Raw genomic sequence first — 107,872 nt, forward strand, 5'->3', positions numbered from 1 at the left:
AGTTAGGGGTACATATTTACCTTTCTGTACTTTTAAGTTGAAAGGGGGACTAAAAACTTGGGAAACTGTCAGTTATTTATCAAATCCTTATCATTTGCGGTCAAGTGTTAGGGAAGTCATTATTTAGTTTTCTAGAAGGTCACTAGAGGTAACCACCTAGCTTCCTATAAGTCTTACTTTAAGTAAAGGGTAATCTTCTAGACAGGTTATTGCAGGCTGTATGCCACAGTTCTGGGTTCTTAGTCACCATGCATTGTCCATTTGTATATTCAATGGGTTGCTCTGTGTAGTCTTTGCAGGTGACCTATTCATCCCTCCATGCTTACTAATCACGTACAATATGGCTGCCAGCTCTGTAGCTCCAGCCTCCATTTCTCTCTTGAACACCAGATTCTACCTACATCTATCTCATGGATGTCTTCCCAATGACTGAGGAAACATAGCGGTCCATTCAGTAATTTTCTTCAGATATGGTTTCCTGTTTGAGTGTTTGCTTCCTCAGAGAAAGGTTCCATCATCCATTTCGCTGCCACAGTCATAAACCCAGGCTTCCTCTTTGACTAAGCAGACTGTATGCCAATGCAATCCACTTATTGGTCATGCCGGTTTCTTTCTTTGTATTTGAATAGGTTCCTGCTGTGTTTGTAACCTCAAACTCCTGCATTCCAGTGATTCTCCTGCCTTAGGTCCTTGTTGCAGCTAGGACTACAGGCTTTTACCACTGCACTTCGAACTCTTGTGGCTATTAAAACAACCTCTCTATATTCTCTAACACAGAAATCCTACGCAGCTGTTTGTGGACTAGATGGTTTAGAGCACACTCAGAGATGCTGAATTACAGGCAAAATTTGATAGGCTGTATGATTTACAGTTTTTCTGGGGTCAGTGTGTAGGCTGGAACCTTTACTGTTATTCTCAGACAGATGAGTCACAACAGAAAATGAAGAACCACCATCATTCTACGCGTATCTACTTTACTTATCCACCTTTCTTCTCTGACAAGGTGTTGTCACTACATGGACTATTTCCCTTTATAGCTGCTTTCCTTTTCTCTTACAGCTGCAAATTGGGAGATTTTGCTGAGGCTGAACATCAAAGTGTTGGGTACAGTCTGTCCAAGGGTGCTACAGATCCTGGCCTGATCTTTTACCCCCTTTCTATAAATAGATAATTTGATTTGTTTCCTCCCTTCCCCCATCAGTATTCTTTTCTCTGTCGGTTTATTCTCTGTCCCTTTTTTCAATTTCCGTCTCATGCTTCATTAACACACAAATTACAGGGCAAAGAGATCTTTGGCACACAAGGCTTGGAATTTTTCTCTTTTTTTAAAAAAAGACTTATTTTATGTGTGAGAGTGCCTTGCCTATATGTATGTCCATGTACCACAGGCATTCAGTGTCCATGGATGCCAGAAGAGGGCATCGGGTTCCTCAGATTTGGAGTTAAAGAAGATTTTTAGCCACCATATGGGTGCTAGGAACCAAACCCAGATCCCCTGGAAGAACAGCCAGTGCTCTTCACTGAACCATTCCCTCCTTTTTGTCCTTCTCCTCCTCTTCCTCCTCCCTTTCCTCCTTCTCCTCCTCAGTTTTTTTCCACTTTAGATAGTATTTCACTATCTAAAGGTATTCCAGGCTGCTCTTGAACTTATTATATATCCTAGGCTGGCCTTCAACTCTCAGCTCTCCTCCTGACTCACTCTCCCAAGTACTGGGGTTAAATGGAACTAGGGGGGAGGGGGAAGAGCAACCTTAAACTTTGGAAGAAAAGTTGAGCTTTCTAACAGGTCACTTACACTCATTTCTTTATTCTCTCTCTCCCTCTCTCCCTCTCCCTCTCTCTCTCTCTCTCTCTCTCCCTCTCTCCCTCTCCCTCTCTCCCTCTCCCTCTCCCTCTCCCTCTCCCTCTCCCTCTCCCTCTCCCTCTCCCTCTCCCTCTCCCCCCCTCTCTCTCTTGAATCCAGAGCCTCACGCATGCTAGGAAAACTCTCTACTACTAAGCTGCATACCTACCTAGTCCATCATTTCCTTTCTATTTTGAGACAGAGACTCACAGGCCTTGAACTTGTGGTTCTGTCAGACTCCTGGGTGGCTAGGATGATAGGCCAGGGCCACCAGGCACACCCTTGTTACACCATTTCTAAAATGAAATTATAGTGATGAGGGAGAACTTGTATTCCACACTCTAGTCCATGGAGGAAGTTTGTATTTGCTGCATCTTTTATCTAAGCAGAAACCGTTCTGTTTTATAACATGGCTTCCATTGCTCTCTTGTGTGAACTATGTGACAAGGAGCTTGTTTTAAAAGGGGACCGTGAAATTTGAGATTGTATCAGCCACCTTCTTCTAATTCAGGGAGGAATGTGTATAAACAGACCTTCACTTCATTCTTCTTTTTTAACTTCAGCTCATATTTCCATTAAGTTCTATTGCATATATCTCAGAATTTGTTCTAGTTCTTCTCTGTTGATGTATGTGTGCATTCCCTTGTGTACTCTCACTCACTTGTGATTACCTTGAAACTGGATATTGCGAATCCTCCAATTTTGTTCTTAACTATTGTAGTTGTAACAGGTCTTTGGCCTTTCTGTAGTAACTTCAGAATCATTTTGTATATACCCACAATGTAAGCTTGATAGGAATTTGGCTGCAATGACATCTTATCTAGATATTAAGTTGGAAAAGACCGATTTTAGCAATTTCTAGTCTGCTTGTCTGTGACCATAGAATAATTCTTTCTTTATTTAGATTTGTCATCAATGTTTTGTACATTAAGATCATATACCTATTATGTTGTTATATTTATATATAAGTATTTCATTGAAAATCGTCTTGCTGTCTTAACATGTCAAATTCTAATTGTTTATTGCTGATACATAAGAAGCAGTTGATTTTTGCATGTTGACTTTGTCTCATATGATCATGCTACATTCTCTTAGTAGTTTCTGGATTTATTTTGATTTTAAAATCTAGATTCTTTGGAGATTTCTACAGATTGCTTGGCATTTTCTGTGACTTATGATTTGTTGTTGCTGTTTTGAGACAGGATGGCCTGGAACTCAGTGTGTAGCCAAAGCTATCCTTGAATTTACACAATCTACTGCTAGGATTGCATGTATACGCCACTATGCCTGCTATAGCTATCCATCTGTTTGAATACTTCCAGCAACATTTTCCCCTAGTGTTTTTTGCCCCTAAGTTAGACAGTGTCTCTTTAGGATAAATTTGTGTATTATAAGTTATCTATTTTTTTGAGCTCATTTTTGAGCTTCTTTTGTCAAACTATGTTTTCGAAGGAATCCCCATTGCCCTAGCATGCATGTGGAGATCAATGGACAGCTGTGGGAGTTGGTTCTCTCCTCCACACTGGTACCCAGAAAGCAAACCCAGCCTGTCAGGTTTAGTGGCAAGCATCATTATCCACTGAGCCATGTTGCCATCTCTTAGCTCATTGAAAATGTGTAGAGAAGAGAAAAGGAAAGAAAACACATATGGTCATTAGAAAAGATGCAAAGGAAGTAGTATTCAATAAGACTTAACCCATGTTCTTGACAAATAAACTTCCTACCTATTAGGAATAAGAAGAAATTTCCTTAACTTGACTTAAAAAAAAAAAAACCTTCAAAAGCCTACATCAAGCATTATATGTAATGGTAAAGCAGGGAGCGCTCTTTCTTTTAGATGAATAACATAGATGCCCATTTTTCTCTTTTGTGAGCTGTAGCTACAGGAAAGCCTGTATCTCCATATTCTAGAGATCCCACACAGTAAGAAAAGGGGATGAAATAACGAGAATTTGGAAAGAAGAAACAAAACTGCCATTTAAATCTGTCTTGCATCTTTCACTCACTATTCCTTCTGCTTCCTGGAGGCCTGGAGGGGAAGTGGAGGTGGGTGGGTGGGTGGGGAACTGTCCATGTAATAGCCCCCTCTCCGGGCCACCTCATCTGGTAAGGTAAACCCTCTTTTCGATTCTATCTTCCTGCGCTGTTCATAATCTCCTACCCACAGGCTAAACACATTTTCCTCAATAATTCTTAACTATTTCCAGATCTTTCCTTCCTAGCAACACACTCCATTTTGTTTTGTCCTGTTCAGTCTTGTTTTCTGAATGGTGCCCAGAACTAGGAGAGACGGTGAAGAAACAGGAGACCACGAAAAGATGGAAGCACATAAAATCAGATTCAAAACAGAGCTTGAGGAGCGTGGCAAGGAGGCATGAGAAGGCAAGGGAGAGCTTTTGAGAGCAAAGAGCCTGGCAGGGAGAGCTTGTGACCAATCTCCTTGACTTATTTTCATGGGACAAGAAGAGGGATCCCATACGGAGCAGAGCGGAGCGCAGGATCCAAAGCAGGCTACAAGCACTTACTGGCTCTGTTAGTTCTCCTTTCTAGCTCTCCTGCTCCCGGAATCCACGAGACTCTCACTCTGGTAGCTGGGGTGGGGTTGGAGGCAGGGGATATTGACAAAAGCCTGCTTGGAACAGGAAAGTTGAACAGTTCCAGGTCTCTGTCCAGGAGGCAGGAGCAGGCGCCACAGTGGGAGGGAGAGGCAAGCCAACAGCTGAGTGAGACAAGGCCTGGGTTATTTTTTTTCCAGTTTGTTGGCATGTGGGTGGATTTTTCTCCTTTTTTTCTTCTCTCCTGCTCTCTGCCGTTTCCACAGAGATGTGGGAGTTTGCAAATTTGTCTCAGTGGAGGGGAGAGGCAGGAGCTGATTTTTTTTTGAGGGGGGGTCCTTGTCAGGGATCAAGGGAACAAAGAAGGACATGTAAATTTAGGCGGTCAGGAAACTAGGACCTAAGCGACAGACTTGCCAGGGTTAGGAAGTCTGGCAAGGTAGCTTCTTTCCCAGTGCAGCGGCAGGGAGGCAGGAATGCTTTACCTCTCGGCTTTCAGTTCTCAAATCCATCCCACCTGGTGATTTCGGAAGCCTCCCTCCCCATCTCTTCTTCAACTGCCAAGCCAGATGCCCTTCCTTGGGCCACTGGACAAACCTGAGACTGCCCTAAGCTATAGTTGCTCTCCTGTCTAGTATTTCTGGGGATGGGATTTGGGGCGGGGCTGACAAAAAAAAAACTTAAAAAGGGTGGGAGCAGGGAGGGGTAAAGTAGCAAAGGATGGGGAAGCTTTTAAGGGCAAAGTGGTCTGTCAGGGCATGCGTGTGGGAGGTGCCCCATCTTCTTGGCTTATTTTCCTTGCTACACATTTAGAGGGTAAAAAAATTAGTACCCGTTTTTTTAAAGGGGGAAGGTTTTTTTAAAAAGGCCTAGGGAGCAGGGCAAGGTGATTTAGGACAGACCTCCTGTAGAACTGGAGAGCCTCACAAACTGACAAGTAGCTGAGGAGGTGCTACGTATGGGCAGGGAACATGAGGCTGCGGGTCTGCATGCTTAGATGCTATTCTTGGTTCTGCTGTTAATTTGTAACACGATATTAAAGACGGAGGTTTTTTCCATTCTTTTAGAATTTGCTTTTTCATCTGGAAAATGGGCTGGATCTCAAAGGCTCTGTCCAAACTGAATTCCTAGTTTTGGGAGTCATGAATTCTGTAGTGAGTTCGTGTGTCTGCTGGGTAGGCTGAATGAACATCCTGGAGAAGCATGGCCAAATGCCCTGGTTTAACTGGCTTTCAGAGCCTTCAGCGGGATCTAGGGCCTTCTTCAGTGATTAAAAACAATTGTGGGCAAACTGGAAAGGTTGGTCACTCTAGCAAAGATCATACCCACTAATGATCATCTGATCAACATTATTATTACCACCAGGGGGCAACACTCTTCTGCTGGAGAGTAGGTCTTGCCCTACCAAAAGGTTCAAAACTGTCTCCTGAATCCAGAACCAATTGTTATTCTCAGTCTTGCTGCTATCGATGAGAATGCTAAGGGACAGCACAATCTATGAACCCCATCTCTAAGCTTACTGGGGTAACCCTCTGTGGTCGACTGCCAGTTGGACTTAGTTGATTTCACTCAAGCAGAACAGTCTGCTTCTTGAAGGAATAGGGAAATAAAGGAATTATGAAATGTACCTGGCTTTGTCTGAAAAAGAGACACTTTCAAAAAGCTGTGTGTTGTTGTTCTCCCTATGGTTGCCTAGCAGCATAGACATTTCATGAGGCCATCCTAGACTAGCCCCATTGATGCCCAAACTGGCTGTCTCCTTCCTAAGGACGTGATTTGAATATACTGCCTTATATCCTTATCACACTAAATTGTAATTATGATATATCTATCTATATGTTAGGATGTTAGTCCAGGCATTCAACAAATATGGATTGCTTATTGCTTACCTACCCCTACCATGTACCAGGATTTTTACTGTACCTATGACATTGAGTGTGAAGGGTAACAATGGACAGAGGAACACCTACCCTTGAGTGTTAACAAGGAAACAGATGGTAAGCAACAAAGAACTGCACCAGTCAATATGCAATTATAAACTTGCTGTGCTGGGCAAAGAAAAGGGCTCGCAGACAGCATCTATCAGAGGGACCTGCCTACACTGAGAATGAGAGAAGGGGTCGCTGATGAACTGAGATCTGAAGAGTACGAGGCAGTGAGTATGCAAAAGTGAGAACGAAGCTTTCCATGACTGCAAATGGACAGCCCACAGGCAGAACATTTGTTCCTTGAGGGCACAGTTTACCTCCTGTCTACTATTGTATGGCTCCAGGCTTCTGAAACAGAGATGTGAAAATCTGTTTGACTAGAAATGAACAGTAAGCCTAAGCCGGGTGGTGGTGGTGCACGCCTTTAATCCCAGCACTCTGGGAGGCAGAGGCAGGTGGATTTCTGAGTTCGAGACCAGCCTGGTCTACAGAGTGAGTTCCAGGACAGCCAGGACTACATAGAGAAACTCTGTCTTGAAAAAAAGAAAGAAAGAAAGAAAGAAAGAAAGAAAGAAAGAAAGAAAGAAAGAAAGAAAGAAAGAAAGAAAGAAAGAAAGAAAGAAAAAGAAGTGAACAGTATTTTGTCATAGAAAGTATCACAAGGTTAGAAGGCCTATTGTATAGTTTTGGCACTTTGGGACAATTCTTCTGAGTTCAATTTCCCAGCTGCTAATTGTGTACCCACCATGTGCAAGGAGCCAACACCAAGCCTTGTTGAAGAATTGAAAGAAAACTTGGTTTTGTCCTTGAGCAGCTCTAAGTGAGGTGAAATAGGTTGATTATTACCTTCCATTCCACAAGGTCTGCCTTGATCTGTCTGTCTCTCTGTCTGTCTATCTTTCTTTCTACCTACCTACCTACTACCTACCTATATATCTAGATGGAATCTTGTTATATAAACCCAGGCTGACTTCAAACTTGTAACACTCTATCCAGATGCTGAAATTACAGGCATGAGCCACCACAGCCAGCTCCCTCTGAGTCTCTTCATTGGGTTATAAAACAAGGGATTTGAACCACATGATCTCTAAAGTTCCCTTTAAACTCTGAACACCAGCCTATGGTATAAGGAGCAATGGAAAGGACTTTTAGGTTCCTTTTTCCCTATAAGAATCACGTGGAATAGGATTGGGTTAGTGCAGGCTTGGGTTCTGTTTATAGCTCGTTATTCCCCTTATGAATGTCTCTGAAGTAGCCAAGGTTCATTTGGGCTAGAATATCCCAGTATTTGGTGAGTCTTTGCTTCTTTCCTGTTCTCCCTCTATACCTTCCTCTTTTCCATCCTGTCTTCTAATTTACAGTTAGGATGATGTCTTGCACATGTTAGGGCTATAAAGGGACTTGAAACCATCCTTTTTAATATGTTTCCACTCTCTATTGCAACAGACCCTCAAAATGATACCATGCAGTCACTATTTGAGGGCCTCCAGTGCTAGTGAACTCGCCTTGCTGATTAAGCCCCCCCGGGAGAGGTTTCCTCCCTTGGGCTCTGTCTCCCTGTTCTTTTCACCCATTACTTCTGGCTGTGCACTTCGGAGTTATGCAGAATAATTCTACTACATTACCCTTCTGATAGTCTATTGAATATTTGAAGATAGTAATCATTTCCTTAGAAGCCTGATTTCCTTTAGGCCAAATATCATCTGTTTCTTGAAAGGTTCTTCATTGTTTTAAATCCCCTTAGCATCTGTAAATATAGTTTAGTTTATGTGAGATTTATATCTAGCCTACTTTAAAGAGGATATTAGGCGACTCATCAGTTTATAATATGAAAGAAAGAAAATTGGGGATAAAAATATGGAAGAAAACAGACCAGCAACTATGGAAAAGAAGCACAAATAGATGTTGCCAGGTACCTAAAATGAACTGGATTATAATTGGACTCTGAATTTGGCTCAAAGTTTTATGGCAGCTAGGACAAAATTGGAAACATGATGGGTTATGTGGTTTTATGTTCTGACAGGATCAAGCTTACACATCATCTTCAGAGAGAAAATTTCTCCTAAAACGAAACTCTACAGCAGCCTATTAGGCTTGCTCACTGCAGTTGTTAGAGGCTGACAAGTACTTTGGTTACATATCACCCCATCCCCACTAGGGGGAAGGGGGCTGGCAGCGTAGTTAATTAATTAGCTAAAAGCTGTCTTAGTTTTAAGCACCGCTATCTCTGTAAGGATACCCAAGAGAAAAGCGTAGTCCTTTTCTCTTTTTCTGTGTTCCACACAAATGGTTACTTTCCTACCTTACCACTCTCTAAAGGCTGATGCCTCTTGTCTCTTTCGAACAGCAAACCCCAGGAAATAGTCCAAGAAAAGCATTAAAGTAGTAATCTCCTAGACTAGTGGTCACTGCTGTCAGTAAATAGGTGCAATCAGTCTTTCTAGTTCTCAGAGTCTTCTCCACAGAATTGAGTTCCTCTGGACACTAAATTTTCTGAGGGAAAGATTTTTAAAGATAGGATCTTGCTATGTAGACCAAGCTGGCCTCCCAACCAAGTGCTGGGACTAAAGGTGTGTGACACCATGACTGGCAAGACCGGAGACTTGCACATGGTAAGAACATGCTCGACCATCGAAAGACACCTCCAGATCCTGATTTTCTTTTCAATTTTGATATTCCCATTTTGTACTTGGCAGCTAACAGGTGTAGGAGAAGGTCTGTGCATAGATAGAGCTGTGAGAATCTAGTAGACAAGACCCAATTTGAACAGATGCCACCATCTGAGGAAAGTGCTTCATGGCTCTCAACATCACGACAGATTACAGATTCGTATTGACTGGATCCTGGCAGTGGTGAGAAGTGGTTTGGGGGGCGGGGCTCTTTCCTCCTCTAGCACACATTCCTTGGCAAAGATAGACCTTGGATAAGGAGAATTGGAACAATCTCACTGGCTACAGAGGCTTCTGGGAAATGACTCTGGGAGGTGGCAGGCAAAAAGAGATGTAGTACCATGGTTTCTGCTGAACAACAATAACAAACCAATACTGAAGTCATCTTGTAGTGTAGCATGTTTGCTGCCTACAATACCCATGTGGGTGCTCCACCTGCCGTGTTGAAAATATGTTCAAAACTTTTCATTGCCTATAAGAGAAGGTCCAAATTCTTTAGCTTGGCAATAGAATCTCCAATCTCATCAGTCAATATTTTCCCACTCATGTATGTATACAGAGAGAGAGAGAGAGAGAGAGAGGAGGGAGGGAGGGAGAGGGAGTGACAGACAGACAGACACATATGACACACACACAGACACACAGACACACACGTGAGTGTCTCTCATTCCTTTTCAATGCATAGTTCCCAAAATATTGTGTTTTCCTGACTCTGTTCGTCTTCTCCCATAGCACACAAAGTCTTGTTCATTCAATTCTCTTTCTTAGTTGTATTTGGTGCAGGACCCTAATCCATGGAATGGTACTCTCCATGTTTGTGGGGTATATGTCTTCCCTTCCCACCTCAATTAACATAATAACCATAATCTCTCATGAACATTGCCAGAGATTTTTCCCACAATAGTTCTGATTCCTATTGAGTTGGCAATCATTATCAACAATCACGGCTGTGCCCCTTGTCAACTTTAGACCTAAGCACATAATTTTTAAGCCATTAACCTTCTACCCCCTTTACTCATCAGCTTACAATGTCTCATAATGCAAAATACGGCAAGTAGAAACTCTTCAGAATGCTTTGTAATTTTAACAGTGTTTAAAAATCCAAAGTCAGGGCTAGAGAGGGAACTTAGCAGTTAAGAGCACTTACTGTGCTTGCAGAAGACCTGGGTTGGGTTTCTAGCACCCACGTGTTAATTCATAGCCATCTATAGTTCTGGAAGTTTTGATCGTGTCTTCGGGCCACTGCAGGTAGCAGGCATGTAGGTGGTACACATACACATATGCAAATGAAACACTCATATGAATAAAATGAAAATAAATCCTAAAAACTAAATTTCATCTGAGACTTAAGGCAATCTTTAACTGTGAGTCCCTATAACAGCAGAAAATGAGTTATATGCTTCTAACAGATATAATGGCACAGAATAAAGATTCCCATTCCAAAAGGGAAGCATGGGGACATAGCAAGGAATGATTGCACTGACGTAAGACCAAAAACCCAGCAGAGATCATACCAAACTTTGAAGCTCCACATCTCACATCTGGGGTTCCAGATGAAACCATTCAGGCTCTAAAGGGCTTGGAGAGGCCTGCTTCTCTAGCTTTGCAACATGCAGAACATATAGCCTCTCTTTTGGGTTGAGTCCATTCTATAGTCTGTGGGTTTCCTCAGCAGACATTCTATGGTTTTGGCACCGCTGACAACCTAGGGTCTCCACTGCAACTTTGACCTTTACAGCTTCACACAATAGCCTTTCAGGGTCTCCTCAGTGGGCCTCCAACCTTGCCCACATTGCCTGGCTCTCTGAAACCATGGAGAAAGGTTCTATGAGCTCTTCAATCTTCCAGTTTTCATGCTTCCAAACTAGTACCACATAGATGCTACCACTGAGTTCTGCTGCTAGCTCAAAATGTAGCCCGTCTCACTTGGATCACAGCTGTATCAACTAACCTCTGCATGCTGACCACATGGAAACACTTCCTTAGGCTGTTGCCATTGAGGAGCTGGGAATCCTTTCACTTTAAACTCTCTTCCTTCAAGTGAACTTGTACCTTTATAAGATGGAGCCTCTGATGGGTGTTGTCCTATCCTTGTGACAGCATTCTTACTGTCCTAGTGCAAAGCACTGAAATTCTCTTTAATGATGTTAGTCTCCTTAACAGTTATAGCTACTTTCAAAGCTGCCTTGTCTATAAGGTTGTACTTGCTCACATTCTTTTCCTCACCAACATACACCATTTTAATATCTTTCTGCTTCACTTTTTTCCTTCTTACAGTAGACCTGGATCAGAATAGTAAACATTAGCCATGCTCAAGTGCTATTCTATCTTGAAATTTCCTTTATCAAGCAAGTTAGTTCATCGCCTTCAAGTTAAACCTCACTCACATTCTTAGTGCACAAGCAGAATGTAGAAAGATTCTTGGACAAACTATCACATGAACGGCCATGACCTGCTTTCCCAAGAGTCCTTGTTCCCCTCTGAAATCTCATGAGCTTGGTTTCCACTGTCTACACTCTTCTCAGTTCTTCCAAGGTCCCATGAGAATGGCCCATTAAATCTACTTTCAGCATGTTAGGCTTTTTCTAGCCCAAAGTACCACACTCTTCCATATTCTAGCCATAAAAAAGTTTCAAAGGCCTAAGAACTACATAGTCAGGATTATCATAGCAATAGCCCCCAACTGAGGTGAGTATGGTGGCGCATGCCTTTTATCCCAGCACTTGGGAGGCAGAGGCAGGTAATGTGTGTGACTTCAGGGTCAACCTAGTCTACACAGTAAGTTCCAGGTCAGCAGAGCTACATAGTAAAACACAACAAAGCAAAACATACAAAAACAACCTGAAACCCCCACAACAAAACAAAACAAAAAAAGAACACCACTTCTGATACTAATTTTATATATTAATTGCTTTTTCTGTTGCTGTAATCTCTGGTAAAAGCAATTTAAGGGAGAAAAGAGTTTATTTCGGCTCACAGTTTTGAAGGTACATGTCCATCATTGCAGGGAAGTCAAGTCAGCAGAAACTTGAAGCATCTGGCTACATTGCATCACAGGCAGGAAGCAGAGTGAGAGATGCATTCTTGTGCTCAGTTCTCTCTCCTTTTTATACACTCCAGAATGCCAGCCCATGGATGGATAACTCTTTCTACCTCAGTTGAAATAATCTAGATAATCCTCTGACAAGCATTTCCAGAAATTTGTTTCTATTGTGATTATAAACCCTATCAAGTTGGCAATGGATATTAGCCATCATAACTCACCACATGACATTCTTCTCGTGTGTGTGTGTGTGTGTGTGTGTCTTTGTATCCAATTATCCAATTTCCTCTGTTTTTTTTTTCAGTGCTGAGAATTGAACCTAGGACTTTAGTATGCCAGCTAAGTGCTATTACTGCGCTATGTCCTTAGACCTTTCCCTTTTCTCCAAATGACATCAATCACTGGATTAGAACACACCAATTTCACAGGACATTATCTAAGTTAATTAAATCTGTAGGATCCTCACTTCCAAATAAGGTTACTCACCATTGGTGGACTTGGGTTTTGAAGGAACAGTACTCAACACCATTCTACATATTCTGTTTATTGTCTCTCTAACGTACTAGAATATTAGCACCATAAGATTACAGCTTGTTGCTTGTTTGATGTAGGGGAATTTTGAGACTATGATATAATTATAACACTTCTCCCTTCCATTTTCCCCCTCAAACCATCACATAAACCCCTCTGGCTTTTATCAATTTTCTGGCCTCTTCTTTAAAACTAATCATTATCACATGCATGTGTATACTTATGTTCATGCATTTACTTCTATAAATGTTACTTCTGTTTTTTTAGGGATGACAATTTGTCATTGACCAACTGATTGATGGGGGAAGGATACTTCTTCCACTCTCACCTTTCCTCATTTGCCTATAGTTCTTTGTGAAGGGTTGAGGACTTGTGGGTTGGGCTTTCCCCATCCACTTTGGCATGTCCATCGATATTGTCTTATTCAGAGTCACAAAACTTATGGAATGTCTCTATATATTAAGGGAATGTGTTGTGAAGACTTACAGTCTGTAGTCCAACTACCCCAAAACTATGCAGTTGTGAATGGGAAGTCCAAGAATCTAGTAGTTGCTCAGTCCGATGAGAATAGTTGTTTCAGCTGGTCTTCTGTAGAAGTAGATTCCAACAGATGTGCTGGCAAGTAAATGCAAGCAGGTGAAGAGAGACTCTTCCTTCTTCCAATGTCCTTATGTAGGCCTCCAGCAGAAGGTGTGGCCCAAATTACAGGTGTGTACCACCTCACACCTGTATCTTCTGTATCAGAGATCTCCTTGCCTTAGTCTCCTGAGATTAAAGGCATGTACTACCTTGCCTGGGCTTAAGCTTTTCATAGCCACTATGCCTCAAGATCTCCATGCCAAGAGGCAGGTCAGAAACTTGTGTCTTCCAGCCTCAAGATATGGATCACATGTGAGCCCTCCAGTTCTGGATGGTAGCTTATTCCAGATATAGTCAAGTTGACAACCAGAAATAGCCATTACAGATGTTGTACCTGTTTATCTCACATTTGGACAATCGTGTTGGTGAGATTTTGTGAATGTAGTTTCTGACATTACTAAATTGTTGTTTATTTTATTTATTGTTATGTCTTCAGTGTCTAGAGAAGTACTTGATACATAGTAGACTTAGTATTTGGTGAATGAACCTTAGTACCTATCTGCTCCCAACTCCAGAGAGAATTTGAGTGACAGATGAAGCTAAAGATGAGCTTGTAGGTATTGGTATTGCTGGTAACATGGACAGTGCTCTATAAATGTTTGCAGGATGAATAGAAATATTCACTAGATATATCACTTTAACATTTATAGAGTGCCTTCAATGTACTGGGAAAATATGCAAAGAAGTGAGAATGAAGCTGCTAAAAACATACTCTGGTTTTACCTCTGTGTGACCATTGGCAAATCGTTCAATTTTCATTTTACTTCCCTTATGCATTCTGTGGAGGTAATGACAGAACCTACCATATAACCTTGTCATGTGGATTATGTGGCTTCATATACTTAAATTGTTTTGCATAGTACCCCGAACATGGGAAGCACCATAACAGTAATAGCTGCTATTATTATAGTTGTTGTTATGTGCTTGTTTTGTGCAACACTTCTCTTTAAAAACAGCTTTATTGAGATAAAGTTTATGTGCTATAAAACTGGGCCCTTTCAAAGAGTACCATTTCATGGCTTTTAACATACAAGCAATGTTGGGCTACCATCACCACAAGCTATCTTTAAGATCTTATCCCCTCCAATAAAGTCCTATACACATTACCAGACACTTCTGCATCCCCACACAAGCATCTCTATTACTTCTCCTCGAATTTCCATGTTTATGAATTTGCCTTATTTGGAAGTTCATATAAAAGGAATCATGCACTATGTGTCTTTTCTGACTGGTTTATTTCACTTAGTAGAAAGTTTTTAAGCTTCACCACACTTTTATACATATATTTTAATTTATTTTTCTTTTCAATACATCTTGACCACAGTTCTCTCTCACTCCATTCCTCTCAGTTCCTCCCCAACTCCTCCCAGTTCCTTTCTTCCCCCTCTCACTCACTCTTTTTTATGTATTAATACTTTATTCTTTCTGTTGTTTATATACAGAATTTCACTATGCTGGCTTGGAATTCCCAATTCACCTGCCTCAACCCCCTAGGATTATAAGCATGCACCACACACTAGACTCATCAAATAGTATTGGGAAAATATGAAAACTGGAAAATTTTGCTTAAAATGTTACATTTATCAGTGTATCAGTGTTTTGCCCACATGTGTGTGATGTGTACCATGTATGTGCCTAGTGCCCGCAGAAGGTGTTGAATCCTCTGGAACCAAAATTATGGATGATTGTGAGATGCTTTGTGGCTGCTGGAAATGAAATCAGGTCCTCTGCAACAAGTGCTCTTAGCTACTAAGCCACCAAATATTTCAATTTTTGATTATACCGAATTTTGTTTATCTATCAATTGATTACTTGGTTGTTACTACTACTTGGTTATTATCATTATTTATAAAGCAACATTGAATATTCTATGGACTTTTGTATAGTCATATAGTTGTACACTTTCAATCCTCTTAGACATATAGCCAGAAGTAGAATTGTTGGCTCTATTTTTTTTAACCTTTTAAGGAATAGGCAGACTGCTTTACAAAGAAACAGCTCCATTTTACATTCCTGTTGGCAATAAATGAGAGTTCCACTATCTCCACATTTTTTGCTAACATCTTCTAAAACTGTAAATCTCTTTGATTTTTGCCATTATAGAGGATGCGGTATCTTATTGTGTATGTTTAAGAAACTGATGCTTAGGGTCTCAGGGGTTAAGAGCACTTGCCGCTCTTCCAGAGGACCCAACTTCAGTTCCCAGCACCCACATCAGATGGCTCACAGCCACCTGTAACTCCAGCTCCAGGGGATCTGATATTCATATGTAGCATACGCACGCACGTGCACGCACGCACGCGCACACACACAAATAATGATAATGGTGATGATAATAATAATAATAATAATAAAATCTTTACAAAGAAAGCGGTGCTTTTCCATTAACTTTTAGTTTCTGCCCATGGAAGGATAGCTTAAGACCATTGATTCTGTAACTGTTTCTGTCAAGGCAGTCCTGAGCAGTGAGAACTAAATGAAGTCCAGTACTCAGAGGCTAGCTAAGCACATTAGAGAACTTCTGCATGGGTTCAAGGCATTTTCTTTGCCTTCTAGTCATTCTGGACCCAACCCCATGTCAGCAACCTGGCTATTCCATTGTTCTTGAGCTTTCTCCTTGGTTCACCACAGCCTTCTCAGCACCTTTCACTCTGCCGTTTCAGCACAAAACACTTATCACTGGGAAAATCAGGGATGGACTCAGAAAGACGCATTGGAATTAAAGCTTCTTCCTCATTCTCTTCCTTTTCTCCTTCCTTCTTTCCTTCTTTCTCTTTTGAGTGTAAGGGCGTTTTGCCTGTATTTATGTCTGTGCACCACATGAGTGCCTGGTGCCCTTGGAGGTCAGAAGAGTATTTAAAATCCTTCTCAAACTGGAGTTACAGTTTGAGTTGTCATGTGGGTGCTAGAAATTGAACCCAGGTCCTCTGGAAGAGCGATCAGGACTCTTAATGTCTGAACTGTCTCTCCAGCTCCCAAACTTTCTATTGTTACTTGTTTGCTTGCTTATTTATTTATTTATTTATTTATTGAGATAGCATCTCACACTGTAGCTGAGGATTGTGTGGAACTTATTACTTAGTTCTCAATCCTAGCAGCCCTCCTGCTTTAACCTTACAAGCACAGGTATTATAAGCCCATGCTGACAATTTGATTCAGGTCTTGGAAATAGAAACCTTCACTGATTGGCAATGGTGGAATTAATGAAGATGCCATTTCCATGGGGATTAGAAAATGATGTTTGAAGAAAGATGTTTTGACATCAAGTCTGACTCTAATGGGGAGTCCTGGGGCTTGTTGGAATTGATCATCGATGATCAAAAGACCCTTGTCAAAAAGGTCTTGGTCAAAGGGCCCAGTAACTGGCTAATATAGTGAATCCTGGGGTCAGATAGGATTGGGAATCTGAGCATTGATCTGGATGAAGAATTTAGAGGCTGGCTGGCTGGAGGTAAATGCCTGTAGAGTTACATGTGGTGGTGGTGGTGGTGGTGGTGGTGGTAGTGGTGGTGGTTGAATTCCAGGGACTGTCTGGGATATGGAACTACAGATTGGGTGGGCTGGAGGATCAAAAGGCTAGAGAAACACAGAAGTATAAAAATGGACTAATGGTCTACAGACCGACTAGTTGTAATGAAATATCAAGAGACTGTCATGGAGCTGGAAGGAGATCATCTGAAACAAGAAGCCAGCTGGGATAGGGAGTGGGATATTGACTGGGGTTGGCAGGCTGAGGGGTTGGAAGTCTGAGTTGGCTGAGTCTGGAGACTGCCTGGACTGGGTGTTTTGACGGCTTCGGTCTTGGGCCTGTTGGACCAGTGCAGGTTAGACTAGGTTGGAGGATTTCCTTAGGCTGTTAGGTGAAGACCCCAGGACGGCTGGAATGGAGATAGCTCCTGCAGGATGAGCTAAGGCTGGCTTCCAGCTGAGGTGCCAGTGCCTTGGGGCTGGTCCAGCTAGGGTGCTGGTGGCGACTGCAGGTGGGGCGCGCGGGGGTGGGTCGGGAGAGCTGGGTGGGGGCAGGGGCGGGGGGCGGGCCGGCGGCCGGGGCGGTCCCGCGCGGCCGCGCTGCGCAGTGACTCCGCAGCGGGCGGAGCGCCGTGGGCCGCGTCCTTCCGAGCCCTGGCGGTGGCGGTGGCGGCGGCGGCGGCGGCGGCGGTAGCCTCAGCTCCTGCGCCCCGTGCCGCCGGCCCCAGCGCTGTCTCCCGGGCCCCCTAGGGCCCCCGGGCCCCCGAGCCCGGTGCGCGCCCTCGCGTCCCGCCGGCCCCCTCCCCCGGCTGGGCCCGGGGGAGGGTGGCGCCGTGAGCGAGCGGGGACTGGGCTTTCCTGCCCATTCCCCTGTCCCTGGGCCGCCAGGATGGAGGCGGGGTCCGGTCCCCCGGGTGGCCCGGGATCTGAGAGCCCCAACCGGGCTGTGGAGTACCTGCTGGAGCTGAACAACATCATCGAGAGTCAGCAGCAGCTGTTGGAGACCCAGCGGCGGCGCATAGAAGAGCTGGAGGGCCAGTTGGACCAGCTCACCCAGGAGAACCGCGACCTGCGGGAGGAGAGCCAGCTGCACCGTGGGGAACTGCACCGGGACCCCCTTGGCGCGCGGGATAGTCCTGGCCGCGAAAGCCAGTACCAGAACCTGCGTGAGACCCAGTTCCACCACCGCGAGCTGCGGGAGAGCCAGTTCCACCAGGCGTCCCGGGACGTGGGCTACCCAAACCGGGATGGCGCTTACCAGAACCGGGAAGCTATCTATCGGGATAAGGAGCGAGAAGCGTCCTATCAGCTCCAGGACACTACCGGTTACACAGCCCGCGAGCGCGATGTGGCCCAGTGCCACCTGCACCATGAGAACCCAGCCCTGGGTCGCGAGCGTGGCGGGAGGGAGGCTGGGCCAGCGCACCCGGGCCGCGAGAAGGAAGCCGGCTATTCCGCGGCGGTGGGCGTGGGTCAGCGGCCACCGCGGGAGCGGGGCCAGTTGAGTCGTGGCGCATCCAGAAGCTCCAGCCCTGGCGCGGGCGGAGGTCACAGCACCAGTACCAGCACCAGCCCGGCTACAACCCTCCAGAGAAAGTAAGGAATGTGTTTGCAGCCCCCACCCCACCCATCCCTTCCCCTCTAAATCCCTCTCCAACTTAGCTGACAGATAAAGTGTAGGAAGCCCATGTCTGATCCCATTTCCTGCTTTGCCTGTCCCAGTCGGGAGAAGGTTCTCCTTAAGCAGCTGACATGCTTTCCCTAGCCACCACACATTGGTTTGGTCAGATGAGTGCGGGCTTCTTCATCTTTTCCCTGTAGAACCAAGGCCAGTTAGAGACTAAAGCAATCCCCACTACCTCCCTCTACTTCTTCAGCCCCTAGCGTATCCTTTCCAGAGGATGGCTAGAATAATTTTTAGACAGAGGTGGTATCAACTCAAACCCACCAAAGAGAGAAACACTCCTACACACCTTTTTTTTTGGGGGGGGGGGGGTGATCTTGTCTCGAGGCAGGTGGGGACCAGAATGGAACTGCAGTACATCTTGGCATGGGGGGGGGGTGATGGTGGCAAACATGGGGGAGCAAAGATGGAGGCTAGGCCCTTGGTTAGTTTCTCAAAGTCCAGCTGGTCTCCACCCTTCGAGAAAAACAACACCCATTTAAAGAGCCCTACCAGGAAGGGAAGTCCGTAGATCTTCCATGTGTCTGATCAGTTTCAGTTCCTGTGCTGGGGTCTGTACATGTGTCTGAGACAGGTTAGGAATATTTTCTGAGTTGATGGGACATGGACAGGGTCTACTTTCCCCATGTAGATCCCATTGTGTGCTGATTGGGATAAATGTATTAGGCTGTGAGTCAAGGGCACGGAGGAGGCTCACAGGGATGCCTTAAAGGCCCCCCTATTGCTTTGCTGCTATACTGAAAAGAACACTGAACTGGGAGATGGGAGGACTGGGTTCCCCTGCCAGCTCTGTTGCAGATTGGCTTTGTGACCTTGACTGAGTCCCTTCTTTGGTCAGTCCATCATTTCCCCTATATATTTTTTTAAAGGCAGGGACTGCCAACTGAGATTCAATGGGTATGTTACTAACCCAGCCACACCAAAGACCAAGTCTGAGGTCCTTTAGCAAATGGACAGGTTTCCCCTCCTCTCACTGCTCAGCTGGTCCTACCATGTGCCACAACTAGTGGAGTGTCTCTTGGAGGCTGGGCTGGGGGTGGGGAAGCCTTCTGCCTCAGGAAATCTGCTGGGAGACAGCTCTCTGCAACTCCCCCATGGTGAGGCAGCAGGCTGGGGTGCTGGGTTGAGATGGCTGGGCCCCAGGAGCAGCAGCTGCAGCTTGAGGGCTTGGCTGGGCTCCACTGCAGTGCACCCTGAGCTGAGTGTCAAGGTGGAGGGACAGTCCCAGAATGGGGGACAGAGAAAGACTGGATGGGCCATTGTGGTCCTTGAGCCTGGTGGCAGACTTCTCTAGGAGGGTCAGGCCTGTGATGGAGGGTGCAACCTCAGTATGTATGGCTCCAGGGAGCAGATTCAGGAACAGAGGGAACATTTGAGATAAAAATCAAGAGAACTTTTCAATCTAGCCAGTTGTGATGCAGTACGTTGCCTTAAGGGATGGGGGTAGTAGCTGGTCCAGTTGAAGTCTAAAGGGGATCTGAGAGAACTGGAGGAAGCAGATAGCTCCTGATTTGGGCATTAAGCCCAATGAAAAGACCTGACTCTTGATTTCAGAATTCCATTGCTCTCGGATTCTCTACACTGCAGACATAGGTCTGAATTTCTTGGCTGGCTGGAAGCCCATTTGCCCTTCTGCCATCCTTGCGGGCCTGCTTCTGACTCCTTCCTTCTTTTTGTACACTTTTCAGGTTGCTTGTTGGAATTCCTTGCATCACATTTCCTACTGACTAATAAAGAGGTTTAAATAGCACTTTGGATTTCTCTCAACCACATATTAACTGCTCGCCTATCTATGATTGCTTCCTTTGGACTTCACAGCCAAGCCCACTCAGTGAACAACAGCAACTCCATTTTAGAGAGGGAGAAACTAATGCTTCAAGATGAAGGGGCCTCATTCAAGGTTATGCTACTAGTTGCTAATGGGTCTCCAACTAGAATCTAAGTCTGCCTGTCTTAAAGGCATGTTGTTTGTTCCCTACAGCTTAACTACCCCCAGGAGTCTTGGCCTCAGGACCTGCTGAGGTACTGAACTGGGAAAAGCCAAAAGAGTCTTAGGTATCTCCAGGTTTTGAACTAGAACAGATGGGTCTGGAATGAGTGGAGTTGATTAGGAGAAAAGACAGCTGTCTTCCTCTTTCCCACCTTCCTCCTTGCCGGGTGTCAGAAGAACCTGTAGCCATTGCTGTAACCAATGCTGCTGCAAGCGACTCCCCTGCTAGGCCTGTTCTGGGTTTGTAAGGAGTGGGTGAGAAGGCTGCTGTTGGAAGCGCGGGCAGGCAGGGTGGGAGTTCAGCAGCTGAGGCTGCAGCATTGGGGGAGGACAGGCAGAGCTGGTTGGTACAGGCTGGGCTCTATTGGGCCCCAGGCTCCCTCTGGTGGACAGACTAAGAAGACTAGGGCCTGGGTCAAGATGTAGCTTGTTGGGAGCCTGTTCTGCCTAGGACTCAGTTCTCCCAACATCCCTATGTGCATCTGTCACTACCATCATGTCACAGCATAAGAAACCTAAGGCTCTGAGAAGTGCTGTCCATCAGAGGTCATGCTACTAACACAACATGCTCCGGTTCTTCTGATCTTGGCCTTCTTTGCTTTGGGCATCACCCATCCATGTCCAGGACTCCCACATCCTTCCCTACTGCCCTTCTGGACAGGTTCCAGGATGCCAGCATCTCTGCTGCCAGGCTCTGGGTGTGGTCTTCCTAGTGTGACAGAAAGCAGCATGAGTCCCTCCCTCCTTCTGGTCACTGGTACATGAGGGTTTAGTTGTTTTGCTTACTAGTTGTTGATCCTGACTAATGCTCAGATTTTTTTATGTGGGGCTGTCATCTCCTGCCATGATTTAAAAAGAGAGATTTTTTTTTTTTGGTTGTTAAGCTTGGTCTTTCCCCCACCCCGACACACTACAGTTCTGGCACCTAGAATGATTTCTAGAGGTTAGGACCCACTGCTGAGTGCCCCGTGCTGAAGAGAGCTCTCTTCCTACATTTTCTGCTTGGGCCTAGCTCTGTCTCTGCTGGATGCAGTGGTGGGCTGAACCCAGTATGGTGGGAACTGTGTATCCTCGGCTTCCTCCTCCCCACACCCCATGTGCAAGCTGGCTCACATTTAGATACTGAACCTAGAGACCGCCAGCGTGATGTTCTTGACACCCAGGGCGATGCATGGTCTACCACTTCACCACTTAACTATCACCATCTGCTTGTGGTGGGTGGGGTGTCGGTATGCTCCCCATAGGGGCTCAGGCCACGGAGAAAATGAACAAGTGAGCGTGATCCCAGGAGGAGGCTCCTTTGGTGTGCTGGATTCTTTTTCTAGGGTGTCTCTCTTTCCTTTCAGAAGGGAAACTGTTTATTGTCCCCCTCTGCTGGGTTGCGAGCATTATGGGAGAAAGTGATAATGTTGAGTTTAAGGAGAATTGGGAGTCTTGCTTTCTCTGTGTAGATCTGGGGCAAGAATGGGATTGTTGTCATCCACAAATATTTCTTGGCTGTGTTCACAGAGCAGGAGGGGCCACCAGGCTGAGCAAACACCATGCTCTTGGCATTTGCAGAGCCCTCTTTCCCACCAGCCAGGAAGACAGGGTTTTGGGCTTAGTCAGGCCATAGACATAGTACAGAGGACAGAGTGAACAGAAAGGGTGGGGTTCCTCAGAGGATAGAGGCACCAAAGTGAGCAAGGCCACTGTTTGAGGACCCGGGCAGTAGAGGAAGGTGCTTTGAAGTAGTGTACATAGTCCGTTGGTGTCCAATTGATGTTCACTGCCTGTTCTTTCTCTGTCCACCCCTTACCTACTATGGCTTCTGAATTTGCTGGGGGCAGAGTAAAAGCCTGGAGAATGGTGAAGAGGCCCTATTCATATTGAGTCTCAGCTTTCTGTGTGGTAGGCACTATCCTATGCAGCTTTTATGTAATAACAGCTAACATTTGTCTACTGCATTTATTGTGTGCTGGACACTTCGTTCTAAGTGCTTCCCATGTCATCGCTCATTCTGTCTTCACATGCATCCCTTTATGCAAATTGTTATTAACTCCATTTTATGGATGAAGAAACTGAGGTCTAGAAACTTCAGGTAACATAGCCAAGGTCCCTAAGTGAATATGTGGCAGGACTGCAAAAGAGCTGGTAAGAACCCAGGCGGCTGGGCTCCGGAGTCTGTAGCATTCTTGACATTCTTACCCATCAGGCAGCCCCATTTCTTATCTCATTTTCCCAGACCCCTTGCCAGGTGGGTGTTGGGTGTTACTGTTATCCTCAGATGAGGAAATGGGAAATCAGAGAGGAACAGTAAAGTAACCTGCTAATGAGACCTAGAATTCTATGGCTCTCAATCCTTCAATACACTGTTCCCTGCCCTAAGTGGGCTTTAGAGACATGGACCATAGACAGGACTCCGGCTTTCCTCCAACAGAGGTTCCCTCTTACAATTACCTCCGGATTTTTTGCCACCACGTCTTTCTGTTAAGCCTCTGATTAGCTGGAACCAAGCCATGTCTGCAGTCTGACTCTTACGTTTTCATTGTCTTTCTCTTTCTGTCCACAGATTCCCCTTTTTCTCTCATTTTTGGGAGTCCCTTGTCCTCAGACCGTGCTTGAGTTAGCCTGGCCTTGTGCTGCCAGCATCAGCTCGCCCGGGCCTCTGTGATTTCACTAATGCCGTTCCCTTCTCTTCGGTTAAATTTTTAAGGATGAATTAACTGACACCTCTCCTATGTTTATTTGCTGGTCCTTAATTTTTTTTTTAAATTTTATTTTCTGTGTGTGGCCTTTTTGCCTGTATGTATCTGTACCACAAGTGTGCCCATAGAGGTCAAAAGAGGGCGCTAGATTACCTGGAACTGAAGCTGTGAGCTGCCGTGTGAGTTGCTGGGAATCAAACCTGGGTCTTCTAGAAGAGCAACAAGTGATCTTAATTAGTGAGCCATCGCCCAAGCCCTTGTTGGTCCTTCTTTTTTAAAGATCTAATTATTATATGTAAGTACACTGTCTCTGTCTTCAGACACCAGAAGAGGGCGTCAGATCTCATTACGGATGGTTGTGAGCCACCATGTGGTTGCTGGGATTTGAACTCATGAACTTCAGAAGAGCAATCAGTGCTCGTAACCACTGAGCCATCTCTCCAGCCCCTGTTGGTCCTTCTTAATGCTCAGTTTATCCCTGACATTTGCAATGAGCAGGTTAGCCTTTTTATTTTCTTTTTTAACCTTATTTATTTTTTTATTTTATTTTATGTGTAGGGAAGTTTTGCCTGTGTGTCTGTGCACCATGTGCCTGCCCTGTTTGTAGAGACCAGAAGAGGGCACCAGATCCCCTGGGACTGCAGTTACAGATTGTGGGTGCTGGGAATTAAACCTGGGTCCTCTGTAAGAGCAACCAACTCTATTAACCACTGAGCCATCTCTCTAGCCCTGGGTCTAGCTTTTTACAATATCTTCATAGTTGTTCATATCTTGTGCCTCCTACTAAAACAGAGGTTCTCAATCTGAGGGTTACAACTGCTTTGGGGGTCTCATATCAGCTACCCTGCATATCGAATATTTGCATTACAATTCATGACAGTAGCAAAATTACAATTGTGAAACAGCAACAAAATAATTTTATGGTTGGGGATCACTGCAACATGAGGAACTGTACTAAAGGGTCACAGCATTAGGAAGGTTGAGAACCCCTGCTCTAAAAGGAGTCAGACTTGACTGGCATGTATTGAGTACAAGTTACATATCAGATTCTGTTCTTGGTGCAGGGGGGCATAAGAGAGGGGCTAAGAACTTGAAAGTGCTTTGCATTTCACATAGCTGCTCAGTCAATTCTGAGTAGACACATGAATGTCTAATTAAGTCCTGGTGAGTACCTCAGTTTCTCTTTATTCTGGACTCCTTTTGAGAGAAATGTCAACTTCAAAATTCTCTTGGCCTTTTCCACTTGCTCCCTGGGGGCATTTGGCGTATGACTTTTTGCCTTTTACGCCCAGCGGTCTCCCAATTCATATAGTGACAGAGAAGCAGAATTGGATAAGACTTTTAGAGATATACAAGCCAATCTGCTCATCGTTATATCTCCCTAGCATGCCGTGTCCGTGTCATGCTGCATTCTTGATCCTTGGAGCAAAATCCTCTCTCGTGAGTGAGCCGGGCAGTCCTGTACAGGACATGCATGCAGTTCACCCAAGTCCAGTTACAAGTTGTTGATTGATACATTTTTCTATTTCTTTTCCCTATTTATATCCACCCAGTCTTTATTGAGAATATACCCAAGGTCAGACAAAGCATCTTGGGGTGGGAATAGACTTGGCCTTTTTGGTTCCTTCCCTGTCAGGAGCCACACAGGGAAGAACGGCTTATTTCCTCCTTGGTGGGGAACTGTTTAGGGAAAGATGATTTGCCGAGTAGTCTAGTTTCCTCCTGGTCTCTACTCTCTCCCCAAGTGTCCAGTTTTTCTGTTTCTTGAAAGCACAGACACAGGAAGCCCATCTCGGATACTTAGTAGCTGAAGCTCCTTGGGACCTGGGAGAATCTGAAAGAAGTTCAGTGTCCTGGAATGTAGATTTTTGTATGAGAAGCATCATTTCACTTGCAGGAATTATTTTTTTTCCCGTCCCCTAGCAGGACATGGGGATAAAACTGCATTTTCTAATGTATGATTCATGCTAACCCCTCCCCCCGACACACACACACACACACAAACCCCCTGCCCGGTGCATCAGAAAGTCTCCTGCCTGCTCCTCATACTCATCAAGGTTCTGACTAGAATGGAAAACAGCTAATACTAGACGAGAATAGATGATACTTTCCTGCCCCCTAGAGGCGAAGTGCAACAAACAACAGGAAAACAGTCCTATCGTATCTTAGCTAAAACAAAGATGGCTAGCCGGTTATAGGACTGATTGGGATCGTTCCTCCCATGCTTTAGATGTAAATGAATCACCACCATCACCCGAGAGGTACCCTTCACTCAGAGAAAATGCAATTATGTGGCATTATGTGATTTTTTTTCAGACTATAAGTTTCATTTATTTTTTAATAAGAGTGCATTGTATGATTCTTGTGCTTTCTTAAAAGGTTAGGATGACTGTATATCCAGGTCTTATGATTTCCTACTGGATCCCAGGATACATTGTGTTACACTCACCTGAATCAAATTGTCTTAGGATCTCTATTGCTGTGAAGAGACACCATGACCACAGCAACTCTTATAAAGGAAAACATTTAATTGGGGCTGGCTTACAGTTTCAGAAGGTTAGACCATTATTGTCATGGCTGGAAGCATGGCATCATGTGAGCCGACTTGGTGCTGGAGGACTCAATAGTTCTACATCTTGATCTGAAGACAACAGAAAAAGAACTGGCATGAGATTCTGAGACCTCAAAGCCTGTCCCCTGGTGATGCACCTCCTTCAAAAAAGCCAAGTACTCCAACAAGGCCACACCTCCTAATAGTGTCACTCACTATGGGTCTGTGGGGGCCATTTTCTTTTAAACCTCCACCCAAGCCAATGTTTTCTTCTATATAACCATGTTAGAACTACTGTCGTTAGAGATTATGGTGTAGTCCTTGCTTACTATGTGTGAGGCCCTGGGTTCATTTTCTGTTGTATTCCTGAAGAATAATAAACATTGGCCATGAGGAAGAATTGTAAACAAATTAGTTATTTTCTCTTTAGAGCTCAGTTTATTCCTAGCATTGTAAAAAATTGTTGTTATATATGATATGATGTACCTAACTGGCACCTCACACAGCTGCACATCTGCTGTGTTAGCCACTTCTTGAGTAACCCAATTCAACTGTGCTTGTGAAAATTGAATATACATAGCCGATCATAGCACACAGTACGTGTTTGTTCATTGATAAACATTATTACTAACAATAGCTTTGTAAAACTCTGTGAGGAGAAGGAGGAAGAAGAGGCCATATAAACACTCCCCACAATTCTAAGAGAGAGGTTAATGCAGTGAATATTTGTGTGCCTGGTGCATGTCGCAGCTTGTGCCCTTAACAGGCAGACTTTGATGTATTTACACTGCATAGTTCTGGGTTCAGGCTGAAGAAAGCAGTTGTGGAAACAGATGAATCCAAAGTGGTATTCAATGTGATCTTGCCAGAGGGACGGAAAGGAAGTACCCTAAGGATTGGTATCTGCCCAGACCCATCAGGGAAGGCTTCCTGGAGGAGGTGGTCTCTGAATGAAGGCTCAGAGAACGAGTTGGAGTTGTCCTAGGTGAAAGAGGACTACATACAGGTTGCTGGGAATTAGGGGCAAACAGGAGGTTAAGGAAGGGGGAAACAGCCTAAGTATATCCATCCGTGAAATACTTGCAAAAAGAAGGAAGACTCTTATCAGTCAAACAAACTAGAGCAGCACCTGGGAAACAGGGAGGTTTATCAAAGAGGAGGAGATCCTGGAGCATTGGTCAGCCTAAATCATGAGGACATCACAATTTAGGGTTTTAAGCTAGCCAGAGAGGTGCCCATTGCACAGTGTATTGAGAGTCGCATTTTGGAGCAATCTCCCTAGAAATACAGGCCATAAGATAGACTTGAAAACATCGAGTGAAGGAGTCATATAACAGTCTAGATGTGAGACTGTAAGATCTGCACTCCTATTCACAAAAGCCAAGATAGGGAAGCGGTGCAGATGCCTATTAACAGATGAATCAAGAAATTGTGTATATATAAACAGTGCAGTTTCATTTACCCCTAAAAAGAATTAAGTAGTGTCATTTGTAAGAAAAAATGAATAGAACTGGAAATTATGCTAAGCAAAATAAGCCAGATGCAGAAAGACAATTTTGTATGTTTTTCTCATATGCAGAATCTACATTTATATATATGTATGTAATATATATTTATAGATATATGTGGGCTAGGGAGATGGCATAGTGGGTAAAATGCTTGCTGTGTAATTGTGAGGCCCTGAGTTAGGATTCCCAGCACCCACTAAAAATCTGGGTGTTTTAGTGCACTCCTGTCATCCCAGCACTGGGGAGGTGGAGACAGGAGAATTCATGAATCTTGTCAGCTAGTCAGTCTAACCAGTCAGTGAGTTCCACGTCCTTTGAGAGACCCTATCTCAAGAATAAGGTGAAGAGCTGATTTGGAAGTCACTCAATCAACCTCAGGCATGTCCCCACACAAAACACACACACACACACACACACACACGAACAGGTGCATATATGACATGAAAGCAAAAATGGGACTATTTGCAGGGAAGAAAGACACCAGTGGAGGGAGGAGAGAAAAGTAAGAGAGTGCATTGGGGGGATAAATATAAGCAAAGGACAAAAGTACACATGTGGATATTATATAATGAGTCTTTAGTCCCAGTACTCGAGAGGCAGCGGTAGGTGAATCTCAAGTTCCAGGACAGCCAAAGCTATACAGTCCTGAAGATTTAAAAAAAAAAGGGAAGGAAGGAAAGAAGGAAGGAAGGAAGAAAAACAACACAACGAAACCAATTTTAAAAAGAAAACAATTTGTTAAGATAGTCGATCTCATTAAAAGAAAAGAAAAAAGACCTGCACACCTGGGTGCCGGAGAGATAACAGTAATGACACGAAATTCTTCAAGGGCCATCAGAGAAGGGAACAGAGCCCACTGCAGGAGCTCAGAGATGTCGCAATCATTCATGATCAGCAGGGTTGTAAATGTCAGGTGCTGAAGCTGGAAGGGCCTGAAGTGTGAGGCTGAAGGAGATTTACTTTACAGGTGAGAAGATTGAGAACAGAAGAGACAAAAGACTGTTTAGGGCCATGTGAAATGGGAACAGGGGAGAGTGTTCCTGACTGCAAGAGGCTCTCTAGTATTAACGCTGATGTTCAGGGCAGCTTCTCTCTAATGTGCCGTTTCCTGCTCTAAAAGCTTACGAAGGTGAAATTGTTCTGTGTTCTACTTATAGAAAACCCAAATGAAAGAAAGAGGAAAGCTAGGACTCCAAGAGATTGGGTGACTCGTTAGGGATGAAGCTTGAATGGCAGACTGGCCTTCGGCTCCTCGTCGGCTCTTTAGGACCAAACTTCTTGTGCCTGGATTTTGCCTTGCTGGGATTTGTTTGGTGTATCTGAGGCAGCCCAGAGGCGATTTCTAGCTTCATAGCCAGGCTTGGCCATCCCCCCCTCCCCATTTCAATTTTCATATAAAGGAGGGTTGTGCTTTTGAGAAAGACAGACTTGTATTTGAATATAAACTCTGCTTCAATGTGCTAGATAACCTCAGTGGAACCGTTTTTCTGTTTTATAAGCTTTTATTTTCTGGTCTTTAAAATGGAATGACAATGCCCACTGCTCAGCATTCACTGAGATCATTTGAATCGCTGATGCTTGTATGTGCTCAATAAACAATCATTTTCATTCTTTTTCTGAAATCTCCTGCGGACAGTGATTTGAAGGTTCCAAGCTTTGCTTTTCCTGAAAATGGTATATTTTCTCCTTGCTAATATGGGGCTGTTGGGATGTTCACTGTGTCTTCCTTTCTGCCTCAGACACCAGTTGACTTGAAATATAGCTTGAACATCTGTTTTGATCTGTCTGTCTCTCTGTCTCTCTCCCTCTGTCTCTGTCTCTCTCTGTCTCTGTCTGTCTCTGTCTCTCTCTCTCTGTCTCTGTCTCTCTCTCTCTCTGTCTCTCTCTCTCTCATCTTCTTCTTCTTCTTTTTTTTTTTTTTTGTTCAATTTCTGGTCTGCTCTTATCTGTGCTCTTAGAATAAGTAACCGTAAATCCTTCATGACTCAGGCAGGTATAAATAATTGCTGGGTGTAAATAGTTGAGTAAATGGAAGGCTGGAGGGTTTGGAATGGTGATGTTCGAAGAGGGTGGTGCAGGCTGGGCTGCTTGAAAAGGCATCTGAATAGATGGTTGTGGGAGCCAAAGTATTAGTTTAGAGCAGTGCTTCTCAATGCTGCAACCCTCTGATGCACTTCCTCATGTTCTGGTGACCCTCCCTTCCCAACCATAACAGTATTTTCATTGCTACGTCATAACTGTAATTTTCTTTCTTTTGGGGGGGTTGTTTGTTTGATTGTTTGTTTGTTTGTTTGTTGAGACAAGGTTTCTCTGTGTAGCCCTGGCTGTCCTGGAACTCACTTTGTAGACCAGGCTGGCCTGGAACTCAGAGATCCATCTGCCTCTGCCTCCCAAGTGCTGGGATCAAAGGCGTGTGCTGCCACCATTGCCCAGCTTGTAATTTTCTGCTATTGTGAATCATAATGTAAATATCTATGTTTTCTGATGGTCTTTGGCAACCCATGTGAAAAGGTTGTTTGACATTCTCTAGGAAGTCAGGAGTTACAGGTTGAGAAACTGCTGGCTTAGTGTATCCAGTTCTGGACCCACCTCTCTTGCTTCTGCCCTAAACAGAAGCAAACGCTGGAGACCAGAACCTCATATCAGGAAAATTATCATTCTATCTGCTTGGTATGTGCAGTATGAAAGACAGAGATCCCAAAAAAGGAAAGGCCCTTGATTTTTAGATTTTTAAAAAGCATACCAGCCAATCAAGGTGGCACCCAGCTGAGCTAGAAGGCTGAGGCAGGAGGATTATTTGAGCACAGAATTTCAAGACTAATCTGGGCAACACTATCAAGACCTCATCTCAAACACAAGAGGAACAAAGTGAGCACAAATCAAAGCAATGTATATATTCAATATTATTTTTTTTATTTTTAACTGACATAGTAATTATGCATGTTTATTACACACTCTGTGGCATTTTAATATACATATACAATATGTGATCACCAAGTCAGGGTACTTATTAACCTATATTCAAACATTTACATCTCTTTGTATTAGGAACATTAAAAACCCTCTCTACTAGCTAATTTGAAATATTCCAGTAGTTTTTGCCCACCATTGTTATCCTACCGCACTATGGGACAATAGAAGGTATTTTTTCTGTCTCCCAGCACCTCTATACCCAGGAACCATCTTCCCCCATTCCCTTCTCATCCTTTTCAGTCTTGGTAAACACTATTCTGTTCTATATTTCTGTGAGATTAACTTTTTAAAAAAGGTTCTATGTATAAGTTAGATCATACAGCATGCACACACATTTTTAAATGATATGCGAAGAGTTGTAGAATAAAAAGCCCGTATCTTCTCAGGCACAGTGGCACATGGCTATAATCTCAGCTCTTGGGAAGCTAAGAGAGGAGGGTTCTGAGAGGGGAGGAGCCAGGCTAGTGTACATAGAGACGTCTTGTCCAAAAGAGGCCGGGCTCTTGCTTCCTAGCCCCTGGAGGTAGCCACTCCTTTTTGTTGTTGCTGGTTTCTGTTTAATTTTATATTTTTAGATAGAGTCGCACTAAGTGGCCCTGGTTGGCCTGGACTTGCCACATATAGGTCAAACTGGTCTCAGATTTGCCTCCTGACTTCGGCCATTATGTGCGTGTATCACCGCACCTAGCTGTTTATTTCAGACAGGATCTCATGAAGCCCAGAAGAGCTTTAGGCTTGCCATATACCTGAGGCTGATCTTGAACTTTGGTTCCCCCTGGTTCCATCTCCTAAGTACTGAGATTATAGACAGGAGCTCCCATGCCCAACTGGATATGGTCAGTTTTATCATTTAGCTTTTCTGGTAGTAACTTCATTTCTCTTTATTATTATTATTATTATTATTATTATTATTATTATTATTGTGTGTGTGTGTGTGTGTGTGTGTGTAAGTCTTACTATGTAGTTACACGGGTATGGAATTTATGATCCTAACTCCTCTGCCTCCCAAGGGCTGGTATTGTAGACATGCATGCACTACCATGCCCAGCCAGGGAAAGACTTTAAATGCTTTTTTTCATCCTGAACCACAATACAGAAAAGTGCTCATATCACAAATGGTAAAAAACATACAAACCAAACACCGACTTAACCAGTAATCATATCAAGATCTGATTCTCAATTTAGTTTACTTGGTCTCAGGGAAGCCTTTCAATGTGAAAGTCTTGATCTATTCTTTATTTTTTTTTTTAAATAAAACCTTGACATTTCTTTAGTGTGTGCACATGCACACACATGCACATGAGCACAAACAGCATTTTGTATGGAAGTTAAAGAAGAACCTGAGGGAGTCTGTTCCCTTCTTCCGCCATGTGAGCTCTAAGTACCAAACTTGGGTCATCTGATTTGGCAGCGAGTGCCTTTACCAGGCGAGCCATCTTGCCATCACCCTACGTTTTTTTTCTTTAACATGCACTTATTTGTTACATTCTTTGTCAGCTCCCTTCATTTATTTTTTTTGTTTTCTTTTTCTATAATGTTGGTAAGTTGGATATTGGACATACTAGATTGATTTGCTAAGCCACATACCTTTTCTCTGCTATTTTCTGCCTTACAGACTATGAATGACTTCCTATAACTCTTATTCTTTGTCCAGAATCACTTGTCCATTTGCTGGTTTTACATGGTGATTCAACCGGGAGCTGATTGTTATAATAGATGTCTTTCAAAAGCCAAAATGAAAAGCAGTTTATTTGGGGCCACTAAAATGTCACTAGACACTCTAATCCATTCCTCATAGCTTAGTTCCTTTCACCAGGAGCCCTGTGACATTTTGCCTTTGCGAGAATACCAGGCAGCTTGTGTTCTGAGTCCAGGACTTAGAGTGACAAGGAAGGAAGGAAGGATTTTGTTGTTGTTGCTGCTGCTGCTGCTGCTGATGATATGTGTGTGTGTGTGTGTGTGTGTGTGTGTGTGTGTACGTGTGTACATTAGAGTACAACTTTCAGGAGTCAGCTTTCTCATTCCACCGTGCAAGGTTTAGGGAGCAAACTCGAGTCATTAAACTTGCATGGCAGTACCTTCACATGCTGAGCCATCTCTCTTGGCCTGAAAGGATTCTATATGTTGTCAGTTTATCCCTTTGTTAGGTTTTGCCCCCTGGTTATGTCTATTTTTCTTGATACATAGTAAGGCTAAATCTGGAGGCTCTCTTGGCCTCTTCTAGCCAAACTTGCTCCCTCCTCAACTGCAGCCCCCTCTGAGGTGTTCTTCGAGAGCCTTCAACTCCCCAAGTACTCTTTTCTTTTCCTTTTTTCTTTTCTTTTCTTTTTTTTTTTTTTATTTTTGGTTTTTCCGAGACAGGGTTTCTCTGTATAGCCCTGGCTGACCTGGAACTCACTCTGTAGACCAGGCTGGCCTTGAACTCAGAAATCTGCCTGCGTCTGCCTCCCAGAGTGCTGGGATTACAGGCGTGCACCACCACCGCCCGGCTCCAAGTACTCTTTTTAACTTGTTTTTTTGCTTGCAGAAACTTGTTGAAATCCATTGCTCACTGATGCTACCCTCTCCCACCCTCTTTCCTGACATAATCTCATACTTACACTTTATTTTATCCCTTTACTTGTGTTTCACTACAGTTCTGGAAGCGAGTCAATGCACATTGGTGCTCTTGAGTTATAGGCTTTGGCTCCACCTAAGTCTAATTGAAACTAGAAATATTAGTAACTCCACATTCCCAGTAGCCAAGCTTGGATGAGCTCATCTTGACCCTATGTTACTGTTGGTCGAAGCCAGCGTCATGAACATTCCTTTAGCGGCCCTAGCACATCCCTTCCCTCAGCCTCCTCTGCCTAGACCTCAGGTGAGGGCCAGATACTGTTTCAGCATGGCAGAACACTTACTCCTGTACCTCCAGCAGAGAAGGAGAAATGTAAGGCCAATAGAACCAATTCCATTTTCCTGTCCCCTTCCATTCATCTGCAATGTTTGTACCCACCCCAACTTTCTTTTTGGGGTGCACCCCTCTTCTGCCCCTTCTTCTTCTTTTTTTTTGGATTTGGTTTTTTTCGAGACAGGGTTTCTCTGTGTAGCCCTGGCTGTCCTGGAACTCACTCTGTAGACCAGGCTGGCCTGGAACTCAGAAATCCACCTGCCTCTGCCTCCCAGACTGCTGGGATTACAGGCGTGCGCCACCACCGCCCGGCATCTTCTGCCCCCCCCCTTCTAAAAGTACTTGTTGTAGCCAGAGAGATAGGTGGCTCAGCAATTATGAGCACCAGCTGCTCTTCCAGAGAACCTGAGTTCAATGCCCAGCTCCTACATGGTGGCTCACAACCACCTGTAACTCTAGTTTCAGGGGATCCAGCTCCTTCTTCTTGCCTCTGAAGGTACCAGGCATCATGTGGTACACAGACATACATACAGGCAAACCACTCATACATATGAAGCAAAATAAAAATAAATAAATAAATAAATAAATAAATAAATAAATAAATAATACAAAATAAATAAAAATAAAAGTGCTTGCTAAATGTTTCTGGTATAGGGTACATTGGGCTATGCTGTGTGGAGGGGAAATGGGAAACAGGGAAGGAAGGCAGGCCAAGTCTGCTGCCTGGTATGAGATGAAGTGCCTCTTGGTTCTGCTTTGACAGAAAGGAGCAAAAGTTGTGGCAGTTGAAGAGGCATTTGGTGTGCGTGTGCGTGTATGATGACACATGCTGACTCAGGAGGCTGAAGCAGGAAGACGACAAGTTCCCCACAAGTATTCAGTGCATAGCAGAGTCCTGTCTCCAAAACCCAAGCAATCAGACAAGTACAGATTTTAAACTCAGATCCACCACTTATTAGCTGGGCGACTGTGCATGAATCACATTGCTCCACCAAGCTTCAGTTGCTAAACCCTATACGATGAGAACAACCACCTCGGACAGATGTTAGGACGATAGCATGAGTCCCAGACCATTGTAAACACAGGATAAACAGTGGCATTGTTATTGTTTGGGTTATTGTAAGTTTGGCTATGATATAGGCCAATGATGCCTGCTTATTATATTTATTATGATTATATAATACTTGTTTGGGATTAAAAGGAGGCATGCCTTGTGTGAAGCCTTCCTGCAGCTTCCCAGCAATTATAGGGCAGTGTGTATACTCTGTTACCTAGTCTTCAAATCTTTGCTTGTAGTCTTTGTTTTCTTCAAGATCTAAATATAAAGTGATCTTTGCCTCTTTAGTTCTAGAACATGACATTTAAGAAGTGTTAGCCATGTGTAAGTGGTACGTGCCTGCAATCCGAGCTCATAGAAGGAAGAAATGAGAGGATCAAGATTTCCCAGGCAGCCTCATGAAATCTTGTCTCAGAAAAATAAGAATAAATATAGACAAATACTCTAAAGTTTGAAGCAATCTTTACCATCACAACTGCCACTATCATCATCTTTATTATTATTTCAGAGTTGTTCAGAGAGTTAAGATGAACAAGGACAATAGAAATACATGGCCAATGATATTCTAGAAAGAGCCTTTATACATATGCGTTTTTCTCTAGAAGCATTTAACATCTTTTCTTTAACTCTCAGTACTCTGAAATGGAATAGCTGCATATCTTGAAGTGGGTCTCTGTTTTGTTGATCTTGTGGCCTTTCATTCCTTCAGTTTTGGGAAATGGTCTTACCCTGTTATGTCTTTGAGCATTTCCTTCCTGCTGTTTCCTCTGGCTTCTAATTCTGGAGCTCCTATTGTTAGACTGAGGAATTCCTCAATTAATTCTCTAATTTTCTTATCTTTTTCCCTTCTGTCATTCTCTTCCTTGTGTTATTTTTTCCTAGGATATCTTTTCACCTTTTGTTTTCTAATCCCACTGACATTTTTATTCTGGCTCTATTTTTTTCATTTTTAAAAAATATTTATTATTTATTTTCCATGTGCATTGGTGTTTTGCCTGCATGTATGTCTGAGTGTGAGGGTGTCAAATCTTAGAGTTACGGAGCAGGTGGAAGGACAAAATCTTAGAGTTACAGACAGTTGTGAGCTGTCATGTAGGGTGCTGGAAATTGAACTCAGGACCTCTGGTAGAGCAGTCAGTACTCTTAACGGCTGAGCCATCTCTCCAGCCCCCTCACTATTTTTCACTCTCCAGATTTCTTCTTCTATTTTCATTGTCTCTGTTCCTTTCAGATTCCTTCTTAAGTTTGTTTTCTTTGTCAATCTGCCTTCCAGGTTGGTGGTCTTCCTCGCACAGCTTCGCAGCATACAGTAATCTTTGACTGCCTAGAACTTCATTTCCTTTAAAAATAATGAATTTTATTAAGGTTCATTTCATATAAAATAAAATATGCCTAACTTGGGGTTGGAGCCATGGATCAGCAGTTAAGAGCACCTGTTGCTCTTGCAGAGGACTCAGGTTCAGTTCCCAGCACCCACATGGCAATTTATAACCATCTATAACTACACTTCCAGGGCATCTAGCATCCCTCTGCCAGCACCAAACACACACACACACACACACACACACACACACACACTGATCTTTTATATACATGTAGATAAAACATTCATACATATAAAATAAAATAAAATCTTAAAACCAGAAACCCTAACTTAAAAGTCTTTGGATGCTGGTGCTTTGAAATCACTAGTGCCCATGGTACTACACAGGTGCACCTGACTTTGCTGTTGGAAGAAGGAGAGTAGCAGGAAGTTAGGGTACTAGCATTTCCCAAGGAAGATTCCTTTGCTTTTAGCTCTGTTTCACCCCATCTGCCACTGCACCTGGTGTTCTCAAATCCAAAGCCTCCGGTTGCTGGCCTGGTGCTAGAGGTGGAGAGAATCCGACTGGACAGCATTGAGGACAGCTTTGCAATCCACTATTTTTAGCCTTATACCTCACTCTGCCTTCTGAGGTGCACAGTACCTCCAAATCCTGAGCGCTGAAGGGGTTCTTTAAGTAGAATAGTTTCTTCTGGTCAGCATCCTAGACTTTCTCTTTCTGTCTCTTGTTATTTATTCACATTTTGGTAGGATTTGGGAACAGAGACAAATCAGTTTAATTAACTCCTTATGTTTAGGTGAACATTTCCTTTTTTATCTTAGGCAACTGTTATTCATCTTCCATGATTCGTGTAGACACCATATCCTCCAAAGAGTTTATGTTCATGTCTAGAGGGTGGGTTAAGGGACCTTTCTCTGTTCTCCTATGATATCTTCTTCTTCCCTCTTAGCCATTAATGTTCTGAAATTGCCTATTTCAAGCATGACAGAGACACATCTTCTAGTGGTCTGGAGCTATGCCTCATTTCCTCCCATAGCCCTAGCTTGGGATCTGGTTCATAGAAGTACAGAGTGAATATGTGTCACTGGAATGAATGAAGGAATTTAGATATAGCTAGAGGGAATGATTATCCATAAGAGAAATAAGCTGTGTGCAATTGGGCTGATACAGGTTAGTTTCTTAAAAGTCATGTGTTGCTTTAAAGCTGTGGTTAGGAAAGTCTACCTAAGCCCAATTTAAACCAATGGAAAAATATACCTACTTTCATTCTGTACATTCAGGGAATGGTTGACTATATCATGACAAATCAAAATAATGGTAATGAAGAATATGCACCTATGTGGGGAAACATGTAAAAGAAAACACAATAAAAATCATGCAATGCAAAAATCATTTTTAACTACAAGAAGAAATGCAGAGAATGAGAGAAATAAAGCAACTGTCCAGAGTTGTTGCTGCCTCTGTGTTGTAATTATGCACACTTCTCTCCTCTCTTTCCCAAGGTTTTCATGGATTTTCTAATGGAAGAATGCACTCAGTGCACAGTTTTTAAAAAGCTATTCAGAACTGAAGATCAGTATACAGAAAGACCTAAGAATGAAATACCCCAATGGATAGCCTGGTAATCAGTGCATTTGCTTAGTAGGGTTTACAGTGAAAGGTACACTGGCCACAGATCTTGTAGGTCTTGGCCTGTGGGACATCTCCTAATTACAAAGCAGGAACTAGCTAAGGCAGCAAAAAGAGGAGGTTCTTGGGTCTCAGCTTACTACAAGCCACAATATCACGGGCTGCCCCAAGAAACACAGATCTGAGCTCCAAAGTGCAGAGACCCCTCCCCACAAAGCAAGTATCTGTGGAGCTAAGCTCATTGGGACCCCATCCCTTCTAGACTATACTCTGGGTATCTGGAGTCCCAAATTCCCTGTCCAGATTTCTCAAGCTTTTAGGAAGGAATTGTATTGTCTTATTATCCAAGTCTACTCATTAGGCCCAAGTGTAGCCTAAGGAGCTGGGGGGGGGGGTGCACAAAGAGGGTATGATATGCATGTATACATGCACACATAGATAGATAGATAGGTAGGTAAGTAGGTAGGTAGGTAGGTAGATAGGTAGTTAGGTAGATGGATGGATAGATGGATGGATGGATGGATGGATGGATGGATGGATGGATGGATGGATAGGTAGGTAGGTAGATAGATAGATAAGTAGATAGATAGGCAGGCAGATAGGCAGATAGATATTTCCTTCTACAGACAAGAGTGAAAAAGTAGGTTGTGGTCCCTGGGTCTTTGATTCCACATGTGGACAGGTGAGTCTAATTGATAAAAGAAATAAATTTGGGGGTTTTGAAGAAATTTGTTTGTTTGTTTGTTTTTGAGACAGGGTTTATCTCTATAGCTTTGGCTGTCCTGGAACTCTCTCTGTAAACCACGATGGCCTTGAACTCAGAGAGGTCTCTCTGCTTCCAAGTGCTGGGATTAAAGGCATGTGCCACCACTGCCTGGCAGAAAGTGAATGTTTTAAAGCTTAAAGAATGCAGCTAATAGAGCTCCGTCATTTTACAGATGAGGAACAAAGGTTTAGAGAGGTGACTTACAAAGTTAACACTGCCTGCTGCAGACCAATCATGATACAGCTTCACTTCCTACCACTTTACACTCCCTCCCAGAAGAATGGCGGCCTAGCTTCATGAAATAGGAAGCAGATTGACCATTCATTGCTCAAGACACTGTTCCTCAAAAAGATGCCAGATCACTCTATATTGATGTTTGTTTCCTTAGGCTTTCTATTGATGTGATAAAATCTTTTGGGGAGAAAAGGCTTTATTTCAGTCTATGCTTCTACATCATAGCCCATCACTGAAGGAAGTCAGGGCAGGAACTCAAGGCAGGAAGTGACACAGAGGCCTTGAAGGAACACTCTTTTTCTAGCTTGCTCAACCTGCTTTCCTATATATCCCAGGACTACCTGCCGAGGAGTGACACCACCCCTCCTTGGCTGTGCCTTCACACACCAATCATTAATCAAGAAAATGTCCTCTAGATTTGGCCTACAGGCCAATTTAATGGAGGAATTTTCTCAATTAAGATTCCCTCTTCCCAAATATGTCTAGGCTTATGTCAAATGAACAAGAACTGACCAGCAGAATTGTTATCCATATACAACATACTGAATACTTAGTGATAAACCCTTAAGGTAGGATGCACCCTCCCTTTGGATCTTATGCTGCTATATCCTCCCAAACGAGGAAGAATTAGTGCAGTGTGAGAAGACTTGGCTAATATACTCTGCATCAGGACTTGGACATCCTCCTGACAACCCCACTGCCATCTTGAGAAGTGTAACACATCACAGAAATACTTTGGAAGCTGAAATACTATGAACAGTTCACAGTAGATGCTCGCTGATTGTTCATGATGATGATGATGCAATTGAACTCCTTGAGCAGGTAGTTGTCTCCCCAGGTTAGATCCTAGGGTATAGTCAACTGAATAAATGCGTGCTGGGTTTTGTAAGGAAAAACTCCTTGGAGCAGTTGATGAGTATTAGAGATGCAGAGGGTTTTGGCTTCCATTCTGTAGGCAGCTGGGGAGTCATTGAGGTTTGCTAAGCACTTGATACTTGAGATTAAAGTATCAAGTGCTTGAGATACTGAGCTGGAATTCGGAAACTGCCTTGTTGCTATAGAGTGCAATGGAGAGTTTTAATAACTGCAGTTAAGTCTGCTGTGGCCTTGATTCTCTGTTCCTTTATGGGGACAAAAAAGACAACAGGCTGGCACCACTGTTATCAGCTGAACATGCACCAGGTGTCAGGCACTTTAAGCCTCAAAGGCATTCCATGAAGGAAGGGATTTTTACCACTGCCCCATACTGCCCCATTGACTGAGTGAAAAATCTGAGCTTCTTAGATGGCGAAGTGATTTCTTCAGGATAATGTGGCTAGCAAGCAGGCAGACTTGGCACCCTAGTAAAGACTGTACTTTAGCACCCTGATGCTTGCCTGCCCTACCTTGCTGGAGTGTGTGTGTGTGTGTGTGTATGTGTGTGTGTGTGAGAGAGAGAGAGAGAGAGAGAGAGAGAGCGCATACATGCACACACACTCATTCTCTCAACAATTGCTCTTCTAAAATCATCCTCTCAACATAGATATGGATAATATCCACAAGAAACCTAAGAATAATCTTGGCTCTGTCAGCTGAAGACAGAGCCTCATCTCTATGCCTTTTGCAGCTCAGCCTGGGAGAGGACCTGAGGTGTGGGGTGAAGGGGGAAGAGTACTATGTTCCATACTCTCACACTTCCAAGGTCCCCAGTTTTCCTTTCTCTCCTCTTCTGCTCCCAATACAGTAGCTTCTCTGTCCTAGCCTCTGTAACACAAGTACATGCACATACATACATATATACATACACTCACACAAATACGATCCATGTGACTAATCGATTGTACAGGAATGAGAGAGGAGGTGAGTGGGCCTAGTTTTGCTCATTTCCTGGCTTTCCTCAGAGCTGGCCCTCACTCCATTCTCTTTCACCTTTCTTTTGCATCTGGGGCCATGCATAAGGAGGAAGGCAGTCAGTACAGTAGAAAGGATCCTAGCAGCTGACTCATTTATCCTCTCAGCTTGAGTCTGTTCATCTGGAAAATAAGCAGGTCGGACTAGGCAAAGCTTCCTCTATCTTGTTAATAATGTCTGGCATTTGTCTGCTTGGTTCCAAAGAGCTTAATCATCCCAACAACTCTGTGAGGATCAACCTTGTTTTACAAATGGGGGAAACTGAGGCTCAGATTCAGAGACATGAAAGTAGCTTGCCTAAGTCACAGGGATGGTTAGTAGTAGAGACAATATCTAAACCTGGATGTCTCTGGCTGCTTCTCTAGCCACACTCCACAGAAAGCCACACTCAATGTGATCCCAACTGGTTCTGACTCCACACACCCTCAACAGCCCTTTGCTTGCTTACCTAGCCTACCAGTCCTTCTCCCTGCTGCTCTGACTGACTAAGCACTCATCATCATGGTCTTTGCTCTTGCTGTTTTCCATGCATGAATGAAACACGTGTGTGTGTGTGTGTGTGTGTGTGTGTGTGTGTGTGTGTGTGTGTGTTTATAACATACATTGGACCTCAATGTGAGGTAAGGGGAAAGAGTGGTGAGCTTATATTGACTGTTGGTTTTTTTTTCTCCCCGTTTCTCTTTCAGGTCTGATGGTGAGAATTCCAGAACAGTCAGGTCAGTACCTCGTTTCTTTAGTAGTACTTGGGGGATGGGGACGGGCCTGGGGAGGAGGTGTTTTCTGGTTATTACTCTGGGATCCGTGGGTACAGGTCAATGGCAGGGTTCATTCCCCCATTGGTATTAGAACTGGGTGTGGAATGGAAGGGAGGACAGGGAGAATGTGGCAGGCTGAGAGAAAGATGATGCTGTTAAAGACTGTCATTCAGTCCTTGCATTCCGAGGGGACTTGAGAGCTTTGCTGCACTCCTCAGGGGCTCGTAAGACATCAACTCCAGACCCAAGAAGTTTCCTATTTTCTTCTTCCAGGAGGGAAGGGAACAATGGCTGCTAGGCTTGCCCGGTCTTATTTTCCCTTTGTCTCAAGTAATGGGATTTACACCGACTTTAGATGTGATACATTCTAGATATTAGAAACATGTATGGTATGTTGGGTGGTGGTGGCACACTCCTTTAGTTCCAGCACTCTGGGAGGCAGAGGCAGTTGGATCTGTGAGTTCGAGGCCAGCCTGGTCTAGAGAGTGAGTTCCAGGAAAGCCGGGGCTACACAGAGAAACCCTGTCTGGAAAAACCCAGAAGGAAGGAAGGAAGGAAGGAAGGAAGGAAGGAAGGAAGGAAGGAAGGAAGGAAGGAAGGAAGGAAGGAAGGAAGATAATGGTGACAGGGAAGCAGTTTTGTATGCTAAGCTTTAGTAAGGTTTAAAGGTTATCTGTTGGGACTTAAGGAAACAGAACTAAAGCCAGAGTAAGACCAGGGCCTTTGTGTATGCCTCTGGCCCTCATCTGTCAGAAACCTCAGGAAGGCACAAGTGTCAGAAATAGGGATAATGCTGGGATGGTGAGGCGATTTGGGGTGTGGTCTAGTCTTAGCATCTGGCTTGGGAACTATGGCTTTTGAGATAAGATGGGCCCAGGCAGTGGAGACACACACTGGGGACAGTCTGTGCTCTCTAGGCTTGCACTAGTAAATATGACATCTTTGTGATGGGTAGAAAACAGATCACTTAAGGAACTATTCTTCCTTCCGAATGGATCAATTGGAAAAATGTTCCCTTTCTTGTGAGCCTTGCTCACCAGGCTTTCCAGGTTAGTGAACAAAGCACAAATGGGGTGTTAGCCCCTATTCACTACCTGTCAGCTGGAAAGCCTTGGGTGGGACTCAGCTTGCCCAACCATATGCAACAGCTCAGTTCCTATCGTGCCATGTACATTACTGGACATGGACCAGGGTCAGAAATTGTCTATGTGCAGACAGAATTTGTCCTAGCATCCCCCTTGCAGGAAGTCTGGGGTGGGCAAATTGGTACTCAGGTCCAATATGGAGGGTGGACACATGCTGAGACCAGCGTTAAATCAGTGAGAATGTGGTGGATATAGTCAGCCCTGGTGTCTGGGCAAAAGGTCTCTGATCGCATGTTAATTAATCCTTGCGTGCAGCCAAGGAACATGGACAGGCACAGCTTGTTCTAGCACTTACGATGGCACTTGTCTAAGAAAGGACACAATGTCCTTACTGTGGGTTTGGAGAAAGGCAACCTGGGATGACCTCAAGCCTAGGCCTCCCATAAGCATCTCTGTTAATGTAACTGCTAACATGTTGAGGAACCAACTGAGCTAACTCATCTCTAGTTGTCAACTCCTCCCAGCTGGGGAGCTCCTGGAACCTTTTAGTTCATGTATTTAAAAATGACCATAATCATGAGTCATGTAATGACATACGTTGAGCCTTTCTAACTTAACAGAACTTATGGAGGATTTGCTTTATTTGATCCACCCAGTGACACTGCGGATGGAACTTGTGCTGGCCTTATCATCTATGTTTTACAGTTGAGGAAACAAGCCAGGATTTAAACTCCAGTCAGCCTGGCACCAAGCCTAGATTCCTGCCTTTACTGTCACTGTAGGACTTCTTAACAGCTTTGCAGATGATGAGCCTCCTCACTATCATCCAAATATTAGTAATCATAATAATTATCATTGATTCTTTATATACTAAGAACTGTAAATATGATCTTAGTTAATGCTCACAGCAGCTGCATTAGGCCTGGATTATGATGTCTGATCTGCAGTTGAAGAAAAGGAACCTGGTATTGGAGGCAACTGCCTTTAATCCCAGAACTTGGAAGGCAGAGGCAAGTGGATATCTGTGAATTTGAGGCTGGCCTGGTCTACAGAGCAAGTTCCGGGACTGCTGGGGCTAAATAGTGAAACTCTTGTCTCAAAAACAAAACAAAAGCAAAGGAGGAAAAGGAGATCCCAAGAAGGTCAGTCCTTACCCAGGGAAAGAAAATCAATGGGGTAAGGGACTGAACTCTCTGGTTCTGAAGCTAGTGTTGATTTTACTCCTGGTGTGAATACTAGGCTCATATTCAAGGACACTCTAACAGCTTTGAGGACCCAGCAGGCAGACCAAACTCAGGCTACGGAAGGGCCTATACAGTAGCACATATAAAGCAAGGTCTTACAGACTAGTGGGCAGACCCTTTAATTTGGAAGCACAGTTGGATGGGACTCTCTGAGGATACTTTCAGGCCCCATGCATATGTGCTCAGGTTCACTACAATTAGGGAGTGCTTCTTGGGGTAGACGGTATCTAAGCAGGTAGGGCTACCCAGGACTGACTCTACATAAGTAGAGTCCATGGATGTAGAATCAGAATGACTAGGAAAGCAAGGGATGTGTTTAAAGCCAGGGACTAGTCAGTTTAGCTAAAACAGACATAAGCAGGAAAGTACTTCTAAAGGTAAGGACCATGATTGGATCAATGATGTGTCACAGGCATGTCCAGCCTTTTGACTTTATGATATGATGTTGCCATGTACAAAGTTCACACAGGGGAACCATGTAAACTGTTTACAAAACAATGCAAAAAAAAATCTCAGCTGGGGAGAAGGCTCATTTGGTAAAGTGCACAGTAAGTAAGCATGAGAATCTCTGGTTGATGCCCAGAAACCATATAAAAAGCTAAGCACGATTGTGTGATCTGGTGATCACAGTGCTAGGAAGACAGATTCCTGGAGCTCACTGGCCAGCCATCCTGACAAATCAGTAAGAAGCCCCATCTTAAAATAGAGAAGAGCAATTGAAGAAGACACCTATTTTCAGGCTCTGGTCTACACATATACACACACATACATGCATATACACACACATAAACATACATACACATGTACATACACCATCTTTTACCCACACATACACATGCACACATACACACACATGCACACATTCACATATGCATGCATGCATACACAACCAATCTCATAATGTTTTAAATAAGTTCATAATTTTGTGGTGGCATCATTTATAGCTATTTTGGGGTGTGGGAAGCCTCTGACTTGCAGGTGGTATATACCTAAGTACTGAGAAGCTAAGGAAAGTAGGCTCTGTGGCACAGAAAACAAGGGAGAAACTTTGGATCCAGGCTAAGGGCTACATTTGGGGCTAGGCTACTTTCCAGTTATTTGACTGGACAAACTGGTTTGTCTCTTGTAAACCCCAAGTGTCTTTATCCAGTAAGCATCTGCATTCATGAGTGTGCACATATATGGGCACATGTGTGAACGGAGAAGAATTGGGTCTCGGGGGAAAATGCAGGAAGAAGACAAGTAGGCCTTAGGTAGTATAAATACTGAATAGCAAGAGTGAACATGGCAGGTAGACCGCAAACTGCCCATGCAGGGGTCCAGGCTTTAAGACCCCTCAGTATTCAGTACAAGAGTGTAATTAAAACTGAACAACTGACAATGGGGCAGGCAGCCAAGATGGATGCCTGGGTTCCCTGTTTATCCAACAGAATCTGTCAGACCTAAAGGCACCTTAAGCCAAAGTCCAGATTAAGATTGGCCATAGTTAAATATCATGAAGCTATCAGCATAGCCTGTTTCCTAGCTATCGGACTTTTGCCATCACTTAAATACTCTGCTTCTTTGTTTCTCTTTTATAAAATGGTTCTGACTTCACTGACTCAGGGGAAGTTGAAGTAACCCTATGCTCAACATCAAATAGCAGCGCAACTAACTGTGTTACAGCGTCCCTTAGATTAACTCATAGCTGTACAATATAGAGTTATGCTGCAAAATATGGATGAGTGTAGAACTTAGAAGCAGACAGGCAGGAGGGGCTAGACTGATCCAGATGTCCCAGAGGCAATCATGGCTGTAAGAGGTCAGGCTGGAACTCCATGGCCCTGGGGACCAGGCTGAGGTTGCTAGGCATGCAATGATAAGAGCAAGAGGAGGTGGCCTGTTGCTAGGGAAGGAGGGAGGGGGTAGGGGAGCCACTGACACCTTCTGAGCTAGGGACATCCCCATGGCAACAGAAGCCACTGGTGTCTGGAAAAGTGGGAGGAGAAGCAATGGCTGGCTTTGTTCCCAGGGGAGGGCCTCCCACTCTGGGCCTCAGTGTCCCTATCTGTCCCGCTGAAAATTTGGTTTAGGTATTTTGAAGATTCTTCCTTGTTTTGACCTCCTATGATGAGTATGACCTTACAATCCTTCCTTGATTCCCCCATTCACATGTCTGAGATACTGTAACCAGTCCCCAGAGCCGCCCCAGCTCTGTCCAGGCTGTCTCTGTTTCCTGTTCAGCTCTGCCTGGCGAGCCACCCTGCCCAACTCTCTGTTCCAGTTTCCTGTGCCTCCAGCCTCTTTACATTACTGCCTGTAGCAAGCTCTCTGTCTGGGAGGGGGAAGCAGTTCTCATCCTGTCCAGTGTGGGAAACCAGTGTGGGAAACCCGGCCCCCATCCACCCAGACTGCTTCCTCCATCCTAGGCTTCCCAGATGTCAAAGGTCTGACCACCACCACCACCCCACCCCCTCATTTGTGATCACTGTTGCAATTTATTGAGCTATTTCTAAGAGCTGAGCTCTCCACATGATATTTGGCAGGTACGTTTATGGTGACATATTGTGATTCCCCACTTTACATAAGACTGTGTTGGGTAAGCTCCTGGGATTTGTCTGAGGCCCTTCTGGTACCCTGTGGTGGGTCCAGGTTTAGAACTTGTCTCTGTATCGTTCCTTCTGCCTCTAGCCTGGGGTGCAGGTGCGATTTTTCATCTTGAGCAGCAGCAGCCCTACCAAACGATGGCTTTATATGTAGTCTCTCAGTTTGTCTTCACAATACTCCTAAAAGCTAAGTTAATTTGCTCTGCAGTAAAAATTTAGGTAGAAATGTAGATCATCAGATTTGTAATTACCACAGCATTGTGAATTGAGCCTGATTGCTTTCCTGAAGCGTGGAAAACATTCATTTCCTAAGTAGCAGACCTGGGTTGGACAATCTGTTTTTGAGAAGAGGTGACAAAGAAAGAGGTAATTGGAGGACCCCTGCCCATAGGGAGCTCTTAGTCTAGGGTTGCTACAGACAAAGATGAATTAGTTTTAGAATGTGACAAGGTAGATGGCCAGTGTGTAAGAACGAAAGTGTGGAGGGATTGGTCTGGTTTCTGATAACAAGACAGAAGGAAGGACCAAGAGGAGCTGGGTAATTTTCCCAAAGGAGGAACTTTTTCTGAAAGCTTCAGAGAGATGAGTTAGGGCAAATGGTTCCTCTTCTCCCCTTCCTCTCTGGGCTCTCCTGCCTCCGCTTGGCCCAGCCCCCGGAAGTGGGTGACCCCTAAGCTGGCTGAGTGCCTGGTTGGCACCAAAATAAACTTGCCTCCCCTTTCTTTCCCTCCCCTTGCCTCTGTCCCCTCTGTCCTGGCTTTAATTAGCAGCCCTAGGGATGAGTCACTTGGCAGCTGGGGAGGGAGGCTATGCAGAGCCCAGTTAAGCTTCGACTCTTGCCCTGAGCCTTACAGGCAGCACCACAGTGTTCATGTGTGTGGGTGTGTATTACTGCATGTCAGGGAGGCTCTGCGTCATTGTTGCTGAGAAAAGTGCAGGGGCAACTTTGCATGCTGCCTCAAGGCCATGCATGTCAGGGTGTCTGCACATCAGCAAATCTGGTGGTTGCTGCATTTGTCTCTGTGTGTCACCGAGTGTCTCTCTGTGTGAACGCCTGGCTGTAATGTGTGGCTGTGATAGCAAATGTCAGGAAATGAGGGAGGGAGCTTTTGGGCTAACAAAGACAAATGCCATAATAATTGCAGTCATTTCTCCTGACGTTTTTCCTTATAGCAGCCCTGCACTTGTATTCCCAAATTTCACTTGTCTTAGTTTGGCTACGTCACATTGCAGGGAACAGAACCTTAACCAAGCCTCCTCAAGAACAGAGAGGGGAGGGCTATACTGAGGCAGCACCTCACAAAATTAAGAACAATAAATGAATGATAGCCATGCTTTTTCACCACCAAAATCAAGACCAGAAGTCAAGGAACAAGATGGATTGCTCTTTGACTCTGTGGATCTCTTGAGCTTATGTCTTGGCTTTATCCCTTATAGCTTGCTTGACCCCTCCCCCTTCTCTCTGCAAATTCTTCTCTGTGGCTTTTTCTGCTGCTGTGGCACCCTAGCATGGTCATAACCTAGAAGCTATGCTACTTAAGGTCCCTGTCATTTAACTGCAAAGATCCTGTGCAGCCTCTGGTAATACAAGAGAGCAAGGAGAATTTCTATTCTCTTGAAAATGGATGAGGGTAGAGAAGTAAAGTACTTAGAACCTGGTGTTTCTTTTGCACTGAGCAGGGTTTTTATGTGCACAAAAGTGAGTTTAGGAGTTGGGTGTTGTGGCACGTGCCTTTAAGCCCAGCACTTGGGTGGCAGAGGCAGGAGTTTGAGGCCGGCCAGTTCCTCAGGGTGAGATCCGGGACAGCCAGGGCTACACAAAGAAACTCTGTCTCAGAAAACAAATGCACAAAAATTTGAGGTCAGATGTTAAGATTGCCCATCCACTGACTTTTTGGTCTCTCTTTAATCCCAGGTGACCTTTGGTCTCTGTTTTTCAAGTTCCATGTTTTTATATCAAAATGCTATTATATGTAAAACTAATTCTTCACTCTTTTTTTTTTGGGAGGGGGGTTTCGAGACAGGGTTTCTCTGTGTAGCTCTGGCTGTCCTGGAACTCACTCTGTAGACCAGGCTGGCCTCAAACTCAGAAATCTGCCTGCCTCTGCCTCCCAGAGTGCTGGGATTATAGGCATGTGCCACCATGCCCGGCTAATTCTTCACTTTTTCTTATGATATTTGTAGTGAACCCAGGACCTCATGCATGCTAGACATATGCTCTATTCCCAAGATATCCTGCTTATTTATTTTAAGTCAAAAATACCTTTTAAGCTTTTTTTGGAGGGGGGACAGAGTCCTACGTATCCTTGGCTAACCTGGAGCTCTCTGTGTAGACACAACTGGCCTTGAACTCCCACTGAGAGCATTCCTGAGCACTGGAATTAAGAGGATGTGCCACCATGCCCAGCCCAAAAATACCTATCAAGTGCACAGTGTAAATGACCATGGCTACCAGGTTGTATCAGTCTTCATACCCTCAGAACAACTGGCATAATGCTCCTGATGGTACAGTTGCTACCAAATTCATGGTCACTTTAGAGATTTTTCTGTTTTGTCAGTTCAGTGAATAAATTTATAGTTATTTGTAGTATATAATTACAGACACACATAATCAATATTACCAGTGTGATGCTTGAGTGTACTTTTCCATTAATACAAACCCTACAGTTTTTTACATTAATTACAGAGGGAATTAATGACCCCTTAGACAAGTTTTAACCTATTAGTAAAGAGTTTTGAACCAGCTGTGCCAGTAATGACTGGTCTCCAGATGTGAGGGCAATGCCCATAGCTCTGAACTTGGCCCTGACCTAGCGTCCTCTGGCTGAAACTAGAGTCTTCTTACCCCCTCACCTGGGGCCTTCTAGTTCTGGTCCAGCAAGAGATGCTGATATTATTTTAAATAAATATGACCACTGTGTTATTCCCGTTAAGTCTAAGTGACAGAGATTATCCACGGCTTGGGCAGAGTCTCTCTCAGCTCTTCTTCTTCACTTGATCTTAGCCAAAAGGCTGAGAAGTGGTTCAGCTCCTCTTCTTACTTTGTTTTTATTGTTCCAAGTATTAATTATTGCTTTGGTTCCAAAAATATCTATTGAATTTCAGGTAGTATTAGATTCAACTCGACACACATTATCTTTGGTCTTCATGATCATTCTGCCAAGTAGGGGTGATTTAAGGGCAGGGAACCATATCTAGAGGAGGGGAAGTGACGCGCCAGTTCATGCATTTTGTCCTTCATTCAAGGATGATGATTTATCAAGTAGCTTCCAATACCAGCTGATTCAGTGTGGTAAATAAGATGGTGCACGGTAAAGTGATGGGCCCTGCGCTGGACTCCACTGTCTGGTTAGGAAACAGAAAATGATCCATAATTATAAGAGAAGTGTGACGTGGTGTGGAAGCATCAAGGAAGTATGCCGAACTCAGTCTTAGTGCCAGGGATGACTCCCAAGCTGATGGTCCAAACTGAGACTTGCAGGATGAATAGAAGTGATCTAAAGGAGGGTGAAGTGGTGTGAGATGAAATGAAATGGACAGTATTATATGCTGGAAGTGTGGGAGGCATGGTTAGCACCTGGATTTGTGAGGAACTAAAGCTTCGTCTGCAGTAGGAGTGGATTGTTCAGAGAAAGGATCTGGAAATTAGAAGAGTGTACTTTAGGGGGCTAGAACTGGGACCCTCATCAGTTGTACCCTCTGCTAGGGGGCTACAGGATTCAATAGAGGTGTTTCCATGCTTCCTGGGATCCTGGAAATGTGTATTGGGCCAGGCCACCTCCTGGATCTGTATATTATCCTCACTGTATTGTAGTGGCTTCAGTGCCCTCTAGTGTCCACTGGCCTACCTTACAGCTGTGCTGTACAGGTCGTCTCCCACCAACATATATAACCAGCTGGGCCTGTGCTAGGTGCTGGGGACATTGGGATCAGTGAGACATCTGTTCCTACAGATTTCCAAATTAAGTAGATGAAACCGTGAACAGTGTTGAGAGAAGGTAGCTGAGAGACGAGCAAGGTGGAGAGAACAAGTTGAGGCGAGGCGTGGAGCAGCTGAGTATGCCTGTCTGTCTGGGTGAGGTGCAGGTTGAGGGGAAATGTGGTACATTTCTCTAACCATAATGCTGAGAAGATGCAGGCAGGAGGAGCTCAAGTGTAAGGCCAGCCTGGGCTCCAAGGCAAAACCCTATCTCAAAAAAAAAAAAAAAATGGAAGGAGACCAAGATTACTTGAAGGTGGAAGATGGGAGCAAGGTCACCTAAAGACCTATGATACCTGCTACTAGCTTATTTACTGGGTATTTAAAGCATGGAATCAAATTCAAAGCTTCTTTACCCTTTGGAATCACACAGCCATCTTGGTATCTGATGAAATCTAGAGAATATATTTCTCTGAGAATACTTTCCATACAACTCCAGGGCTTTACAGGTCCCCCCTCCCAGGCCTCCCAATGAACCGCAGACTTCCAAACTAACCCTAGTAGAAGTAAGGAAAGTCTATCATGACCTCCAAGGATTTGCGATATTGAAGCTCTCCTGTACCTCCAGCCTCATGTGTATCTCTGTAGTTTGACCTCAGCCATGTTGGCCTCTTTGAAGTTCCTGGAAGCGGCAGCTCAGGTCTTTTCTTCTACATAGAATTCGTTCTCCTTCCTGTCTCCATGTGAACATAATGTCTGTCTCCACTCAGACATAAGCTTCCTGAAGACAGGACATTATCTACCTTTAGAACCCAGCACTGTGCCTAGTCCACAGTCTCTGCCAGATGAAGGACTAGTATCCTGTGGCTGGATAAAGCTCCTCACTCTGAATTCATTCAGCTCCTTGTGAGTCATTATATAAGTTTATGTAACATGCTTAGATATGCCTGAATCACACAAAGGCCGTTCATTAACAGGTATTTTCCTAGAATTCTTCCCAGAAGCAAATGGGCTTCTCAAAAGTACCCCATCTGTCCACTGGGAGAAGGGTCAGACTCTCTTGCTCAAGTGACTCTTCCATTATCATGGGCATACTGGAGCCTATGGAATCTTGAGAAGAACCTATGAGGTAAACCAGGTGTTGTAGCACATGCCTATAATTCCAGTACTCAACAAACTGAAACAGGAGGATTGCTGTGAGTCTGAGGTCAGTCTGGGTTACATAACAAGTAGCAGGCCAGCCCAGCTGTGTAGCAAGACCCCCCACCCCCAACCCCTGTCTCAATAAAAAAACGACAAATGAAAAAAAAGCAGCACTGTGAGGTAACAGAGAATGGTGTCTCAGGGCTTGAAGCAGAATTATGAATTGGAGGCAAGCCTGGGCTACAGAGCAAGACTCTTTCAAATAAATGCAACCGAACCTCTGGAGTAGGGAATGATCTTCTTTAGGTAACCAAACTGAGTCTCGGGGGGAGAAACCCAGAGTAATGATTACACTGAACCTAGTAGGCCCCACAGTGAGGAAGTTTTGGACTCCTCAGAGAATAAAAGAGGCTTGCTTAACATTGTGTATCAGCAACCTTACAGTCGAGAGTACAATTTTTGCCCTCACCTGTTGCCAGGCTAAGAGGAAGGTCTGGGCCAGAGGTGAAGCAGCTGTGGGGGCTGGGAGAGTTGAGGTTGAGGTAACAGCATGGAAGGGAATCTGCAATCTCAGGGCTCGAGAGGCTGAAGCAGGAGAATTATGAATTGGAGGCAAGCCTGGGCTACAGAGCAAGACTCTTTTCAAACAAACCCAACCAAACCTCTGGAGTAGGGGATTGTCGATTTCTCTTCTCTAGGTAACCAAACTGAGTGATCTATAGAATAGAGGGGACCGCAGATGCCAGGCCTATAGTGGTTTGGAGGACCTCTCTCTTCTTAGCTGCCTTGGCTTTCTTCAGATGAGCCAGTTGTCCTGGTAGGACGACAGGAAGGCTGGCCTGTGGCCTGTCATCTCCTATTTCTTCTGGATCACTGACCACCCTGGCCCTTCCCAGGAGCCTTCTGCTCAGAACAGCCAGGAGCCTGGGCTAGGGGGCCATGAAAGGCTGGAATGCTCAGAGCTAGACCCATACTCCCTTTTTAGGAATGTTCCCATCCTTCGGACCCTCAAAGTTCTGTTTTCTCTGATGCCACCCATATAGACAGTAGAGCTAGATTGCCATGTGGGTGGACAGGGTGCCCTGATACACTAACATTGCTCAGATTCTTTTGCTCCTGTCCAGACTTCAGCTGTTGCAACTGGAGAACCAGGATGGACAGTCTTCCTGGGCAAACAACCTCTTGATTGTAAATGGCATGTGCTTTTCAGTTGTTTTGGTTTTGCTACTGTAGAAAATAACAGAGAAGCGAACGAGAGCTTATTATAGTCATAAAGAATAGTGTTCCTGGCCATGCCCTCATATCAGAAACTGATTTGGATTTTACTTCATGTGGACTGTTCTAGGACAGTCTATATATGTCTATAAATGTGCTGAAATGAGGATGCTTGTGGAAAGCTTTTGCTAAAAGATTTCTGTATGTACAAAATAGTAATAAGGATGGGGCAGATTTCACATTTTGGAATAGCCAGATTAAGTCCCCAATCTTGGGGTTCTGCCAGTGCTACTACTAAGCTTTTGTATCTCAATTGTCTATACAGGGGACGAACTTTTCAGGACAAGACAGTTGTTTGTGGAGATTCCCAGGGGAGATGCACATGGTTGGGGGGGGGTGCGGTGGACAGCCCCAGGTTTGGCTGTGAGGAATAAGAGAGCTCTCCAAACTGTTTCCTCTTGTTAGGAATTCCTGGCCCTTGGAGAGCAAGGAAGGAGCAAAGTTTCCAATTGCAGCCTGGCCTGCAGCCCAGCGGGCCTGGCCCCTCCTCCTTGGCTCCTCCTTCTAGGGAAGGGCTGAAAAAGAAGGGGTGGGAGTAGTGACCGGGTAGCACTGGCAGGGGGTAGGGAGGGGACTGCCCCTGGGACAGGTCCAGACTCATGGAACCCCCCTGGAGGAGCAACAGGTAGGAACCTGGGCCACTTCGCTTGATCCCCTCTTCCTGCTCAGACCTAGACCCGCTGCCGGGGCTTGCTGATTCAGCTGCCTTCTAGCTTCCTGGTTTCTGGCTCCCTTTTTGTCCTCTTGAAGGCCTTTGGTTTAGAAGAGGGAGCCGACCTGAGTGGGTGAATTGCTGGGCATCTGAAAGCCAGCTCAGTAAGGACCCAGGAGCCCGAAGCAGCACAGTCCGTGGCCTAGGAGTGGTGACCTTCGTGACTGCCCTGGCTGCACAGCGGCAGCCTGCATATGCTTTAGCCACTGACATTCTGATACCAGCATTCCAGAAGCCGGAGGGTGCCTGAGGCTGAGATGCAGTGAGACACGGAATCTGGGAGCAGTAGTGACTGGCACATAAGGGGTCCCTGAGAAACAGCCACTCTAATAACCATAGCTATTTGGAGTTTCAGATATGAATTCTCATGTTCAAAGTTTCTCTGTAAAAATGTGGGTATCTTCTGACTTGTAATGCTTTGGAGAGTGGGCAGCTGGCCTGAACTACAGCCCCATTTCTGACTTTTGCTTGGACTCTTGAATGGCCAAGACTGACCATCTCTTTAGGGGCTTATGGAGACTGGGTCTGACCTGGAGGTGCAAGTTGCACTTTCAGCTCCTCCTGGCTGTGGCCACCTGCGTTGGATGGGTAGGGAGAAGGCCTTTAGCCCCCTACTTACTGTCCCTCCTCTTCCCTCTTTCCATTTTCTGGACTTTAATCACATCAAGCAGGTGCCAGAGGGGCCTTTAGACTGTGCTCTAGGGGCGGGGGTGGGGTACAGCAGAGGGGTGGAGTGTGGGCCCAGCCTTGGGACGTGTGGGGGACAGTAATGGCCTTGGAAGCAAAAGATTCCTCCTTGGAACCGCCCTGTCCTCTACCTTTCCTGCCCTTCCACCTCTAGCTCTGAGTCCTATCCTGTCACCAAGACCACTGAGATCCTGTCAGTCTTCTCTGCCCCGCCCTCCCCCACCCCCACCCCTCCACCCCCGCTGTGATATCCTCTGGCTCTCCCTGTCTTCTCTCTGTGTCTTTTGTCTGGCCCTTTCTCTCTCTCTCCCTCTTCCTCTTTCTCCTTTTCTGTCTCTTTCGGTTTCTCTCTGTCTTTTCCTCTGCTCCTTCAGTGCTCCACCCTATCTGCCCCAGACCCATTTTCCCTCCTCCCCTCCCTTCGTATGAGGGGTTTTCTCTAAGGGGAGCCCTTGCATCCACCCACACGGCTTTTCCTTCTCTTTCATCCCCCTCCTGCTTCCTTCCTACCTTCCCCTGTGGTGTCTGGTGTGAGGAGGGCTCCTTCCCCCCCCCCTCCCCGTCCTGCTGTGGTGTCCCAGCGTCTCTCAGTGACCCAGGTCCCCACGGAGTCACCTGGAACACAGGAGGCCAAGCCTGGCTCTCGTCTCTACTGCCCCCTGTTGTCATTGTGTTCTGTTTGTGGTTGAGTGCTGTCCTCTCTTTCTTGACTTTGTGGTTTTTTCTTTTTTCTTCCTTCCTTCCTTCCTTCCTTCCTTCCTTCCTTCCTTCCTTCCTTCCTTCCTTCCCTTTCTCCTTCCCCTCTTCCTCCCTCCTTTCCCTTCCTTCTCTCTCCTACCATGCCTCCTTCACTCCTTTTCTCCTTCCCTTCCTTTCCTCTTCTTTCCTCTTCCCTTCCTCCCTCTACTCTTCCCTCTCCTTTCCTGTCTTTCCCTCTCCCATCATATCTTCCTTCCTTTCCTTCCTCCTACCCATCCTCCCTTTCCTCTCCTCTTCCTCTCCTGTGAACCCTCCCTTTCCCCACCCCACCCCAATCTTACCCCCTTGTCCCCACCACCCACCCTGCCTCTCCCCACCGTCCCTGTCTCTTTCTCTGTCTCTCTTTCCCTGTCTCTTGCTGTCTCTCAGGTCCACAGCGTCTCATAGTCTACACCAGTATTGCTGTCCTACTCAGGTCCTTGACTCCACGAAGCTTATCCCCTCAGGCAGGCTGGCAGAGAGCAGGTAAGAGCTAGACCTCTCCTCCCCAGTCCTTTCCCTTTCCAAACCAATATGACCATCATTGCCAGACACCCCCAACCCCTGCCCCATGTCCCCTAGTCCCCCGTGTGACTGCGGAGTGGTTTTTTGAATGTGTTTTAGGAGACTAAAGAGGACCTTCAGAATCTATTTGTATTTTATTCTTTTGTAAAGAAATCCATCCTTAAAGGCCTGTCTCCACAGCTAGGAGGGGCTGCTCTTGGAATATGTGGCATCTGAAGGCTGTTCTGAAGGATGAATAGGAGACTGCCATTTGGGTAGACTGTGGAAGGATTTTTAGGCAGAGAGAAGAATCTGCCTACATTATTTTCAAGTTAATCAAACATCTTATTTTTATATTTCTGATTAGAATTCAACAAGAGGAAGTTTTAACAGCCACATCAAAAAAGGGAGGTCCAGCAGTGTGGTGTCTTCCACCTTGGTCCCCGTACTCAGGAGGCAGAAGCAGGCAGATCTCTGTGAGTTCAAAGCCAGTCTGGTCTGCACAGTGAGTTCAAAGCTAGCTGGGACTACACAGTGAGATCCCACCTCAATAAACAAACAAAACAAAACATCTTGCATTTAAAAGGAAGTAAGAATGGATAGACTATTTAGAATAAATTAATTTATGACACCATTACACCTCACAGCCCATGAGGCATGTCCATAGAGACCCTAGAAGAAAATTTGTAGTCTCCAGGACTTTATTTGGTGTGGGCTGGCAATGGGTCTTAGGGCCTCACAAGTGCTAAGCAAATACTCTCTAATAATACTATAATACTGTAGTCCCAGCTCTTCCGGTGCTGTTATTAGAGAATGAAACAGGACTAATTATTCCCCTTAAGAAGCTAGAAAAAGAACAACAAAAGGAAAACAGAATACACTAATTATTGTAGATGAAGTCAGAAATCAGTGAAACAAAAAACAAAAGTTTTGATCCTCTGGCAGATATGACTGTGAAAAAGGCAAAAAATTGTAAGTGAAATAAAATTTTTTAAAAGAGGATTTACCATAGATTTAGAAGAGAATTTGTAAAAGTTATAAGAAATGTTCTCTCTCTTTCTCTCTCTCTCTTTCTGTGTGTGTGTATGTGTGTGTGTATGTTTATACCAAGAAACACAAAAATGCAATTTAATTTGGTGATTTTCCAGGAACACGTAAATTACTGCAATTACCTACAAAAGGACAAAAAAACCTGATTAGGATGGAAAAGTAAATACATTGAAAAAAAAAACTGGTCATCTTTTCTCTTGAGAAATAATACCATGGCCAGTTGTTTTTCTGGAGGTCCTGAAAGTTCTAGTAATTCTTGCAAGGTTGGGTAATAGGAAAAGACAAGCATCCTCCAAGCTCATGCTGTAAGGCTAGCTAGGTAACTGGCTGTTTGGTGACACGCCTGCAGTCCCCAGTCAAGAGACTGAGACAAGAAAGCTACGTTTAGGGTAGGTGTTGGAGGTCAGCCTGGGGAATGGAGAGAGACCCTTTCTGAAAAACAAAGCAGAACAGGGCTGGAGATACAGTAAAATGGAAGAACACAAAGCTCTGGGTTTTTAATCCCCCTGCTCTCAAAAACAAAACAAAACAAAAAATTATATATCGGTGAGGAACTATTCATTTGTTTATCTGTTATCTATCAGGACTGAGAATTAAATGCAGGGATTTGTGCATGTTAGACTGACCTATGTCTGGGATTTCAGGCATGTGTTCCTTACGTGATATAACAAATATTTTAATAGAATATTAAATAGAATCTATTAGAGTCTTAAAAGTATATCTTCCTTGGCTTGGTGATACAGGTTTGTAATTCCAGCACTTGGAATAGAAGCTGGAAGATGAAGGACTCCAGGTCAGATTTGGCTATATAAGCAAGTTTGAACCAAATCTAGACAGACAGACAGACAGACAGACAGACAGAATATCTTAACAAATAAAGGCTCCCTAGGAGTGTAGGCATTATCAACATCAAGAACCCTGGGGACTAGAGAGATGACCCAGTGGTTCCAGAGGACCTGGATTAGATTTTCCATACCTACAAGGTAACTCACAAACTTCTGTAACCCCACTTCCAGGGGATGCCCTCTTCTGGCCTCTGCAGGCACCAGACATGCATTTGATTCACAGACATACAGCAAGCAAAACACCCATATATATTAAAATAATAATGATAATGATAAATGTTAGGAACTCTGCTATCGTGACTTATTACAGTGTTTTTCTTTTATAGGAAAGATAGTTTTATGAATGCTAGAAAATGTTATGATACATTTACAATATATTCTCTTGCTACAATGGAATGGCTTGTTTTGTAGCAAAAGATAGCAAATACACTAAGCTAGGAATTAGTGAAAATTTCCTTAAATTGCTAAAGTTTGTTTTTATCAGAAATCAGAGACAATCAAAAGTAACAATGAAAATCACTTAATACATTTCCATTAAATTCAAGAACAAAGTAAGAATGATTGCTATCACTATTATTTAATAATTTTTTGAAATATTAAACTGGGATTTTAAAAATAACCTTTTGAATTTGTTATATGATGATTTCATACATGTATACATTTCATTAGTATTATAAACAATGGTATCTAAAAAGAAATAAGTAGTGTAAATATTAGAATGAATCATAATTAGCATTATCTGAAGATGATATGATTGTCTAATTAAAGCTTCTTTCAATAACTAAGAAATTCCAGTGTGATAGGTTCATGCAGGGCAAATATGTCCCAAAACATTAGTGTCTCTGAATACCAGTAGCATCTAACAAAATGACAGAATAGAAAAAGAAACTTTTTCCGGGTACTGATGAGCTTACACCTTTAATCCCAGCAGAGGCAGGCAGATCAATGTGAGTTTGAGGCCACCCTGATCTACAGAGCTAGTTCCAGGACAGCGAGGACTGTTACACAGAGAAATCCTGTCTTGAAAAAAATTAAAAGATACTATTTACAGTAGTAAAAACAATTTACAAACTCCCTAGAAATTTATATGAAACAGAAAATATTTTTTGTAAAGGGCTGTAAATCTTTATTGAAGACTTGACTACATCAAGGATTATCTTCTATTAGAGGATGACAAGGTTTTCAGTATGGTGAACAAGGATATTTTCCCCCATTTGATCAAAATGTTCAATGCAATTGACATGAAAATTTCAACGATATTTCCTATGGTATTGAGCAATTTCACTTTGAAGTTCCCTTGAAAAGTATATAATTAAGAAATTTTTGAAAAATAGGAATAATGTACGAGATTTACCTATTAGATGGACCCAACCATTACCATAGAAGTGCACATCAATGGACTAGAAAGATGGCTCAACAGTTAAGGGCACTGTTTCCTCTCACAGAGGGCCTGGGTTCAGTTCCTAGCACCCATATGGTGACTCACAATCATCCATAACTTCAGTTCTAGAGGATCTGACATCCTCCTCTGACCTCCACAGGCACAAGGCATACATGTGATGTGCAATACACATAAAATAATAAAATAAATAAATCTAAAGTTAAGACTACAGTAATTACAAATATTATATCCTTCCAGAAATAGAGGAATATATAAATGGAATGGAGTGTGGAGTTTAGATGAAAACCCAGATGTTGAAATGGGAAGTTCGTTTCTGATAAAGAAGATATGCCAACCAGTGACACGTATGAAGACATGGTTGTAGAGCTACAAGAAAAAAAAATCTGAAATGTTTTAATTATAATATTCAGATAGCTTTGCAATGTAAGGCTTTAAGACCCACAGTGGTGTGCACGCCTTTAATCCAGCCCTCAGGAGGCATAGGCAGATGGATCTCTGTCAGTTCAAAGCCAGCCTAGTCTACAGAGTGAGTATGTATGACAACAAAAGCTACATAGTGAGACCCTGTCTTGAAAAAAACAAAACAACAACAATGGAAATAAAACCTATTAGTCAAGCCAACTGTGATGGTGCATGCCAGCATTCCCAGATACCCAGGAGGCTGAAGCAGAAGGATTTCATGAGGTCAGGAGTTAAAGGCTATCAGGGGCAACATAGTGAGATCCCAGATCCCTTCTCAAAAAAACAAAACAAAATGAAACAACAAAAACCAAACTAGGAGCCATGAAATAGAATAATATTTTTTTCTGCATTAACATGTAAAACTTCTGTGTGGAGAAAGATAATGTATACAAGTTAAGACATAAATAACAAGGCACTAGAAAGTATCTTTACTACATAGATATCAGGTAAAATGTTGCTATCTCTGTCTAAATCTATATAGTTTCCTGGAAGTCAGTAGGAAAAAGATACCCAACCCATTGAAAATGGAGAATTAGGTTGGACATGGTAGCTTTCAACTGTAATCCTACTATTCAGGAGGATGAGACAAAAGAAACTGTATGTTTGAGACCAACCTGTGCTAAATAGTGAGTTCCAGGATAGCCTGTACTATAGAGTGAGATCCTGTCTCAAAGTAAAATAAAATGTTGAAATAGCATGATTTGATGATTCAACAATAAAATAGATAATTGCCTAATAAGTATGTTAACCATATCGCTGGTTAACAAACTGAGGTGAAACCATAACAAACTGTTTTTAGGTATACAAATTTTTAAAAGATCAGAAGGATAGTGAGAAAACAGAACTTCTTAGATACCTTGATTGGACAGTATAATAAAGGTTTTCATTTGTTTGTTTTATGGGGCCATGTTGTCAGTTTCCAGGAGAATTTCTCTTTTACTTTTTGGATTTATGGGCTAGTGTCTGGCTGTCAGCACCAGCTGGTCTGAAACTCTTGATTCTCCTGCTTCAGCATCCTGAGTGATGACATCACAGGCTTGTGATAGTGGAGATCATGAGCATGGGAATCAAGAGTGTGCACATTCTTCCAAGCTGAAAACCATGACTTGGAGCAAGATTTTTCTGAGGATTTAGTGACAGAAAGTCTAAATAGCCAGACAGAAACCTTTCCTAAAACATCCAATTCAAATTTCAAATATGAGCTCTATTGTGACCCTCCTTATTAAATACCGTTGCAGAATATCACCCCTTTAAAAAACTATTAATTTTAATTTTAACTGTGTCTGTCTGTTTCTCTCTGTCTGTCTGTCTCTGTCTGTCTCTCTGTCTCTCTGTCTCTGTCTCTGTCTCTCTCTCTCTCTCTCTCTGTGTGTGTGTGTGTGTGTGTGTGTGTGTGTGTGTGTGTGTGTGTGTGTTTGGTATGTTTCGTGTATGGGTATATGCACAGGAGTGCAGGTGTCTTTGTTATTATTGTTGTTTGTTTTGTTTTGTTTTAAGACAGGGTCTTACTACATAGCTCTGGCTGTTCTGGAAGTCACTATGTAGATTTCATCAGGTGCCTGCAGGTGAATGCCCCTGGGGCTGGAGATCTAGGAGGTTATGAGCTGCTGATATGTGTACTAAGGATCCAACTTTGGTCTTCAGCATGCTCTTAATACATAAGTCATCCCTCCTGCCTCAAATGCTATTCTTGGACCAAATCTTCTAATTTTTAATGAATTAATTGATTTTATGTGCATGGATGTTTTATTTGCATGTGTGTCTGAGTACCACTTGCATGTTTAGTGCCCATTGAGTCTAGAAGAGGGCAGCAGATGCCTTGGAACTAGAGTTATAGATGATAGTGGCCCTGGGAATAGAACCCTGGTCCTCTGGAAGAGCAGGCAGTGCTCTTAACCACTGAGCCATTTCTCCAACCCTTTGACCACCTCTTAATTAAAAAGTTATATTATGTATGCCTTAAATAAAGACAGGATTTATGACTAACCTTTACCTTTACTTAATCTATATACTTAAAGCAATGAAAACAACTTTTATCTTGACTTTAAATAAACTATACATTCTTGGGACTAGAGAGATGACTCAGTGGTTAAGAGCATGTGCTGCTCTTTTGGACTGGAGTATATCTGGTCCCACTTTCAGGGAGTTCTAGTCTAGCAGGCAGAAAAGAGGCACAGTGTACTTTGGAATGAGACTGAATTATGCTGAGCTGGCTGCCAGAATAGAGGCATGTAACTCCATCTGGCTCCTAGGAAAGGCTTCCTATAGGTGACATTTGTAATGAGTTGAAAAAAACATAATAATTCTCTTTCATCCTCTTCCTTCATGATGATGCCTTGTCTTTTTAACTCTTCCAAGCATAAGGACCTCACTGGGGAAAAGTAGTTGAGTCAGCTTATTTAAGTTCAACCTTTTCCATTTACCTTTCTGTAACTTGGAACAAGTCATTTAGCTTGTGGGCCTTTCTTTCCCCAGTCTAGTCATGAAGCTAATGCCTACTTGCCTCTCAGGACTGGTTTTAGGTTTGGGGATGGTACATCTGAAACTGCAGGGTGACTATCAACTAAAGACTAGGAAAGACTACTCAGATCTTATTTTCCTACTAACAAAGTGTGTAACATTATACACAGTTGTGTGACAACTGTTCTGAAATGAAGGCTGGCCCTGACCATAGCAGGCAGAATTTTGGCAAAGAGGAGAATACATAAATAGAGCATCAGGTGCCTGGCCTTGGCAGGACCTCTGTGAGAATTAGAAAAAGAGGTGTCTTGAAAAATGGAACCCAGGTCCAGAGCTCTGGTCCTAGTTCTCCATCCTCTTTTTTGATGATACTCTCTTTTAATCCCACAATCCAAAGCAGTAGAGTATGGTATACCACTATTTGCCATGATACCCATGGCAATCTCTGTCCAAACTCTGTCACTTGAACAACTTCACACATCTTTTAATCTATTGTCTTCTCTGTTGAAGAGGACAGAATACTATGAATAGCATCATGGGTTTTAGCGACTAAGGAGTAGATGATCTCATTCAAATGAGTGCATTCAGAATTCATATCACCGAGTACCTGGAACATAATGGGTAGAGTTGTGGTCATTGGTACTTATTTCAGTAGACACTTACAGAGTACTGCCTATGGGAGGTAATGGTGGTTGTCCTCCCTGAATCCACAGTTAGTTGGGGGAAGATTGTGAAGGCCCGTGACAGAAAAGACAACAAGATGTAGAGGGCAGACAATAGGAGTTCAAAGGAAGGGATCCATCCCTGTGTCTAGGGCTGGAACAGATAAATTCACCCTGCGTTCTGGATCTTAAAGAATAATAAGAATTAGCCAGATGGGTTAAGTACTGAAGAATATTCTAGGCAGAAGCAATAACATATGCAAAAGAACTGGATGTTTTTAGATAAAGCAGGAGAGTAGAGTGTATGGCTCCCAGATAGGCTTCATGAGGCCCACGAACCTCCTGAAATTGGATCAAAATGCTACATGTCTATAACTATATGCACATAATTTTATGAGGAAGACAGTTTGTGGCTTTCATTAAATGCATAAAGGGATTCGTATCCCCTTAGAAAGGTTGAGAGCCAAAATTGTTTGGTAACAAACTATCACATGAAAGAATCTGAAATGAGAGTACAAGATGATGAAAATTTGTGTTTTATAACTGTCCTATCATCAGTCCATATAATCAATGAACTATGGCAAGGTGGCATACACCTGTAATCTTAGCACTTGGGAGGTGGACACAGGAGGATCGGGAAGCCATCTTTGACAATATGGAGAGTTAAAGTTCAGTCGGATATACAGAAAGCCTTGTCTACAAAAAGTGGATTGTGTACACAGAGACCAGTGTGAGGTCTGATTTTGGATTGTGATAGAAAATGTAGCATCAAATAGTACATTGTGTAACTTGGGTGGGCACCATTCATTTAGAGGCATTTTAACTTCAAAGTTTGGAATCCAATTCCTTTGAGAGTTGTTAATAAGCTTCAATTAAACTGTTCGGTGGTATAAACTATTATCGATAGCAAAAGTGAGGGGCAGGAGGACAGAAACAAGTAGACATTAACAGGATGACAGAGAGCAGGATCAGTCCAGGATAAAAGTATAGGAAACAAGAACCTCCATTGACCGATGCTTACCTACCATCCAAAGTCCTTGGTCTCATACCTAATTACTAACTCCCCCCATAGTCCTTTTTCTTGGAGATCCCAAGTAACACCAGAGACACTTATTTTTCTGTGGATTAGGGAACAGCGAGATGAAGAGAGGGGGATATTACTTCTTAGTTGTGAGTCAGACAAAGTTTTCCAAAGAAAGTAACATCTAAGCTAGTTGCTCAAGATCCATAATGAGTCAAGAACTAAAGATAGCCTGGTGGTGGTGGTGCACAACTTTAATTCCAGCAGTAGGGAGGCAGAGGCAGGCAGATTTCTGTGAGTTCAAGGCCAGCCTATTTTACAAAGCTACACAGAGAAACCCTGTCTCAAAAAAGGGAGGCTAAAGATAAAAGATGGAGGATGCTCTGAAGGTCTACACCAAGTTTGGAGATAACAAAGAGCAAATAAAAATATTAGTGAAGCAGAGGCAGTTGTCTGGGGGAGTATAGGGCTGTTATTTTTCTCAAGGGGGTAGACAGCTGGGAGGTTTGGTCAGTTCTTGAATAGGAAAGTGTCATTATCAAATTAACATTTTAGAAGAAAGGGAGATTTGGGGAAAGACTAATGCAGTCATCCAAGAGAGGAGAAACTAAGAAAGTAACAGTGAGCATAGAGAAGAGTAGATTGACTGGGGTGTGACTGGCAGAAGAAAGTACCAGAGTCAGAGACTTGGAGCGTGAAGACAGATGGAGGAGGAGGTAGACATGATTGAGAATGGAGTTCACAGTAAGGTAGAGTCTTCAGGCTTAGCAATGGATTCACTTATTGCATGAATAATTACTAAAACACTATTTTAGGCATGAGCAATGGAGCACTGAGCAGGACAGATGCCTCCCCTGGTGGCTCTTACTGTAGATAAGATAAATAACAAATAACAGGATGTGTGTGGTGAAGGGGTAGAGGATGTCAGTGTGCCTTTTAAGGAGCTAACTCTTTAATGATAAATTGTTGATCAGAGGGTTAACGGAAGTTAGGCAGCGAAGCCATATACAAATTTAGGTGATATTCCAGATGGTGTGTGTGTGTGTGTGTGTGTGTGTGTGTTTGAAGAACCAATGGAAAGGATGATGTGATTTGAGAAAAGTTAAATGAGGGGCAAAAGGAAAAGAAGATAAGGTGCCAGCAGCTGATGATATACAGAATGTTAGAGCTGTTTAGGAGGTAGAATGAGCAACTTCCAGTCAGTCACTCTGACTTGCTAAGGAAGCAAGAAGAATCAAACATGTGTGTCCAATCTCTAATTTGTAGGCCACATTAGGTACAAATTTGGTCTAACACAAATGTTAAACTTACCTAAAACATCGTTGAGACCTTTTGCATTTTTTCCCTTGTAACATGATCAAACAATTTTGAAGTATAAACTGTGAAGGTGTCATCATGTCAAAATGTCAGAAGATTGGACCTGCCTGATGGGGTGATTCCAAGGTGTCCTGTGGACACAGGTGACTAGATGTAAGGCAATAGTTTTCACTAAGGTGGTAGATGCAAGAGTCAAGGCTTGCACTGATAAGGTTGTGGGAGAGGTCCCTCTGGCATCTGAGGGCTGGACAGGCTGGACAGGCTGGACAGGCTAGCCTACACCCAGCAGAAAGATCTGTGCTAGATAGAACCATACCTGAAGTTATGAAATGGAATAACATCCCTAAAGGGAAGCGACATGAAAGAGAATATGAAGGAAGAACTGGGGAAGAGAGAACAACATGCAGAGTGGGCCCAAGAAGAGGTATAGGACTGAGCCAGAGGAATAGCAGGACAACCAACTGTGATGGGGCTCACCAAGGAAGGAAGTAGCCTTGTTAAGAATATTAAATCTTGTGGCCAGGAGGAGTTAAGTCCAGGGTAGAAGTGAATATATTGCTTCAACCATGAGGAAGTCCTAGGCAACCTTTCTAAAAAACATTTTCCATGCAGTGATGACTGCAAGAGACAGATTGCAGTGGGTTGCAGAACTCGTAGGATGTACTGAGATGGAGATGGCCAGTGTAGACACATTTCTCAAGAAGCTTAGCTGTGAAGAAGAAAGAGGGACAGAGGGAGATGTGGAGGCAGGTAGAGGGTTTTGATTTCCAGATGGGAGAGACTTGAGCTTCTATAAATGAGGACAGGAAGAGAGGCAACAAAGAGGGAACAGTTGAGAACGTGGGAGAAAGAAGAGATGGTTGTTGTGGATGAGAGAGCAGGGATGGGCCCCAGAGCCCAGGCCTTAAATTGTATAGGGGACCCCTCTTTCTCTCCGAGAGGGGAAGTAATAGTGGTAGTAGGCATATAGGTGCGTTGAGACTGGTAAAAGGACTGCTTCAGGAAGTTCAAAGAAAGCAACGAAGAGCCCTGACCAAGCACATAAAAGTGCGGGAGCCGAGCCGGGCGGTGGTGGCGCACGCCTATAATCCCAGCACTCTGGGAGGCAGAGGCAGGCGGATTTCTGAGTTCGAGGCCAGCCTGGTCTACAGAGTGAGTTCCAGGACAGCCAGGGCTACACAGAGAAACCCTGTCTCGAAAAAAACCAAATCCAAAAAAATAAAAAAAAAAAAAAAGTGCCGGAGCCAGGTAGAAGCCAAAGAATAACCTATGTCTGGGAGCCAGGGAGGATGGCTCTTGGGAAGCAGCATTTGATCAGGTGCATGAAATTCAGCGTGAATAAAATCAGCAAAGGCACAGAGGAGTGAAAAGGTGGGGCATACGGATGGAATAATGAACTCATTTGTTGACAGTTAAGCATGAGTGAGTAGCACAACGTGGATACCGCTGGCAATGGCAGCCATGATAATGCTGCCATGTGTTAAGTATCAAACTATCTGCGGATTGATTTAGTCCTACCGTACCCTGTAGGATAGATACCCATTTTGCAGATAAGGAAAATGAGTCCCAAGCTGGTTTTGAAATGGATCCCAACCTATCGAGCTGGTAGGTGGTGGGGCCATGTGAGACCATACGATGAGGGAGCCTTCAATGGCAACCTGGAGTCTTTATGCAGCAGACAATGAAGAGCCAAGATGAGCATGTGAGCAGAAGAGATGGGTACTTCGAGTGAACTTTAAAGGAGGCTTAGAAAGTAAGGAGAAGGAGGTTGTCCAAGGGAGAGAGAGCACGAGCCTGTCCTTGGCAACAGGGAGATGCACAGTGAGACTGGAATGTCATTTTTTTTTCTCGTGACGATCTTAAGAACTATGGCATTTTATCACATTGTAGAGATGAGGAGTGCAAAGCCAAGGGCCCAGGCTTTGGGACCTGGTTTAGGCGATTTTGCTGATTCAGTGTGTGGAACAGTGTGTCAGAGGGATCTCCAAGTTGGAGAAGGGTGCGTGCACATATGTATGTGTGTTCGTGTGTGTGCTTGTCTGCCAGGTGGACCACAGTGCCTTACCTGCTTGTCATCTTTCCTCCTCATCTCTTCCTGATCCTTTGCTTTCCTGAATTCCATACCTCTTACGTTTTCTTAACTGAGTCTGGGAATGGGATGTTGCCATTTCTCTGGTTGTCTCCAGAAGACCCACCTTTTTACTTGTGAGTCAGCTGATTCCCTCCCAGCCCTATTGTCTGCCCACATGCTCCATGGTACTGTAACTCCACTCCAGTGGCTGTCATATGCAGTCTGGCTTCTTAGAAATGAGATTTAGAAACAATTAACAAAACCCCATTATTGATGTTTCCATTGTGATTGTTTGCTAGGGATTTGATGTCCTAGACCTCACAACAGTCCTGGGGGTTAGAACCCTAAGTCCCATTTTACAGATGAGAGGGGCAATACAATGTCCAAGGCCCATAACATGGAAACACTTGTAAAGTCTGGATCTAGGCCCAAATCTTCCTCTCTTTTCTTTTCTTTCCTCTCCTCTCCTCTCCTTTTTTTCCCTTTTTCCCTTTTTTCTTTTTCCTTTCTTTTTTTGTTTTTGGGGGTCCTAGGAGTGTAACCTAGGGCCTGGCATATGCTAGACTCTATATTGAGCTACATCCCTAACCTATGAACCCAGGTCTTTTTACTTCTAAAGCTGTGCGCTTCCCATGCTTTATTTCTAAGCATATTCTTGTTTTTGCTGACCTTGAGTCTTAATGAAATACAAATATTTGTCCCATAAGGACGGAGTGGATTTCTAAAGCAAAACCTGGAAGGATGGAGTGTGAGAACTGAAGCTCTAAGAACTCCGGATTAAATTCCAACTGTATTTTATACCCAATTTATCTAATGTCTCTGAGGTTAAGCATCATTTCTAAAATGATGCTTTTGCAAAGTCATGGCAGGGGTTAGATGAGATAATATATAGTAAGCTCTAGCATAAAACAGGTTGCTATTATTTTTAAGGTTGGGCAACTGTCAGAGTCAGAAATTGTGTTTCTGTACTGGGAAGGAGACCCCAAGATTAAGGATGGGTTGGGGAGGGCTATTCCTTTCTTGAAGACTGAGTTGGAAGTGGCCTTGGATAATGTGTCACACTGGCTACCCGGTTTGGACCCCCATCCTAGCCCAGCCTCCCAGTTCTGGCCCTTTCATGTATCTCCCCTTCTCTGCAAACTAATGTCTCTGCCTCTCTCTGTCACCCCTGCCTGTGGCCTCTACCCTGCCCTTCCTGGCCCCAGGGAAGAGGAGGAGGAGGAGGAAACTGAGGAAGAGGAAGAGGAAGACGCTCACCAGTTCTGCTGTCCGGCCTCCGAATGCAGTAGTCCCTCCTCTCGGTAACTGAGAGGGCAAGGGCCATTTTCTATGCAGAAGCAAAAGCCTTAACCAGCCCCCACCCCTGCCTCTGTGGATCCCTCATGGGACCCTGTCCCCTGCTTCAGGAACCAGATGGGCAAGCATCATGCTCTTACTTCCGCAACCTCCTTCTTGGAATTCCTCCCCACCCCTGCTGTCTCCCCTAGGCTCTAGCCCCTGAATTCAAGAGCTGGAGTCCTAGATTTTACTAATATGTGGGAGAAGCAGAGCTTGGAGTTTGAAGCTTGCGACCTGGACCCTCTTGCACCCATATACCCACTTCCCAGGCACCCTGAAGCTTGTTACTACTGGAGAGGTCTCCAAATGACACCCCAAGGACCTACCTCTGTTCTCTGTGAGCACAAACAGAGATGCAGGGTGCCTAGGGCTCAGAGGACCAGACGGGAGCAGGAACCCAGCCTGCCTAGTTCCCCGTCACTCATTCCCTTGCTGTGGCCATAGCTGTCATTTTCTCCACTGCTTGAAGGCCTCACCTCATACCCACTCCCCAAGCCCTGTCACTCCCTTAGCGCTCTGGAAACATGATTAGGAAGAAAAGGCCTTTCAGCATGTGTGTTGCTAAATGTAAAGAAATTTCCATCAATAAAAGCTGGTCTCTTCTCTCTGTCTGATGTGTGCTCCACCCTACCCCATCTCCCTGTCTCCATCCCCACCGGAACTTTACCTTCTTTCCTATCCAGAACTGGTAAAGGGCTGGAAGATAGAGTATGGTTTGATTTGTGGCTTGTCAATGCCTAAAAGTCATTCAAAAAATAAATGTGTAAATGTCTCCCGGCAGGAGCACACCTATTGCCTTCTTTAGTGCACTAGCCTGGGGCATTTTCGAACTGGCTAATCTTGGTCATGATCCTTGACTTCTGCAATACATAGTTTACTCATCTGGAAAATTGGGAGAGTGGTTTGACCAGGGTCACCAGAATTCTTTCAGCTCTGATGTTCAGAATCTGAGGTGCTACTATTTTAAAAAGCTGTAATTATGAACTTTGAAGACACTATGATTCTGGGACGTATTTCATGCAGTTCTATGATTTCTCTTTCCACAGTGTTATGATACTTGGATTCCCCAATCCTATGATTTTAGATTTCATAATTCTACCACTTAAAGAAATCTGATGATATGACTTTAATAATCTGTGATATTAGGATTCCTTGGTTCTGATATTGTAACTTTAGGATCTCTGAGAGGAAGCCATTTCCCCAACAAAACTACAAACACTTCCTTGACCTGGCTGAAAGCTAAGACTCTTTGAAGCAGTGGTTCTCACATCAGATATTTACATCATGATTCATAAGAGTTTCAGAATTACAGTTCTGAATTAGCAACAAAATAATTTTATGGTTGGGTTCACCACAACATGAGGAACTGTATTAAAGGGCCACAGCATTAGGAAGGTTGAGAACCACTGCTTTTAAGGGTACTCCTGGGAGAGAAGACAGGGGCCTTTGTAATTTTGTGTTCCCCCTTCCATGAGGTATTTATGTTAGGAAATGTGGGTGGGGAGTGGTAGGATCTGGGGGGCTTGCTGGAGGAAGATGAATAAAAATTGGGACTCAGGTATTGGGAAAGATTTAATTAGATGACAAGAGGTGAGAAGATATTTTGGGGGATACGGACCACATAGGAAAAAAAAACCCACTGGCATGCACCAGGGTCAAGTTAGGAAGTGGTGAGTAATTACTGTGCTCAAATGTGCTCCAGGATATGTGAGTCTAGATGACCTGTGACCAGGAGAACATTATCTATACTTTATTTGAGTGGAGATAGAAGAAGTGCGTAGGGGTTAACTGAATGAAGGAAGAAGGCAAATCAAGAAGAGACTGGAAACTGTAAGAGTGCTTGACACCTGTTCAGGCAACTGAATTGGCTGAACCAGAGGGGGCTATGCTGCGGGAAGGGCGAGCAGGCCTATATCTGTTGTGAGAAAAATATGCCTCCGTGTGTCTGTGCATCTGTGTGTGTGTGTGTGTGTGTGTGTGTGTGTGTGGCTAGACCGGTCTCACAGTAGTGAGAGACTGCATGAGCTGCTGTATATCTGAGGAACTGTGATGATATGAGACTGGGCCTGAGGAATCCTGAGAATATGAGGTTTCTGTGTGAAGTCTGGCTTTCTGTATCTGGAAGCTTCTATGTAATGTGCCCAGTGAATTTAATCACAGGGGTAGGATATGGTTGGCTTTTAAATATGGGGCCATGGCTCTTAGGGTAACAGTTATCAGATAGATGGTGACAGACAGACAGACATGTTACCTGTAGATTTAGGGGATATGGTAACTGAGCAAGGTATGCTAGGCCCTGACCTGTGGACGGTAGCTCCATGAAACTGAATCATGCCAAGCCACTACTCTTAGAAAAGAGATGTGGGGGAAGGGGGTGGTGCTGAAGAGATGGCTCAGGGGTTAAGAGCACTGACTGCTCTTCCAGAGGTCCTGAGTTCAAATCCCAGCAACCACATGGTGGCTCACAACCATCTGTAATGATACCTGATGCCCTTTTCTGATGTGTCTTAAGATACCTACAGTGTACTCACATACATAAACAAGTATTTTTTTTGTTTAAAAGTAAAACAGATATAGGGATCAAGATTGGGCAATGCATATTTCAAGAGAGACTGGTGGCAAGAGACACAAAGGAGATAGTACCTGTTCCTGTCGGGTGCTGATGGGGTGAGAGTGAGTCAGAATTCTTTTGGCTGGAGGTTCTGCCTGTTCAGGGTATACAAAATGAAGATGAACTCATCTAGGCCAGTTACGTTCAAGGGTAAAAAAGGAGAAAAGACATTTTGGACAAGAAAAATAAAGCACGTCTTTGAATGCAGAAAAGTGATGGATAAGCTTGCTGCAGGAGAATTGCAAGTAGCCTATTGTTGTTCCCTATTTGGAACATATTGAGCAGAGTGAGAGGCAATAGGAAGTGGTGGGGGTGGCATGGGTATTTGTAGCTCAAAATGCAACTTTTGTCTAGGAGATAGGGAAGTTCTCTAAAGAAAGTCACTTTCGCTGCCAGAGCTTCACTCTACCTCAGGGTCTAGTCCTTTGTTAGTCCATTGTGTGCCACTATGGGAAGAAATGGAGAGATGGATAGTCAAGGACTGCACTGCGGAAGGGGATAGGAAGAGCAGGAACTTTTCTATGCAGACTCATTGTTTCATGTGTGTAGATGGGGGGGTCAAACCCCAAACTGGAGATGCTAGGCAAATGCTCTGCCACTTAACATACAACCAGCCTCATGTGCTCGGATATGTTTTCTTTCGAGTCTTGACTCCCCCACTACTTAATTTTGAGACCTTTGCAACTGAATTCATCTCCCCACCTGTGGTGTATCTCCTTCAGTGAGAAAAGCCAGACTTTGCCCAGTTGCTAGGCCTGGTGAAAAGAATAAATAATAACTAATATTTTTTTCTAGGGTTGCAGATGAACAGATCCAGGATTCCAACCCGGGTCTTTGAGCTCCCAGAATCTGCTTTCCCACTGTTTACCTGGTTAGCCCTCAGCTGTTAGCTAATACGGGCTGGATTTGGGATTGGACTTTATGTGGCACCGGATTGGATAGCAAAAGGCCCTGCTCCTCTCAATCTCTGTTAGCTCCAATTTTCTTCTCTACACACCCTGACCCCCTTGTTTTCTGGTATCACACTTCTAGGCCCTTCCCTTTCCAACCTAAGTTGTCATGGGGATAGTTTTCAGCAACCTTGCTTTCCTCTTGCCCTCATCTTATGGTATCCATAGCAACAGTCTCCATTCATTTCCATAGCAACTGCATTCTGATTCCCATTCCCCCCCCCCCCGGCTGAATTCCTGGCTCTGGGCAGTACCAATAAAAAGAAGGAGGGAGAAAAGACCCCCCCACTAAACAGGAGTAGCATCTGGGAAGGCCCTGCGCCCCACCCTCTGTCATGGGCAGACAAACCTCAAATGTCAAGAAGGCGTTCTAACCTGCTTCCCCCATCGTAGAGCTTTGCCTTACAAGACTGCTCTACTCTCATCTCCAAGCTCCTCCTAGACAAAGTACAGTCCACGAGCTTCCTCTCCCAGGAAGACTTCAAGACAGCAGGAGGGCCAGCGCAGGCTTTGGGTCTGAATCCCTATCTTGCCAGTTGCTAGCTCTGTGACCTTTGCCAGTTTCCCTCTTAGAGCTGTTTTCTTCCTCTGTAAAACAGGAATCCTAATTCTTTCCTTGTGTTTGCCATGCAGATTAAATAATGTGTGGAAAATGCCTGACACCGGGTAGGTGCATAGTTAAGTGCCAGTTTATTTTTATTCTGCTCAGCCACCCCCAAGCAGAAGGAATCTCTCTCCTTTACTCCCCCATCACTTCCTGTATTCCCCACCCCTGATAACTTTCCACTTTGTTCTGTGGTTATTTGTGTAGCATGGCTTATTCTCCCCCTCTACAAAGGATGCTCTCATTTCCCCCTAAAGAACAGTTCTGCAGGCAATGTGTGTTTGTGTCTACATGTATTCATGTCTACTTCCGTGTGACTATGGATGTGTATATTTGTTTCTCGATTCGCTGGCCTCTGGATGTGTCTGTGATATTATACCGGTCCATACGTGAGGTGGTGGTGAGGTTCCATGTGATTGGCCTGCTGCTAAGTGTTTTAAGGGCTCTGACATGAAGGGTTCCACACCTGCAGTCACAGATTCTTCAGCGGTGTGTGTGATGGCAGAAGCATCCCCTCAAGCAACCTCCTTGCTTTTGACCAGTCTCTCCCATGGGAGGCTGTGCGGCCACCCTATAATTCCTGTGACTTTTCTCTTTGCAATCAGAATGGGGCAAGTTCTCAAGAGAGGGATTACCAAGGAGTAGAGAACCCGGAGCAGTACAGGTTTGGAAGAGGTGCTGAAATATCATTAGGGCGTAGTCTGAGCTTTGGGTTTGCAATTTGGCTCTCTTACTTATAGCTATGTATGACCACTACATCAACTCTACCTTGCTTGACTATGAATGGTGCTAACAGTGCCTGTTACAAGGAATTGCAAGGGGCAGAGATGAGTGCAGAGCCCACGGTAACGTGAAGGAGGGGCATGTATGTAAGGCAACATGTGCAAAGGAGGCCTTAAGCAGGTGTGGAGAGGCACACCTGAGCTAAATGTTGAAGTGTGAACAGAAGGTAGTCAAGTTTGGGTGTGGTATAGGGTTCGGGCCAGGTAAGGAAGCTGTTCTATTGATAATAAGTTAGGTTACATCCTTCCTATGTTCTTCTCAATCAGAGCAAAAGCCAAGTCTTTATGATAGGCTCAGTGTCCCTTGTATTAGCCTGATTTTTGTTACTGTGATAAAACATGGACCACAAGCAACTTGGGGAGGAAAGGGTTTATTTTGTCACCAGGAATGTCAGAGCAGGCACTCAGGGAAGAAACCTGAAGGCAGAAACTGATGCCAAAACCGTGCTGCTTACTGGCTTTCTTTCCATGCCTTGCTCTGTCCGCTTTCTTGTACACCCCAGGGCCACTTGCCAGGGTGGCACCATCCACAGTGAGCTAGGCCCTTCCACATCAGTTGGCAATCAAGAAAATGCCCACATACATGCCCACAAGCCAATCCAATGGAGACAAATCCTCAGTTGAAGCTCCCTGTTTCTAGGTGACGCTATCTTGTGTCAAGTTGACAAAAATTAACTACTACAACTCTCATTATGTGTCTAATCTTATTTCTCATTACCCTCTCTTGTTCACTGAGTTCTGGCAATATTGTCTTTTTTTATGGATTCTTAAACATGTAGACATGTTGTACTGACTCTACTCTCTAGCCTCAGACAGCTACACCGCTCACTCAGGATTCCGCTTCTGTGTTTTCCTGGACATCACATCTAAAATAGCAAATTTGGCTGGGTTTGTGGCTCAGTGGTCAAGAGCTTGCCTAGCCTGCATAGTTTTCTGAGCTCTATCCCTAGTCCGTCTTTGTTTCTCTCTGTCCTCTGTCTTTATCTTTTACACACACACACACACACACACACACACACACGCACACACACACACACGCACACATGCATGCTCACATGTATGCACACAAATGTACACATGCACAATTAAAATAGTACCTTTTAACATTGCTTTTTTTCTATCTTAACATTTATTTGAAATGAGATCTCTCTCTCTCTCTCTCTCTCTCTCTCTCTCTCTCTCTCTCCTGTTTCTTTCACTATAATATTACCTTCCTGAAGAAATTATTTGGTGGCTTTGATTTTTATTGTATTTCTGGTGCTTAGTGCTGATACATGGAAAGTACTTGGTTGTTGCTTATTGAGTGAGTTATGGGAAGCTGTGGCAGGGTTAGATGAGAGCGGAAACTGGGCTGATTTGTATGTTTCAACAGTCTCTCTATCCACAGGATACAGAACAGATTTGCAAATAAGCCTAAAGTTTGTGGTATCAATTTGAGTTAGAGTTTTATTAGAGCAGCCACCAAGAACATTCACTGACGTGCTTACACCAGAAACACCTACTGTGGTCTGGTCTAGGCCCTAGGTCCTGTGCCAGCCAGAGAGATTACCACATTCTCTTCCTATGCTGGGGAACTGAGAGTCACACACTCTTTGCCAAAGCTAATCATTGCCAGAAAAAAGAAGGGAAGTCATGTGTAAAGATGGGGAGGGGGTCTGAGCAAGATCAGCAGCAATTTCTGGCTGGTGGCAAGATTCAGGGGGCGTCTCAGTAGGGGCATATACCTTGAATCTTAACAGAACTAGCGTGTGGGGCATTTCTCAGGTTGCACTAGCAGAAATGATGCTAGCTAGCATTGGGAGTAGAAGATATTATGTGAGCAGTTTGGGAGGTAGGGGCCTGAGGAACATTTGACAGAAACAGAAGCTGTGCTGGGTGAATAAGATTAGGGGGTTGCTTAATGACTGAGGGTGTGAACTCTGATGTCACTCTGCCTGGAGTTGAATCCTGCTTGTATTGTTGGTAGCTATCTTCTCTGGGCTTCGTTTTCTATGTAAAATGAAGACAAATAACAACCTTATAGCATTGTTGGGAGGAACAACCAAGTTATTATGTACAAAGTGGTAAAAATGGTACCTAAATATTAAGTATTCTAGAAGCATTGTCTGTTGAACCTTGAGAGGTCTTCAATGCCAGAATGATTGGAAATTGGACTAACTTGCAGACAGTGAGAGCTGTGGTTATTTTGTAGATAGAGGAGACAGTTGCTCAAAGCTGGGGTTCAAATGTGTACTGATAAGGGAGGATGTTTGAGAGGTTGGTGAGCAGGATCCGGCCATCCTGAGGGAGACGAGAGGAGTGTCTTTGATGCTGGACTGGGCTGGGTCTAACCTGTGGAGAGTGGCATCAGGGGCCTCTGAGGTTCGAGAGACAGGAAATTTAGGGCGCAAAGCGGCCCTTCAGTCTTCTTCTGAGTAGTACTTGGAATGGGCTGGGGTGGAGGTTAAGCAGGGAGTGAGAGTTCCCAGCAGGGCAGAGCCCAGCCCTACCGACCCTGACCTCCAGCACAGAGGGCAGACAGACCCCAGACAGCACAAGCTCTTCTGCCAGTAGGTAACCCCTTCTACCCACCCAGCTTGCCCTTGCCTTGCCCCCTGGCCTTTCTCGGATTTGTTTTTTTGTTTTTTGTTTTTTGTTTTCGAGACAGGGTTTCTCTGTATAGCCCTGGCTGTCCTGGAACTCACTCTGTAGACCAGGCTGGCCTCGAACTCAGAAATCCACCTGCCTCTGCCTCCCAGAGTGCTGGGATTAAAGGCGTGCGCCACCACTGCCCGTCCTGGCCTTTCTCAATAGAGGTGGAGGAGTGGCCCTTTAATCCTTGTACTAGCCAATAGCCCACCCCCAACCCCAGCCTATATTACTTCCCTGATTTAAAAAAAATTATTCTTTTAGCCCCAGCCACACCCATTCTCCCACAACCCCCTCCATGCCTGTCTTCCTGGTTCACCCCACCTCTGTGCTTCACAACATGCCCTGGAGCTCTGCTGCCACCTGGGTTCCCTGGCAGCCTGGTTGCCATGGCACTGTGGAGCAGGTCTTGCAGAACAACAGCTCTAGGTAACCCCAGCAGGCAAGACCTGGGACCCAGCTCCTGCCACCTTTCTGCTTGAGAGCCCCCTGCCCTCCTCCCAGAGCTGAGCAGAGGAGGACATGAGGAGAAAAAGGAAGCTTCCCCGCAGGGCAGCTCTTTACCTGTGAGGATGCTGAATGGGAGGCACTTCCCACTGTGGCCCAGCCTGTGCCTTCACCCTGCCCTCTCACCAGCAGCAGCAGCAGCCGCAGCAGCAGCAGTAACAGCAGCAGTAACAGCAACAGCAGCAGCAGCAGCAGCCTGGGAACCCTGGGAACTGGCCAGGCCTGGACTCCAGGCTGCTAAGGGCAGGGGCAGGGCACAGGGGCAGGGCTGGGTGGGGGAGGAAGGACCTGGATGGGCAGGAATCATCATCCAGGGCTGGGAGGGGGCGATATGTCATGGAAACTGGTCTGGGGGTAGTTCTGGGATTAGGACTATAAGGGACATCACTGCATGGGGTTATGAGGACTTAGCTGGGTGGAGAAGAGGTGGGGGGGGGGGGAGGGAACAACTAGGCCATGAGGAGGAAGGAAGATTTGAGGCTGGAGTTGCTAGGGACAGGAGTGGGAGGAGACTAGGGGCAAAGTTGTGACTGGACCAGATTGTGAGGGGTGGTGGGTAGGACGGAGGACAAAACTGAGAAGACACCCTTGAGGGAACAGTGTCTCAAAAAGGAGTTATGGAGGGAGGTGGGGCTCTGATGGGAAGGGACTGAAAGGGAATGAAGAAAAACAAGGCACTTGAGTGGATGAACTGTGCAGGCAGTGAAGAGACAGATTGAAGGTCTCTTAAATGTTGGAGTGCCTAGGTATCTGAGGAAATGGGAGAAGGTGGGGTTGGGCCCAGCAAGCTTCTCTCAGTTGCCACATCCTGGCTCATTTTATCTCCTCCCCACAGTGTGGAGGGTGATGCCCCAGGCAGTGACCTGAGCACAGCGGTTGATAGTCCCGGGAGCCAACCCCCCTACCGGCTGAGCCAACTGCCCCCCACCAGCAGCCACATGGGGGGCCCCCCTGCTGGGGTGGGCCTTCCTTGGGCTCAGAGGGCTCGCCTCCAGCCGGCCAGTGTCGCCCTGAGGAAGCAGGAGGAGGAGGAGATAAAGCGCTCCAAGGCCCTGTCAGACAGCTATGAACTCTCCACAGACCTGCAGGACAAGAAGGTGCAGAAGAGATGGCTCTGGTTGAAAATGGGAGTGGGATACGGGGAGAAGGAGGGAGGTTGGGGTGTGGCTCTTGAGGGTGGTATTCAGGGAGGGACTATAAGGCTGGAACTGGAGGAGACAGGCTCCAGGGCCTATCCTTGTACACACATTCACTGCGTATGCACTGAGCCTTCTAATCACTCAACAAACATCACTGAGCTCCAATAATGGGGCCCAGACTTGAACAACATGCAATCTAAGGGGAAGGCACACACATGTAACTTGACAGTTCCATAGTATGATGATGCAACACATTCTCCAGGGTTGTAAAAGGGAGAAAAGGGAGGGAGGGGAGGACATTATACAAAACTGAAGAAAAATAGGACTTGGAAGGTCATTTATCAACACATCAATTATGGCTATGCCTAGATGTTTGGTCTGTAGGTGAATCCTCCCTCACCTCCTCCCTTCTTTCCTTCCTTCCTGCTTTTCTCTCTTACTTTGATTCTCTTTCTTCTTCCTTTAGCTTCCTCCTCTTTTCTTTTCTTTTCTTTCTTTCTTTCTTTCTTTCTTTCTTTCTTTCTTTCTTTCTTTCTTTCTTTCTTTCTTTCTTTCTCATTTTCTAAGCTCTTTCTGATTTTAAATGTTTCCTTTTTTTCCCCTTGTGTACATCTCGGGATTATAAGTGAGAAAACACTGGGCACAGAGCCTGTCATGACTTCCAGCAGTTAGCTGTGACTTGATTGGGATATGGTTGAGGCTCTGGCAACTTTCTGAACTTGTTCCTCTGACAGGTGGAAATGCTGGAGAGGAAGTATGGGGGCTCCTTCCTGAGCCGCAGGGCTGCCAGGACCATCCAGACAGCCTTTCGCCAGTACCGTATGAATAAGAACTTTGAGCGGCTGCGCAGCTCAGCTTCAGAGAGCCGCATGTCCCGCCGCATCATCTTGTCCAACATGCGGATGCAGTTCTCCTTTGAGGAGTACGAGAAAGCACAGAACCCTGCATACTTCGAGGGCAAACCTGCCTCACTGGATGAGGGTGCGATGGCTGGCGCCCGGAGCCACCGGCTTGACCGGGGCCTCCCCTATGGAGGCTCCTGTGGTGGGGGCATCGATGGTGGTGGTGGAAGTTCAGTCACCACATCTGGAGAGTTTTCTAATGACATCACAGAGCTCGAGGACTCCTTCTCCAAACAGGTCAGGAGCCCTGAAAGGGGCTTTTCTTCTCCATTCCTGGGCTCTGGCTGCTTCTACTGCTTTTATCTATTTTCCAAACTGCAAGAAGTTGCGCTATTAAGCACTTAACAGGAACAAATAGCAGTGTTTTGAACTGAGACTTGGAGAGTGGTGAGAGAGAATTGTTACCACGAGAAAGAGTTACAGCAATATGTATAATTGTAATTGAAGCACTGGGGAGACTGAGGCAGAAGGATTGGGAACACCTGTGTCAAACACCACCACCAACCAACCATCCAACCAACTAACCAACAAAAACCCCAAAGACAGGGATGTAGCTCAATAGTAGAGCACTTGCCCAACATATGCCACAGTGTGTGCTTCAGTCTCCAGCACTCTTTTAAAAATTACATTGCTAAAACAAGCATGTTAGAACATGGGTGCACAGGGTCAGTAAGATGGGTCAGTAGGTGAAGACACTTGCTGCCACGTTTGATGACCTAAGTTCAATCCCCAGAACCCACACCATGGAAGGAGAGAGAACAGATTATTTTAAATATCTTATTTTTATGTTTATGTATTTGTGTGTGTGTGTGTGTATGTGTGTGTGCGCGCGCGCACACGCATGCATATACCATGGATATACAGGCGCCCAAGGAGGCCAAAAAAGGATGTCAGGGCCCCTGGAACTAGAGTTAAAGGCATCTGTGACACATTTGGCATGGCTTCTGGGAACCAAACTCAGATCCTCTGCAAGAGCAGTGTATATTCTTAACCACTGCGTCATCTCTCCAGTTTCCCAAAACTGATTTATAAAAAGATTTAGTTATTTTATTTTATATGTTTGGGTGTTTTGCTTACATGTATGTTTGTGTGCCATGTGCACACCTCATACTTGTTGCATTCAAAAGACAGGGTGGCTGATTCCAAGAAACCTTGTGAATGTGGGTGCTGGGAAGTGAGCTAAGGTCCTCTTCAAGAGTAACAAGTGTTCTTAATGGTTGTGCTGCTAGTTTTACTTGAACTTGACACAGAGTCATTTTAGAAGTTGAAACCTCAGCTGAGAAAATGCCCATATCAGACCGGCCTGTGGGCAAGCCTGTGGTGCATTTTCTCAGTTGATGAGTGATGGGGGAGGGTTCAGCTCACTGTAGGTGGTGTCATTCATGGACTAGTGGTCCTGGGTGCTATAAGAAATCAGGCTGAGGCAGCCATGGGGAGCAAGCCAGTAAGCAGCACCCCTTCATGGCCTCTGCATCAGCTCCTGCCTCCAGGTCTCTGCCTTGAGTTTCTGGCCTGTATGACTTCTGTGGATGATGGACTATAAGCTGAAGCAAACCCTTTCCTCCACAAGTTGCTTCTGGTCATGGTGTTTTATCACAGCAATAGAAACCCTAACTAAAATAGAAGTTGGTACAAGGTTCATGGGATATTGCTGTGACAGACCTGACCATGTTTGGGGGAGGATTGTGGAAGGACTTTGAAACATTAGGTTAGAAAAGTAACTAAGGCAACAGCTGAGCCAACTCTCCAGCCCCAAGGAAAGACTCTTGAAAGTTTGCCTCTCACTTGCAAGTATGCACTGTTACATACAAGCACATGTGCCTGCATGCATATGCACACATGCACATACACACTCTAAATGCAATAAAAATATGAGCTGGGCGGTGGTGGTGCATGCCTGTAATCCCAGCACACTGGGAGGCAGAGGCAGGCGGATTTCTGAGTTCGAGGCCAGCCTGGTCTACAGAGTGAATTCCAGGACAGCCAGGGCTACACAGAGAAACCCTGTCTCAAAAAAAAAAAATCCAAAAAAAATGAATATATAGAACAAATAAGACAAAAAGTCATTACTTTTTGAAACTTGATATATATCAAATAAGGCCTTTACTAACATAATGAGCACTTTCTGGGTGCCAGGTACTCTGTATGCTTCGCAAGAGATCTGTGATGTAGAGATGTTTTTCCCTGTTTTATAAAGGAGGAGACTGAGGCTGAAGCACGTGCTCCGGTCAGTATTCTTAAGGCTGTCCAAGTCTGGTAGACAGTAGAAGCATATAGGCGCATGGTCATCTCCTAAAATAAAATGTGTTCAGAACCAGAAGGGATGCCGGGAAGACCAGACACGTTCCTTGGAGAAAATAGCATTGTAACTAGGCCTTATGGATCTGGACAGATGCCACTAGTTAGAGATGTTGTACCATTTTGCCATGTCCATGGCCACTCTAAACTGGGGAGACTTCAACATGGCTCCCCGTGTAAAAACCCCACTTGTGCCATTTCCCAGCTGTATGATCTCAGGCAAATGGTCTCACCTTTTGATCAGCAAAATGGAGGTAAACCTTTCTTTTTAGTACCATTTTAGGGCTGTTGTGGAGATGCATTTCTACTAGGTAACATACATGGAAGTACCTGGTATGTGGGTACTGCTAAGTTAGTTGACTTTTTTTTTCTCCTAAAGCCAAGGAGGTACTTGGTAGAGATTGTTGAATGAATGAAGTTTTATATAAAAAGAAATCACTGTGATCTAAACTCTGTTATCTGACCCTATCATTGGTCTACTCTTGCTTCTCTGAGGCTAATAAAATGGAGGGAAGGAAAGAAGTAATGAAGGGAAGCTCTGCATCATCCATCCATTCCTTCGTGTGATAATTAAACATCTTTTCTATGTCAAGCGGTAGCTGATCTAAAATAGAAACAGGGCTCGCACCTATCCCTCAAGGGAAGAATAGAGAACAGGAAAATACCATCTGATGGGAAAGAGATGAACCAGGCCTGATCCCAGCACTCAGTGCTAGCTAAGTCAGATTGGGAGGAAATGTTATACTTATTGCTCTACAGTAAACTACCCTAAAAGTTAGTAATTTAAATCTGACCTTAGGGGTCAGAGTACAAATCAAAGAGAGTCAGTGAGATGGCTCAGTGGGTAAAGGTGTTTGGTGTGCAACAAAATTGTCCTCTGACTCTAACACACATGCCGTGACTTCTATACCTACACCTACACATCCTGTACACACATACAGTAATAACAGACTTTAAAACAAAGAACCCGAGATTAGAACTGAGCTTAAACAACAAACAACCTCTTTCTTTCTTTTTCTTCTATACAGAGTAGCATTGTGTAGCCCAGATTGGCCTTCAGCTTGAGGAACTCCTGGCTTAGCCTCTGGGGTACTATAATTAAAGGTGTGTCACCACACACAACAAACATTTATTAACCTTTTACAGTTTCTGAGGGCCAGGAAGCTGTGAGGAGTGTGGCTGGATGATTCTGTTTCCAGGTCTCTCAGGAGGTGCCGTTAAGCTGTGTAGGACCCTCCTACACAGAAGACTGGACTGGAGCTGGCAGGTCTGCTTCTGTGCTCAATTTCTTCCGTTGTTGGCAGTCCCTCTCAGGACTGTTCACAGTGTGGCTTCTCTTCAGTGGGGAGTCTGAAGGAATCCAAGTCAAAGAGCGTGCAGGACAGACGTGCCAGCGTCATTCCAGAATGATATGCCTTCACTTCTACCATGTGTTGTGGACCACACAGACCAACTTTAGTACAGTGTGATACCTAAGATTATGAGTACCAGGAGGTAGAGATCACTGGGGCCAGTTTGGAAGCCGAGTACACCTGGAGACAGAGTTACTAGGTGTTCATTTTCTCAAGAGTAAATATGGATTTCCTAAGAGAGTTTCACCCAGAGAGCTCTGGGGGGAAGCTGAGATTTGGGGTTTTCCCTGGATGGGAACTGAACCTACACAATAGAGGTAAGAGTGTGGCTTGAATCAGAGAGGAGGGAGTATTTGATATGGAGACAGGGATACTGGAGTGCCCACGAAGGCATTCTGTCAATGTTAGGCCTAGCCTCTGTGAACTCACAGTCACTCCCTGGGAATTATTTTATAAACTAGTAAGAACCTATGGGAGTAGGACATCAAAGAGAGGAGAGTCCCTTGGTCCTGAGAAGACTCCATGCCCCAGTAGAGGGCAATGCCAGGACAGGGAAGTGGGAGTGGGTGGGACAGTGAGCAGGGGGAGGGAGGATGGGATAGGGGTTTTCGGAGGGGAAATCAGGAAAGGGGATAACATTTGAAATGTAAATAAAGAAAATACCTAATTAAAAAAAGAACCTATGGGATTCTTTACAAGCTTTAAAAAAATAAAGTTTAAAATAAGGGACTGGCTGGCCACCACACAATGGACTCAATGGTATTTTTGTAGACTTTTTATCTCATATTGTCTTGTTTGGACATTTTTTTGTGTGTGTTTCTTACTGGTCTTTTGCTTGTGTGTTATGCTTTCCAATTTTGTGTTATATGGGTTTTTATTAGATGTCTCTGTGTGTTTCTTGTGCTTTTTCTTTGTCCTTTTAAAATTATTTTTCTAGTTTGTTTTCTAAAGAGAGAAAGAAGGCAAGGGGTTTAGGTGGGTAGGGAGAATCTGGGAGGAGTTAGGGAAACTATGATCAGAATATATTGTGTGAAAAAATATTTTCAATAAAATATATATGTGTGTGTACATAAAAAAAAATAATAAGGGGCTGGAGAGATGGCAGACCTGTGTTTGGTTCCCAGCACCCACATGGTAGCTCATGACCCTCTGTGACTCCAGTTCCAGGGGATTTGATGGCCTAGACTAGCACCGTGCAGCACACATGTGATGCACAGACATATGCAGGAAAAACACTTACACACACACACACACACACACACACACACACACAATCAGTATGTATTTTAAACATTTAAAATAAAGAAGCTATGGTGAAGGCTTTGCTTTTGTGGCTGACCCACCGGGAAACTTTCCCTGCCTTCCCTTCCCTTCTTCTCACCTTTTGACCCTTGTACCATTCCTCTCTTTATGATTCCTTGTGCTTTTCACCTTTCACTGTGTACAGGTAAAGTCTCTGGCTGAATCCATTGATGAGGCCCTGAACTGCCACCCGTCAGGGCCTATGTCTGAGGAGCCAGGGTCAGCCCAACTGGAGAAGCGGGAATCAAAGGAACAGCAAGAAGACAGCTCAGCCACATCCTTCAGTGACCTCCCCCTCTACTTGGATGACCCAGTTCCTCCTCCATCGCCCGAGCGACTGCCCAGCACAGAGCCCCCACCCCAAGGCCGCCCTGAGTTCTGGGCACCAGCTCCCCTCCCACCAGTTCCTCCACCAATGCCACCAGGGACCCGGGAAGATGGTAGCCGTGAGGAAGGCACTCGAAGGGGTCCTGGGTGCTTGGAGTGCCGGGATTTCCGGCTCCGGGCTGCACACCTCCCTCTCCTCACCATTGAGCCTCCCAGTGACAGTTCTGTAGACCTGAGTGACCGCTCAGATCGCGGCTCTGTCCACCGCCAGCTGGTGTATGAGGCGGATGGCTGCAGCCCCCATGGGACCCTGAAGCACAAGGGGCCACCAGGCAGGGCCCCAATCCCACACCGCCACTACCCTGCCCCTGAGGGTCCAGCTCCAGCCCCACCAGGGCCCCTGCCACCAGCCCCCAATAGTGGTACTGGGCCCAGTGGTGTGGCTGGGGGTCGGAGGTTGGGGAAGTGTGAGGCAGCAGGTGAGAACTCTGATGGTGGAGACAATGAGAGCCTTGAGAGCTCCAGCAACTCTAATGAGACCATCAACTGCAGCTCTGGCTCCTCCTCTCGGGATAGCCTGAGGGAACCTCCAGCCACAGGTCTGTGCAAGCAGACCTACCAGCGGGAGACAAGGCACAGCTGGGACTCGCCAGCCTTCAACAACGATGTGGTACAAAGGCGGCATTACAGAATTGGCCTCAACCTCTTCAATAAGTATGTGCTCTAAGTTCTAGCTTTCTTGCCTCTTCCCTCCCTGCATGTTTAAGGGGCTATCTCCAAGCAGTGACCTTGGTTCTGCCATCCTGGCATTTGATGAAATGGTATGTCTCCCCAGATGTCTGGGGATGAGAAGGACAGCAGAAAGTGGATGTAGTAACTCACACTTGGAAATCTTAGCACTCCGTGGGCTTGAGTGAAAGGGATTGCCCCAAGTTAGAAGATAGTCTGGGCTCTGTTGTGACCACCAGGCCAGCTTAGGCTACAAAGTAAGACCCTGTCTCAAAAGACAGCTAACCAAAGTAAGAAATGGAGGAGGAAGAGGAGGAGGAAGAGGAGGAGGAAGAGGAGAGGAGAAGAAGAAGAAGAAGATGACACCACAGGGTTACAGAATAGAGAGGCTCCCAACATGCCTGACTTCAGGACCTAGTGCTTTCAGTACCTGTTTGTATGATTTTGAGCAAGATGTATCCCCCAATGGCTTCTGGGCATTGTCCTCCCTATTCCTCCTTTTCAGAAGGGCAGGCAGTCTGGACTATGATGAACCCTAGACCAGGACCCCAGTCTGCCTTTGCTCATTCCATGTCTAGTCTTAGGTAATTTATGTTCCTTCTTTGGGCTTCAGTTGTTTCATCTTTCCGTAGGTAGGGTTGTGTATTTGGTGGCAGGCTGGTATGACTAACGGTGACTAAGCTCTTTCAAAGTGCCTGGTTCTGTGCCAGGTGCTTAGGAATGGGGATGAGAGCGTGGCATTTGATTAGAAAATAATTAGAAAACATAAGATGCAATTAGAAAACATTAGATACAATGGAAGGCATTTGATGTAATACTTCGCATCTTTATAGTCTGTTAAATACTGCCACCTATATATAACTTTCACAATAACTTCAGTGAGGTTCATAGTAATATCCTTATTTTAAAGAAAAAGAACTGAGACCCAGAGAAATAAAAGAGGTTGCCCAAAGTCATGCAGTTAGAAAGTGATTAGTCAGAGACTCCTAGATCAAAGTCCAAAGTTGCAAATTTTAGTTTCCTGGAGGCCCCTCCCAAGGCATTCAGATTCTGCATATGGGACAGTTCCAACCAAGAGGCTTTTTGTTCCAGCCTCTGAAAACACTGGAGGTGCCTCATCTGTAGAAACAGTGACAGAGGCTGAGTAGGATGTAGGATATGGGACAAAGTGACCTCTTTACTTCTTCCCTGTCCTGAGGGTCTGTGACTCAGGGAAACAGTCTTGGTCTAGAATTCAGGCCTCCTCTCAAGACTCTCTGATGACTGCTAAGCCAATCATAGTGCCTGCAGAGAGCATCCTCTTTTTCCCCCTAACTCTGGTATGCCTCAGGTAAAAGAGGAAATTAGTGTAAGGATACCTTGGAATTGTGAAACTCTGTAAAAGGGGAAAGGATTTTCTTCTTGTGCTGCAATGTTTTCATCTGTATCCTGAAGGAACTGACCACATGATTGATCCTTGGCTCTCTGAAGCCCTGCTTAGTCAGGCCCTGAATCAAACTAGAAATAGGACCAGGTGCAGTTCTAGAGGAACAACTATCTCATCTACCTCCTCTCTTTCTGCAGGAAGCCAGAGAAGGGTATCCAGTATTTGATCGAGCGAGGCTTCCTGTCTGACACTCCTGTGGGGGTGGCTCACTTCATCCTGGAGCGGAAAGGCCTGAGTCGGCAGATGATAGGGGAATTCCTGGGGAATCGGCAGAAGCAGTTCAACAGAGATGTGTTGGAGTGAGGACCCCAGCATGGGGCAGGCGGGCCAGGGATTCCTGGAAAAAGGAAGACAGGAGGGAGGGAGGGAGGGGGCAGTTTCTTTCTTTTTTTTTTTTTCTCAGATAAATTTTCAAAACAAGATGAATAGATTTTCCTGTTCCCATACCTCTCTGCTCCAAAAGGGTCTTATTTCTTTTGACCCTATTCCTAACGTCTCCTAAGGGTGGTTCTGGGCAGGGCATGCTCATCTAATAGTTTGCTTTGGGCCTCAATTTCCCATCACTAAAATGAATAGATTAAAGGAAAGCACTCTTAGTGACCATGTGCCTTCGATTTTCTTACTTGAGTTTCAAACATTCTGTCCTCAAGTGTGATGATACTTGTTGTGGCTAGAGGTCCAAAGTGTGGGAGTCTGTTAGTGAATGTTGGGCTGCTTGTGCAAGTGGGTGTGTCAGTGGTTTGTGTAGAGAAATGAAAAGTGCCACCACCCACCCTGCTTCTTTACTCTTCAGCTGTGTGGTGGATGAGATGGACTTCTCCTCTATGGATTTGGACGATGCACTCAGGAAGTTCCAATCCCATATCCGAGTTCAGGGTGAGGCCCAGAAAGTGGAGCGACTCATTGAAGCTTTCAGGTGTGCCTGCTTCCCACTCCTGAAGCTGCCCCTTTCTATCATGGAGCCCTATTTCCACAAGAAGCTACTCTCTGGGCATTACAATTTTCTCGCCATAGAACAGAAACAGAGGTATGGTGTGGTGAGGAAGAGGCAGGTGGATCTCTGAGTTCAAAGCCAGACTGGTCTACGTAGTGAGTTCCAGGATAGCCTGGACTACACTGAGAGACCCTATCTCAAAAAAAAAAAAAAACAAAAAAACCCACCAAAACAACAATAACAACAAAAAAAGACAAAACCTAAGTAAACAAACAAAAATTCAGAAGTGATAAATTCCATCTTAAGAGGCATTTGTAAGGTTCAGAGTCAGTGAATAAGAAGTCTCTAGCTCTAGCCTCTGAGATATAGCATAGTAATAAGTAACAAGATTAGCAATAAATGATAATATTCATGGATTTGGGTATGTAAGTCAGTGACAGCACCTGCCTGTTGTTATGACTACGAGTCTCTAGTTTCTGTGCCCAGTATTGAAAAGGAAAAAAAAGGCTACCATTCTGTGAGGTAGATGCTTCTACTGGCGTTTTCACTTTGTAGATGACAAATCTGAAATTCAGGGGCATTAGAGTAAGGTAGCTGAACCAGGATTTAAACTTGAGTGTATCTAACTCCATGTTATCTATGCTCAGCTCTAAATGCTTTGAAGATCAGACAGAGCTGGGTAATCTAAATCTTGCTCCACCCCTTTGGAGTTTTTCTCAGGAGAGGTGGAGGAAGATTTGCTTTGAAGCCAGATGATCAGTTTTTTTCATCCTGGCTTTACCATTCACCAGCTCTATTGCCTGGGCAAGTTACCTCACCACTTCAAGCCTTCATTATATCCTGTGTAAAATAAGACTGCTTGGGAGTTGGAGGTGTGGTTCGGTGATAGAGTATATGCTCAGCATGCTCAAGGCCCAAGGCTCAATCCTCAGCACTGCAGGCAGAAAGAAATGGGGAAATAGCATTTATGCAGTGCTGTGATGAGTTGCATGAGACAGACAATGTACTTAAGTCTCCTGGAAAAGTTCCAAGAAGGTATGATTATGATTTTTTCATGGTGGTGTTAGAGAAAATGAAAAGAACAAACTCCAAATGCTAAGGGAGTGTTTCTTGAAGGAAAGGGTTTGTGATGCCAACCTGGGCGGGCTGGTGGAAATTGCTGGCACCTGAGTCTGGACTTGACCCTTCTTGTCTCACAGCCAGCGGTACTGTGTCTGTAACCCTGCCCTCGTACGCCAGTTCCGGAATCCAGACACCATCTTCATCCTTGCTTTTGCCATCATCCTCCTCAATACCGATATGTACAGCCCCAGTGTCAAGGCTGAACGCAAGATGAAGCTGGATGACTTCATTAAGAACCTGAGAGGTGACCAGAATTTCCCATCTATTGCTCTTGCACATCATCTGAGAAAAGTAAAGTGTATGGGGATGGGAGTGGGGTGAGAGAGATCCCAGATGGCCTTATAAATTGGCCTTCTTCTATGCTGTCACTTTATCTCATGGCTGGACGTCCCTGGGGCAGTCACTTATTAATTCACTCAAATTTATCAAAGTCATTTGCCAGGCTGTGTAGGTAACTCAGCAGCTGAGCGCTTATCTAGCATGTGCAAGGCTCTGAGTTTGATTTCCAGCACTGCAAAGAAAAACAGTTGTCTATCCATTTACACTCCCTCAGATAAACTATTTACTACTTATTGACTCAGGCTAATGAATGTGACTCTGTCTCACAAAACAAAACAGCCTGACTCTCAAACTGTTTGACTTACTCAGTTATTCCTTCATCCATTCCTTGTTAGCTCTCTCCTTGTCTTCCCTATTTATACCCATAAAAACTCATTTGATTACTTTAGATACATTTTTTTCTCCCTTTGTTTATTCATTTAGCCAACCAACCACTCAGTCAGTGGACACTGACTGGATACTTACTGTATACCAAGTAAAATGAGCACGAAGGACAGTGGAGGGGAGGCTGCTATAGTCTCTGTTCTGAGAGCTCTTCCAGCTTGCTAAAGAGATTGAAATGTAGTGCCTAGATAACCAAGGTAAGACAGAAAGTCAACAGTGAAGAGGCCAAAAAAACCCCAACAAAACAAACAAACAAACAAAAAAAACCAGCCAGAGCAATCACTTCCTACAGACTTCCTGGAGGACTTGTTTTTTTTTTTTTGTTTTTTTTTTTTAAGGTGAGCCTTGAAGGTGACAGACAAAATTGATGAGGACTTACTTAGCAGAAAGAACAACAAAGGGCCAGGGAAAAGAAAATGTGAAGTTCTTTAGAGAAACAACTGAGCTGGGGTAGATGAACCCTCAGAAGGTCAGATGGAGCCACTATCTGAGATCCTCCAATGCCGGATAATGGTGTCACTCTGATCTTTTCTCTTGGTTTATTGTATTGATGTCAAGCCCTAGCTCTTACCAGAAAGCAGCCTACTTAAAATGACACAGATATTGCGATTATTTCAAAAGAAATGAAAGAGGGAAAGAGAGATGGGAAGAACAAGATAGTGTTTCTGACTGTCATAAATACGTAGCTGAAGGCTTTAAGCTCTCTGGCAACTAAGGTGAAAAAGGCAGAAGAAGAATGGACCTTTAGTACTTGTCCAGGGAAGAAGTATAGTATTTCCAAAAGAGAAGTCATTTCATTTTTTTTAACCTAGCAGAGGCCTTAAAGTGTGAGAAAATTTCATTCAGCACACAGTCAAGTGTAGAGAAAGATGGTAGACTTAAGAAGGGGAATTAGATCGGAGAGCAGCCAGAGCTATAATCCTGCCCTCATTCATTCATTCATTCATTCACTCATATACATATGCTCACCATATACACAGTCAGTGCTTCACATCTGTGAGCTCTGCATCCATGAATTCAACCAACTGTAGATTGAAAAGTCCTGGGGAAAACCTCAACTTGGGTCTGTACTGAGCCTTTTTTTCTTGTCATTATTCCCTAAATAATATAGTAAAACCACCGTTTACATGGCATTAACATTGCAGTAAGTATTGTAAGTAATATACAAATGAGTTAAAGAAATGGGAGAATGTATGTAGGCTATATGAAAATACTCCCCCATTTTTTTGAGATCAACAACTTACCACTTGGCAACCATACTTAACTATACTATTTTATACATGAGACATGAACATCTTTGGATTTGGGTATTGATGGAAGATTTTGGAACCAATCTCCCATGGATATGGAGGGATGGGTTTTTTGTTTGTTTTTCAAGATAGAGGCTATCCTAGAACTTGCTCTGTAGACCAACTCAGAGATCGCCTGCTTCTGCCTCCCTAGTGCTGGGATTAAAGGCATGTGCCACCATCTGGCTATTTCATTTTATTAATCTGGCTTAGACAGATGATTTTGTGTGTGTGTGTGTACATATGACTATATTTTTCCTTCAGTTATTGAATAAATAAGCAAGCAAACAAATGAAAGTAATACATGTTTATTTTAGGAATGAGGGCCATGGAGCTATCATGGGGCCCTGTGTTTAATGCTCAGCAGTGCCAAAATTATGTTTTCATTACATCTATATGCTTATTTATTTGTGTGCGGGTGTGTGTGCATGCTACAGACATAGGCATGCATGGTCAGAGGACAACTTACAAGAATTGGTTCTCTTCTTCCGCCATGTAGATTCTGGGGATGGAACTCAAGCTGTCAGACTTGGCAACAGGCACCTTTACTTGCTCTCTCTGGCTCTCAAGTAGTTTATTATCTTCCTCTTTTCACTTAACTTGCTACAAGAATTTTCTCACATTATTGAAATATTTTGGTAAACATCAAGTTTATAGATAAACTATCATTTACTTAGCTATTTCTCTATTGTTAGAAATTAAGCTGTTTCAGAATTTCTCCATAAATACCACTTGGTGAACATATTTTGACATCAATCTCACAAATATTTCTGAATAATCCCTTAGGATTTATGTTTTGGAAAGGAGTTGATGGGATTGAATATTTACAGTCTTGCTAGATTCATTTCTGAAACTGTGATATCAGTAGACATGCCAACCTGCTCAGACTCTTACTAATTCTATTATCATTTGAAAGTACTATTCCCAGTTAAGAGAAGCAAAAAGAAGATAAAACGTAGTACCTGGTTGGCTTAATTACAGTGTGTTATAAGTTGTTTAGACAAAATCCCTACCCTGGCTTTAAAAAAAAGTAATTGGCTGTTTTGTTGAAAGGCACCTTCCTGTCCCTAGCCTGAGTGTGGGGTAATATGGAGAACCCCTACTGCCTACCCTCTATATTGATGTGACATATTCCTTTGTTATACGTTCCATATAGGAGTTGACAATGGTGAAGACATCCCCCGGGACCTTCTGGTAGGCATCTACCAGCGCATCCAAGGTCGTGAACTGAGGACCAACGATGACCATGTGTCCCAGGTGCAGGCTGTGGAGCGCATGATTGTTGGCAAGAAACCGGTAAGTGACTTCAGGGTAGGAGGCATCATTATGTGGTAAGTCAATGCACGCCCTCCCCCCAGCCCCAGGTTCCCTTACCTGTAAAATAAAGTGGAAAATATATTCCTTAGGAATAATGGTACAGATTATGGGAGATTAATATGAGTGCATTTAGCATATTGCAAAGTCCATCACAGGTGGCAAGCTATAGTAGCTAAGAAGCAGATACTATTCCCAGCAAAATGAATGCCTTACCAGTGATTCCAGCATTTTGCTGGGATCCAGAGACAGATTTGAATCAGACATAATCTCTGTCTTTAGGGGCACTCAAAGATTAGTGAGGTTCCCAGACAAAGACACAAATGATACTTCTGCCTACTAGGCTAATTTAGAGAACAGAAAGCAGGGAGAGGACATTTTAAGTCAAGGGAAGTCAGAGAGGCTTCTTGGAAAATAACTTGGGAATTGTGATGTGAAAGAGGGACAAAATATAGATGGGGTGGGCAAGAAAGACATTTCAGACAGAAGGTTCTTTTTTTTTTTTTTTTTTTTTTTTTTTGGATTTGGTTTTTTTTTGAGACAGGGTTTCTCTGTGTAGCCCTGGCTGTCCTGGAACTCACTCTGTAGACCAGGCTAGCCTCGAACTCAGAAATCTGCCTGCCTCTGCCTCCCAGAGTGCTAGGATTACAGGCGTGCGCCACCACCGCCTAGCAGACAGAAGGTTCTAGAAGGACAAAGACAAGGTAGCAGAAAAGCTTAAAGGGCTTAGTTGTTTATATTCTTCATGTCAGAGTGACAGATATGCCTTGTTAGGTGCCAGAAGCCTGAAACTGATAGGGTGGCCTTGCTGACTACCACTTTTTCACACCTGTCCAGGTCCTGTCGCTCCCTCACCGTCGACTGGTTTGCTGCTGCCAGCTCTATGAGGTGCCAGATCCAAACCGTCCCCAGAGGCTGGGGCTGCATCAGCGGGAGGTCTTCCTCTTCAATGACCTCCTTGTGGTATGGGCATTGTGCAGAAGGAAATGGGAGGGAGATAGCAGAACTACTGGGTCTAGTGCAAACCATGGTGTATGCAGTGTGCTTGATGCAATGCTCCAGCATACCATCTGCATGGTCTCCAGTAAGGTATAGCCTATCTATCTCTGTCCCTCCTTTTCCTTCATTTGATGTCATGAGAGCCACACAGGGACAGAAAATGTGAGGACCAGGGAGCTAATGATCGACTTGTAATCTAGCAAGTGGTAGGAAATGTCCCTGTCCACTGCTGTAGCACAGAGGGTTGTGAATCTGTGGCTCTGTGAGCCTCTCAGTTTTCTTGATGTTGGAAGTGATTAAAACAAAGCACATCACTGGTACAGGGGTACCCATCTTTTATTGATAGGATTTGTTAGATTCTATAGGTCAAAAGGGATTTTTCAGGATTTCTTAGGCAAGAGCTACTCTCCAAGGTGGCTTAGCCCTGACTACTAGAATCTGGTTATCTTTGGGGGGGGGGGGGGGTATTTATTTATTTATTTATTTATTTTTGGTTTTTTCGAGACAGGGTTTCTCTGTATAGCCCTGTCTGTCCTGGAACTCACTCTGTAGACCAGGCTGGCCTTGAACTCAGAAATCCCCCTGCCTCTGCCTCCCAGAGTGCTGGGATTACAGGCGTGCGCCACCACTGTCCGGCTTTGTTTTGTTTTTAAAATAAAGGCTGTCACCAAATAGCTCTGACTGTCCTGTAATTCACTATGTACACCAGGCTAGTTTCAAACTCTCAGAAATCTACCTGCCTCTGCCTCTTAGCTAGAATTAAAGGCAGGTGCCGACACACCTGGCCAGAATCTGCCTCCTGATATGGTTCACCTCTTACTCTACATTCTCCACTGTTTCTTGGGATCACAAAGAGCAAGTGTTCTCCCTCTGCTCTGAGAAAGTACTCCTGAGAACAGCAGTCTTGTTACTTCCTTGGTCTTCTCTCCTTCACGTTAGCATTTCTCCACCTTGGCACTACTGTTATTATTTTGAGGCAAGGCAGTTCTTTCTTTCAAGGGCCTATCTTGTGTATTGTAGTATGTTTAGCTGTTTAGCAGCACCCTGGGATACCTACTAGAAGGCAGCAGCAAACCTTCAACTAAAAATGTGTTCTCCAGAGATAAGCAAAAAAAAAAAAAAAAAAAAAAGACAGAATAGACAGAAAAGGAAGGGTGGAAGAGGAAGGGAACATCTTCGGGAAGAAAATCTCGGCTTTAGACAACATACCTCCAACACCCTCTCCAAACCTTAGTGGCTTGCTTCACAAAATGGTGCTAACCGTTATCTCCTAGAGTTGTCAAGAGGATAAAACAGGAAGTCAGTGCCCAGCAATGCAGTTCAGAAGTAGAGTGCTTGCTTAGCATATGCGAGGATCTGAGTTCCACTCCCAGCACTATAAGAGAGAGGGGGAGGGAGAGATGATCCCATCTCAAACCAGGTGTGCCTGGCCCACACAGGTGCTGAGTCTCTGTTAGATGTCCTTCACGCACTGACACCCCTGTTTATCTAGCTTTGTGCTAGACACTGAGTACATGGAGATAAATCAGACTCCGTCCTTGCACTCAGGGACTCACAAACAAATGGCCTAATATATATTTTGCAACATGGTACGCTGATAACCTCCTGCAATCTAAGCATTTGGGAGGTGGAAGCAAAAGAACAAAACGTTGAGATCAGACTGGACTGCATAATAGAGGTCTTGTCTCAACCACCCACACCACGCCACTGATAGAAAGTGTTTGACACCATTGTGCACTGTAACCAACCTAAACAAAACCTCTGTTTGAAGAGCCATTTGTAGAGGACGGGGCTATAGCTTAATGATAGAGCAATTGTCTGGACCCAGGTTGCATTCCCCAGCATAAAAAAAAATACATGGAATAAAATAGCCGCTTGCAGATTGTCCAAGCTTATGTTAGTGGTGAATCTAAAATGCCTAAATACTTAAGAAAGACTTTCAGTCCTTGAGAGATTGTTAATCCTGTTCAGAGGTTGCCACTATAGGCTAGCTTTGGATGGTGGGAGTTGGAGTAAGTGAGAAAACCTGAAAATTAGACCCACCAACCCCCCTGCCCTCCAGACCAGTGGGGGCGAACACATACTTAGAACTACCATATAGTCTGACAAGGGAAGAGGTATGAAAGCAATACCCTGGACACTCAGAAGATGGAAACAGAAATCTATGTGAGGTTTAGGACAGGCTTCCTGGAGGGACCAACATTCATGTAGTTCCTTTAAGAGTTGCAAATGCTTGTTGTGCATGGTCATGATGTCACTAACTTGAATTCTCTCCCACCTCGCCACTCCTAAAGTTTCAGTTCACCCTTGTGGGTATATGTACTCATGTGCATATCCCCTGTTACTGGGGAAGGTGATTACTAGAAATGGGTATCATTTGGAAATTCCCCACCCTAAACCCTGCATCTTATCTTTATCCCGCCCTTGTTTGCCAAAGGTCACCAAAATTTTTCAGAAGAAGAAGATCTTGGTGACATACAGCTTCCGTCAGTCCTTTCCCCTGGTGGAAATGCATATGCAGCTCTTCCAGAATTCATGTGAGTCCCCTCTTGAACCCTAGCACTCATCCCAGGGGTTTATTAGAGCCCGTGCTCATCCTTCATCTACACTAGCTCCCAGCCATTGAAGTCCTCTATAGCTGGCTTAAAGTCCCCAGCGTATCTACTGGCTTGAGAATGAAAGGAAGATTAGAATGGAGTATGATTTGGGTGTGGCTCCTGGAGAACACAGAAAAACAATGTTCATTAATGGGCAGAAGAGGTGGCAGTTACACTGTGCTTGGAAGTCCTGTATTGAGAAGAGCACGACTGGGTATCATTCAAGAGAGCAGAGTCATTGTGAGAGGCAGAGAGACAAAGGGAAAGGTTTCTAGAAAGCAGTTCAGAATTCTGTTTGCCTTTACATCTTGGAGTATAAAGAATAAGGTTGCCGTGGTTACCAGGACATTGGGGACAAAGGGAAACCACTGAAGATGCTTGAGCACAGAAAAGGCATTTCAGAGTTGGGTGCTACAAAAGTTATCTCCAAGATGGATAGGGTGATGTGTGCCTGTAGGACAGCATTTGAGAGGCAGAGACAGAAAAGTTACTTCAACCCAGGAGTTTGAGATTAGCCTAGCCAAACAGTGTGACTATCTCAGAGCTGGTTGTCAACAGTGTGTGTGTGGGGGGGGGGGGGGTGCGCGTGTTAGTGGGGTTGTATCATTTCTCAGTTTCTTTTTTTGTTTTTTGTTTGTTTGTTTGTTGAAATAGGGTTTCTCTGTGTAGCCCTGGCTGTCCTGGAACTTACTCTGTAGACCAGGCTGGCCTCCAGCTCAGAAAACTGCCTGCCTCTGCCTCCTAAGGACTGGGATTACAGCCGTGCGCCACCACTGCCTGGCTCAGTTTTTTGTCTTATCCACTTTGCTTCAAAGTTGACAGAAATATCCAACTACTTCTATCCCTTCTCATTGTCACAGATTATCAGTTTGGGATCAAGTTACTGTCTGCGGTACCTGGAGGGGAAAGAAAAGTCCTCATCATCTTTAATGCTCCTAGCCTCCAAGACAGGCTTCGCTTTACCTCTGATCTGCGGGAGTCCATTGCTGAGGTGCAGGAAATGGAGAAGTACCGTGTGGAATGTGAGTAGCTACTTCTTCCGCTCTCCTGATACAGTGCCTCACAGACACCAAGAATCCTGTCTTCTGAGAACCTTAGAGTTGAGGGGTCTGGCCTTCCTACCCTTATTTCAGAAACCCTTCAGTTTCTTCCTGAATGCTTTCAGTGACAAGAAGGTCATTACTTCCTAATCTCAGATTATTATTCCAGTCATTGAAAGTCTACACTGTGGCCTCCAAACCCATTCCTTAGTCTTGAGCCAACTCTTCCTTCTATTGAATGGTATCAGAGAGAAGATTCAGGTCATAGGAGATAGGACTGTAGCTTCAGATTTCATATATTCTACTTGTTATTTGGAGAAACAGGTAAGTTCTGTGGCCCTCTGAACCTTTGTTCACATGAAACAGGGATAAAGAAATCTTCACAGAATTTGACAAGGAGCCGGGCACAGTCTTTGCACACCTATAATCCCAGCACTGGGGAAGGTCAGGCAGGAAGATTTCAAGTTTGCAGTCAAGCCTTGACTATGTATTGAGTCTCTGTCACAAAGAGAGAGGAAGGAGGAAGAGAAGAAAGGGAGAAGTTGAAGATGAAGGAATGGAGAAAAGAAGGGAAGGAAAGGGATAGGAAGGGAGAGGAGAGGAGAGGAGAGGAGAGAGATGCCAGAGTGTCCCCAGTGCATCCATGGTGTTCAATAAATACCATTCATTGTCCCCTCTTCTCTCCCCAATGTCAGTTCTTGCACTGAGGTCCAGGTCAGTCCCCAGGGGCTGCAACAAATTAGTTTAGTCATATACAATGGAAATTAGTAATTATATCTCAGTCTTCCTGGTGCTTTCAAGGTCTTCTCTTGTCTTTTCTTCTCTAAGCTAAGCAGTCCCAGTTAAGTAACATGGCGTCAAGGAGAAAGAAAGCAGAGAGAAAGAGAAGTAGTGGTCAGTTCCTTGATAGGTCTCAGCAAAGCAGAGTATCAGTTCAGTGGATTCCAGAGCTCCCAGGGGAAATGTAAGAGATTAGCCATATCAAAAGAACCAAGAGACCAGTTTTCCTGACCTTACTGGGAGTATAAGGGAGCCAGGAGAGTAGAATAGACCTGCTTCTAGAATGTTGGCTTTACAAATTTCAACTCTCTGACCCTGAGCAAACTGTGACTTCTCAGATTCTCAGTTTCTTCTGCACAATGTAGATGGTGCTCAGAATGTGGAATGAGAAGGATCAAGTATATGCTGTCCCCAGCATACTGCCCGGTATATACTAGAGGGTTTGCATCCAGTCAATTCCATGTCCTTGCTCTTCCAAGAACTCATCTGCTCTGAAGCAAGGCATCCGAGAACTGAATGAACTTTAAAAGGATTGTCCTTCACCATAGGCTAGAAGGGCCTTCCCATCACTACTGTGAGCCTTGTGTTGCAAAGCAACACAAAGGGGTGAAAAAATGAAGGCGAAGGTGGGAAAGGAGCAGGGAGAGTAGGCACTGACACTTACAGGGAGGGAAGGAGTAGGTGGCATAGGATGGGCTAGCTTTGAAGACAGAGTTGCAGTTTAGGGGAAACAATTACTACTAGAGGGTGGGAGTGGGCAGGAAGCCTGGGGACCAGAAGGAGGGAGGGAATAAAGAGGAAGGTGGTAGTCAACCAGGCAGGCCCTTTGCTAATGCTCTTCTTCACCTTTGCCCGTTTTCTTCACTGCTACCCAGCGGAGCTGGAGAAGCAGAAAGGTATGATGCGGCCTAATGCCTCACAGCCTGGAGGAGCCAAGGACTCGGTGAATGGGACTCTGGCCCGCAGTAGTCTGGAGGACACTTATGGGGCAGGCGATGGGCTCAAGCGGGGTGCACTCAGTAGTTCCCTGCGAGACCTCTCTGATGCAGGTAAGTGTTCTGGACCCCTGTTCTGGCTGGGGAGATGCAGGACCAGGTGTCCTCTTTGCCTCCTGTCACTGGCTGTCAGCCTTCCTCCAACACACACACACACACACACACACACACACACACACACACACACACCATTCAGAATCCTGGGCACTGTGCCACAGGGGACCTGGTAGCCAGGTCAGAACAGGTGGGGCCCGGGCCCGGGGTTTCTGCCACGGAGTATAAAGTGGGCCACAGACTCAGCCCCTCTCCTCTTCCCTCTTCTGTCTCTCCTTTACTGCCTCTCCTCCATCTTTTCCTCCTTTCTTTCCTCCTTCTCAACCTCTCTTCCTCCCTACCTCCCCCTCTTCAATGGGGGAAGGGGGCAATGGGGTGTCTGTCCCTGGGAGGGACCTAGGCCTGGCGCCCAGCTCTGGAGCCCAGCAGGGTGGGCAGGGAGGGTTGCTGCTCTGACGCTGGGCTCCTTGCTTGTGGGTGCAGGGAAGCGGGGGCGGCGTAACAGCGTGGGATCGCTGGACAGCACCATCGAAGTAAGTGTCAGCTCCTGCCCCACTCATTTCTGCATGAGCCCTGCCCCGGCCATAGAGCCCCAGAGGAGGAGGGGGACCTGTCGCCTACCCCTCTTCCGCGCTGGGAACCATATGGCTGCCTCTCCCAGCCAACCACTTTCTCCATCTGTCCTCAACTCTTGTCTGTCCTCACTCTGCCTGTCTCTCAGTCTGTCTTCCACTCTCCCATGCCCCTTCTCAACCCCAGGGCCAACTCCAAATAGGGATGCCCTTGGATTTGGGCCTCAAGAAACTTTAACCTCCATATCCTGCTTTGTTGACCCTGAGCCAGTCACTCTGCCTCTCTAGGGCCTAACATTTTCTTGGCCTGAGAAATGATCATGCGAAGGAAGTCCTACTGATTTTTCCTCTGCCCTCTGAGGTTCAACTGACCTAGCGGCTGTGGCAGCAGAGGCTTGGGAGCAGAGCTGGCCACAGATACAGGACTACTGTTTGCTTTCCACTGTTACTTTGGGATCTCTGTTGCTCCAGCTTCAGGGACAGGGGTGGAATTTAGGGTTGGGGGTTTAGGATATTTAGACTGGCCTGACTTCCCCCCCTCCCCCCTTTCAGGGGTCTGTTATTAGCAGTCCACGCCCTCACCAGAGGATGCCACCTCCGCCCCCACCCCCGCCGCCAGAGGAGTACAAGAGCCAGAGGCCAGTCTCCAACTCCTCATCTTTCCTGGGCTCCCTATTTGGAAGCAAGAGGGGCAAAGGGCCCTTCCAGATGCCACCACCGCCAACAGGCCAGGCCTCTGCCTCGTCTTCATCTGCTTCCTCCACCCACCACCACCATCACCACCACCACCATGGTCACAGCCATGGTGGCTTGGGGGTGCTACCTGATGGGCAGTCCAAGCTCCAGGCCCTGCATGCTCAGTATTGCCAAGGACCGGGCCCTGCCCCACCACCCTACCTCCCACCCCAGCAACCCCCTCTGCCTCCACCCCCTCAGCAGCCCCCACCCCTGCCCCAGCTGGGCTCCATTCCACCACCACCTGCCTCAGCCCCACCTGTGGGGCCACATCGACACTTCCATGCCCATGGCCCAGTTCCAGGACCCCAGCATTATACCTTGGGCAGGCCAGGCAGAGCCCCAAGACGAGGGGCTGGAGGACACCCTCAGTTCGCTCCACACGGCCGCCACCCCTTGCACCAGCCCACATCCCCATTACCCCTGTACAGTCCTGCTCCACAGCACCCTCCTGCCCATAAACAGGGCCCCAAGCACTTCATCTTCAGTCACCACCCACAGATGATGCCAGCAGCAGGTGCAGCTGGGGGCCCTGGGTCCCGGCCACCAGGGGGATCCTATTCTCACCCTCACCACCCCCAATCACCACTGTCACCACACTCACCCATCCCACCTCACCCCTCCTACCCACCCCTGCCCCCACCCTCACCTCACACCCCACATTCACCCCTACCACCCACCTCCCCCCATGGCCCACTGCACGCCTCTGGGCCCCCTGGCACGGCTAATCCACCCAGTGCAAACCCCAAGGCCAAGCCAAGCCGGATCAGCACTGTGGTCTGAGGACTGGGATGAGTGTGCTGGGGAACAGGATAGTCTGGGGGAATCCGCAGGAGAGGGACCTTGCCCCTCTCTTCTTCCTCAGTTTTTTTCAAAATATATATACACTCATCAGTGTCCTTCTTTCCACTTCCTCTGTATCTCCAGACCCTTCTTCCCACCCCAGCAGTTGCCATGGGGTTTCCTTTCAGATTGGAGGGCCCTTGTCACTTGCAGCCTGACGTAGGGCACTGCAGTGCTGGGAAGTGGTAAGAGCCTCTCAGCAGCCCTCGTCCTCCCGTTCCCGTCTTCCTCTCCTCTTTCTTGTCCCTGGAGGTTTAGTTGGTGACCTCAGACCTCTGGGCAAATGTGAGCTTCCTTGCAAGCTGGTGGAGAAGGCGGCAGGCTTCTGGAGCTGCAGAGGTGAAGGCTTTCCCCAGAGCTCCTCTGGCTGTGTGGGGCTAGGAGAGAGCTCTGTAGAGCTGTGGCCAAACCTCAGCTGGCACAGCCCTCTCTCTGACCTCAGGGCCTAGCCACTCACCTCCATGTGTCTTTCTGCCTGCTGGAGGACACACAGACCGTCAGTGCACTCCGTGGGTGGAACCCCGCTTGTGCTGGCCCCCACTGAGGGCAGTGCTTCCTCTCTTGAGCCAGTCTGTGCCCTCTCTCCTAATAGGCCCCAGCCCAGACCTCTTTGGCTTCAGGAACTTGCCTTGCCCTGCAATGTTCTTATCCTGATCAAAGTCCAGACAGGTTTTTACTTTGGAGGCGGGGGAGGGGGGCTCAGGTCTGGGATGAGAAGGGTACTGCCCTCCCTCACCCATATTGCATGCCCCCCCTTCCTTCTACTTTTCCCACCTTCAACTGAAGACAATGCACTTTACAGATATCACCCACACATATCTCACTGGGGCAGGGCACCCAGCATCAGCCCTGGGGAAAGACTCCCAGAGGATCACTCTGAGCCCAAGATGTCCTTCCTGAGGCAGAGATTGAAGCCATCAGAGCAGGGGCTGTGAGCCAGAATGCCCAAGCCCCTCTTGTTCATCCAAATCTCCACTGCCTCGCCAGCCCCTCTGCAGCCCTGTTTATTTATTATAAATATATTTTTTACAAGTCCCAGCTCCTCTTCTTGCCCTACATTCAGCTCCTTTCACAGTCCCTGCCTTTCTCTCCCCTGTCCAGTATAGGCTGCAATACAGACAGACAGATGGGCCCTCTATGTCAAAGGGTCCCTGGGGCTTGGGGTTGTGGGAGGGTATTGGTGGGAGGGACTGTATGGAGAGGAGCTGGGGTTCAGGCATTGTCTTTTTCCCTCCTTGTATATAAGAATGTATATTTGATGCCTCATAAAAGACCTTGTGCTCACCTCTGGCCTCTGCCTCCTACTTATGACCCCTTCTCTGCTGTGGAGCCCATGGAGAGAGGCATTAGTCCAGGAAGGTGCTAATGGTAATTCAGGCAACTGTGTGGGCAAGATGCTTTGGTGAGGTAGGAGGGTAAATGAGGGTGGGGGTTTCCTGGCTCATTTCATATGTTGTCTGTATGACAGTGGCAGGAGTGTGGGCTCTGGGGTTGATCCAGTTCACATCCTGGACATACACAGGAGAGTTTCAGGGGATCATCCTCCAACTGTTTGTTACTCAGTTTACCACTTGGGATGATCATATGTTGTTATGCTATCGTCATGAAGCTTGCAGATACTCACATATGGATATGCACATATACATAATTAAAAATAAATCCCCCCTTTAAAAAAGAATATCTTCACTTCTGCCAGGCTATTTAAACAGTTACATGGAATTGTGATGACTGCACAAAGTAATAAATGCCAAGCAACTAGGGTGGAGCAGGTAATGAGCAAGTTAATTCTTTGTAGAGTTTGGATATTTAAAGAATGTGTGGCCTCTGTTCTCCCTCTTCCTGTGACGAGCCTGTTTTTGTCTTGAAATGGAGGGCCATACTTTTGTTCTTGGAGGCAGGGATGTGACTTGGGCCGGAAAGGCCCAGGTCTAGATACTTTGTATGAGATCTATGTATACTTAGGATATTAAGTAACTAATAGCCGTCTCTCATTTACAAGGAAAGAGGTCACACAGCAAGTCAAGATTAGGTTTTCTTGACTTGTCCAAACCCATTCCCATTGCCCCAAGCTGCTGCTTTGTAAAATGGACCCTTTTCAAGCACCAATAATTATGCCCTGGGTTTCAGCCTAGCATGAGAGGAATGATGGGATAGAGCAATGGCTCTCAGAATCAGTTTGCTGTTTTCCTAGAATCTGCAAAGGTCTCTGAAAAGGGAATGGTTTATATGACCCTACACTTCTTGGATCCTTGCCTTTGTCTTCTTCCTGGTAAAGCACACTGAAAGGCTACCCAGGGAAGACAGCTAGCAAGAGCAGCAGCTAAAGCCATGGAAACATTTACTGCCTCTCTATAACCTGGACCTGAGTGAAGAGCCCAGATGTGGGGGTCCACTAAGCATATTTTGTTTTCTTCCTTGGTAGACTAAGCTAGGCAAGATCTCAGCCTTTTTTTTTTAACCTTCAGCTAGAAATTGACCACTGACCAAGCGCTTCTTTGGCAATTCACCTGAATGTTTAGAGCCTAGTTTTTGACCTCTAGAACAGAGATAAAAATCTTTCAGGACAATTGTTAGCTAATGCATGTGAAATGCCTACCTCATTGCAGATTTCACAGTCACATGTTCTCAACTACCTACAGAAATAAGTGCAAAAGTTAGGAGTCTTTCTCAGCATGTCCTAGCAAAGATCTCCAAAGTCCCAACCTCTCCCTCTCTCTCTCCCTCTCTCTCCTCTCTCTCTCTCTCTCTCTCTCTCTCTCTCTCTCTCTCTCTCTCTCTCTCTCTCCTCCCTCTCTCTCATACACACTTAATTAATTAATTAATTAATGCAATTTTTAAAAATTAAAAATGTTAGCCCAAACTACACAGAGAAACCCTGTCTCAAAAAACCAAACAAATAGTAATCCCAGCACTCTGGGAGGCAAAGGCAGGTGGATTTTTGAGTTCGAGGCCAGCCTGGTGTACAGAGTGAGCTCCAGGACAGCCAGGGCTATATAGAGAAACCCTGTCTCGAAAAAACCAAATCCAAAAAACCAAAAAAAAAAAAAATAATAATAAATAAAAGTTACAGAATAAACATTCTCATTGTGCAAGGGATGAATAAAGATACAGAAAGGAGGAATAGGACCAGAACAAGGCTGAAAACTCAATAGGGTGAACATTACATTCTGTAGCTTTATGTCTGGTGTCTATGTCATGTGGTATGACAGTGTGATATAGGCCTGGAAAGCTCTGCCCCAGTGGCCCTTCTGGTGGAAGATTCGGAGTTCAAAGTTAACCTGAACTCAAAAAGCCCCAAACTAAACCAAACCCAAATTAATCAGCATCATGAGGACAACGGCCAACTTCTGCTGTCATCTGTAGGGGTGAGAGACTTGGAAAACACCAGCTTGTAGTACCAAGATGGCAGAGGGTAGGAAAACATTTCCTAGGATGTACAAACAGTGGGCCACAGGATGTGTGTGTGTGTGTGTGCGCGCGCGCGTGCGTGCATATATGTAGAGACCAGAGGTTGATGATGTCATGTGTCTTTCCCAATTGTTCTCCATCTTCCTTTGAGAATAGGGTCTCTCACTATACCAACCCATCAGTTCATAAGGATCCTCCTTTCTCTGCCTTGGTGCTGTGATTATAGGCATGAACCAATGTGCCTGGCTTTTTTATGTGGACGCTGCAGATAAAACTCAGGTTCTCTTGCTTCCGTGGAAAGCACTGTGCCTATGATTCATTTCCTCAGCTGTTTTTACCCAGCTCCCTTCCCTCTTTCTCCTCCTCCTCTTCCTCCTCCTTCTTTTGAGACAGGGTTTCTCTGTGTAGCCCTGGCTATCCTGGACCTCTCTCTATAGACCAGGCTCTGCCTCCAACTCAGAAACCCACCTGCCTCTGCCTCCGGAGTGCTGGGATTAAAGGCGTGCGCCACCACTGCCCAGTAACCCCCAGGTCTCTTTAATTTTAAAAATATTTATGTACTTATTTGTATTTATGTGCATGATGTGTGTGTGGGTAGATGGGCAATTGCACACATGTGGAGGTCAGAGAACAATTTGTGGAACTTAACCATTTCCTTCCTCCATGTGGGTTCCAGGGATCAAACTCAGGTTGGAAGGCTTAGAAACAAGCATGCTTACCCACTATGCATTCTCACCACCCATCTTTTTTAAATCAAATTCTTACTAGTAAGGCTGGGTGGGATTAGTGGGATCCTACCGATTTCTGAGGTAACATTACAGCATTTTCTTATTATTCTAATGCAAACTGCTTTTTTAATGGTGCAAATATTTTTCTCCCTTCTCTTTTCTCCCTCCCTCTCCTTCCTTCAACTCCTTCCCTATTACTCTTTCCCCAACTCTCTTTCTTTCTTCTTCTCTCTTCCCCTTCCATCCCTTCTGATCTCCTTCTCCTCTCCTCTCCTCTCAATTTATGAGACTGGGTCTTAGTATGTAGTCTAGGCTGGCCTCTAACTTATGATCTCTTGTGTCAACTTCTCCAGTTCTGGAAATAATCATACCACTATACTTGGCTCTACTAACATCAATATTTTAATATCCCAAATGCCCCCAGAGTTAGCTAGGCATGGTGGCATAGGCCTGTAATCCCAACTACTCTGGAGGCTGAAGAAGGAGGACCACAAATTTGAGTTTGGGCTACTGGACTGTAGAGTGAGTTCAAGACAAGCCTGGGCAACCGAGACCCTGTCTTTATTTATTTTTTTTTATTTTATTTTATTTTATGTGTAAAGGTGACTCACCTTCATGTATGTCTATACAAGTGTGTGCCTGTGGCCAGAAGTGGTCATTGGGTCCTCTGGAATTACAAACAATTATGAGCTGCCATGTGGGAATTGAACCTAGGTCTGCGCAAGAGCATCCAGTCTTCTTAACCACTATGTCATCTCTCCAGCCTCCCTGCCCCTTTATAACACCTTTGAGACAAGATCTGGGACTTGCTTTGTAGACCAGAACGGCTTTGAGCTCACATAGAAGGTGTTCAGCTCTGAGACTATGTCTTAAAAAGCAAAAGACATAAAGCTGGGTGGTATTAATAGTGGTGGTGGTACATACCTGTAACCCCTGCACTCAGGAGACAGAGGCAGATTGGATCTGGTCTACAGTGTGAATTCCAGGACAACTAGGGCCACCCAGAGAAACCCAGTCTCAAAACAAACAAATGAGGAAAAGATATAGAAGATAAACTGGGAATAAAATTTAGTGATAGGAGTGTATATCTAGCATACACTGGTCTTAGGCTCAATCCCAAATACTATAAAAACAAACAATAAACAGAAAAACATCAGTGAACACAAAATGGCCTAGATTTGGCCTGTAGATAGACTCTAAGTGGCTCCTGTATCCTTTGACTGAACACCATTTTTGTTTTGTTTTGCTTTTGTTTTTTTGTTTTTTGTTTTGTTTGTTTTTTGCTAGAGACAGGGTTTCTCTGTATAGCCCTAGTTGTCCTGGAACTAACTTTGTAGTCCAAGCTTGCTCTCTCTTAAACTCAGAGAGAGACTCTTCTGCCTCTGCCTCCTGAAAGATGGGATTAAAGGTGTGCACCACCACCTGGCCTTAGATAATCTTATAATTCCTCTGCCCTAGCCAGTAACCAGTAGATCAGTTTTGGTTTTTCTGGGGGTTTTGGGGGTTTTTTGTTTGTTTGTTTTTCCTTGAAACAGGGTTTCTCTGTATAGCCCTGGCTGTCCTGGAACTCACTCTGTAGACCAGGCAGGCCTTGAACTTAGGAATCCACCTGCCTCTGCCTCTCAAGTGCTGGTATTAAAGGTGTGCATTACCACTGCCTTTTTGTTTTTTTAAGCAAAGATTCTTTCTAGTAAATTGTTTGAAAATCAGGGCTTGGATAAGGCATGGTGTCTCCTAAGTTTAATCTCAGAAGTTTGTAGAATGAGGCAGGACAAATACTGTGAATACTAGGATAGTTTAGACCATAGGGTGAGACCCTGTCTCATTTTCTCCCCTCAAAAGAGAGATTAAGACTTGAGCATTCAGGTTATACATCTATGTTAGTGGTGTTATCTTATTTGGAAAAGGCTTCAGTGTTTATTGATAATTTCCTAACTCCATTATTCCTTCCATATTTTTTTGTTTAGAATTCTAAATGTTCTCAAGATGGGTATAATAGCACATGATAATCCCAGAATTTGGGAGGTGGAGGCAGGAGGATCAGGAGTTCAAGGCTAACCTGGGTTACATGAGACACTGTCTCAAAAAAAAAATCAAAAGACCAATAAATAAACTTTCCTTTTTTCTAACTTTATTACTATCAGTGTGGAATTATGGATTTTAATCCATATTTTAATCAATTTATAATTTACTGTTAAAATTCATTTTGAATTATTTAATTGTATGATTTTATGTTTAAGTATCTGTATTATACACATACTGTACACCTCTATTTCTCTCTGAGTGTGTCTCTCTCTGGCTCTTTCACTATCACATATATCTTGTTAGGATCCTTATAATAGTTCAGGATAGAATCTGGATGTGGCGGTACACATCTATAGTCCTACCTACTCAAAAGACTGAGGTACTTGAATTGCTTGAGTCCACATGCCCAAGACCAGCCTGGTCAACATAACAGTAATACTCCATCTTAAAAACGAGAAGAAAAGATAAATAAAGGAAAGAAAAGAAGCCAGAGAGAAGGTTCATCAGTTAAGCATACTGGCTGCTCTTACAGAGGACTCAGTGGCTCACAACTGTATGTACCCCAGTTCTAGGGGATCCAGTGTCCTCTCAAACCACAAACCTACACTCAGGCAAAATACCCATATCCATAAAACAAAATAATGATAATAATAATAAAAAAACCATTTTTACGTCCATGGTAAAGGGACAGTAAATGTTTCCCACATGATGTCGAGGAGGGTGGTAAAGGTGGGAAGGAGATGAATTCCAGAGCTGTTTGGGAGTTGGGAACGGTGGCCCCTGCCTGTAAACTCAGTACTTGGGAGGTACTTGGCTACATAGCAAGTGAAACCTCTTGTCAAACAAACAAGCAAACAACGACTAAACAAACAAAGACAAAATGACAAATCATATCTACTTTGGAATTTACAAACCGAAATTAAAAAGAGCCATAGGGGTTGCAAATAGAGCTCAGTAGCAGAGCGCCCGCCCGTTTAGAGGGTATGAGGCTCTATGTTTAGGGCACTGGGTTTTATCCCTCTCACCAAAGCAGTATCATTCTCATGAAGTTCAGCTACTAAAGAGATGAGGGTGTGGTTGGGAATTTAGCTAAGACCTTGGGTTATTGCTCTGCATGCATTCTATACTAGTCTCTCTCTCCCAGATGGCTGGGCGAGGCCACACCACCTTTCACCACAAGGCCAGAAGCATGTTGCTTCCAAAATTCTGAAGCCTGCAGGGCCCAGTTTCTGATTGTTCCTCAAGAGGACTTGAAGCTTGGAAAAGGAACTTGTTTCCTAAATACTCTTCTGTGTAGGAAGCAACTTTCACATCCGAGTTTCAGCCTAGACTTTCACAGGCAGGATTTATGGGAGTCAGACAGTGGTAGGTTTGAATTCTGGCTTTGTTACTTTCTAGTTATGTGACTTGGACCTGAGTTTCCATTCTCCTTATCTGCAAGATGGGAAGAATACTACTCACCAGCGCTTAGCTTTTAAAGAAAGGCAGACATCGGGCTGGAGAGATGGTTTTGTGGTTAAGAGCACTGACGCTCTTCCAGAAGTCTTGAGTTCAATCCCCAGCAACCACATGGTGGCTCATAACCTTCTGTAATGGGATCCAATGCCCTCTTCTGGTGTGTTTCAAGACAGCTACAATGCACTCACATATATAAAATAAATACAAAAAATAAACAAATTAGCAATGAAAATAATTTTTTAAAAAAAAAAGAAAGACAGACATCATTATCTCTAATCTTCCTAAGTAATGAAAGGATTACTTAACTTCATTTTATGAACAAGAAAATCAAGGGTCAGGGACGTGAGGTACTTGGCAGGTCCCAGTGAGTAAATATCTGTTCCAGGAAGGCATGTTCACAAAAGTTTCTGTTGTATAGTATGACTTTCACAAATACAAATTAATGGATTTGATATCACTGGCTTAAAAGAGTGCTCAGTTTCTTTTTGCCCTGTGGGATGTCTGGGCTAAGGACATTAGAGGAGACTAGAGGAAGACTGGGTGGTGCTGAGACCAGAAGCCTGGTGTTCTTTACTCTTTACAGAGATGTCCCTCAGGTAGAAAAGCAAAATGTCTTCAGCTGAAGAACAACAAACTTGCTAACCTTAATTTTATTCACTTTTCTCCTGTCCAGTTCTATTACATTATTATTACTATTATTGAGTTTTTGAGATGGGGTGTAGCCCTATCCTGGCTATCCTGGAAATAGCTCTGTAGACCAGGATGGCACTGAACTCAGAGATTCACCTACCTCTGCCTCCTGAGTACTAGAATTAAAGGTGTAATGCCACCATGCCTGCCCATAATTGTTTTTTTTTTTTTTGAGACAAGAACCGTGTAGTCTGCCTCTGTCTCCTGAGTACATGTGCCACCTACTGCCCAGCCCTTCATTAATAATAATAATATTACTCCTACTCCTACTATTATTATTATTATTACTTTGTGAGGCAGGATCTTGCTATACAGCTCAGGCTGTTCTCAAACTCAAAATCCTCCCTATTTAGCCTCTATGTGGTGCATATACATGGAATAAACAAAAATGTAAACATCCAGGCCTTTTGTTTTTTTGTAGCACTAGTTGCTACAAAAGTGGATACAAACATATTACATGAAGTGTTTATATAGTTACAATGTATACAGAACAGTTGAAAGCATTCATTAAAATGCTAATGGCCAATGACACTGGGGAGAATAATGCATTTTTACTCTACGTAGTACTGAAGCTTCTAAAAATCCACATTCTCTAGGGAGTGAGGAGCTTCCTTCTTTCCTTTAAAAACAAAAACCTCAGAGGTTAAGTCTGGTAAATCTTCAATTCACTCGGCAGCAGACACGCGGAATGGGAGGGGGGAGGGGGAGGAAGGGGTGGAGATTCCTCGAAATCGCCGCCTTCCGTGGTTCACACTGAAAAGACCTGGGAGAAGCAGCAAAGGACATTGGGGAGGAGCTGACTACATGCTTGGGATCTAGGGTGTGTGCGTGCGCGTGCGCGTGCGCGAGCGTATGCGAGCTCGCATGGGCGCGT

At 44.8% G+C, this 107,872-nt stretch overlaps 1 protein-coding gene across 5 annotated transcripts; it reads left to right on the forward strand.

The window, feature by feature from the left end:
- The first annotated feature begins 17,303 nt into the window (after positions 1-17,303).
- Iqsec2 (IQ motif and Sec7 domain ArfGEF 2) lies at positions 17,304-99,973 on the forward strand. Of its 5 annotated transcripts, XM_052170464.1 has the most exons (16): positions 17,304-18,272; positions 40,547-40,576; positions 54,394-54,489; positions 76,053-76,314; positions 77,091-77,495; positions 82,356-83,251; positions 84,830-84,991; positions 85,486-85,608; positions 86,826-86,992; positions 89,917-90,056; positions 90,912-91,037; positions 93,511-93,610; positions 94,531-94,692; positions 96,366-96,539; positions 97,023-97,072; positions 97,664-99,973. In XM_052170464.1, the coding sequence occupies exons 1-16, from the start codon at positions 17,566-17,568 to the stop codon at positions 98,627-98,629; spliced, it is 4,566 nt and encodes a 1,521-aa protein (XP_052026424.1). In that variant the 5' UTR covers positions 17,304-17,565; the 3' UTR covers positions 98,630-99,973. The 5 variants fall into 5 exon arrangements, with proteins under 5 accessions (XP_052026424.1, XP_052026420.1, XP_052026423.1 ...); XM_052170460.1 differs by lacking the exon at positions 54,394-54,489; XM_052170461.1 differs by lacking the exons at positions 17,304-18,272; positions 40,547-40,576 and adding an exon at positions 52,394-52,491.
- The last annotated feature ends 7,899 nt before the right edge of the window (positions 99,974-107,872 follow it).

This window comes from Apodemus sylvaticus, chromosome X (assembly GCF_947179515.1).
Source record: "Apodemus sylvaticus chromosome X, mApoSyl1.1, whole genome shotgun sequence".
NCBI lineage: Eukaryota > Metazoa > Chordata > Mammalia > Rodentia > Muridae > Apodemus > Apodemus sylvaticus.

Bases quoted from the DNA above. Each gene is read 5' to 3' on its own strand.
- Iqsec2 (XM_052170464.1), top strand. From the start codon at position 17,566: ATGGAGGCGGGGTCCGGTCCCCCGGGTGGCCCGGGATCTGAGAGCCCC. The intron at 18,273-40,546 runs GTAAGGAATGTG...TTTCTCTTTCAG, and splicing joins GCTACAACCCTCCAGAGAAA to GTCTGATGGTGAGAATTCCA. The intron at 76,315-77,090 runs GTGCAGAAGAGA...TTCCTCTGACAG, and splicing joins CAGACCTGCAGGACAAGAAG to GTGGAAATGCTGGAGAGGAA.